The sequence below is a fragment of the Ananas comosus genome, linkage group 1 (genome assembly GCF_001540865.1).
Source record: "Ananas comosus cultivar F153 linkage group 1, ASM154086v1, whole genome shotgun sequence".
Lineage (NCBI taxonomy): Eukaryota > Viridiplantae > Streptophyta > Magnoliopsida > Poales > Bromeliaceae > Ananas > Ananas comosus.
The window spans coordinates 13,539,366-13,683,143 of NC_033621.1; the positions used below are offsets into that span (position 1 = coordinate 13,539,366).

The following is a 143,778-nucleotide window of genomic DNA, read 5'->3' on the forward strand; positions in this document are numbered from 1 at the left end:
GTCATGCTAGAGAAAAATACTAGTCCTTGCTCTATACGCAAGAGGCCTTCTTCTAATAATCCACTTAGTCTAAACATGCTAGTGAGTCAAGTATGCTTAAATCGAACTAACCCATTTTATGGCCTTATAATAACAAATCCAAAATGGGCTGTACAGGTTAAAGGGCGAGTTTGATATGACCAAAAACCGTACGTCCTTTTATCAATTGATACTCAAATGGTTTCTCTACTCTGCGAAGCAGGGCCCAGCATTTGGTAAATGAAAAGTCTAAAAGTTTAACTCTACTTAAATGAGCTTTTAGGATTTGAAAGTTGAAGACTCCCATGTGGAGTTTTTACTTTAGCAAATGGGAATTATGATGAAAAACTATTAAGACTTTTTTAACTAGTTCAGTTTAAATAGCACTTTCAATGGAAGCTCTGGAGAGGAATACAATTGGTAAGGTAAGATGTTTTGATCGTTTGCTGTAGGGCCAGGAAAGGTGAGATGTTTTGATTGTTTGCTATAGGGCCAGGAACAGTAATGAAATAAGGGTAGCATTATTGTTTTCATGTGCAATGTGAATGCATGCCAGAGTATGACAGAGGATAAAATCTGTACGATGGGAGGCTAGTGTGGATCATCAATAAGTTATGCAGGGTCCAACTGAGGAGTCATACCACGTGGTTGGGGTCTTTAGCTGTCTTAGAAAAGGATCCTTCTGAAACTACAGTAGTGCTCAGTAAAAGAATCCCCCCAATAACCAACATCACCCCCCACAAAAAGAATTGGACATGCATAATCTGCTCCTGAAAGAACATGCAAATGCTTGGAGTGGTACATGATATGATGTATGTTTGTCGGTATGTATCTATGTACTTTTATATGTATTTTGGTTTTCAGGTTGGTAGTTATATAAGCATTACATGCCTTGGTAGTTAACGGTTGATATTGTTCATAATTTGGTTATGGCACAACAATCAATTCCAAGTTGATGCACGCCAACACTGAATAATGGTTGATTACTTGATTTGGTCGTCGCATGAATTTAACATCATCCGTGCGATTGTGTTCCAAATTGATTACTGCAAATTCTATTCCCGCTTAACAAAGTTATGCAATTGCTCGTATACATACTACAGTTTCTTATATTTCTTATGAGTTATTGTGTTAGCATGAAGTTGTAGAATGTATTAATGTAAACAGCATTGTTTTATATGCTTTGATTTTCGAGTGGAGATTCTGAATATCATGCTACTCTATTGTTAAATGAATGTCGCGGTTTGAAACTGCGTAAATGTTAGTTTATTGTTAGATTTAAATTTTAGATGTGCATCTTCTTTATACCATTCTGTTGATAACTCAGTTGTGTGATTTACATTAGCAGAGCATATAGACCTGGGCCAGGCAGTAATTTCTCATTCAATTGTCGCTCTCTTTGGTGAGCAAATTTGTGGGTGTGGTGGGGGAAACAAAGGGCATAGACAGGGTGGTAAGCATCACTATTCATCACTATTCATCATGTCTGGTAGTTGAAGTTGATAAGCACTAAAACAAGGACTAAAACAAGGATTGTTACTGGCTATCTACACGTGTGCTTGCGACAGCTAATTCTACCGATTTGAAAATGATATTTGCCTTTCGAAATGCGTTTTTTATTTTCTCGCAGCGCTTTAAAAAGTGTCGTTAGAGCATAAGTAAAAGATTTTAAATTAGGGATCTATTTTGTGACATTTGGGAGCGTAGTTTTGATTCGAGTATTGCATGCTTAGAAGGCTTTTTATTTATCGAATGCTTGATTGTGCCTCTATGTTTTAGCTACTCCTAGCATTTCCAGTGCGGTGAGGTTTTTATTCCACTCTCACTCATTTTTGGCCTGGAAATATTTCAGACCTCTTTTTATGTGTAGTTGGTCTCTTTTCGCATCCTAAGTTAGAAGTCTTTTTTTTTCCCTTTTTTTTGGGATAAATTACAGTTTTGATCCTCAAACAATGGAGCGTACAACATTTTAGTCTCGAAATTTTAATTTATTGAAATTTCTGGCTCGAGTTTTCTAAATTATTGTAGTTAAATTGTACGACTCTATTTTTTTTGACCAGAGTAATGTTGTGCTTGATAATGTAACAATAATTAAAATGATGTATTACTTCTACATTAGTAATTAGGATTTGATTATAAAAATTTAGAAAGCCTGAGTCAGAAATAACAACGAATTAAACTTTTGGGAATTAAACTATTACACGTGTTATTATTTGAAGACCGAAAGTGTAATTTACATTTTTTCTTTCACAAAGTGAAAAAAATAAATTGTGCATGATAATTCGAACCAAACACGTCCTTAGGATGGCATTTCTTTCATTGACTGTATTTCTCTCCTTATGCATCCTTATTGTTCTGTTTTTGTTGTCGCTTAATTATTCCTTTTCAATTGGATAATTGGTGAACCAGAAAAAAAAAAAATGAAAATGTGTAACGATTTTACACGGAGGCTTCTGGAATCATCGCAATGATTGTCTCAGTACAACTGCAGGGGTGGTTAAAACGTATATGTCTATTAACCTACCATGAGCAGCTTTCATGAAAGGTAAGTCAAAACTCCTTCAGTTGTACTCAGGTTTTTTCCTGCCTCCCTCTTTTTATATGCATGGTTTGGTTGCTAAAAATATTATTTTTATATATATTATAAATAGAACTAAGCTGAAATGCTACCAATAGCACCAAGTTGTTGCTGCTATTAGGTTTTCGGGCCCTTGAATAAAGAAGTATACGGTTAGCATGATGTAGGGATCCTGTAGGGTTGAGTGAGTTGTTGGTTGAATTGTATAAACTAACGGATAAAAATAGTTAAAGGGTTAAATTTAACGGCGAAAAATTTGGTAGCATCAAGTGCTTGGTGCTATCGATAGTATCTCAGTCGGACTCTTATAAATAATTCAAAAGTGCTTTAAATGTTTCACTTTTGGCAGTTACAACTACAATTTTACAGTATAAAAAATAAAAAAATTGAGAGTATTTTTGAATATTTTTGAATATTTTTTAGTATGACAATGATAGTTTTAGTCACAACATTACTAAACTGAGCCTTAAAAGAGATAGCCAACCGAGAGTTTTGGCAATTGGCTTTAGCAATAACTGCTTATAATGTATTGTTTAATGATAGAAATATTCGTTGCTTCTGCTGCTATAAAAATTAGAATTCAAAATATGAGGGCTAAAAAGTCAAAAAAAATCTAATCTGAACTTTTACTTTGCTACAGTAGAAGAATTTTAATATACTCTTCTATTTTTTTTGAAGAGAATTGCTACTTATACGTCCCTAAGTGGGCTGTAATTTTGTAAATCTTATACCCATCTATCTAGAGTATATAGACATTATTTTTTATAAGGCTAATGTGAAATTAATAGTTCTTGGATTTATAGGATGTAAGATTTTAAATTTCTTTTTAGGTATTTTTTAACAGCACAATTCACAAAGTACTCTATGCTCTAACAGCAAGGTCAAAAACAAATGTGTATAAAAATGAATAGAGAGTTCGAGATAATGCATGCATTTAGGAAAATAGGGTGCTCCAAATTTGTGCTCTGTTTCAAAGGAGGCTCTATTAGCAAACATATGTGTATGCCCCTTTTGTACTCTGTAGCAACACAGTTGTATTACTTCCCTCTCTAACAGTTAGTTCAACTATTAAATGCATCACTTCTTAGGGTTTGTTTTGGATTGCGGAATATATGTGTTGCGCGCAATAGAAAAGTACCATATAAATTATATTATTTATTTTTATAGAGAATAGCATGTATTGTAAATCACACTGATTCGATTAAGATATAATTTGCAGTCCCATTAAGAAATATAAAAACATATCTTTGTGTCTGGTCCTTCAAATTCTTTTTCATCGAATAGCATTATGTAGTTCTTAATACTAAATGATCTTATGGATTCGAGTGACACAGTTTTTGCCTTATGGAGTGAGCCCCTCACCACAGTTGTGACCCTAAACACAAATCTAAGAGGAAGTTTGAACATAAATATCATTATTTCGAAATTAGTAAGCGTAGTATGAAAATTTTCAGATGTGACGGAAAATTTTTCCTCAAAAATAGAGGTGCTCACAAGCAACAGCACTTATTAGTCCTTTGACATCCTAACTAAATGCATGTATATATCACAACAGATACATTCAACTATATCTCTCTCTATTGCAACAAGCACACAACAACCACATACACATCACATTTATGTCTCATTTGCAATGGAACAGTGACCACTCAGTTTCTCTCCAGTTGTGTTGTTGCTATTGTGGTGCGCCTCTACACTGTGATGGCTAAAAGTATCATTTTTATATTATAATATAAAAGAGTAGTTATATGATGGTTAAAGCATCTACTTTGAAAAGCCAAATTTTAAAACGCTTTCAATTTTTCTTCCTTTTTATGCTATAAAATTGCGACGTCCACCGCCATTGGAGAAGTTGGTTGAAGGAAAGATTATAAGCACCGTGAAATTTTTGGATATTTCAAAGCACAACAATACCATTGAAAAAATTCGAAACGGCTTTTAATTTTTCCTTCTTTTATACTGTGCATACCTCCGGAGACAGTTACGGTCGCAATTTTAGAGTTAAAATGAAGAAAAAATTATTAACGCTTTTAAATATTGTTCAATATAGAAATAATAATTTTAGCCACCGCATTACTGAACTAGGCCTTAACCTAGTATCCAACCTCTCCTTTTCTCGACCCCTTTCCTCCATTCGTCCTTGTCGGACCGCTTCCATCGCGCCAGCTGGAGCAGCAGGTGGCCAATCCGCGGCCGCCACCTAAGCGCGCCGCCTCGATTCGCGTGCTCCACGACACTCCTCAGTTGATCCCTGCTCTCCTCTCCAATTGCAATGGCGTTGGGGGGAGGAGGCGGCCTAATGCAGGTTGTTTTTCTACCGTCCCACAGCGCAGTTCCATTTTCCTCGAACTTGATTGATATGAATGAATCTACATATGTAAAAAAAGAAAAAACAAAAACAAATGTTTTAGAGGGAACGAGTTAATTTAGGTGATCAAATACATAAATATATACATGTTCTTGGCTTAAAAATTAGGATAAAAAAAACGTCCTTGAACTTTAGATAAGTTGCGTCAATTATCATCCTGCACTTTGTTATTATTTCAAATAGATCCTTGGATAATTTAGATAGTAAAATTTTACTAAAATGAGTTGGCATATTATTTTGTTCCGCTTCTCAATGTCTTTTTAATATGTAGCTCAAAATATAGATAAAAAACTAAGACCTTTGAATCTCCTATTTTCAAAATTAATACTATCGAAGTTGATAGTTTGTGGAGTAATTATGTTTAATTTGTATGATTTTATCGGATTAACTTATAATTAGTAAGTTCATTTGCCAACTAATTATGTTTGCAAAGTTTTATAACTGAACTCAACAATTAATCATTTCAAATAGTTGTACCTATTTGAAATAATGGCAAAATGTAGGAAGGTAATTGATGAAAATTTTAATATAAGTGAGTTTTGTAAAATTTAGCCTAAAATATAATAACTTATTATTATTATTATTATTATTATTTTAACAAACAAAGTAAAGCCTCAAATGAAATTAAGATGTTAATTACATATATAACAATGTCCAATAATGTGACAATGTTAAGTAATTTGTACTCTACTTGAATGAATAGAATAAAGGTATATATTCTTTGCATATACTTAGATACTGAATGCTGAATTTAAATTTTTTAAAAAATGCTAATTAAAATCTTATAAAAAATCTCCTGTGAATTTTATTATAAGTAACTATGGAAAAATTTGTGACGAAATAACTACCATCGAGGCTCGCGATCGAACCTTCGCCGGATTTGTGGTCGGATCCGTGTTTTCGCGGCTCGGGTCGGTGCAGAAATGAGCTCAGAGCAAACACTTTGGGCAGGGTTATGCTGGGCTTCTTCCTGAGGACTCTGGAGCACTTCTTGGCCTCCTTGTTAGGAGGAGTTTGGCTTTTTTTAGAAGCCAAAATGAGAAGCTTCTCTTTCAAGCAAATTGCACATATGCCTACTACTACTTCCCTGGGGTGGAAGTAGCAACATGACTTATTTTCTATGTAGCAGTTCATTTATGTAATCAGAGAGAGAGAGAGAGAGAGAGAGAGAGAGAGAGAGAAGCTCAGAGAAGTAGAGGAGGGGAAGAAAATATATAAGCAAGAAAAAGATGTACTACTGGCCTTTTGGCTTTTGGCTTTTTTTTTTTTTTTTTTTTTTTTTTGGTTCAAGCAGAAGACGGCAGACCAGATGCTCATGGTTCTCTTTTTAGGTTGAATATTGCATGACTACCAGAGAAAAGGACAAGAAGTAGATTAGGGAGGCTTCAAATCGCTCTATCTCTCATAGAACAGATCTAGTAGATAAATAATTGATCATCTTATAGTATTATACTATGCATCACTGTCATTTCTATAAGTCTCATTTATCCGTGTCGGACACAAGTGAACGCTATATGCGACCTTTGTACATTGATCTATGATGCATCCCATTAACAATATACATGATTTTTTCTATTTTACTTCTTTAATACATATATAATGCAGGATGATTTATATTTTTAGTTCTTTTTACTTTTTGTAATGAATGTATATAAATTTTTTAATAATATAAATATATTATATATGGTGGAGAATATTTTTTCTTGATTCATATGAACTATCAATAAGAATTTTATTAAACTTTATTCGTATAAAAGAATGCAACAATATTTTATCCAATTTAATATTTTATATATAATTATATATATTATTATTATAATAATAATGTTATATTTTATTAGCGGTGTTCATATTAGATCCATGTTCTTAGTTTTTGAAAGCTTTTGAGTCGTTATGATCCAGTTGCGTCATGTCTCGTGTCCTATATCTATGTCTGTATCCATGATGAATATATACAATATAGCTAGATTTTTTTTTTCATATATAGCCCATACAAATATATAAAATTAGACAAATATATTTGTGTAGAGCTACTATAATTTCGGAAGGATAAAATAGTTAATGCTTTTGACTTTTCATTTCTTAGATCAAGAATTGTAAGTTGGGATCATAGTAGCCCTCTTCGGATTTAGAAAAATAATGTTAATGCAAAGACTAGAGAATAATCGAAGAGTTGATCTAAGGGTTAAAAAATTAAAAGTATATGAGTGGTACTTTTAGAAGCACCACAGTTGGACTCAATATATCTGTAAAGTTTAGATTTGTGCGCATATATATACCATCAAATTTCATATTTATTTGTGTGTTTCCAAAGTATTAAATAAAGATTTATGTATATATATATATGCCCTGAGAGGCATGTGCGCAAATGATCAAGGTTTTTGTGGGTTTGGGAAATATACTTGTATTTAATTACCAAATTTGTTGGAGAATGTATGCAATTTTTCATATTTGCAGGGGTAAAAAGGGAAATTACCCTACCACACATGAATAGGAGTGTGTGTACATAATATGTACAGGGATTGGTATTTATAAGGGGTTTGAAGTGGATAGCTCACTACTTAATGAGCCAAGGCAAAATGTATACTTCTTTTCCGTGATCCTAACTATGCGTGAGATGTGTACAAACTAGGATATTATTTGTGGTACCAACTATTTATTTATTTGCTTATTTATTTTCTTATTTATTTATAGGTAAATTTCAAATACCACCACTATAAAATTAATGTCCTTCGATTTTATTTTTATCTTTTCGTCAGTTTTTTCGTTAATATTTCGTTAAATTATATACAAAAAAACTTCAGATACCCTATCTAGATTTATCAAATATTCACTTTAGTATCCTTTAGTTTTAACTTTGTTACCGATTTAACGAAAAAAATTAGTAAAATTTATAATAAAAAGATAAAAATAAAACAACATGATACTAAATTGATATACTTTAAGCCACAGACTACTAAAGTCAAAAAATGTAAAATCACGGGAATGGTATTTGAAGCTTTCTCTTTATTTATTTATATTTATTCCATGCCTTAATGAGTTGCTTCTTTTTAGCCGTTATTATGGTTTGAAGTTTATGCTACCTAACTAAATTTTTTATGGAGTGCAATTACTCAATTCAAAGATGTCTGGTGTGGACCTGGAGTAATTAATTTTGTACAATTTTGATTAATAGGTTGAATTTACTAGTTTCTATATAGAAAAAAAATTAGATATTCACCGCACAGATTTTAATATGGGTAAACTTTAATTTATCATATTTTTACTTTACCATTCTATGAGCTAAAAATTTTTATTTTGTAACTCTGTAATTTTGTCTCTGTTTCACAACATATAACGGCACGACCCGTTTACAATAATAACTCGTTAGATCCAAACCACCGGCCCAAAATATTTAAGCCTTGATGATCCGTTGGTGTAGCACTTTGTCTTGCATAGTACTTAGCTATATCACTTCCGGCTGGTATTTGACTCTGATACCAATTATAACGATCCGACCCACTAGCAACAATAACTCTTTGGATCCAAATCATCGACCCAAAATGTTTAAGTCCAGTTATTATTACTAGTGTGCGAGATCTTTTATAAACTGATCTAAATCAGTATTCCATCCGATGTAAAACTATTAGGGCGTCACACTATATGTTATTTGTTGTGCCACTCTGTCTAGTCTCATGTTGGGGAGACTCAAACTCGATCCCTGCGTGAGGGGGTTCGGTAGGGCGTTTATGGGGTGGGGTTTTTATTAGAGTATTTTTGGAGCCAAGAAAAATATAACTCCATAATTTTGTCTTTATTTCATTAAGGAATATTTGTCGTGCCACTGTATCTAATCTCATGTAGGAGAAACTCGAGTTCGATCCCTCCGTGAGGGGGTTTGGTGCCACATTTATTAGGGTGGGGTTTTCAGGGTATTTTCGTAGCCATTGCGTATTTTTTGTTAAAATAGTATGTCTCAAAAATTACACGCGCTTGAGTACCAATTATAAACTAGAAAAATACTACACTTCAGGATATTTTTATTTACCGACCGTCTCTAGAGCAAGTGGCAAAATGCTTGGTGATTGATATCCGAAGTCCCAAGTTCGAATCTTAATTGATTCACATTTCCAGCTAAGTTTATTTCTAAATAAAATAAACGAAGCGGATAGCGTGTTACCTATCTCTCAAAAGAAAAAAAAAATCTATTATTTTGTGGTTCATAAAATGTAATCACTATATTACTCTGTGGTTTGTAAATTATAGTTACATAATATTCCACTTAATGGCAAATCTTTACAAAAATATAAAAAATAAAGTCACGAGATAGTAAAGTAGTACTTTTAATTAAACCATAGAGTAACAAAATTAATGAAAATTTGCTAAATCACAGAAATACAAATTAAAACTATCATTTTGAATATTTGACCAGTTCTTGTAAACCGATCGCTTGCTTGACCAGACTTTTAAATTTTTTTCCTTTTTACCTCGAAAAAGATCAAATGCACTAAAAATAAAGTCACGATCAAGCAAACTAGTATTTTTTTAAACATCAGAGCGACAAAATAGAAATTTTCTAAACCACGGAAGGGCAAATTGAAGTTATCACTTTAAATATTTGCCTAGTTCTTGTCAAATGATTGCTTACCCGACCCGTACTAAACCACTTCTTTACTTCAAAAAAATCAGATTCATTTATTAAAATCTGTTCAAACTCAAAAAACCTGGAGTCGTGCTATGTGCTCAGAAATCAAAGGGCTTATTCAGTTCTCCGACATTGAGAAAAAAAAAAAAAAGAACTTTTTTAAAAGCTTAAAACATTTTATTTAGATGCAATATTATGTGTCAACTCTTCTCGCTTTTATTTGATTTTTTTTTTAAAAAAAAATCATATTAAAGGCTAGGAATGCAAATAGATTGCGGAACTTCCGTTCCGACCCGCTCTAAATGAGACGATAAATGAGGGTCAAAATTTTAAAAATAATTATAATCCACTCTGTATCTGTCCCCATCAGCTAAAAAAAGAGAACGGAAAGTGAGGGACCTCCTTTTTTTTTTGATATGCTTCTATATATTTTCCAAAAATTTGTCAAAAAATCTGTATTATGTGTCCTAATCTGCCCCAAATAAAGCAGCAAATGGGGGCAAATAATGGGATGAAGTTAAACCCCCTCCAAATCCGCCTCTCTGCTAAGGAAACAGGATAGGAGGTGGGAGAGATCTGTTCCTGGATTCGCCTTGTTTACATCCCTATTAAAGAATTGATGGTTGATATTTGAGGTAAGTTTGAAGCCTAATTGTTTTATAATTTTAGTTGAATTTTCAAAAAAAAAAAAGAGAAGGTAGTTTGCTATCTTTCTCTCTATGAAAAAAAAAGATAAACTTTAATTTGCACCCCTGTAGTTTCACTTATTCACTTTGTCACCCTTTGATTCAAAATATTATATTTAAATATCCTATGGTTTAATTTATTTTTTACTTTATCACCTTTTGGTTCAAAACTTGCATTTAACTAATATATGGTTACCAAAAAACTTTATTTTGCTATTTTATTGTATAGTAGATTTTTTTTGATAAAAATAAAGATAAAATCATATGCTAGCTAAGCACTATTTTTTTAATTATAGGATGACAAAAATAAAAATAAGCTAAATCACAAGGTAACAAATTGAAGTTTACCCTAAAAAAAAAAAAACATGGTCAATCTAAAAATAATTGATGAAATTATGAAATCATCATAGATTTCACACTTGATAGAAAACATAGGTTGTCCATTATAACATGAATGTATAAATTCTTAATAATCTTCCAACCCAGGTAAACATAGCTAGTTATTAATAAACTTATCATCCTAAAATATAAAATATAAAATATAAGATGGTGAAACAAACAATCCTTAAATTGAGGGGCATATTTCCTAATAACCTATAGTTGAGGGGTTTCTCATACATTTTAATCTAAAATCTAACACTCTGTTTGTCCATGAAAAAAAAATATGGGAAGGCAAAGTAGTGATAAGTTGGCAATAAATTAACTTCTACATTCATGAAAGATGAAAATGTATAAAATTTATCTAAATTGTAGCCCATTTCGATTTAACTATTTGATCTTTTAATAAAATTGATTGTGTTATTTAGCCTTTTAATTTTTTTGATATAAGCTATTTAATAGTTCTTTTGGTACAAATTTTAGGCATGTTATTTATTTAATGAAATTATAATTGCATAGATTGTATGAAATATTCTAGTTAGACTCGTAAAAGTAAAAGATGCATTCAAAGTTTGAAGTTTAGGAGTCACTAAATGATTCAAATAAATTGATTAAAAAAATCAGAAAGCAAAATTAAAATTTTTAAATATTAGATGGTTAGATTAAAATGAGTCTTAGTTCAGGCATGTTTTGTACATTTTTACTCATGGAATATTACAAACTGATGAAACGGACGCCCCTGAAAAGAAAAGATAAAAATATACAAAATTTATAAAAACTATGGATCATTTTGAGTCGACTACCTGACCTTTCAAAAGTTTGATTTTATTATTTAATTTTTCAAATTGTTTGATTTGAGTCAGTCAATAGCAATTTGAATTCAAATTTAAGCTAATTGATTGTTTTAATAAATTTATAAATATAAATTTTAAATGAACTACACTAACTATACCTACGAAGATAAATGACGTATTCAAAGTTTGAACTCAGAGCGACTCAAGTGAAACAAATTAAAGGAAAAACTTCAAAAGCCCTCCTGTGGTTTCGTAGTTTTTCACTTTGCCCCCCTGTGGTTTAAAATGTATCAATTTGTCCCCCTATAGTTTCTTTTTTCTCTTTTTCTTATCAATTTCATTATTTTTTTTTCAAATCAGTGATAAAGTTAAAATTAAAGGATACTAAAGTGAATATTTAATAAATCTAGATGGGTATCTGAAGTTTTTTGTATATAATTTAATGAAATATTAACGAAAAAACTACTGAAAAGATAAAAACGAAACCACGTGGGGGCAATTTGATACATTTTAAACCACAGGGGAGCAAAGTGAGAAACTACGAAATCACAGGGGAGGTTTTTGAAGTTTTCTCCAAATTAAAAGTTGAGTAGTAAAATCAAAATTTTAAAAAATTAGATAGTAAACTCAAAACGACTCATAGTTTAGATAAATTTCATACGTTTTTACCCAAAAAAATTGGAGAGGTCAAAGTTGAAGGATGTTTTTTATAATTTCTATAGTTGAGGGGCTATTCGTAAATCAGGTATCGAATCCAACTCCAAGGATTAAAGTATCCATCATGCGTATCGTGCTAATAAGATATCGGCACGATACAGCTGATGGCACAACTCAAAACCCTCTATTCTTGAAATTAATAAATAATTTTTTCGATAAAATTTTAAAAAATTAATAAAAATACATAATAAATAATTAGCATATTTTACTGTTAAAAAAAATAAATATTTTATATCATTACGCGTCGGCACATATATATTTTTTATAATCGACACATATCAATAAGACGTGACATGTACCGTATTATATCATACTGATAAATTTTTGGCACGATTGTGTGCAAGACGCGACTCTCTCACCGCGACTCTTTGTTGGCGGAGGTGTTTGGAGCTTCCCCAAAAAGCGATTCGTGGGATTGTGTGGAGAGAGAGAGAGAGAGAGGACGCACATGGGCCGGTGGGGGAGAACTCGGAGCCCACTCTCCCCACTGAGACGTTTACGTCGTAATAGTAGACACGGGCACAGCACAACTGGGCGAAGCAAAACACTGCAACGTGGCTCACTTCAATCCCCACGCATAAAAGTGAGGATTAACTCCAAACTAGTGAAATACCCGCGCAATGCTGCAGATATAAAAATATTTTTTTAATAAATTTTAGTTTTTTATATTTTTACATAATTTTATAAGTCTAATTATTAATTAAATAAAAATTATATAAAAATAATTTAATAGTTAATTTTATTTAAATAAAATTTATTAAAGCGGCAACTTATTTTATAAAGATTTATGTGAAAGAAGATTTGAGATGAATATATTAAAATAATTTTAAAAAAATAAATAGAAGAAAAATAAAATAATGGAATAATTTGTTTAATAAAATTAATTTTATTTATATACACACACGCACTATATTTCTAAAATCTTACTCCTCAAAGTTAAATTCTGTATTTTTTTATACATCGATCAAATTAGATTTTATGATACGATTTATTACGTGTATTATTAATAATATTAATTAATTATATTATATACAATATATATATATATATATATAGTAAATTGAGTACTATATATTATATAAATAATAAATCTATATCTTATAGTCTAAATATATAAAAGCGTATAGAAATTCCGACAATGACAGACGGAATCCAAAAAGGAATAAAATAATATTCCCTACGAATGGTTATGATTAATTTGTTAAAAATATCTCAAATCTATACTATATATAAAAGCGTATAGAAATTCCGACAATGACAGACGGAATCCAAAAAGGAATAAAATAATATTCCCTATGAATGGTTATGATTAATTTGTTAAAAATATCTCAAATAAAAACGAACGGTTATGATCAATCTATTAAATCTCTACTATATCCAAAAAGAAATAAAATAATATTACCAACTACCCACTCAGATTAATTGTTAAAAATATCTCAAATAAAAACGAACGGTTATGATCAATCTATTAAATATAAAATAATATTATCTACAAATGGTTATAATTAATCTCAAATAAAAATAAACGATTATGATCCCTATTAAGTATAAAATAATATTTTCTACGAATGGTTATGATTAATTTGTTAAAAATATCTCAAATAACAATCTATTAAATCTCTACTATATATATAAAAATCTATTCCCTACAAATGGTTATGATCAATTTGTTAAAAAAATATCTCAAATAATAACAGTTGTGATCAATCTTTTAAAACATAGCATTTCTATTCATCTATAAATTCATTCTTACGAATGATTATAATCAAATTGTTAAAAAATATTTCAAATAAAAACAAACTGTTATGATCAAATTGTTAAAAAATGGCATTCCTATTCATCTATTTTACATTAAAATTAAAATTTGAGTTTAAATTATGAATTAAATTTAATTTTTGATATCAAATTTGAATTAGCAATTAATTTTTTTATTACAGTTGATCAAAATTAAATTTTAAGTTTTAAAGTAAATGTGAATTAAATTTTGACGCCTTTAATTTGAAACATATATTTAAATTTGATTCATCAAAAATCAAAGAGTATATAAAAATGTTCGATGTATATAAAAAAAAGAACGCTATAGGATGTTGTAAATATTTTCTAATAAAATATAACATATTAATTTATAAATATAATTTTTATTGTAAAATTTTGGATATATATAATGTACAAATTTATANGTAGGATATCGCAAGAAAAAAAATATATGTAGCTTGTAAAAATATATGAGAAACTAAAAACTACTTAGTTTAAATTTATATACAAAGTTTAATTTCCGCAGTTTTAAATTAAGTGTAAATGAAATTTTGAATTTTAAATTAAAACTAGTTGACATTATTTTTTTAATTAACGATTAAGTTTAAACTATAGTTTTTAATTTAAATTAAGTATTAAATTTGAGTTTAAAATTAAAATTACATTTTATCTACTTATCCTTACGGTAAAAAATTGTTAAACTAGTATTGTCAAACAAAAATAAACTTTATAAAAAATTGTTAAACTAATATTAGTAAGCATTCTTACTTAAATATCTACTTATCTTTACGATACAAAATTTTCTAACTAGTGTTGACAATAATAAACTCTATAAAAAAATTGTTTAACTAGTATTGGTAAACATCCCTTATCTAAAAATATATATATCATCTCTAAATTATCTAACAATAAACTCTATAAAAATTGTTTAATTAGTATTGGTAAGCATCTTTTATAATAAAATATGAATTATCCCTAGTATTAGCAAATAAAAATAAACTCTAATTAATATTGGTAAACATCTATTATAATAAAATATAAATTATCTAACTAGTATTGGCAAGCAAAAATAAACTCTATAAAAATTGTTAATTAGTATTGGTAAGCATCCCTTATAATAAAATAAGGAAAAACCTAAGGCAGACAGTAACAGCCTTAAAGATATGCGAAAATATATATCATATCTAAACTCTATAAAAATTGTTTAATTAGTATTGGTAAGCATCCCTTATAATAAAATAAGGAAAAACCTAAGGCAGACAGTAACAGCCTTAAAGATATGCGAAAATATATATCATATTGTAAATATTTTCTAATAAAATATAACATATTAATTTATAAATATAATTTTTATTGTAAAATTTTGGATATATATAATATACAAATTTATATTGATTTGAGATAAATTATAATAATTGTTACGTGCGTTTGCACGTACATTCAACTAGTATATATATATATATATATAGTCCGGCTATGTTGCTTGTTAAAAGCACCAAGCGCTTGGTACTTGTAAGTTTTTTACCGTTAGATTTACGTCTTTAATTATTTTCAACCGTTAGATTATACTATTCAACCAACTACCCACTCAACCCTAGGGGGCTTACATCATCCTAACCGCACATCCCTTAATCCAAGGGCCGAAAACTTACAAGTACCAATGACTTGTACTTTCGAAAGTATGGAGGCCTCCGTGTTTGTAAGTTGTTTTCGATAATGGGACTTTCAATTCAGCGATCGGTTCCGTTAAATATGATCTACGCTATTGGAACTATCTAAAAACCAAATTTCATAATTTTTTGACTTTGTTTGCCTACTGAACGAGTAGCCTTAAAATAAATGGCTGAAAATAAAAATCTCATAAAAATCAGTGATAAAAGACTCAAATTTCAAATCGGAAGTATTGTTCTTATTCTTAATGTTAAGTAGAATTTTCTATTAAAATTTCATATAATTTGGAAACTTCTACACCGTTGAATTTAAAAACGTGCCACATCGGCCATTAAAATAGTCATTTTTGAGACCCTTTGATCGCTTAGTAAATGATGTCGAAAAATTATAAAATTTGGTTTTTAGATAGTTTCAATAGCGTAGATTATGCCTAACGGAGCCGATCGTCGAATCGGATGTCCTATAATCAAAAACAACTTACAAGCACGGAGGCCTCCGTACTTTTGAAAGCACGGGAGACGTACTATATATATATATATAGTTGTGCTGGAATGCTTATGGAAGCACGGAGGGCTCCGTGCTTCCAAGTCGTTTTCGATGTTCGGACTTTCGAATCGACGATCGGCTCCGTTAGAGTTGATCTAGAGTATTTGAAGTACTAGAAAATAAATTTTGCGATTTTTCGATATCATTTGCCTAGTGATCGAAGGGGTTCAAAATCAATAATTTTAATTCGATTCGAAAGTCCAAACATTGAAAACAAAGTGGAAGCACGGAGCCCTCCGTGCTTCCATAAGCATCATTTATATATATATATATATATATAGTCCGGCTGCTAACGTATTGGAAGCCGAATTCCCTGACCCTTGACCTAGTCAAAGATCCTCCTCGGGGAGCGTGTCAGGATGAAAAACGGCTGCGAATAGTGACCCTCGAAGTTTACGCCATTCGACTGAATCAAGTGATTCGACTGATGAGGGATCGGATCGGCCGAGTTTAAAAACTCTATTAAAGATTTGGTTCGGCTGGAATGAGTCGAATGTACGGACCAGCTACAGATTTGACTCGGTAGATGAGTCGATTAGAAGAAACACACACCAGTTGGTCGGCTTGAAGAGCCGAAAGCCTTAGAAATTAAGCTTGAGGAAAAGTACAAGGGTTGAGTGTGCCTGATGGCATACAGACTTGGTTGATCTACTTAGCACCTACTCCTAGGTAAAAACAGTAAATGCGAGAAAGTAAAAGTTACAAGTAGACTACTCCTAGAAAATGCAAAAAATTGCAAGAAAATAAGGGCGGTCTTTTGTTCACAGGGAAAAGACCCCTTTTTAGGGCGTTATTGACCTATTTATAGATCGCCCATTGTGATCAGTTATTACTTATACATGATCGGCCACTATTCCTGATTTTTCGGACCACTTTCAGCCGATCGGAACCGCCTGCAACTGCTTGCGGTTACTGTAACCTCCCTTAATTTGCGCGGCGGTTCGTTCCTTAAAAACCCTTCCGATGCTCCCGGTGTACAGCAAGATTGCCGCCTTTAAATGGAATATTGGCGTACCACCTGTCTGTGCCTAATTGGCTCAACAATTGCCCCATCGGCAGCTTTCGAAGTAATGCTTCGGTAGCTGGCGTAATCCGAGACGCGATTACTTTTCAAATCCCTAGAACGGTTTCGTCTCAGCCGTCTGCTTCTTTCTACTGCTAAAATTGCACAATCGCTTCAATAACAAGCATGATCCGAGGCGTGGTTCTCGATCCAAACAATTTCAAATTTTCTGCACGGCTTCATCTCAGCCGTCCACTCCTTCTTTATAGCCACGATCCTGACGAGATCCAGGGCGTGGCCTCCGATATCATCAATTACGAGTGCTCCGTATGGTTTCATCTCGGCCGTCCATTACTTTTCTACGGCCGTGATTCCACTATCTCCTTTTGTTTTATGTGTGGCATTAATTAGGTCATCTTAATTGTCGCCGTCTTTTCATCATTATAGCCGACCTCGGAAATCAAATTCGACGCGACGGCTATTCTTTCCTTCCTTGTTAAACTTCTTATTCCTTCTTATACCCAGACCTCGTCTTCCTCGCTTCTCTTTACTTCTTCCTCGTTCTCTTTGACCTCTTATCCATATCTCTCGACCACAGCTTCTGCTCACTTTTTTCTTCCTTAGCATCTTTTCGCTTCGAGTAATGACGCCACTTCCGTCTTTACCTACTCATCCTTAGCTGGATTATATCATGCTTAAATCGTATCTCGTTACGGACCCTACTAGATTCATTTTGGGTCCCTCCTTTACTGAAGACCCGCCTGTCGATGATTTTTCTTATTCTAGCGACGATCTTCCATTGGTGGCCAAATCCATTCATCTCCATTCCTGGTACCCCTCGGCTTCAATAGGAAAAAGCCTTCGAACCTGGCCAAGTGTTTCAGATGCTTATTTGACTTGATTAGATCGAGTGGAAGCTGTCTATGGTGACTTTTGGCGGGAAGTCGGGATCTATGAAGCTATTCGGCTATCTCGGAAGCCTCCTGTAGCCGACAACCTTCTTTTGGCCTCTGCTCTCTGTTTCTGGTCTCGTGTCTCTAATGTTTTCTTTTCAAAAGAGGACCTCTTACTCCAACTCTCTTAGATGTAGCTGCCATCATTGGTTTACGACCTCATGGAGTTACCCTCTCCATGGCCTACAATCCGGATGGCGTATCTAACTTTTAGACTCATCTTAACCTCGCTGACTTGGCTTATTCTAAGTTTCTCTGTAAATTTGCAGGTGAATCCCCTACTCCTGTCACTAGGAGGGAACACACAGCGTTCCTCCTATATTGGTTGTGTCATAATCTCTTCTGTATTCGTTCGTAGAAGATTAATCGAGACTTTGTTCCAATCGTCGTTGGTTTGACTGACGACGATAAATTAGCTCTTGAGCCTTACTTTCTTGCTTTTGTTTATAGGAAAATTTTTGATTCCATCAAACCACTGCTCTCTGGAGATGGTGTAACGATCAGTTCGGGTTGTGGTGTTTTCTGATTTTTACAAATATTTTTGCAAATTTATTTTTCCAATTTGTACCGAAACCCTTTGGATACAGATTCGACTGCTCATTTTGATTCTTAGAGAAGAAAGAAGAGAGAGTAGGGGAGGGTTGGGGGGACACGTGTCACCCCAAGGTCCCCCCAAACCCTTCTTTAATGTAGTAAGAATAGAGAATAGATATTATTCCTATAATTTCATACTTTTTTATTTTAATACTCCATAATTTAAAATATATTAATTTAATATATGTGGTTTTATTTTTTCCTTTTTATCAGTTTCACGGTTAACCCTTCGTTAAATCATATACAAAAAATTTTAGATATTCCACATATGGTTTATCAAATATTCATTTTAGTATTCTTTAGTTTTAACTTTATCACTGATTTAACGAAAAAAATTAGAAAAGAGAATAATAAAAGGAGAAAATTAAAATTATAGAGGGTACGAAAGTAATATATTTTAGACCGCAGGATATTAAAGTTAGAAAATATGAAACCACGGAGGTGGTATTTGGAGTTTTTTCTAAAATTTAAGGATACGTTAATAAGTGGCGATAGGATTTATTTGACGTGACCGTAGAAAATAATACGATTGAAAAAGTATTTATTAAAAAATGGCAATTATTTATATACTATTAAATTTTTTGACTTACTTATTTATTTATTTTAGAAGATTAATATTAAAAATATATTTTTAACGTTGTAAAGAATAGTAGTTATCTTTATAAAATTATTATTTTTCTCTTTTAAATATACTTTTTTACTGTCATCAATTTTTCTTATTTACCTTTAAATTAGGTGTAAAATAAGTATTTTAATTTTTTACCTTTTTAAATATATTTTTCTACCGTCGGCAACTTTTCTTATTTGCCTTTTAAGTTAGGTGCAAATGAAATATTTTAACTTTTTGCTTTCTCAATATATACTCTTCTACTGTTACCGACTTTTCTTATTACCTTTAATTTAGGGGTGAAAAAGGTATTTTTGATTTTTTTAACTCATGTAGAAACTCGGTTTAATCCGAGATGACTTAACGGCCTAACAGTGAGATTATTTTCGAATAACAGAAAAATATATGAGAGTATATTTGAAATAAAAAACTAGCAGTATATAAGATATTTCAGAAGTTTGGAGGAGTATATTAGATATTATTTGTTGTTAAAAGTACTTTCTATTATAAAAAAAATTGATAAAAATTTTGTTAAAATATTATAAACTAGTATAAAGTGTATTAAAAAAATTAAATTTAATTTAGTGATCTCACGAATTATTTTTTAATAATAATTTAAAGTTAAAGTTTGATATATTTTTTTATGCAGAGGGATAAGTGAGACAAACGCCAAAATGCCAGGGGGCTTTTTATAATTTAGCCCCACTAAAAAAAAAAAAGAAAAAACTTCTTCAAGCCAAATGGGCCGAATAAACGGCCTTTGCAACGTCACTCACGGCCCACGAACGCTCTCCACCCGCACGTGCGTCGGCGCTTTCCCTCACGTTCCCTCGCACGTGCGACGCGCTTCGTCACGTGCTTCGCACGTGCCGCGCATTGGCGGGAGGGAGCAATACCCCGAACCTCATTCGTTTCCGGTGTACCCTCCCACACCCGCAACCCAATCACATATGGACACGTGTCCCTCAATGACCCCGAAAACTCACATCCTCCGCCGTATTTATACTGATCCGGAGGAACAACATACCGCTCCTCTCTCTCCTACTTCTCTCTCGAGTTTCCCCCCGCGGAGTCCCAAAACCCTAAATAAAGCTCCGATCGATCCATTTCAATGGCGACGACCTCTAGTATCTTCGTCTAGGTTTTCCATTTCGGTCCATCGCAATGCCCGATCCTCCGGAGCGAGTCGTAGAGCGGGTGGGAAAGCTCCTCTCCCAACCCCGCCTCAACAAGGACGCACTGGTGAAGCTACTTAAGGTATGAAAGGGTTCGATCAAACCCTAGATGTATCCATTGCTTGTTCTTCTACGATATTCTTGTACTGTTAGTAATTCAGCTATTTATGCCGCTTTGATTTGCATTTTGGACATGTTTATTCAATTTGTTAGTGGATTCTACGTTTTCTTATGAAAGAATTCGCAGTAATGTAGATCGTATTAACCCTAATTGGGGCAATTAATCTGGGACTAGTATTGTGAGTGGAGGTTTAGAATGGTCGCAATTCTTCAAATTGATGTTGCGTAGATAGGAAGTAGATATTGTCACCCGAAGAAATGCTGAATAATGCTGTGAATTGGTGAAATTTCAAGCGTCAAACTGAAATAGTAGCATAACGCCTCTGGATAATGTGGAAATGCCTTTGGATTTGTGTAAATTAGAAAGAAAGTTTATTCGATTGAAATATTCTCATGAGACATGGCTGTTTCTCTTGGTCTTTGCTGATTTGAAGAAGAGATGAATAAGGCTACTGACGTAAGTACTTTTTCAAAAAACAAAAAACAGCATTAGTTTGGATAGTCTGGCGCTTTATTCTAATTGCAGATTTTGGTTGGGGTGATGGGGCTTGCAGAAGCAAGCCATTCATATATGAAGATTGAATTAGCAATGAAGCTGTTCCTAAAGTAAAAACAGATAGGAGCAATGTGCAAATTGGCCTGAATGTGCAATGTCTACTAATGCAGAATAACTGAAGCTCTGATGCTGCCATTTTATATGCTTTCTGTGCCTCAAGTCTAATTTCATAGGAACACCTTCATCTTTATTTAAACTTTAAAATGAACTTTTTTTGGGGTTGGCATGTTCGTTCCTTCTGTTGTTTTCACCTGCAATAACTTGTGATTCAATGTTTGCTGCTTGATAAATGGAGATACTTTTGTAATACCCAGTTGAAAAATCTATAACATTTCTTTTCTTCTCTTTTTTATTTGCAGCAAGCTGAGGGTGCTTTATCAGAGTTGACTCAATCTTCTTCTCTAGAGAACACATTACGTCCTTTGAACAAATCTCTAGTTCAAAGCAACTTGCTTCACCACAAAGACAAGGATGTTAAACTATTAGTTGCTGTTTGTTTCACTGATATCATCCGGATTCTTGCACCTAGTCCACCTTATAGTGATGAAGTATTTAAGGTACAGAAGTTCTCTTGCCAGTGATCCCGCTGCCAATACTATTAACCGATTTTTAGATTTACTATAGCCTTCCTTTACTGTGGTCCTTTTTCAGCAGAACTATCTACACATGCATTTCAACTTGATTTCATTTTGTGTTTCAGTTCAACCTGTCTATGGGAAATGTAAAAGTCAGGCTATTTCAGGCAAAGAAAAGTTAAAATAATTTGTCTTTAAGTATCAGTAAAGTGATGACTATTTTGTAATTCTTTCTTGTCCAATAACTAATTTGCAGGAGATTTTTAAGATTATTATTAGTACTTTTGTGGACCTTGCCGATGTTGAGAGTCCATATATTTCAAGGAGGATGAAGATACTGGAGACAGTTTCTGCTCTCAGATGTTCAGTTATTATGCTTGACATTGGCTGTGAGGATTTAGTCCTTGATATGTTTAGGGTTTTTTTCTCTGTTGCAGAGTAAGAATTACTATCACTTACGTCTATTCATGTTGTTGATGAACTGTTTTTGAGTATAATCAACTTTTTGGGTGGAGCTAGTCACTTCATGCATGTCTAAATCTATTTATGATGGTTGTGCGATGGTTGGTTTGATTTTGCAAATCATCTAATGGATGAGTTTAAATCCTAAGTGCTAGAAGTAATTAATTTAAAAGGTTGCGGCAGTCATTGTCTGTTAGTTTATTGCCTCAAGAAATTGATGAGCTCACATCCTTTTTTCTGCCATTTAGTGGACAAACTGACTCAATATTACCTTGATCAAAATTACCTGACATATCGATCTAAATGAATAGATGAAGTTATGACTTTATTTAGTAAGTAATCATTGAAAGAAGGTACATACAAGTTTCAACGATCTGCCATTGCTGGAGAGTTTTTATGTCCTTATTTTCCTGGTTATTTTGTTGACCAGAAGTTTTCCTGGTGATTTAAGCACTATCCTAGCTGAACTTCAATCAAAATGATGAACACTTTCTTGATTTATTATTTTTGTTTTGTAAGGAAGCACTAAAACAGCTTCCTGGTAAACTGTATTGTTTAATAATCTAGCCTTTTTTTGCCTCCAACTCGATGACAAGTGGCAGCATTTCTTTTGTGAATATCTTCTGGTTGTCATTTCATCATCTTGTTATTCTTGGCAACCGTTTCAAACTTTTTCTTTTCCGAAGTACTTTGTTTGAGCTGTGCTACTGATGAAGAATCTCTGTTTTCCAGACAAGTTCATCAACAGAGTGTGTTTCAGGCTATGCAGTCAATTATGACACATATCATAGAGGAAAAAGTTTCTCAGCCTCTTCTGGAAGTGATTTTATGGAATATTGTGAAGGAGAAAAAGGTGCTCGCATTTTCTTTCGACCTTTCAGAAAGATATTGACCTGTTCTATTGCACTTTAATGTACTCATTTGCTCGCAACATGAACTGATGCATGTTATAATATTGTTGCTTAAAACATTTCAACATTATGAACTGAAACTAAATCAACCAATAATTTGTCTATCTATAAGAAAATAGGTGTAGATGCTAGTTTCATTAGAGGCAATGACTCTGTACTTTCCATGATATTACTTGATTATTTATCAAGCATGTAAATTGTATTGATCAACTAGTGGAATGATAGATAACGCATCTACCTACTAGGAACAATTATTGAACCAAGTCATTTGTTCCATTTGTACACTAAAAGTCAATTGCTTGTTTTATGTGTGAATAAGGTTTTTACTACTTTTCTATGAAATGGATTACTGGTTCATACTGTATTTTTGGTGTGGACATCATTAATTTCACATGAAATTGAGGTTCATACTTATTATCTTTTGCTATTATTATCCTTGCATACCATCACAGGAGTATTTTGTACCATTCCAAATTGAGGTTTGTGAATGAAAAATGTAAGGTCGTCAGTTCAAGTGTGTTCAGCTAGATGTTAGCTATTCACCTTTTCTGTGATAATTATGTTGCCTCAGGAATTATTCACGACTCTGTACTTTCCTTATGTTTCATAGTAATTAATTTTCTGAAGTAACCAGGTATAAATATTTCTATTGTTTTGAACTTATGATTGCTTAAATATATGGCAGAAGCCTGGTAAAAGTTGCCTTCATGAGCTCGCTTATTCTGACTGTTTATCTGCAGGGACCACCATTTGAGCTTGCTGTTGTCATCATTCAAAATTGTGCTGCAAAGTTGGAGCCGTCTCTTCGTGTATTTTTGACCTCTTGTATTCTGAACAGGGGAGCCTCGCCAAACGAGCTTAAGAAATTATATCATCAGATTATTTTGGAAATATTTCAGTTTTCTCCCCAGATTCTCTTTGCTGTAATCCCGAACTTGACTCATGAACTACTGGTATATAGTTTTATTAGTGTTTAACTCATAACCGAATCTTTTTCTTGTCAACTGTGTCCAAAATCTTCACAATGTCACTATTGCATTTTATGCAGACCGATCAGGTCGATGTTCGTTTAGAGGCTGTTCAGTTGATTGGAAAGCTTGTTGCACTCTCTAAGCTTCATTTTGGCCAAGATTATCGCTCAGTCTTTGTGGAATTCTTAAAAAGATTCTCTGACAAAGCCACTGAAGTAAGAATTGCTGCAATAGAATGTGCTAAAGCATGCTATCTAGCCTTACCATCGGGAAATGAAGTTCATGATGTTCTCAGTAAGTTGAAATTCTTTATTGCTGATTTCTTTTCAAATGCGTATGAGTTATGACACAACTCATTATTTCTATTTGTAACTTTTGCAGCTGCTCTTGAAGCCAGGCTATTAGATTTTGATGATAAAGTGCGAATTCAAGCTGTTATTGCAGTCTGTGATCTAGCTAAATCAAACCTAACATGTTTTCCTTCTGAATTGATATCTAGAGCAGTAGAGCGGTTACGTGACAAGAAGGTGAACAAAATCTTGACTAAAATTTCTCTGTTTTCTTTGAATTGACTTTTATCGGGTAATGCCTTCTCAACAAATGCAGGTTTCTGTGAGAAAAACTACATTGCAAAAGTTATTGGAGCTTTATCGGGATTATTGTAGCAAGTGTTCAAAGGGGATTGCCATTATTAATGAACACTATGAACAAATTCCATGTAAAATATTAGCTCTATGCTTTGATAAAGATTGTGAATCTTTCAGGTCTGCCTATCTTCTTTATATCTACAAGCTGCTCTATAGTCACATAGTGCTAATGTGTGAAATGCAACGTCATAGGCCACAAAACATGGAACTTGTGCTTGCAGAGGAGCTCTTCCCATCATCACTTTCTTCAAAAGAAAGAGTGAACCACTGGACAGCTTTTTTCTCACTTTGCAAGTTGCCGCATATAAAAGCTTTAAACTCCATCCTGTCTCAGAAGAAAAGGTAATAATTCCTAGATGCAATGGTATAACTTAATTGCTTCTTTTTATCTTTAAAATGATTAACTTTTTTATCTCAGGTTGCAGATGGAAATGGAATCATATCTAGCACTACGAATGAAAGCAAAGGTACCATGGTTTCTCAACTGGTAGGCATACATTAATAGTTGCTCGAATGTTTTTGAAAAGACTGCTCATTACATTTTTTCTTTTACTTTGGTACTTTCATAATAATAAGATCCTAGTATAAACTTACACTTAATCACTTGGAGGCTGGATCTCAATTTATTGGTATCAAGTCCTCTTGTATTAATAGACTGGAATGTCAGAGCTCTACTCTGAGTCTAGCAAATGCCCATTGAAGGATTGAACAAATTTTGTACGTGAGCAATTCATGTGAGAGCTCACAAGTCACAACTGTTATTTGCAAAACTTTACAAACCACATAGATCTAAATTTTCAGAAAACAAATTTGACTGAAGAAAGGTTACACTACACAGGAAAATGTTGTCACAAGAAAAATCAGTATGCCTGTGGGCTTTCCATCAGAAGAAAAAGAAAAGAAAAGAAAAGAAAAGAAAAGGGTAAAGAAGAGGTCCTCTTACGAACCATGTAATAAGCCATGCAAGGATAGATTCCCATATTTCGGAGAAGTACTGGTTTAGAACACTGTAAAGTATAGCTTAAAAAACTAATGTTGAAGATGCCTTTTTTTTTTTTTATTATCATTATAAGGTAATTTATGTGGTTTTTTCTTTACATTTTATAATAATTTGATCAGGACTGTTGAAGAAAAGTTTTTACTAGGTGGAGGTTTTGTCGCATCCAACTTGTATCAGCAGTGTCAGTGCGTTATAAAATTCTAGAGGCAGTATTTTGATGTTAAATTATAAATGTAGCAGCAAGATGGACAAATATTTTGCTGTATACATGAGTTTATGCAAACTTTACTGCATATGTACTAACCTTTATGCATCCATATATGTTGCTGTACATTTTATAAATTGGTACCTGATTAATACAGTTAATTGCAGAGGACAATGTGCAGACTGCAGACATCATAGTCTACTGTTTTATCATAATATCTCATTATTCCTTTAATTTTCTTTTTTGATAATTACTTGAAGAAGTTTGTTTTTTTATTCATTTCTTTTAAGTTTAAATGGTTTAACTGAGAGTTATATCTAGCTTTTGTAACGCTTCAGTTTATCCTTGACAGTAACTATTTATTTTTCGTCTATCTACTTATTTCCCTAATTCTTCTCACGGCCTCATGATTTGAATGAAAGAGTTGATGTTTTTCAATTTTGACACGGAACTCAGCTTAGTCAAATGCATTTTGCAGGAGAATTGTTCGAAGGAGGTGCAGAAAAGAATCCTAGCATCTTTCAAGTTGATGTCGGCTTCGTTCACTGACTCTTCTAAAGCTGAGGATTGCTTTCAAAGTTTGAATGAGATGAAAGATAATAATATATTCAAGGCTTTGGGTGAAATGATTGATGAAAACACATCTCTTGCAACTTCCCGATCTATTCGGGTAAACTATATCGTCCCTTCTTTTTTAAATTATGTCTTATTGTCTTGATAGATCAGCTGGGGATGTTGCATAGATTTCTTATCTTCGTTTAGAAAATGATCTGCTGTTTTCTTACTCATTCATTAAGCTATTAGCTTATTTTCCTGTGTTTGGACTCTCCATTGGTGGAGATCAATGCATTTTGTCATGTCATGCTAATTTTAATAACATGCAATCTTTGTATTCACTACAAATGATTGACCACACCGGGCCTTGTTGCAATGGATGTTCACCACTTAGTGGCATCCGTAGTCATCAAGAGCTGCACAAGTTACTGGACCTTGCAGCAATTTCACCGAGTTACATATGGGCTTGAAACCTCTCTCCCACTGTGAATTATTGCTTCCATTTATAGTTAGTTCGCCTTCAAGTGAATCTAATCTGGGTCGAGCTCCATTCGTTACTACTACATTCTTTCAATCGCTTGATGTTTATATCCTTATCTTGGATCTATACTTGTTCAAATCACGAAACCTGATGCATGAAAGTCCTTTCTACCTTTGGCCTGTCCTTTGCACTCTGTGTTTTGCCAAAATTGACTCTCTTTACCCTTTATTGAGCTTAGATTCTGTTCTCCGAAAAAGTCAAAAAACACGCTCTTCACTAAAAGGAAGAAAAGGTAAATGGGGGGCAAGTCTTCTATGTTTTCAACTCTCGTCAGTATGTATAGTCATATCCCGAAGCCCTTTCTGCAGTACTTCTTTCGCACTTAATCCTTCACTTTTCAAATCTCGTTTCTTGTATTGTAACTTCAATCAGTCCAAAGCTAGAAAGCAAAGGCGCAACTTTTGTATTTGTAGAGACTAAAAAAGGGAATCCCACTCCCTATAGACACCTTCTCTTTCTAATTTCTAAGTAGGAAGGAAAGGGCTATAGCTCCTCTATAAACTACTGGGGAGTTCATAGCGGAAAAGTCTTCGGGCAAGCCGTTAGGCTAAGCAACCGGAGACCAAAGCCGACGTACAATTGGGAACAATACCTACAGCTAAGGAAAAAGCTATCATTATACCCAAGCCTACCACTTGTGTTGGATTCAGATGACCGTGGAGAGATCAATAAGAATGTGAGAAGTACGATGACATCCGCCACAACTTCATAAGGTTCGACCAGCCCCCGAGGACTAGTAGAGTTGACCAAAAGTTCCCCCTATGACGAGCAGGTCATAAGTTCGACCCTACATAGAAGGTTGAATGTAGGGCTGTAAACGAGCCGAACTCGAGCGAGCTGGAGCCAGCTCGTGCTCGGCTCAAATGTCTTCAAGGTCGGCTCGTGTTCGGCTCGAGCTCGTGATGAGCTCGAAAACTCTGGCTCGTGATCGGCTCGAAACTTAATCAAGCCGGCTCGTGTTCGGCTTGTTAGCTCGATTATATAATGCTACCTTAAGAATCATATCAGATCTAATTAGAAGCTCAAGAGGGAAAATCCCTCCAATTCCCTTAAAAAAATCATAAGAAGAAGAAAAAAAAAAAGATGAAGATCAATGGAATGAACCTGTTGAAAGCGTCGCCGCCGAAGATCGCTACCGGGGGTTTGCGAACGGCGAAGAATCGCTGCCGAGGGTGTGCGAATGGCAAAGGCAACTAGGGTCTAGGATTATGAGAGAGAGAGAGAGAGAGGTGAAAGAGAGGCGGGTGTGTGTGGTTGTGTGCGGCAGTGTGAAAAAAATAGGGAAAAAGGTAATTAGGGTTAGGACTTAGGAATAGAAAGAGTGGAACTTATTTCATGGGCCTATGGGCCATGAGTGAAAATAAAAAATTCAAAATATAAATGGGCCTATGGGCTATTTTTTTTTTTAAAGTTGGGCTAAAAATTTAAAATTAATAATCTGTATTATATATTTATAATACAAATATAATTTTATATGTTATAGATACAATTATATATATATAACATATAAAATTATATTAATAATAAAATAAATATAATCGAGCTGTTATCGAGCCAAACACGAGCGAGCTGACCCTAGCTTGTGTTCAGCTCGTTTATTAAACGAGTTGAAAAATCCAGCTCGTGTTCGGCTCGTTNTTTATATATATATATATATATATATATATATATATATATATATATATATATATATTATATAATTTATATAAATATAAAATATCTGTATTTGAGCTGTTATTAAGTTGAACATGAGTGAACTGATCCCCAGCTTTTGTTCAGTTTATTAAATGAGCTGAAAAATTCAGCTCTTGTTTGACTCTTTTACTAAAAAAGTGATTAGATCTCGAGCTCATTTCGAGCCGAACATGAGCTGGCTCGCGAACAACGAGCTGGATTGCCACCCCTAGTTGAATGGAATCAGAATGAACAAGTATCTTGGAAAGCGTAGTTGTGAACCAATGCCCAAAAGTGGAACTGCCAAAACTGAGAACACAGTCACGCGTCTGGTAACCAGACCTTGCAGCAATTTCAGTCATTGAAGAATTACTCTATTTTGTTTTCTCCTATTATCATCGTAATATATTGCATTTCTCTCGAGGCCAATGTTTTCTCTTGCAAAAATGACGTCAAGATTGCGAAGCAACATAAACTTCTTGAGGAATATATACAGTAACATATTTTTGTCGATAATATGGATGTGGAAAGTTCCAAGGAGAGAGAAATGCATCTTTTGTACGAGCTTATGCTTCTTTTTAGATGGTGATTTTCTTTGGGAGGAATGTGGAAGTATATACCATGAAGTAACTCAGCAGGGACCGGATAGATTTACTTCGTTAGCAATGGTATATACTTCCTGGAGTCAGGAATCAAAATGGCGGATTTGCTGGGGATTTCTTATTAAGTGTAGGTAATATAGAACAATCAGCTGTCTTATATCATGAATAATAAGGAGCAGATATATATGTGCACAAGGAAATAAGCGTTTAAAACGAAAAGGTCGCAAAACTATGAACATGTTTCTCAATGAAGCCTGCACTAATCCAACAACCCTTTTGAACTCAATCTAGTTTTGATTTATAAATTAGAAATTTGCTTCTTTATTTAGTTGCTTGCTCTCAATATGAATTGTGCTCCAACTTGAACATTTTATCTAGATGAACACCAGTAGGTTGTCAGGCCATGATTTAAAACTCAGTTGGACCATGTAAGAACCAACAAAGAAATTTTACTTGCCTGCTAGTCCAACCAATCACCTATTACAATATATACACTCAACCTTGTGACTTTAGATACTGTTTCTTATTCATTATTTTCATCAAATTGGAAAAGAAATTCTAGCATCCTAGCTTATAGAATATACGTTGTGTCACAAGGACTGTCCATTGAACATTGATTGAAAAGGTTAGTAGACTCAAGATAAAAATTTGGTGATTGTTGATTATAGTTGTTTGATGGAGATATTATTTGTCAAATGGAAAATATGGACCCATATTATCTGATTAGAACATCTTCAATCAATTAGTAACTTCTTTGATTTTGTTAGAAAACTGTGTTCATTATTGTTTCAAGTACTTGTTGGAAAAACTGCAAAAAGAAACCGTACATCATTTTTGTTCAACTCTAATATCCAAGTTAACTTGAGATACTTGCTTGATGAAGTAGATTCCATTTTTTCTTCTCTCTAATGCTTTACAATAAGTGCTACTAATTCTTTCTCTATCTGACTTTGTTTTTCTTGTGTTTTAGGATTCATTTCTTAAGAGGATTGGAAGTAAGCATACAAATTATAACTTTTTCAAAGTTCTGTCACTGAAATGTTCAAATATGATATTCAATACTGAAATTGTTTATAGTATTATGGAGGATCTAATTTCTTGCACACAGTGTGGAAACAAGCATATGCAATCCACCATTGACCTCCTACTTGTAAGTGCTTTTCTCCCTTTTATTCTTTTTGAATAGATCACTGCCCTGTCTCTGTTTTGTGCACGTGTTGATATTACATAACTCCTAATGTAGAGATAATTATATAATTACTTGGCTTTATTTAATTGTGTTGCCTCTTACTTAAAGTAGTTAGTACAAAATAAAGATTTAGTTGATGCCTGCTACAAGTTTCTTAAGGGTTATACTGATTCTCAATGATTATGAAGTTGATGTAAGTGCCCATTTTGTAGTTGACACTGTTTATCCTCATGATTATTTTCTACAAAATTATTGTTTCAGAATCTAATACGTGAGACATTTAGCTAATGGACACATCATATTGGGATCAATACTCCTAGCCTCCTAGGGTTATGAGAATTTTAAATATATTTGAAGAAAGGATTATCCAAACAAAGAGCATTTCTGTATGTTTGGTTAGTATTTTACTAGCATCTCTTTAATGAGCACTCCTTTTTTGTATGGAGAAAAAACATCATGAAATACAGCTTGTTAATTTTGTTGTTTTGGTGATTAGTCTTTTTCATGGCATATAATTGTGTAGCGACATAGTTGATGTACATCTGATTCACATTATAAGACTTTTTAAGTCCATTCTAAGCGTTCTTTAAGATTTAGTATGTCAATGGTTGTTTCCTCCAAAAAAATGTCAATTGTTATTTATTGAGTTCGGACCTTTAGTTGTTTTCTTCGGTCATGTGCAAGCAATAATTTTATGCTTTGATTTTCCATTCTCTTCCACTGTAGGTAATCTATATATGTTACTTTGAAGTCCTTGTTTGTGGTGATCGAAAGAATATAATAAAGTTGGAAGTAATATTTATTAACAGAGCATGGATGCATCACTTGAACTTTCCTTGGAGGCAGTTCCACTATATAAAAATATAAAATATCTGGCCTTTGTTTGCTATTTCTATAAACTAAAAGTTCTTTCCTATGCCATTTCCCCATTTCAACACCTCTATTATTTCTTCTGAGTTCCTCCTCCACCACCATTGTAGTTGACCTACAATTTGCTCATGCGGTGTAGTTTTGCATGATTATATCATATTGCTTAACTATGTATTTCCCTTAAAGAGGGCATTTGTGCAGGCTTAACTGTCCATTGGTTGCTTCTATTTATAGATTATTTTGACCATGTTCCCGTCATTGCTGAGGGGATCAGAGGCGTACTGGTTGAAGTTGTTCTCTGAAAATTCTGCCTTGACAAATGAAAAGGTTCTCCAGATTTTAGTCAAAGCTGCTTGTCATATATCTATACAACTCAGGCAAGTAAAGTTATTTGAGCCAGATGTCATAAAATATTTTTTCCTATTACTTACTACACTCTGCTCAAGCTGGTGAATCTTTTTGAGAACTCTTCGAACAATTGAGATGACAACAAGCAGCTGTTATTTTGTTACTATTGTAATTTTGAACCTGAAGAATCTGTCTTGTTTGTAAGACATTTGAGAAATAATATTGTACCCAAATGTATGTGCATGCATGCTTGCAAATTCATCATGATCATCGAAAAATTTGTGCAACTTCCAAATTCTAAATAACAAGAGTCATTGGGTACTTACGACAGGTTAATAATTAGTGAAAGACTGTAATTGTTCATTTCCTTAACCAAATTCAGAGTCATTGCTCTCTTCATTTTCATCAGGATTTTATTCTTTTGGTTACTCTAGATTTGGATATATTTCAGAAAGATTTAGCTCAGTTTTGTTGGGATATTTCTAGTGTGGCCCCCTTCAAGTTCTTATGTTGTTCCTATTTTCTAGATTTTGAACATAGTCTAGTCTCTTCCTCTGTCCACGTGCTACTTTAAAGGCCTTAATATCTCTCCACTATCAAAGTATTTCTATGATCTAGAATGTTTCATAAAAATGACATAAACGAAGGGCTTTGAATTCTTGTGAACTCTTCGATTGTTGTGGCTTGGTCCTGTCATGCAAATCCTAATCCTGTGATGTAGAAAGGCAGCTTATTATAAGTGTTCAACTTTTTTTTTGGATGAGTGTTTTAATGGTAGTTTATTATTCAATTTTCCTTTTCCTTTCTGTCAAATATTCATTGAGATAGATATGAAGAGCTTATGGATGAATTAGTCTTCTTTTGCATTTCAACAATGTAGCATCATGTTTTTGCTGATTTTTTTTTTCAAATCAATCTTGAATATTATTGCGAGGAGTACTTTATGATCAGTAATAGCTGATATTTTCTGAAATTTTGGTAAAACAGATTTACACTTTTCACAGTTGGCTGCAGAGTTTGTTTAATTGCCTACTCTTTTAATCTTTTTAGTGATATTTACCCATTATTGGAGCGAAAGTGTCTGGAAGGAACACGTGCTGAATCAAAATTAGCTGTTTCAGCTATTGCTTCACTTGGACATTCATCTGATGACAATACCTTTTCTGTTCTGTTGAAGGTAGGTAGTTTTTCTGTGAACTTGGATGGAAAAAGTTGTTTGACTTATTCTGAGCAAGTTCTATAGCATCTTATCTTTTTCTTGTTCATTTTCATTCTGTAGTTAATGCCCAATTATTTGCGTCGTATATATTGTTGGCTTTTCCCTTGAACTCAATTTTTACAAGTGCAATCTGGATTATCATTCTTTTTCATGTTTTTTTTTTATAATTTTGGTTGTATTATTGACTAGATGACAACCAATCAAACAAATCAAATTGCTAATAATCATTTTCTGTGCTGATTAACAAATATGTGCAGAAAAAATCCCATTGCATGCTTGTCAAATTCTCTTAGTAAAACAATCTGTTGCATCATTGGGCTAAAGACTAATTTATCATTTCCATTGATTTTTGGCCTTTAGAATCAAATTCTGCCAATGCATATTTTCTGAATAAACTTTCTAGTTTCTACTAGTTTAAAAATTCATGAAGTTCCCTGTGGATGACTAAACTTCTAAAACCTAAGCATCATGATACCATAATGTACTTACGTCAGCAAGCAAGATGCCATCCCTTAGGGTTGCAGTTAGTAAAGAGTCATTGTTTAGAAATGACCTCAGCTCTTGAAAGAGTCCTACAATGAGATAAATGTTGTTGATGTATCCATGTAAAATAAGCTCAAAGCATCTTCTTTTCAGATATTAAAATCTAAATTTGTTTGATGCAAAGACTGTCGTGCCACTGGCACGGGGCATGTCGGTGTGCCATCGGCACAGCACAGCAAGCCTTGGGGCACACCCCATTTGTATGTTGGCACGGCAGGACGGACATATCGGCACGAGCGGCATGTAACTGCCATGACAGAGCATGCCGACTGGCATGGCAATCGTTGCTTTGATGCAGCCAGTTTTTCTTTTGATTTAAAAGAGGAAGACGGTTTTTGTTTTAGTTTTATGCCCATTAAACCTAATTGACTTACTAATTTGGTCCTGCTGTGAACCATTTCTTCTTCTTCTTCTTCTTCTTCTTCTTCTTCTTCAAAATTCTAACTATAATTTACCCTTAAGTTGATTGTTTGACTGTGCGATCTTTGATTACATGAATTCTACTGATCTGTCTCCAGAAACTTGTGAATGCTCTTGATGATAGTGGAAATATACCAGCTCTGTTACAGTCTATCAGCCATATATCACAATATTCTCCTTCAGCTTACAAATTATATCACCAAAAAGTTATGCGTTTCATTGTTGAAGATATTTTGTGCTCTTTGGAGGTAAGTTTTATTGTATTATTAATGCATTGCCCTTGGTTAAATATGACATGTGGGTTGTATTTGATCACTGTAATTCTTAGCAAAGATGATCTAAGACTTTTTCAGATGTTTGCAGCGGATCCCTCGCCAAGTGGACAAACATTCTCCGGTGAGGATTCTGTGCCAAGCTTTTCCTGCAAAATTAAGGTGAGGTTGTTAGTTTGTGTTGGATTTTTTTTTAATATTCACCATGTTAAGTTAGAAATTACTTTGCTTGCATTTAACAGGCATCAAGGACACATTTGTCTTCTTTCCTGCTCATATTTGTTCATTTTTCTTACATTGGACCAACCTTTTCGTATGTTTCAACTTTCAAGCATTCGTTCCACAATGTCACAACCTCACTGTCTTAAAGCTTTGAGTTGCTAGCCTCAGTACATTTTGGTCTTAGATATTTGTAATGTTTACTTGTCTGTTATTACTCATATCATTCAGTCATTCTTATTTGTGTACCCATGTTGTTGGACTTGTTGCTGAGGTACTGGTGATTCACTCCAGATATTAAGTATAGTTCTTCCTTGGAAAGCTTCCGGCACAACCACAGATTCGCCTTTTTTGTTCATCAAGTTGTAGGCACTTGTCACCTTGTATAAAAGTATATTGACTGCTCACTTATTCTTTTCTAGCATTGGATTCTTATCTTTTTTCTTTCCACTTCCATGAATCTGGAAATTTCAATAAAGTTTTCCAAAAACAAATAGTTAAGATGCATACACTTTTATATTACTTTCAAAAATTAGATTACATGTGATTGGAGCATTTCCCTGAATATATGACAATTGTCATTTCCTATATGTTATCCAATATGGAACCACCTGGACTATTCATGTATCTGTGCATCATAGACCTCTGCATATACTTGTGCATGTTCCAATTTTTTGTACAGTAACTGAATTTTCAATTTATTTCTGCATAGACTGTTGTTAATATTATATTGCTGTGGCTAAACCCATTATTATTTCTTGTTTAGCATTATTCTAATCGAACTTTACATTTTTATCAACTACCTTGATGTGTTATAATTTATTGTAGATCTATGGGCTCAAAGCACTAGTCAGAAGTTTTTTACCACGTCAAGTGACGCATCTCCAGCATCAAATAAACGGTCTCTTTGACATTCTTTTCGACATAATTCTTGAACAAGGTATCTATAATGCTATCATTATCAGGTACGCCATGAGCAATCCTTCATATCTCATTAACATCTCGACAGATCCATTTTCTCGTCGCAATAAAAGTTTTTTAGTTAACCCGCTATGGTTATGTTCTTCTATATGCAGTGAATATGACAAGGCGTATCTTAGAATAGCTGCTGCGAAATCTGTTCTTCGGCTTGCTACAAGATGGGATTCACATATTTCACCCAAACATTTCCATTCAATAATTTTCACAGCAAGGGTATAGGGCTATAGGCAACCCTACAAGTTTTGTATTCAACTGATTGTGACCGGAATAACTGGTTAAAGATCATCTACTCATATATAAATTTGCACCATAAAAGAACTCTTGTATTCTGTAGGAAAATTTAATGCTCTTGCTTCTACTCCAGTTTGATGCTCTAGTAACTTAGGGCTATTTGGATATATGAATATCTTGTTCAGTATATACCTTTTGTTTACTCAAGGTCCCGTGGTAATTGGTTGATAGGAGTATGAAAAGTTGTCTGCCACCACATATGACAAACGGCCTCCTAATCATTTTTCCCTAAATATAACAAATTACTCAATAGGTGAAACCTATTATCCTGAAATTTGCAATTATTAGGACTTTGCAATAGCTAAAAATCAATCTTGTTCTAGGTTGTAATCACAAAAGAAAATCCCCATATTACACAAGTTATCACGGGATAATTTGTCCCAACATCCACACAGACTAATAGCGTTGTTAGCAAACATCAGCATTTCTTTTTAACGACAAATTCTTGATACTGCGGTGTGCTTTCTTTGTGCACCTGTTAGCTTTGCTGTCAGTATAGTTTGTTATGCAGATGGTGAAACAAGTTGGTTGCAGCAATTTGAGTACTTGCTGTGCTGTGTCCATATGGTTCTAGTTAATGCTACTCCTAGGTTGATGTTTGTTTGCTGTGAATGATTTGTTCAAGCATTGTCTTACTTTCCAGTCACTTTAACATGCCCTAGTTCAATATCCTACAAGACAAGCAACCATAATTTTTCAGAACTGTCTAGTAAGTTGAGTTGCCCAGTAGGGGCTGACGTAAAGCCAAATTTAAACAGGTTGCTTTCATGTAATTAAAACCTCCTTAACACATAGGGGCAGCATTTTTGGTGAACAAGATATTGCTTACCATCGAATATATTGCTTATAAAGATACTAATAATCAATTAATGATTACTTAATTGATGCCAAAGAAAAAAAATCCTTATCCTGTTTTTTGGGGGCATCTGATTTCCAGACTACATATATTTAATAACAATACCTTGTCGAGTGTTTTTTTCTCAATATCCTATTTTATGCATTTTATAACTGATTCTTAACTCTTCTTTTTTGCCCTTTTCTCCAGGATTCATCTTGTGCTGTTCGCAGATCATTTATTTGCAAAATACATAAACTTCTGAAGGAACATGCACTCTTAAATAAATATGCTTGCGCTTTTGCCCTGACGTCAACTGATTGCCTTGGAGATATTCGAACTGATGTAGGTTTCCTCTCTAAATGCATTTTTTTAAATTCATTTTGTTGGTCATGGTGTGGTGCTTTACTTTAGTCTTCTGTATATCTGTTTTAGTCTACAAGGTACCTCAGTGAATTTCTGGAGGAGAGCAGCAGAAAGTTTTTGACCCATCATAATACTTTAGAACAGAAAAAAGATGCAATTACAAACCATCCAGCTTATATCATGGTTTTCTTGATCCATGTTCTTGCTTATGACCCCAAATTTCCTTTGGAAAATTGTAAAGAGGAGGATGTTTATGCGGAGTTTTGCAGGTACTATATTTCCTCTGCAGACATCATTCTTTAATCTGAGCATATTTTAGGATGCTATTCAAGTGGATGTTTAATGACTGTCTCAGAAATTGTTGTTTATTGTTTTCCTTTATTTGTCTTTTCTGGCAGTCCACTTATTGTTATCTTGCGAGAATTGCTTAATCTGGATATCCTGAAAATAAATGGGCATTACTTCAGTAATACCGTGTCATTTCTTCTGGGTATATTTCGTGCTATTCAGAAGGCTGAGGATGCCATTAATCCTGATATGACCCCTGTATGACTCACAACTTTTACTTTTGTCCTTTGTGTGCTTATATAATTAGTTGATTTTGATAAGGAGCCTAGAATTCGATTGTGGTGCAGAAATTGCATATTCTATCGAAAATAGGTTTATTCCTAGTAAAAGCACTCAGTGAACAACTCGAGCTTTCGTTAGATGCCCCTCGACTGGTTTTGTTGCCATCATCACATTATAAAGTGTGTCAAGATGCAAGAAATAGAGAAGTAAGCAGTCAAAATTTACACTCAGGTTTAAATTTTTTTCATTTGGAGTTACATTTAGATTTAATTCTTTCTAATCTTTGCAATAACAATTACCATGTAGGAATCTCATACCAGTGAAAGTTTTATTAATGAAGGTTTTGTTAAGAGAATCCTTAAAGCCAACGAGTCTTTTATTGCTCAGGTAGGATGTTGGTAAATTACTAAAATTTGGACTTTGAATTGTGTCTTTTTTTAATGAACATATAGGTCTAACTATTTCTTTTCTGATCTTTGCCTACCTCGTTTACATGATAGCCTGCTAGCTGTGATGCTAAGCATTGTGGTATTTCCCAGAAGAATTATACATGTTTGGAGACTAAGAAGAAGACATTAAATGACTTGCCTCTAGAGAGGCGAGCTGATTCCAAACAAAGCAAACAACTGAGGCAGAAAGTTGGTGTTTGTGATAGTGACAAAGAAAATCAGAAGTTAGAAACCATGAAAGTTGACTCTAAAGTGAAACATAAGAAAATGCTCTCAGCTACTTCAGCATCAACGGAGTTGCTTTGTGAGAAATCTGTTTCTGGGCCTGCAAATTTGACAAATGAAAATTGCAATTTCAACCTGGAAAGAGAGCAACTGTCATCCTGTGCCTCAGTTAGCATAAAGCTGTCTAATCCACACAAAGAAATTTTGGCCAAAGAAGCTGATATCCCTATCAAAGGCAGGACTATCACCGAGCCAATTCAAAGTTCAGCAGATTGCGTGGTATGCATTTTTTTTATTTGCCAGCCTACTGCTGAGTCATCTGCATTATTCAATGTTGACCAAAAAAAATAAACCCTTTTGATTACTCTGCAAGGAGCGGGGTGGTTCAGGTGAAGCACTTGTGGGTAAACGCATCAGATTGTGGTCTCCAATTGATTTGTGGTAAGATACTTATGAAAGTCGAGGAGAATCACTTGGAATTGTTTGGTGATTGACACTAACAAGATAATTCGTGGCTTGTTGCAGCTATAGTTCTGGAACTGTTGATTCCTATGATTCTCAGAACAGTAATTTCAAGGTAGTATTCATCAAAGGCTAAATAGTTTCCATAATTTAAGTTTTTGTTGATTGATACAGTTGTCAGCACTCCAGTTAAGTTGCCTAAATGAAGTTTTTGGTTTGTTAGTACTTTTTCTCTTTCTAAAGGTATTTGCCCTTCGTGCTAGTTATTTGATCTACAAAAATATTGTGTTGCAATTCTCTTCCATCTTGTGCTATAGGGGGATGTTTACTTTAGATTACATTAGCAGTCACACATTTCAATTTAGTAGGAAATGATCATCTTAGTTTGTACTTCTTGTACTTATTCAAGTACAACAATATGAATATGCTTCAAGTTCCTGCTTGTGAAGCTTGTGAACTTCTTCTTTTCATGCTAATTATTCTGTGATGAATTACCGCTTGGTGGAGTTTTGACTGGTACTCTTCCAAATTACTTGAAGTTCTAACGTTTGGGTTTGACCCAAACGACTTCAAAATAAATAATTCTCTCTCCTATTTTAGGGCTTTTTAGAAATTCTGATATATTTGTTAGTAACAATAACATCTCTTCAAATAGTCATATGAATGTTTTGAGAAGAGTTTTTTCCCAAGTTGTGGAATATTAACTAAAGGGAAGCACTTGCATTTTGCACTGAAACGTGATCTACGTTTTTAATGTACTCGGTTGCTTACTTGTAGGTGTTGTTACGATTGAAATGGAGGCAATAATAATTTAGTGATCACAGAAAATATGCATTAGTAGAGCTACTATTTCACCTATTTGGTGGCCATTGCTTCATTAAGAGCTAGAATTCAGTAGTGTTTCTTTAGATGATGCTAGGTTGAATTGTTCTTTCGTACTATGCTGCGTAGTGTGCATCAATCTCTAAGGACCGAAAAATTTATAGATGATGAATTTTTGTTGCTAGATTGTCCATGATAACGGAGATATAGAGCTCGTCCGACTGGAAGATGAGAGATGGGAGGCTATTGATAATACAACTTCTGAAGAAAAGGTCTATGTTATTTAATTATCTGCGATCTTTTGGAAGTTTCAAATTTGTGGTAGTAATATATAATTGGTTTTTTGCAGGACATGCCCAACTTCCGGCCTGGAAATTGGTGTGCAATCCCAACTCATGAACATTTCTCCTTTCAATATATGGTTTACCTTTCTATAAGAGTTTGAGAAAATCATGAATTCATATTTCATTAGTAATCAGGTTGCTTAAGTAATATCACCTTATCCTAATTTAGTATGTTGTGCCACCACTGCAGATTCCTTTCACCTAGTTCCACTGATTATAACCTTAGGATCTTGTGGAGTATTTTCTTGGTTTGTGATATATTTGGTTTGCAATTAATTAACAGTTTTTTTGCTCAATTGATGTAGTGTAACTTTAAGTTGTTTTAGCATTACTTCGTATATTGCTTCCTGCTTAGCTTATTGTAGAGGCTATGAGCATTTCGAGAAAATATCACTAAACATTATAGTTTGATTTGTGACATCCTGGTACTTTCTTTAGGAAAGATCACGACAAAATGTTGTCTGAGCTTTCCAAGCCTGAAGCATTGCTGGATAGGAAATCATTGTGGTAAGAAAAAGCTTCTGCTTATTCCTCATCCTCTATGTTCCATTTTGACTCTCGATATTAAATCTACTATGGCTCTCAGTTTGATTTCTTGTAGGTCAATTTCTTCTAGCAGCAGTCTGGATGAAGTACTAGATGACAGTGGAGATTATAATGTGAAGAAGAAGTCCGGTGTGAATGAAAGAATGAGAAATTCAAAGAACATAAAAGTCTCATGCGGAGGTACACTTTTTAACCAGATAAATGTATTTAAAAAAAAAAATCTAGAGGTAAACTTTTCTCTGGAATACCATGAGCTCCCTAGCTGCTGCTGAATATTGCAGCAACTTTTATCGAAGTTTGATGCTCTCACTCCAATGTTCGTTGAGTCAAATTTGATGGTTATTATTTCCAAAGTTGCGTAGGTCACTTGATATGCTTATTTTCTGTTTCTTTCTTTATAAAGGACAAGAAAGAAAACATTAGAGCTCAAAGTAGGATGCCACGGAATTTTGGTGAAAACATTAGAGCAATGTTGCCATACAATTTCTTCAAAAGCAGTTTCTGGATATGGGTGATATCCATCTGTTGATATGATAAAAGTTATGATTGGAATACCTCAATATGTGCTAAGGAAAAAGAGTGGGGAAAAACTTCTTTAAATATCTTTCCTCTCTCTAACTTACAAAACCTTGTTTTCTTCAAATTGATTTTCTATAGTTAAGCTAATTCATTGCTAAACCGATCACCCATACACTAAAAGCTAATCAAAGTACAGTAATGTAAGGTTTGCCTTATTGACGGAAAGAAAAAAAAAAAAAAAAAAAAAAAAAAAGACAACATGGATCTGGCTAACCAATCCAAATATTGATGAACTTTGATTTGCTTAATTTACAACGCTGGTGGTAGATTGCACTGTAAACTTGATGTTCTTATTCTTTACAATGCATTCAGAACACGGCCTTGATGTTCTCAAATGTGTTCTCACTTTTTTACTCTTTCCACGTACCTTCTATGTTGATTGCGTAATGATCTAGCGAGTTGTGATTTTCCAGGGACAAACTTTGCAAAGAGCAAGAGGTCATTGCAATCGATACAGAAGAGTTCTGTTTCAGATGACACCGAGGTAGTTGCAAACAATGTAAGTTTTGATTAAAAAAACTTAGGTTCTGTTCCATATTGTTTTGAGAAAGAAGGTTCTGTTCCATATTGCTTCCGGTTGTTTGAGTAATGAAGCCAGTATTGTTTCAGATGCGGAGATTGCGACCACGGAGGGCATAGATTATCTCGCACGTTATCTAAATTGTAGGTAGCAAAGTGCTTCGACACCATAGTAGTCCTTAGTACAGCTGAATTTACTTTTATAAGGTATGATATATACATGGGATGAAATCTGCCGGCCTTTGTAGGCTTCATCGTTTATGTAAACTTTGGTGAATGCTTGAGCCCACACTGGATAAAGTTTGTAACAGGATTTTAAAGTTTTCTTGTCATTGTTTTTAGTGTTGATGTTTGTATGGGATTGTTCTGTCTTTTTGGATTATTTGTGTTTTCAAAGAGTAATGCGAAATATGAATGTGAAAAACTTTAGATAACCTCTTCATGCTGTAGATTGATTTCACTTTAATGTTACGTGGTTTTGGAGAATAGCACTTTGCAACCTTGAAGTTGCCGTCCTCTGCTAATCTCTAGAATATCGCCAATTTTTAAGGCATAAATCGTGGGGGTAATAATAAATATGAAGATAATGATTCTGGGACTTTAGGAAATTAGATATGTGTGCAAAGCATTTTGATATCAACTGTTGTTATGCATAAAATGTAGAGACATTTGGAGGGTAGCCATAAATGGCAGTCTCAGGCTTTGTTTGGTACGTTTGCAATTTTTTAACTCGTTTAAGTAAAAAGCATGAGCTTTCGGTTGGAACTTGTATTTTCAAGGGGAAACAAGCTTTTCATGGAAGATTACGACTTGCAAAGCTATTCTTGGTTCACAAAAAAAAAAATAATTTACCTATTAATGTCTTGTTAACTAATATGATGACTAAAAGTGCTATTTTCATACTGCGAAAAGGCATAAAAATTTTCAAAAGCACTTAAAAATCTTCCTCTTTTTATGTTGTAAAATAGCGACTGCAACTACCACCTAGAGAAGTATGTAGTGTATACTTTTTCGATAGGGTTGCAATTGTAATTTTATAGTATAAAAGAATAAAAAGTATTTTTAATTTTTTTTATCATTCTATAGGATAAAAATGATGTTTTTTAGTACTATATTACTAAGTCTGAGAATAGATGTTCAATGGAAAAACTAGAACTATAAAAGTGAAGCATCTAAAAAAATAGTGCGAATTAAAGGCAATCGATTCGAGCATAGGTGCACGTTTTGCAACCTGAACTAGCAAATTCTTTATTTAAAAAAAAAAAACATCAAAATGTGTTTCGCAATTTCATATCATTTCAAGTTGGAGAGTATCTCGACTTGCTAGATCATAATATGAAGCAAGATTACCGAGTTCATGGCCTCAGAAGCAGATATGAAAATGCATGGAGTCGAGATCAAACATTAGCAACCAAGTCATTAGCTTTTGATAAAAATATTGGCATACGACTAAAAGGTACTTGTTTTCTGTAGAAGATGATGGTAAGAAAACCTAATACTGCTTTATTTAACACTAAAAAATAAATCAAAGGATGGTAGCAGAGTTAACTAAAACTTCGACGATCCAATAGATGATAAACAGAGAGGAGCAGAAATTGAAGATATTTACATAGAGGGGGGCGGTGCAGCTGTGACAGAACATCCGGCAGCTCAGGATCATACGTAATCCATCCTCGGAAGCGACTTTATTGCGAACTAGTTCGGTACTGTTGCACTTCAAAAATAACTCAAGAGAAGAATTAAATTTGCGCTACTAATCATGTGGTCGAAGCCAAAAAAAAAGTCTTAATTGAGCGCTTCAAAAATCTCTATTACCCTTTCTGTTGGTGAAGCACCTTTTGATTTGAGATGAAATGAACCAAAAAGCGGACTCATCATCACTGTAGCAATCTGCTTCTCTTCCCCAGTATGACTGCTAAGATATAAAGCACCAAACAGCCGAAAGCAGACCACAAAGTGGTCTCCCAAAAGTTGATGTTGGAGGCTCTCTTCTGCTGTTCGGTCTCCGGATCCTTCATAAGCTCGATGTGGATATTCATTCCGAATAAACTCACGACCACGATGCCTGCCGTGGCCACCACGGTTGCGGTCGTGAGCATCACTCCCATCTGTAACAGTTGATTCTGCTTATCGTCCAGCATGATATTGATGTAGTCCTCGGTATCATCCACGTACTCCCTCAACTTTTTGATCGCATAAAAAGACACTGAGTAAATAACTAAGCCATTTACTGGAACGATATGCAAGCACTGAGATGTTATTGAACTTCAATTTGCGTAAGCCCCAAAATATCAGAAGGTGGAGGATTTATGTAGCCTCTTGTTTACAGAATTGAGTACTTCAACATTCACTCTTGTAGACATATATAAAATTTACGGTAACTTTTGACTATGTATTCTATGTAATAGTCTTTGTAAATTACACATTCTAACTGTACTCAAAGAATAAGCAAAAATTAATAGAAAATATAGCATAGTTTGCTTTTGTCCATTTATGCCGGTTATAAAGGAGATAACCCCATCGCCTTCAAATTTTGTAAGATAAACTTTGTATCTTCAGTTACTAGCTAACTCACTAATTGGGACTTCTATGTTCATTCCACTAGCTATAGTGAGTTATTAAGTGCATTGGCATGCTAAGTAGTCAAGCTTGACACATTATTAAGAATGAAGTACTACCATGAAATGCTTTGCTTCTTTATGACAGACGAAATTTTTTGTTTTGCTTTCGTCTGTTAGCTACTCCATCTAAAGCTGGTCAAATAAGTAATCAAACATTCATAAAGCAAATTAAATTGACGGAGAAGGAAAACACGTATTACGTGGGAGAGTTTGTTCAGAGTGCCTTCGATCTGCACAAAGTAAGCTTCTAGAAGCATCTCCAGCTCTTCAATGTTAGGCTTAATTCCGCCAATGCTTCCATTGTTGCTCTCTGTCTCATTCCTCTCCCTGTATAAAGAGATATATTATAGCAAGTCGCAGACACGATAAAGAGGCATATATTTGAACTTATCACTTCAATCGCTTCAATATAATTTACGCGCATGTGTGCTAACTTGTCACATAATATGTCTTGTCAGATAAACAAACCTTGTTCTTGAGATTATTATACATCATATTAGAAGTATAAATACGATAAGTCTATTGCAATCAACTAATTGATTCCTTTACCTATCCTCGTGCAAAGTATAAATATCAGAATCAACTCTTGACATAGATTCACCAAGTCCTTGACTAGAAATCTTCCTTGTCAAGTACATCTCAGCCATATCCGAGTCATCATCCAATAAATGCTCAAGTTCATCTCTCACCTATAGAAATATAAAAAGATGAAAAAAGGCCAGGTAAATTAACTATCAGCGAGTAATGTTAGTATAGCTTCAAACTCTTCTGACCTTCTGCACACGCCCTGATAGTGTGACCAAACGGCTCTTGATTTGTCTGACATGCTCAAGATTCAATGTGCTGATTTTTGAAGTCAACTCATCTAAAGCCGGATATGCCTCTTGTTCCAGTGTTGTTGTCTGATTACAACAAAAAAAAGAAGTAATATAATTATAGATACCTTCTTACAACCATATTGGAGGAGGACACAGATATAAGAGAGGGTGATTGAGAGATTGGATGCTAATAATGAAAACTCCATGTACCTCAAATATTGGGGGTATATTAGTTTCAGAAAGAATAAGAAGCCTATGTAGGTATGTATTTGCAGGTATGCACATGAGCATAGTATTTTTTGAAGATCAATATATGTATAGTCTGTATTTGTTGAATATTATTATACTCAACCAGAAGAAAGGAAACATCTATAAAAGATTATTATGCAATACCATGAGCAACTTTATCTTGCAGAATAGCAAAAACTCAATAATGACATCTCTTCTCTCCCACTTCACACCTCGAAACATACTGTTCTTATAGAGAGAAGGGCGCTTTCACACCTTCTTAACCTGAAATGGCTGAGGAGAAGAAAGGTTCCTTTAGAGGGTACTCCCGGGAACAAAGAAAAGGAGAAGGACTCAATCATGCCTAACGAGTTGTGGACTGCATTGGAACCATTTTTTCAACATTTTATTAATTCAACTGCATCAATGGAATCCAATGTAGCGTCGACGAGGATTGCTTTCTTGCCAGGGAGGAAGGCTCGGTCCATATCTTTTGGGGGTTGGAGGCCAGAAGAAAAACAATCAATAGATTGCAGGAGGGAATGGCTATGGTTTCAACTCTTGTGAGTTCAAATCTTTTCTTTGGTTCGCTTTCCCTTGGGCTCGGTTGCCCTTCTTTCTATAGTTAGCAGTGAATGAGACTGGGAGTTGGATTTCCGAGCGGAAAAAAGGGGAGAGCTCCCCGTTCCTGGTTCTCCTGGCTGTGAACCTGCATTCTTGGTGGGAGGCCGCCCCACGAGTTAGTTGCCCAAGCGCTCCAACAGAGGGCAGTCTACCACAAGATCGAGTTTGAGCCTCGTGTTTCGCAGTGACTGAGGGGGTCGAAGACCAAGAAGTAAGTTATTTATACCAAACATTCTTCTACCCGAGAATGAAAGAAGAAATAGGGCAGGAGGCATAAGGACTGGCTTTCTTGAAAGATAGTCCTTTATTTTCTGCTTAGCGCCCTCTCTCGGTCCCTTACTAATCACTAAGAAAGTCCACCCTCTAGGGGAAATGAGAGCGTTAATAAGTCAAATTGGCCATGGCCTTCTCCTGATTGTAAGAAAGTATGTGCACAAAACTATCTGTAAAAGAATATACTTAAATGTAGTATTAAAAATAGTAAAAACTTGTAATGTTATATAAATTTGCAATCATCCAACATGGGAACATGGGTTTACTTCCTAGATATATGCACAAATATGGAAGAAAAAAAGTCATGCCTGAAAAGCACAACTAAAACGCACAAAAGTATACAAAAACCGTAACAATTAGAAAATAAAAAACGGTGCAAAATGTGGTCCTCCATGTAGTCTAGTGCATAAAACAAAAATACATGCAAACAAAATCATCACATAGAACATAGTTTATCTGAAAATAGTCCAGGGGTGGCAATTCGAGGGATATACCTCAGATTCCAAGCGCCTACAAGCGGACTCAAGGCATACTTCAAGTGCCCTGAACTCAAAGGGCAGTATTTTGGTACTCCCAGATTTGTGAACAATCAAGCTAGGCAAACTGCTGCTTTTTGGCACTTCGCCCGGCAGGGTACTTTTCTGTCTACAGAAATCTGTTCCATGACCTGCTGGCAGCTCACCCTTCAAAATAATTTCACCATCAGTTTCACCACAGATAGTAACCAGAAAATTTAATCTGTACCCAAATGAATGACATGGTGTATATCTACTCTAAATTCATTGACGCTCGAACATTTTTTTGCTAAATTTCAGATTGTAATCAAATTAACATACTCTTGCCACCAGGAGAAAGGAAGAAAAGATTGGATACCAAATAGTTAGCTAAATTTTGGATTCCAAACTCTATTGAGATTTGTATCCTCTTCTGCACTGAAACATCTGCTCACCTTTTTCACTTCTACTTAGTTCTCTCTCTGTTTCTTTGCAACTCATCATTAATCATGGAAGTTTTATTTACTAAAAAGCGATTGGAGCTATTGAATATCACGAAATCAGTGTTAAATTCAGTAAGTTCACCAATTTATTTGACAAATAATCAATCATTTCAAAAACAATAATAATAAAGGGGTGTCGATATTAAAAAGAACAAAGTTTAGAGGGCAATCTCAAAATGTTCTACAGTTGAGGAGATCTCCATACGTGTTTAGCACTTCAATGGAATCAATGATTCCAACGACGTAGAATACTAATCTTGCTTCTCCCACAATGATTCCAAAGAGCATACTACGAGATTAAATTGTCGAAGAGCATACCATGTGGGGATTGCTTCCATGCGAATCGGTGATACGGGATTGGAGATCGCGAACGAAGGGGGCGACGATGGGATCTTTAGAATTGGGGATCAGGACCTCGGTGGCGGTGATGATCGCCTTGATGTGCTCGAGATTGATCACGATCGCGCGCTCCCTCCCGAGGATCGACGAGGGGTAGGAAAAGAGCGGGTCGAGAACCCTAAGGTCGCGCGCGGGGAGCCCCGCGCTGTCCATGATCGAGTGCTTCCCCACCTCCTCCACGTACGATCGCCCCGTCGCGGAGACGACGAGCCACTCGCGGCTCGCCGCCGCGCCCTTCCGCCTCGCCGCGGCGGCGCCGCCACTGGCCGCCACCGGCGGCGGCGGCGGATGCGGCGGCCCCGGATTCGAGGACCTCATCGCGTCGGAGGCGTGGGGCGCTTGTTACTTGGGGTTTCGACTCGGCGAGGGTTTTATAGGGTTTGAGAGAGAGAGAGGGAGAGAGAATGAGAGAGTGCGCGTGTTTCGAAGGTGGTGGTTTCGCGTTGAATGCATGCGAGCTTTTATTCTCTTCCGGGTGAAAATGTATGGTGGCCCCCTCAACTATACGACGTTTTCAAACGCATCCTTATTATATTTTTTTTGTTTGTTATAAAGAACTTTTTTTCGGTTTGGTATAAGTAAGAACCGGCTGTTATAGAATAGATATAAATTCATGTATAAATAAGAACTAAATGAATTTTACATTTGAATGAAAATTAATTTATTTTTAGAAATAAAAAAATTATATTTAAATAGATAAGATGAAATAAGAAAAATACTAGATAGTTATAAATAAAAAATAATAATATTATCTTTTTCTTTATATTAGAATTTGAATTTTTATATTTTATATTTATATTTTAAAATTTATAATTTTAACTTTTAAATTTTAAATTTTGAAATTAAANAATTTAAATATTTAAAACATCAAATTTTAAATTTAAAAATTTACAAATATTAAGTTAAAATTTATAATTTAAAATTATAAAATTTTAATTTTAAGATTACAAGTTATATATTTTAAAATTTAAATTTTAAAATTTAAATTTTTAAAAAATTAAATAGGGATGGGAATAGCTCCCATACAAGGGGTGGGATAACTATCCCACTCTTTAACAAGTTATCCCTTCTTATACCCAATTGCAAAAAAAAGGTGGGATAACTATCCCACCCCCCTTTATTCTCTAACCAAACGTATACTTATCCTGTCTAAAATTATAAAAGAAAATTCTATAACATGTGCTAAAAAAAATAAAATTAAATTAAAAAAATGGTCAGTTTATCTTTTTTAAATAATATTATATTATGGTAAATTGGTCAAGAAATAAAAATTTTTTATTTATTTTACTCGAAAGTATAGGAGCATATATAGGTTTATTTTTGACTTAAATCTTCACAATCCTCAGTAGCAAATGAGCCCTCAATCAAATATATTTAAAATTTTATTTAATTTATTATTTTACTAAATTTAATGAATTACACTATTTTCGAGCGTATAAAGCAATTAGGAAGTCACCGTCCAAACTCTAATTTTTCTTTTTTTTAAAAAAAAATTATGGATAGGGGTACAATAGTAATTTGGTTCGAGCTTAACTGTTTTGATGTGTACATTATTGGGTACAGCTGGAAGATACGTTGCGCCACATGGCGCTTTGTGATTGGGCTCCTAACAAAAGTCAACCCTCACAATTATTTTGTTTTGGTAAAAATAGGTCTCCAGTTTAATATTTTTGTTTATCGACAATTTTATCACATTGATTATTTTGATTTTATTTGATAAAAATAGTTAAATAAAAGAGTTAATAAGATTATCAAAAAAAATTAAAATAATTTAATTCTAAAAAAATGAAAAGTTAAAAAATATGCCAATAGGAAAAAAAAAAAAATAGGGTTGAGGAGGAAATTTTAAACCTAATTGCTGCTGAAATTAAACATAGGGTAAACTTCAAATACCACCTCTTTGATTTTACACTTTTTCACTTTAGTACCTTATAGTTTAAATAGTATCAATTTAATACCATGTGATTTTAATTTTTTCTTTTCGTTAATCACTTTATTAACTTTTCATTAAATCATATATAAAAAATTTTAAATAACTCACCTATAGTTTATAAGATATTCACTTTAGTACTCTTTAGTTTTAACTTTGTCACTGATTTAAGAAAAAAAAATAATGAAGAAAATAATAAAATAAAATAAAATAAAATCACAGGGTACAAAAATGATATACTTTAAATCACAAAATAGTAAAATGAGAAATTACAAAACCACAAAAGCGGTTTTTGAAATTTTCCCTCAAACATATGACAACACTTTGACTGACAACAAAAAAAACTTTAAAAATCCAACGGTTATAATGCTTGTTCGACTCTGCTGAAGCTTCAACAAAAATCATACTTAAATAAGAATATTTCCAAACACACTAATAATTATCCCGTAAACTTATTGTGGATGTAGAAGCAAAAACATGAACCTAAAGCTTTTACCTTCTTAAAGTAGACGCTTATTTTTGTGTTACATTTCAAAGCGTGAGTACTGTTGTTTTTTGAACAAGAGAAGTTTTTTCAAAAGCCAAACCAACAAAAAACATAGCATTTTTCCTCCTTACCCACATGTTCGTTGAGAGCCCCACGTGACCGTCACAACTTGGAATGTTATGGACTACAAAGTGTGCTATAATTTAAACCACAAATAATCTAAAATGAAGAGGGTAAGCTAAAGGTTTTCAAATTCATAATTATTATTCACATTAATATAAAACCCTCTGTATAACAACATGCGCAGAGTACAAAGAATCCACTAAGAAATAAGTAATGCAGGCGCATGAAAACAAAACAAAGCAAAACAAAACAAGCAACAAGAAGCTCTGCTACTGGACTCAAGACAACCTAGGTTCTTGTTACAGCCTTTATCCAGCATTCATTTCGGCCTTCCCCAATATTACCATATAGGGATGATTATCTATATACTCCTCAAAACTTCTGAAATATCTTATATATCCATACTTTTTTTTTTATTTCAAATAATACTCCTCGTATATTTTTCCGTTATTCAAAAATAATCCTAGTACCTATTAAGTCATCTCGAATTACACACAGATTAAATTTTTATCAGAGTTAAAAAGAAGTCAAAATACTTTTTTTGCCCCTAAATTAAGGATAAATAAGAAAAACTAGTGAAAATAGAAGGGTATATTTGAAAAGACTAAAAGTCAAAATACTTCCTTTGCCTCTAATTTACGGGGCAAATAAGAAAAATTGGTGACAATAAAATGGTATATTTAAAAGGGCAAAATAGTAATTCACAGAGTTAACGGTTGTTTCTAACAATTCACTAATTGAATTTAACTCTAAGAATATGTCTGAAATAATTTAGAAAGTTAAAGGGCATTTTGATATTAGCCTTTTACGAAGGGTAAATAAGAAAGTTGAGAACTTTTCAGGAGTATATAAACAATTGCCCCTAACATATAGACCACATACATAACTTGGTTCTATCTCTCAACTATAGATTCAGCTATAAACATGTCAAATCCAAGATTACTATACTATTGGAGTAGGAGCATTTTGCTACCCACAATTTTGCTGTGTGACAGATGCTCTTATGCCTGCCATGTTCGCAATCTCCGGACCTGAAACAACATCGACATCATTACTCATATAATGAGTGACAATATGGTATTTAAGTTTTTATCCAATGCTTACATTGCTTGCGAGTACATCGGCTCCATCTGAAACAGCAGCTCTTCTGCATCGATTGCAGCAGTCGTCGTGTCCTGCCCTTTTTGAAGTTTGTCGCTGCAAAATCAGAATCTACAAAATCTTCAAGCAATCAACATAGACGGTATGTGGAACAAGAAGAAAAATGGATAGTTGAGAACAAACAAAATATTGAAGGATTTTGAGAAGATCTGAAAATAAACATAACTAGCAGAATCTGAAAAAGGAAATAGCAAAAGTAAGAATGTGCTTGTACCAGATAAGCCATTCGACATGATACCAAAAGGAAATGGTGAATACGAATGCAGCTCTGCTATATGCCATTCCTGAATAAGCCATTTAGAAAAAGAAAAAACCATTACAAAAGGATAAATAAACCAAACCCATTAGGCAAAGGATACGAGTAAAAGCTACTTTCGTCATTTCAACAATTATTGTTCTGTAATAGTGAATTCTTCAGTTTGCTCCTCTGCTTACTATGTTTCTGTACCTGCTCCCCCTGGTTGCTGACAACAGTGATTCTTGCTTTTCAGCTTCTATTTGGCTTGTCGTTTATCTTAGCCGGACTGCTTGTTTAGTACTGTTGGAGAAAGCAGAGAAAGTGTTCAGGTATATACTGTATTAATTAAATTAATAAAAAAATCAAAATCAAATGTCTTGCAATTTAAATCTTCTGATTATAGCAAAGAAAGCACGATACCTTCAACCTGTTACCCAGCTCCTTCCTGCTTCCTTAGCACCCTCTTTTCTAATAATCTCCCTAAGGTTACATGAGACATCCCAGAAACCCATGCTTGCAAAAGCATTCGACATGGTGATGTAGCCACCTTTGTCCTGAGTAGGAATTGGAAGAAAATCTACTGAAAAAAGCCCAAAATCACTATTCTGACTTACCACAGAAGCACCAATCAAAGAGTTTCTTATATTTTCATTGGGTTCATAAGGCATATCAGAAATCAACTTCTTAGCCTCTTGTAATTTTCCAGCTCGACTAAGAATATCAACCATACAACAGTAATGATCCAAAGCTGGTCTTAATCCATACTCATTTCCCATTTTCTTAAAGATTTCACAAGCTTCCACGACCAAACCTCCATTTCTACAAGCAGAAAGAACACCGAGGAAAGTGATCTCACTGGGTCTTATCCCATATTTCAACATTTTTTCAAAAAGCTCTACTGCTTCTTTTGATTTGCCATTGTACCCACATCCCACAATCATCCCTGTCCAACAAATAGTATCTTTCTCGGGTGCAGATTCAAAAATTTTGAGACCATCCTCAATATGCCCACATTTGGAATACATATCAATCAAAGAAAAGATAGTAATGCTCTCAGAGTTCAAACCATTTTTTATTGTATAAGCATGGATTTGTACACCACCTTGAAACCATGCTAGAGAAGAACAAGCTTTAAGAATGTTCGAAACAACATAATGGTCTACTTCAACCCCTATCATCTGTTTAAATATAGAAAATGCTAAATGGTTTGATCCTTTTTTAACACAACTAGCGATAAGTCCAGTCCATGCAATTACATCCTTATAAGCTAACCCATCGAACAACCTGAATACATCTTCTAAATTTCCGCATCTAGCATAAAGATCAAGAAGGACAGTTCCAACAACATAATCCATATCAAATCCATCTTTTATGATAATAGAATGAATTTGATGTCCAAGTCTTATATTTTCCAAGTTGATGCATACCTTTAAGGTACTTGAAAGAGTAAATGCATCAAACTTGACACCAAAAGACCAGATCTCCATTATCAGATCAAGTGCAAAATTGTCATATCTATTAACAGCATATCCCGAAAGCATTGAGTTCATTAGAGCCGATCTCTCACAAACTAGTTCTTTGCAACTTAAATACCAATAGTATAACTTCATGGCATCATTAATTATTCCACAATTTGCATACATATCAATCAAAGAAGACCCAGTAAAGCAATTCAGCTCCAACCCACATCTAATAATGTAGCTATGGATTTGTTTTCCCATTTTCTCGAATCCAAAAATTCCACAAGTCTTCAATGCACAAGGAAAAGTGAAAGAATCAAGCATAAAACCCTTCCTATGCATCGTAGAGACATAATCCAATGCCTTCGGACTCTCTATCTGTGCAAACCCAGCGATCATAGTGTTATAAGATACGACATCAGGTTGGGAAATTCGATCGAATAAATATTCTGCACCATCCATATTACCTTCTCCACAATACCCAGAAATAATTGTGTTCCATGAAGCAGTATTAGTCATAAAAAACCCATCAAAAACTCTCCGAGCTTCACATAAACTCCCACATTTGATGTACATATCGAGAATAGCATTCATCAAGACAGTATCGCACTGCAGCTGCACTTGCAAAACACGTTCATGGATCCACCTGCCCAATTCAAGATCCCCAGCTAATGCACAGGCTTTTAGTGCCGCAGAAAATGTATACCTATTTGGCTCCTCCAAATTAGATTTCAACATCTGGGTAAAGACTGCGAGTGCCTTAGAAGGATTTCCTGAACGAGTATGAGCCGAGATCAAAGCAGTCCAAGAAACCACATTTCTTTCGGGCATTTCATCAAACTTTTTACGGGCATCATTGTAACACCCAAAATCAGTGTACATAGCAATTAAGTTGTTTGAAATATAAGTTTGGAGACCAATTCCGAGCTTAACCAGGTAAGAGTGAAGCGATTTGCCTCGATTAATGGCTAGGATTCGCCCACACAAGCGTATAGCCCTTGCTATTGCCTCAAGACCAAGAGGAGGGAAGAACCCAAATGGGTCTGCACTTACAATGTTTCTCATTGAACTTGAGAGATTCTAAGTGCTAAAAAAAAGGAATATCACGCATCTCTTACTGTGTCCATTACAACTTACGTCCTTTGTCTGCTGATGTATTATCACTTTGTTGATCACAGTCTAAGTTCGAATTCTGCAGAGAAATAAATTGAATTGGAGCCAAACTTTAGAAATTAGATTATTGAAATTTTTAAATTGAAACTCTACGGATGAAACTGTAATGAGAATATGAGAATCAAATTATATGAACTAAATTGTAACAATTGTTACAACTGTTATAATTGGAAGAATTGTGACGACTGGAACTTGGACCTTTCATAGAGAAAAACAAAAAATTGTACATTTGAAACTCGGACAACGAAATTGATATCGTATCAAACTTGAAGGACTAAATTCATAGCGAACTTGCTTCTTACTAAAGATTTTAGTTCCCTGCACAGTTACAACTATTTCTCATTAAATTCATAGAAAATACGCGTCTTATGTGATAATTTACCATAAAAACAGTTACTAGATTGTTCGTGAAATTTATAAACAGTACAAACATTACATAATCATAAATGGAAAGGGTGGATAAGCCTTGCATATATCAAGAAGTTGATTTAATCAGTATTTCACTTCTGTAGTGCGCCCCCCCCCCCCCACAAAAAAAAAGAAGGAAAAAAAAAACTACAGAATTTTTTGAGACATAAAAACAAACAAGTGGCGGCAATAGAAGATTGCAAACTTATATAACAAATAAAAAATAAGAAAAAACTAAGTACATGGATCAGGTTACATTACTTCAATGAGTAATTAAAAAGTATAACAAAACATAAGCCAATAAATTAAAGGAAAACATGTTCCGAGAACCCCACAACTATAGTTTATAGGCAATTTAGAAATAGGCCACTCAAATTTACTAATTTTTCTATTTTCATTTTTCACTTTGTTAATCAATTAATTAAAAAATTGTAAATTTAACGGTTCCATTACCTAATAATGGTTAATTTTACCGGTTTTATTCGCTAAAAAGTGATTAAAACTATAATTTGATTAAATCATGAATGCATATGATTGAATTGCCAATTTAATCGTCTAAATCCACTCAATTCCCAAAAATGAAAAATTATGTTGAGAGGGCCATCGTGCAACGGCATACATTAAACCCTAAATCCTCCGTATATATTACCTAAACAAAATCAAGCAACTCCCTTAGAAAATCAACATAGAGAAATAAGAACAATCACATCGCAAATACAATTGATGAGGATTGGCATAATATTACTATTATGAAGTATGAACTCACAAAATCATATATATATATATATATATATAGAGAGAGAGAGAGAGAGAGAGAGAGAGAGACATCAATGGCGGAGGAGAAAGAGTAGTAGATCTGATCACATAGAGTTGCGTATCCTAGAAAGATTAGGGGTAAGGGATGAGAGATGTAACAACCTGAAGAATAAAAGAGCAGAGTAGTTAAAAGGAGTAGTAAAGGTAGCAACTTTACGAGGTAAGGATGAAATAAGTGGCAGCAGCAGGTAGGTGAGGGAGCGAGCTCGGCGGGGTGAACCGACGGCAAGGGCGTCGAGGGAGACGAAGTGGGCGTCGGAGTGCCAGGGAGTCGGGGAAGACCTCGTCGGCTTGGGTGCCGATGCACACGGCAAGCATGAGCTCGCCGCCGCCGCCGCCGGAGGAGACCTTATCGCCCTTCTTGTCCTCGAGCTTGTACTACTGCGGGGCGAGGGGCACCTCGGTGAGGTCGAAGACGATGCGGCCCACGAAGTTCGCCTGGATGCGGTCCTTGGAGAAGGCGAACACCTGGTGCCACCTAGGGTTCTGGTTCAGGCGGAACTCCGGCGGGTCGACGGGGATTAGGGCATCGTCGGAGCGCATGGAGGTAGAGGGATCGAGGCGGAGGAGGGGAGCTCCGACCAAATCTATACTTCAGAGGTTGACGGATCGGGCGGCCAGATTTCCGGAGCGGGCAAGGATGGCGGACCTACTACCCGCCGGTTTGTGGGTTACGCGGAGGAAGCGCCCGCTAACCCGCATCCATTCACTAGAGCACTTTGGACCTGCCAAGCCCAGCCGAGGCCCATAAACCGTCCGAATTCAACCCAGAAGGCCCACAGTTCCATTTTTTACAAAATTGCTGTTAAGCCCTCGTAGGATAGTTTAATTGCAATTCAGTACAAGTTGTTGAGACTATATATTTAAAGAATGTAATAGTAAAAGGCATGAATGAAATGGATTAGCATCTTTCTTCTTCCCCAAAAATCCCTTCTTCTCTTCTCTACTTCTAACCCCATCCCTCATCTCTCTGTAACTCTCTCTTCCCCTCTCCATCTCTACCCCTACACCTCTATCTTTCTTATTTCTCTCAATTCTTATCTTCCCCACTATCTATCTATCTCCCTATCTCTCTATCTCTCCTCTTCGTGCCTCAGTTATCTCTGAATCTCAACCGGGGCATTACAAGAGATTAGGGTTCTGAAGATGGATCACTTGTTTTCAAGTAGAGGTGAAGTTGTAACCACCCTTGGATTTGGGGAGAGTGGTCGTCGCCATGGGAGGGGAGGAGAGAGAACGGAGACCTCTTTGAAGGTAGGGAGGAGCCGAGGGGAAGAAGAGTGTAAACGACGGGCACGTTCCGGTTTGAATCCATTAACCCGTTTTGGAAGGGAATTAATTAGGGAAAACTCCAAATACCACCCCTATGGTTCAGTGCTTATCATTTTTGTACTTTATGATTTAAATTGTACCACTTTAATATCTTGTGATTTTATTTTTCTTTTTTTTTTATTCCTTCGTTAACCTTTTCGTTAAATCAATGAGAAAATTAAAACTATAGAATAATAAAGTAAAAATTTCGTAAACTACAGAATACTAAAGTGAATATTTGATCAATCATAAAAGGTATTTTAGTTTTTTTTTCTCTATATATTACACAGAAAAATTAACGAAGAGAATAATAAAAAAATAAAATAAAATCACATAATAATACAGATAAGGGAGATATTTAAAGTTTTTCCAATTAACGAGGAAGGAGTTGTCGCATACTTGGTTTAAACATACCAACCTTACTACGATGTAAACTTGACATCCTAGCCACTTTGGGGTTTTACAAACCCTTGGATCAAGGGAAGTGTAAGATATACACCCTTATATGGGGTGTACAAGTAGCATTTATCTTATTTTATTAGATTGCATGTAATAGAAAGTGTCGTAATTATAAATAATTTATTTTAGTCGTATGCAGTTAAAAAAATAGTTTTAAAATTTTATCAATATATATATATATTAGGTGGTGAAATTGCCTCTAATGTTGAAATGAAAAATATTTTCGATTTCAAAGGTGATTGGGAGGTAAGTTTATTTTTTATTTAAAAATAGGGTAAACTTCAAATACCCCCTTGTGGTTTCATACTTTCTCACTTTAGTATTCTGTGGTTTAAAGTGTATCAAATTAGCCCCTGTGGTTTCGCACTTTCTCACTTTAGTATTTTGTGGTTTAAAGTGTATCAAGTTAGTACCTTGTGGTTTTATTTTTCTCTTTTTATTATCTATTTCACTAATTTTTTTCATTAAATCAATGACAAAGTTAAAATTAAAGGGTACTAAAGTGAATATTCAATAAACCTAGGTAGGATATATGAAGTTTTTTGTATATAGTTTAACGTAATATTAACGGAGGAAAAAAAAACCAGTGATAAAATTAAAACTAAAAGGCACTAAAGTAAAGAGTAAGTCTCCTGTACTTTTGAAAGTACGTAGACCTCCGTGCTTGTAAGTTATTTTCAATGATAGAAAATCCGATTCGACGATCGGCTCCGTTAAGTATAATCTACCCTATTGGAACTATTTAGAAACCAAATTTTATAATTTTTTAACATCATTTACCAAGCGATCAAAAGGTCTCAAAAATGACTATTTTAATGACCGCTGTGGCACGTTTTTAAGTTCAACGGTGTAGAAGTATCCAAATTAGATGAAAATTTAATAGAAAATTCTATTTAACATCAATAGCAAGACCAATACTTCCGATTTGAAATTTGAGTCCTTTATCACTGTTTTTTATAAGATTTTCATTTTCAGCCGTTCATTTTGAGGCTATTCATTTATTAGACAAATAAAATCAAAAAATTATAAAATTTAATTTCTAGGTAGTTCCAACAACATAGATCATGTCTAACGGAACCGATCGCCGAATCAGATGTCCCATTATTGAAAACAACTTACAAGTACGGAGGCTCCCGTTCTTTCGAAAGCATAGGAGCCTAGCTCCTAAAGTGAATATTAGATAAACCTAAATAGGGTGTCTGAAGTTTTTGTATATAATTTAACGAAATATTAACAGAGGAGCCCACGAAAAGAAAAAAATGAAACCATATGGTACTAAATTGATGCACTTTAAACCACAGGGTACTAAAGTGAGAAAGTGCGAAACCACATATTACTTAATTGATACATTTTAAACCACAGAGTACTAAAGTGAAAAAGTGCGAAACCACAGAGCTAGTATTTGAAGTTTTCCCTTAAAAATACCTTTTTTTTAAAGTTATCATTGGAACTCCGATTATTTTGAATATAGTTTTAACTACTGTAGCTGAATTTTTTTTTTTTGGAGAGATAGGTAGCACGTTACTAGCTTCGTTTATTTCATTTTAAAAATAAACTTAGCTGGAAATGTAAATCAACTAGGATTCAGGACCTCGGGTACCAACCACCTAACCCTTTGCCACTTGCTCTAGGAAGATGGTTACTGTAGCTGAATTTTCTAATGCACTTCCAACTATAGTACTTTGAATTCAAAAACATCGACCTAAATGTAGGATCTAATTCTGCATGTAGTTATGACAGCAATATAATTATAACTATATACAACTAAACACCCTTATAGTGCTACATTAATTGCACTGAGGAATAGCCTCTTTTTGTGCTTTTTTGTCAAATCCGAATAGATTCGTAACAAATTAATTTTTATCATACTTTTAACTTTATTTACGAATTAGTTTTTTTTTTTTTGTGATTCTTGCTACAATGGGAAGCTTCATCAATCCGGATTGATTTGCATCTCCAATTGCATTGTTGTGACTTATTATTTTTTAACCTTAGATTTCTGTAATGTAAAAATTTACGGTAAAGGTAAATACAAAACCTTGAAAAATTTTAATTGCAAAATTGTTAACTGTTTATCAAATAGATAATAATCAAAAATAGTTTTTAGTTGAATTATAGTTTAACAGAAAATTATTTTTAATCTAAAAACTTAGTGAGGGATAAATAAACAGGGTTTTTACACAATTGTACGATGCAGTATCACTTGTAAAATAAAACCGCACCAGATGCGTGGCTGACGTGGCGCACCGGGTTCAGGCAATAATAACTTCTTCAAATAGGAAGTGTGGTCTACGGGTTGTACTAATGAACCGGGTGCAGGATATAATTCCCGCGAGGGGACGGAGGCCCCGAAGCAACGCTCTTCGTCGTTCCCATCGCCCCCAACTCCACTTCAAAACCCAAACCCCATCTCTCTCTCTCTCTCTCTCTCTCTCTCTCTCTCTCTCCACCTCACGCAATGGAGGCCTCGGCCATGGCGAGATCCCTCCTCTACACCTCCCCTCTCCCCGCCCACTCCATCCCCACTCGATCTCACTCGAGTCCCGAGCTCATTCTCCACACCGCTTCCTCGATTCGAGCTCGAAACCTAGCCCCTTTGTCGCTCTCGACGAAGAGCTCGAAGAGATTCGTCGCTAGATGCGCCTTTAACGGCGAGGAGAAGGGGGAGGCGGAGGTCCCGATCGAGAAGAGTAAGTGTTTTTTGAATCCGCCCTCATTATCTTCCGATCAAGCGTTTTTTTTCTTTTCTTTTTTTCGTGAATTGATCTGTGTGATGTTTTGGTGCTTGATTTGAAGAGTTTCCGCCATTTCCAACGGTTATGGACATCAATCAGATCCGTGAGATCCTGCCGCATAGGTGAGACTCTCAAAATTTTCGGTGTTTTTCCTGAATTTTAGTACAAAATTTGTGATTTTCACATGTGTGGATCTATTGCATACTCAAGATGTGCAATTTAATTGTATTTTCGATTAATTTGGAGTGCACTGTGAGATAGGTTTCCATTTCTTCTAGTGGATAGAGTGATCGAGTATAAGCCGGGAGTTACAGCTGTTGGTATTAAGAATGTCACCATAAATGATAACTTCTTCCCCGGGCATTTTCCGGAGCGGCCGATAATGCCCGGTGTTCTCATGGTTGAGGTATCAACATTGCCACTTTTTTCTTTAGCTTCACATTTTGCTATTCTCAATATATTTATTGTACTCTGATGAATAACTTTATCTATTAGAGGGTTATCATGGGTCTACAGTTAAATCCTTTAGTGCTCACACAAGTAGCTGCCGTATATGATATTGCAAACAAAGATTCAAGCATGAATAACAATAGGCCTAAATACTTTTTTTGAGAATTTCCTTAGTATTTCAATACAGATATTAAAAAACTAATAAATAAATGTGCAAAAAGTATGCTGGCATCCCCATTTGCTTAACTGGGTTCACGACCTGAACTTTTAAAAAATTGAAATAGTATAAACTCAATAAGTGTTTCAAACAACTACCTACTCCCTGTCTTTCGTCAATTTTCATTTGTCATCTTGAATGACATCACTGACCAACGACTCAAATGCCTCTCTTCTTTCAAATGACCAGATACTTTTATGGCTAAGTTATTTGGCATTTTTGTGATTGAAGATTGATTAGATAAATTTACAAAATTTGTGACTAGATCGTTGATTGAAACAATTACTGAGTTTATATAATTTATCTTAATTTTTGAAGTTTGGCCAGCGATCTGTAATGGCGCCAATGTTCAGGGGTGTTTGGCATATTTTTCCCTAAACATTACACGAAAGAATGTTACTTACTCAAGGAGGTCAACTAGAAATCAAATAGAATTTACTTCGATTTGAAACCACTTAAAGATTAGAATTGTTTTGTGCAAGTTTTGGTGCTAATTTTTGTTATCATGAAAAAAGGCTAAAGAGCACCAAGAAAATGCAGTAGCGAAGTTCAGCAGCAGTAGCACCAAAACATTCACTCAAGTTTCTACTCCATGTATTAGAGTCAAATCTTATATGTGATTTACAAAATTAAGAAAAAAGTGCCTTTGCACTGTCTATATGCCTGTCTATAGTTTTATTTTTGCAAGGTTTGCATGGCAGAGATCATAAAGTTCCATAGTGTTTTGTAATCTAATGGTTTTTTAGTAGCCCTGGATACAAAATTTATGAAGGTATTTTGAAATTATTAATATCGAGAGGATGAGATGGTTTGTATGTAGAAAATGATTATTGTTGTCCTTGACTTTCTTTTCCTTCCATCCTTGACTTCCTTTTCCTTCCAAGTCTACAACTAGAGGCAGATTTAGAAAGTCTGAAAGTCTATAAAGCCCTTATCTCAGGATAGATGATTCTTTTGTCGAGGTAGTACTAATTTTTATCTCTCTTCATCTCTTGAATTTGGAGGATAAAGCAAGCATAAACAAATTTGTTCTGCACTTCTCACTTCCTTGCTAGGCTAAAAGAACACCCTCTGCCCTCCATTTCTCTATTTGACTAGCCTATGTATCTCTAGTTCCTGTTTTCGATAATCTTTTTATTTTGTATTATCTTGGCAGATCTACATGAATTCTGATTTTTTTATTTTTATTTTTACTAAATACCACAATTTGAACTATGACTTGTAGAGTGTGCTATAAATATAATTGAGACGTCCACAACTTATAGCTAAGCATCCATAATTCTTTTGAAAAGTTTGGGCTTGATGATGCAGGCCATGGCCCAGGTGGGAGGCCTAGTAATGCTTCAGCCTGAGGTTGGCGGGTCGCGTGAAAACTTCTTCTTTGCCGGCATTGACAAAGTGAGGTTCCGGAAGCCCGTGATTGCAGGGGACACCTTAGTTATGAGAATGACTCTGGTCAAATTGCAAAAGAGATTTGGAATTGCAAAAATGGAAGGAAAGGCTTATGTCGGCGGTGATGTGGTGTGTGAGGGAGAGTTCTTGATGGCCACAGGGAGTGAATAATTGTGCTAGCTGACTTCTTGATTCAGGTTCTTCTCTTCCACAGAATTATGTGCTGTCACAGAGATTCTTAATTTATTTTTCTCCGAACAAGTTTAGAGCCCAATTTTCTTTAACCTTTTCGAACTTCCCGCCTTATATTATATCTTCTTGTCTTTTTTTCTTCTTGTCTTTTTTTATGGTTTGTGGGAATTTTGTGAACTTCCTGTTGTAGTTGTTCAGAATAATGAATTTGACATTCTGTAAACTTTCTTTATAATAATTTTCTGCCCTTGAAGACCCCTTGAAACTTTTCAACAGTAATGCGTGAGGATTACCCTATATGAATTTAAGTTACTTTATTCTTGCTAAACTAGTTGATATCATTCACTGAACGCTAGGCTTCTGGCATGCTTGAAAATGAATGAATAGTGATATGTGTTAGAGTTTATGCACATCTTTTAAGTCTGAAATTACTGCTGTTAAATTTTTTAGGATCTTCTCTATATTGCTTTACTGTTGTTACTCAGTACCCTATTTAGGGCAGAAGTATATAATGGGATTTATTTCATTAATTATCTTGTAAGTTCTGTATTCTTATATCAAAAGAGTCCCTCTGTCCAGAAAATAGAGACATCCTTGTCTTGTCCTTATGTCCTTTACAATCAAATAATCATAGGAAAGAATTATGAAAATGAATGACTAAATAATGTTACAGTTCATCGGAGCACGGATATTATCTGTGCCCCTACTAGATAAAGAAATACAAAGTCTAATGAGACAACACAAATGTGCAACAAGGTTGGTACATATGATAGGCTATAATGGCTTGATATTCTCTTGCCAGATCTAATACTATGAGATAAGAGAGTAATGTTGTGGAGAGGGTTTAGCTACCCGGAGATGATGAGATTTGTGAGAGGTTGGACTTACCAAATCCCTTCGGGTTGAATAATCCTATTGTGATGGTTTTACAGAATTCCACACAAGGTGTTGGTATTAGACAAGATTGATTCAAAAAAAAAAAAATCCCGCTGTAACCCACTGCATCCACCCTTTACTCATCATGTCGGAAAAAAAAAAAGAAAGAAAAGAAAACCTTGTAAGTGGCGCCTGGTGCAGCCGTGGACCGTGTTGGGCTGCATCTTGGTGGCCTACAGCCTGGCACGGCACAGCCTGATAATGTGGTGCTCAACTGCGACCCACACGGCCTGGTTGTGTTTTTTTTTTCTTTGGCATTCTTGTAAATTTTCTTTCTATTAGGTCTCCAAATAACTTAAACTATTTAAGTTTCGAGTAGTTTTCTTAAAAATTTATATAGAAGCTATTTACTCAATAAATAACAATACAGACTTTATAAAGCTAATATTAAAATTTAAAAGTTTAAAAAAACTTAAGAAAATAAGGAAATTAAAAAATTGGGCCGGCCTGCATCTTGGAACNCCCAAGCCCAAATCCAAAAATTTTTGGGCGGGGCTTAGGCTGGGCAACTGTAGGGATGTATACTACGAAGAAACAGAGAAACCATTCCAAGATTATACCCGACATCCCCACATTTGCTTGGCTTGTGCTTGCTCGACCTCAGCCGAGCACAAGCCGAGCAAATTAAATTATTTGCTCGGTTTGTGCTCGACCGAGCAATTTCATAGTTCGGTTTTTTAAGTCGAGCACAAGCCGAGCAATTATTTGCTCGGCTTGTGCTCGACTTAAAAAGGCGAGCTATGAAATTGCTCGGTCGAGCACAAGCCGAGCAAATTATTTGCTCGGCTTGTGCTCGACTTAAAAAGGCGAGCTATGAAATTGCTCGGTCGAGCACAAGCCGAGCAAATTATTTGCTCGACTTGTGCTCGGCTGGGATCGAGCGAGAACAAGCCGAGCAAATGTGGGATAACAGTGCACTCTTAACGATCAAAGTGTATGATGAACGTACAACGTCGAATTAATTAATGAGGGTGATAAACATGAGGCATTGTTTATGTGTTGTGATTAATTTTTGGTGAATTGTGCACATATATGATTAGGATTTGGTAACGTTAATAATCAAAAAAATAAGAAAAACATCAAAAGATTTTAGAAAAACTACAAGAAAGTATTGAAACTCGAAATTTACGTTTCAATACATAACAATATTAACACAATTACACAATATTTTGGGTACGAAAAGATATTATACCGGTGATCTGAGGTGGGAGGGGAAGAGTTCGTACGAACTCCTCGGTTTAAACGAAGATATATATATAATGGTTTTGCTGAACCTCTCTTCACACACCGAAACAAAATTCTGGGAAGATATCTCTCTCTCTCTCTCTCTCTCTCTCTCTCTCTCTCTCTCTCTCTCTCTCTCTCTACCCACACGAGAGGAACGTGGTAGGTACCCGGAAGAGGAAACCATAGGATCCATATGTATGGTTCGTATCTAGAAGAAAAGAAAAAAGAAAAAAGAAAAAATTCAAGAACACATGAATCATCTTAAACAAAGAACCAGAAACAAAACTTGAATTATCGAGTACAAAAGAGGAAGGACTTTGAAGAAAGAAACAACATTATGAAAAAATCCTCTTAATGGAGAATAATCATACGTTTATTAATTACCTCCTCCCACGTAAAACTTACGTTCCTCTTATAACCACGTGTCGAACTACAACTTAATTCACCGGTGGATATGATTGATTCGTGTATATATTAGTATGTTTTGAAAGGATTAAACCTATAAAAATCCAAGAATTAATACCAGATACTCCTATGAAAAGGGGGATGGAACCTATTCAAGTAAAGTTTGAAAAGGAACACACTCATATTAGTAATATTATATATATAAGTACTCACAGGAACAACCGGTAAATCACCAACAGAGTTTTTAGTTATGATTCGGTTAATTAATTAATTTACAACCGAGTTTTCTAAGCGGAAAAGTAATTCTTAGATTTCCAATGAAACATACTACGCAAGTTATTTTGGTATAATTAGATTGTGTTCTTTAACGTCTCACATGTATACTAAGTAAATCAGAAATATACGCTGATAGATTAATATTAATGATTAATTAATGAAGAATACTTAACATCCGTTATAGTAGAGTAAGTACCACATAGAACGGGGTCACATTCCTGAGAGAGAGAGAGAGAGGTAAAACAAAAACTTACAATACAAATGATGTATTTATTAGCTAGCTAGTAAGAGGTAATAATATATAGTGATGTTGTTTTAACGGAAAATCGCCGTTAATAGAGTATTTAATCGTCGTTAATAGAGTATTAAAACAACATCACAATCGAATTCGAAAGTTTCATTAGTTAACGAACCGTACAATTGTATTACTCTCTTGAACGAAATTTACGTTTACCGTCCGGCTGTAAAATGGCATAAATGCTCTCCTTTAGTTGACTTCCTAAAGTTAGACACGGAATGCACCAACGCGAGAAGTCACGATACAATACCTATATAATGCGTAAGGAATTTCGTTTACGAATAGAGGAATAGTGGTAATTGAGTTAGCCTACGGAGTAGCTCTGGCATATGTATCAGTACATAGAGTAAATACGTGGGTTCTCACGTTTCCATTCTCGTAATTATACCGAGTAATAAAAGTAAAAATACAATAAATAAGTATTTAAAAGAATAACTTCTATTATATATATAACATATAACGTCTAAAAATGACGGTTTTAAGAAGATGAATACTTGCAGCCTTAAAAGCCAAGCTAAGAAGAAGAGTGAGAAGATGATACATTTCCGCGCTTGGCTCAATAATAAGAACCTACCCAAACACAACCGAAGAGCTATTCGCAGAAACAGCGTGGGGATTCATAGTAACACTCATGTTGTTTATTAAAATCAATCCTGTACGTTGGTTTTGCAAAACGAAAGATTTTAAAATTGAATTGTTCTTAATTAAAGTTAAATTGATTAAATTAAAAACACAAATGATATATAAAGAATAATTATCTCCGAGCAATAAGCCTGCTTTTCGCACCTCAAGTACGGAAACAGTGAGAGTAAGAAGGAGTGTAACCGGCGCCAACAAACCAAGCGAATACCGGATGATTATTTCCTGTTTAAACAACGCCATTAATGCATTAAAGGTAGGTGAATCGAGTAAAATGAGTTAAAACAGGAACGATTGTTAAAATAAATAAAAAAAAATAATAAGTAACACAATAAAGAACGAGAAGAACGAGTACATGTATCGAAGGTTTACACGACCCGAAAGAGAAACCATACTAGGTTTACCACGAGATGTATTGGATGTTCCTACACTTTGGCCAGCGCTTTGGCTAGTGCGTTCTCGTGTTCAACGGGCTCGTGTAACACCGCTAGCACTTCCATCTACGCTGCTCCCCCTCCCCCAGCAGCTTTGGCGGTGTACGGCTGTTCCTTCTCTTTCCCTTGTTTTATTCTCCTACTATTCCGTCCGTACTTTCCACCGGTTCTCCCTCAACTTTACCCTGGTACAACTCCAAACTATCGAGTACGTTGAGAGTACCCTTACTCTGAGTGAACCTGTACACCAATCAATTAATTGATATAGTATTACTAAATTTATTTTGGGATTGGAATTAACCAACCTGAATACGTACGTACATTTTATTCACTCACATACTCTCTCTCTCTCTCTCTCTCTCTCTCTCTCTCCCTTTTAGGAAAAAAAGGGGAGTAAAATACGAATACAGGTTTCACGAACACCTCCCCTTCCTAATTAATACCCGACACGGGAATCCCCGACAAACCAACATGCATAAACGTTGACGTCACGTCAACGTTTACGCACGTCGGTATTAAGAAAACAAACCAAATCACATCAACTCAAGTTGACGACGTCAAGGTTGACGTGTTCTTCCGGGTTTACGACGTCAACCTTGATGTAGGTTTAACTAGCATCAAGGTTGACGTCGTCAATCACTCCCTATCCTAGTGGGTGTTTAATAATTATTATTTATTTATTTATTTATCGGACTACCAAATCCGAAACCCGAACCCGACCAAAAATCGGAAACCCAAACCCGAACCCGAACCCAAAAACCCGAACTCGAATCCAAGTGCTTCTCTTTTAGCTATAAGCCCATACCCAAATTAAACAAAGGAAAATTGCAAAAAATATGAGTTCTTTTGCCCAACAACCCATAAGAAAAAAACAAAAGTTAAAAAAAAACATAGATGTAAAGAATCAACTCATAAGAATTAAAAGACTAAAATTAAAAATATTAATTAAGAAAAAAAGACAAAAAAATTTAAAAAAATTAAAAAAGAATGGATAGTTCCATAGCCCAACAACCCATAAGAACTAAGAGATTACTAATTAAGAGAAAAACAAAATAAAAAATTTCTAAATTTTTTTTTTAAAAAAGATTGTTCCGTCGTCCAAAAATCCACAAGACTAAAAGACTAAAGTTAAAAATACTAATTAAGAGAAAAATAAAACTCAATTTTTTAAAAAAATAAAAAAGAAAAGATAGCTCCATTGCCCAACACCCCACAAGAACTAAAAGACTAAACTTTAAAAATAAGAAAAAAGACATATAGATATGAAGAATAAAAAAAACCCACATAAAAAATGCAACCTTAATTCTCAAATTTTCTTTTAAAAAAAATTCTCACCTTTTTTCCTCTTAGGTTTGAGTTTGTGGTTCTTGGGGAGGAAGCAACAAGCCAAAGTATACTCTTGGCCTCTTGGAGAGGAATTAACAGGAGACTACAACCACTTCTCTTGTTCTTTAGTAGGGATTCGGGTTAGGATTTGGGGAAGGACTTGGGAAGGCTTTGAAGTTTGAATTTTAAGGTTTGGTTTATAAAAATATATATATTTTAGTTTGGGTTATAAAAGTATTTAAGTTTTTTTCTTGACCTTTAGATTGAGATCTAATGGTTTGAACTTTTTTATATATTATATCATATTAAATTTGTTCGGGTTCGGGTTTGGGTCGGGGCCGGGGTCGGGGTAGGGGTCGGGTTCAGGTTCAGACTTTTTTAGAATATCCATACCCGAACCTGAATCCATCGGATCTTTTTTTTAATATCCATATCCGAATCCATATCCATTTACATCGGGTAAAATCCGCTCCGTTCAGGTTTGGATTCGGATAAAATTCGGGTATCCGTATCCATTTACATCCCAATTTATATGAGGTAGCCATGCAGATTTTTCTCTTATCCATGTTCATCTACTCTAGTTTTAACTGCCCTCCAGGTCAGATCATAGTTAATGCTCTCGCAGGCCTTCCCTGCTTGTATGAAAATAATAAGTGCTAGTGATGATATGTCATACTCATTTCCAAGATGGCTTGGTTCTTTTTCTAGTGTTACATTACTTTCACCATGACTCAGAGCTGTACCGCAAGCATATATTCCTTTTCTCTTTCGTACCACAGTAAATTTATGAATTGTACATGTACCTCTGCAATATTTCAACTTAGTTCCTGAACATTTTACTTAAACATTTTACTCCCTAATTTTTTCCATATATGGAAATCACATTTTGTGCCATCCCAAATACCTGAGGTCCTTTAAATCATGTTCTCAACGTGTGATCTTTTCTCTGAAGGCCAATTATACTCTCTGTTGTAAAGGAGCTTCAATACTCCAATTTATTGGAGCAGGGTCAATGGTCATGTTGCAGGTGAAGAGGCGCGAGCTGAGCATGTTACTTAACGAACATTAATTATTTGGGATAGGCCAGGAATGCCACCATCGGGGGAAGTTCAGGGATAATAATATTTTAAGTGAAGAGTTTAGGGACAAAGTCGCAATATGGTGAAAGTACAGGGAGTGTCATAAATTTTACCCCAAGTTTGTTTATCTATGCCAGTTTTAGGAACAAAGTCACATGATGGTGAAAGTACAGGGAATATCTTACATTTTACCGTAAGTTTGTTTATCTATACTAGTTCTAGGAACAAAGTCACACGATGGCGAAAGTACAGGGAATATCTTACATTTTACCTAAGTTTGTTAATGAGAAAATTTCAAATACCACCCCTGTGGTTTCGCACTTTTTCACTTTACTACCCTAAGGTTTAAAGTGTATCAATTTAGTACCCTATGGTTTCGCACTTTCTCACTTTAGTATCCTGTGGTTTAAAGTGCCTCAATTTAGTACCCTGTGGTTTCATTTTTCTCTTTTCGTCGGCTCCTCTGTTAATATTTCGTTAAATTATATACAAAAAACGTCAGATACTCTACCTAGGTTTATCAAATATTTACTTTAGTACTCTTTACTTTTAACTTTGTCATTGATTTTTTTTCCCTCCATTAATATTTCATTAAAAACTTCAGATACCCTACCTAGGTTTATTGAATATTCACTTTAGTACTCTTTAATTTAACTTTATCACTGATTTAACGAAAAAAAATAGTGAAATGGATAAATAAAAAGAGAAAAATGAAACCACATGGTATTAACTTGATACACTTTAAACCACAGGGTACTAAAGTGAGAAAGTGCGAAACCACAACAGCTAATTTAACACACTTTAAACCACAGGGCACTAAAGTAAGAAAATGTGAAACCACAAGGGGGGTATTTGAAGTTTACCCTTTGTTTATCTATGCTAGTTTCAAAAACCCCTCCCTTGCGTCCCTTTTCTTGTGGCCCAACAATTGTCTGGTCCCAAATGACTCAGATCTTGGACAACTCCCCCAAAATAAAGCATCTCAGGATAAACACCAATTATTCCAGTAAATAGATTTATGCATTGGTTACACATATGTGAGACTACTAAGGAATTTGTTGGATTATGTATGGGAAAGCCAGGCAACAAAAAGTCCAAATATAGGACCAGATAAGAAGTATGGTAATAGGCTGAAGTGTTAACTTATATTCAAGTAAGTTATCCAAGCTGGATCTGAACAAGTATGTACTAGAGATCTGTAGTTGTCTTGTTGCTCCATGTTTGATTCTTAGAGTGGATTAGAGAAGGTTGGGTTATATTATCACTATGTAAGTTGATCTTTTGAAATCCACTTGTCTTCTCTTTGAAATTGAACTTTGTTTGCTTTCTTTAGTATGAAACAATTTACACTCTTGATTGTTTTTTTGTTAATTCTTAAAAGGATATTATCCTAGCAATAATGGCTTATGAATTAGGGTGATTAGAGTAGAAACTTCCCATGTGGCCTTATTAATTGATTGTCACTATAATATTGGACCATTGACCCGAGGAATTATATTATTCTTGTTCAATGACATGCACAGCCATGTGACTTTATAGAACTCTACTACACAAATAATTCCATTAAAAGGTAGAGTGTACCGTGCAACAACATAATTAGTCATAATGAACTAACATAGCTAGAATAATTCACACCAAAGAACCACAAAAAAGCCACAAAAAAGCTATGTGACCTTATAGGATTGACACACATACTTCACACCAAAGGAGAACCCAACAGAATTCTTGAGCTCCCAAAGCAAATTCAGCTAAACCTATAGTATCTTCAACATAACCAAAGTGTTCCACAAGGAAATTCTACAGCAATCAACCTCTGTAAATCACTACAAAGCAGGGCAAAATAGCTTTAGGATTGAACACAAAGAGCTCATCCAAATTTGAGTAAACTCCAGCAGTACCAGCCACTGAGTCATACTCCTCCACACTATCTTGATTCCTCTTCACTCTTCCTGCTATAACCCTACATAGCAACATAGCTCTTCTCTCATCATCTAATGAAATCTTTGCATTATCATGTGCTCTTCCACTCGTAGCCATTGTGACGATCCTTCCATTCTTGTCGGTTTTAAACCCATCCCTTATTATACTGCATACACTGCATTGCGGGATCGAATCACACAAATTGGTCGAACCATGTAGGCCTAGTGAGCATTTAATGGTTGTGCAGTGGAACCTTAGTAACTCATTCCCATCGGCTATGCAGCGAGGGTATTTCTTCGAGAGCTTACTTGCTTTATTCTTTATGCATTCGCGATAGTCTTCAAACTTTGTTTTCGTCTTTTGGGTGTTGTGGACTTTCAAAATCCTGTCAATCTTGCATATTGGAGCTTGTTTCTTTAGCCAACTTGATTGAAATATTATCTCCACTATGTTTCTGCTTGTGTCTTCAGTGCCTAGTTCCGATACTGAATCGAAATGAACAAATAAGAAGAAATTAAAAATTTAAATTGAGAATCTAATAGGAAAAAATAAGAGTGGTCCACAATGAAATGATTATACAGAGAGATGTGGTTGGCTCTATTTGTGCAATATGAAGTTTTATTCTTTAAAAATGGGGATGCTTTAGTGAAGTCTAGTAGAAAAGCTTAGTCCACTCTGATAAATGAACCAAGGGAACAATCTTTTCAGTAAGTGGACAGAAACAGCCTAGACTTCAGTTGCTTTTTCTTAGCAGCAGTTCATTAAAGTATACAACTTTAGTGTGTTAAAGAACTAAATTAACATGAAACAGTATACTGCAAGCAGTACTAAATCAGTTAGTTAATATTAATATTAAGTGCTTTGGCAAATTAACATCACTTTCCATGAAATAAATATGTATTGCTTGTAAATCTATCATTGGATTCCCTTAGAATATTAATGGCCAAAGGAAACCAACTCCTTTATTATCTGTGTCAAGGACATTGAGAGGAGAAAGGCAAGAGGAGTGCAAACAACACAAGCAAAAGGGAAAAGAAAGGAATCAGTTAACTTCGAGGAGCAGTAGCTAAGGAAAACAAAGAAAAATGATTCAAGAAAGAATCAGAACATTAGCATAGATGTGTGAAAACAAATGATTTACATAATAAAATTCAGATAGAAGAAGATGAGAGAAATAATAAGAGGTGATTATAACTAGCAGAGATAATAATACCTGCATGCCTTATTGATTGATGAACCTCCAAACTGTCAGATTTCACAAAGATCTCCCCACAGTCAGGGCAAGAGAAAATAGTGGCCCTCAAAGAAGAATCTCTTAGCAGCCCATTTATTGGATCAATCACCATATGACACTCATAACACCCAGAGAGCCTCCTCAAATGCATTCCCCTAAAAGACCCACCAATAGAAGAGGTTGAAGAAGCTGAAGAGTGAGAAGAGGAGGAGGTGGAAACCACCCTGTTGGCCTCTCCAAGTGGCTTCTTTGTAGATCTTTCATTAACATTACAGCTACTCACAGAAGCCCTTCTTTTAACAGGTTCAGGAGATGCATCTCTTTCCGGCTTCTGCATGATCCTTGAGTCATCCTTGAGGTTGCACAAAGAACCTGAGCACCCAATTCTCCTGCCATTCTTCTTGTTTTTGGCTTCTGCTGCTGCTGCTGCTGCTGCTGCTGCTCTGTGCCTGCTTCTGCATGTAAAGAGGTTTCTGAGGGCTTCTCTGTAAGATGGGCTTTCAGGTTCTTGGTGGTTTAGCTTCTGGGTCTCTTTGATTCTCTTCATGGGTTCTCTTGCTCTCCTTGTTTCTGCCATTGAGGAAGGTATTATTCTGCAACTCTAGATAGTTTGTGGCTTCTTTATTTAGTGGTGACTTGTGGCATCATTTATTCTGGGTCTAAGTTATGGGCTTTTAGCTTTTCTATAGATGAAGATGCAGAGTGTGGTACTTTATGCATTGGAGTAATGAAATGCTTTATTGTTATTATAACTAATATTCCCTTTGATTACAGACTTTTTGCAGGTAATGACTAAGTAATTAAGGTTATGTTAAGCATCTTATTATTGAGCACAAACTTGTATGTTTTGATAACTATAAGGTAAAGATGTATAAATATCCCCTCAACTATTAAGGAATTTTCAAATCGCCCCACCTACTTTAACATTTTTAGTTGTCACTCTTTTGACTTCTGATTTTCTTTTTTTTTGGGTTTGAATTGAGTTATTTTAGTCAAATAAATTAGAGATTTTATCAAATTTATTAATGATTTCATTTACTTTTCATTGTTTTGCTCACTTTGTAGCAACTAAAACTAAAAAACAATTTATGGCTAATAATTAATTGATTCACTAAATCTAAAACAAAACTAACTATGATAACTTAAATAAAAAATAAGGGTAAAATTCGATTTGCCCTCCAGTGTTATAGTGCATTTTTATTTCGCTATTCTATGGTTTAAAAAGTTGCGCTTAACTACTCTATGGTTTATTCTAGTTTTACTGAAAAACCTTGTCGTCAAATAGGATATTAAAATGAATTTCTTTTAAAAAATTTATATGCTGATATACTGTTTTAATAATATGTTCTAACAGTGAAATAAAAATAAAATTACATGATAGTTAAGTGCAATTTTTTTTAACTACAAGATGGTAAAATAAAAATGTACCATATCAAATGGGCGCAAATTGAAGTTTATCTTAAAAAAAGGAATTAGAATTTAAGAAAGTGTCGACAAGAAAAAGTAATTGAAGGGCCTATTTAAAAATAGTCTAATGTTGAGGGGCCTCCTCCATATTTTATGTCTCTATGATATTCGATAACTATGACCAAGTTTTGGTCCTTGGGGCTTGGAGAAAAAGCTGGGAATAGTACTCATTGAGACCCCATCACACCTGCAAAAGCTCCACGTTATTACCTGTTTCGGGCATCATCATGGGGTAGCAAAGAGAATAAAGATGCATGTTTTGTGGTTTTTTTTTTTTTGTTTGGGGAAAACTTCAAAAACCGTCCGTAATTTTATATTTTTTTATTTTAATATTCTATGGTTTAAAATGTATCAAGTTAGTACTCTGTGGTTTCGCACTTTCTCACTTTAGTACCATGTGGTTTAAAGTGTACCAAGTTAGTACCATGTGGTTTTATTTTTGTATCAAGTTAGTATCCTGTGGTTTTTAAATCACAGGATACTAAAGTGAGAAAGTGCGAAATCACAGAATACTAAAGTGAGAAAGTATGAAATCACGGAGTACTAAATTGATACACTTTAAACCACAAGGTACTAAAGTGAAAAGGTGCAAAATCACAAAGTCCTAAGATACACTTTAAACCTGAAGATATTAAAGTGAAAAAAAGTAAAACCACGAGCGGAGTATTTGAAGTTTTCTTCTATTTTTTGGCTTTCCTTTGGAGAACTATAGCTTCTTTTCATGGCAAGGCCCCACTAATGGCTTAAAAAGAATAAAACTCCATTGGTAAATTAATTCACTGGGCTCTTTTTTTCTCTCTCTCTGAAAAGGCTTTTTGAGCCTTAACCATTTTGGTTGTTACCTTGACTTGGTAGCTTTAGCCTTTGAGTACTTTTTTATTTTTATTTTTATTTTTTTGTAGCTTCCATAAAAGTACTCGGGCGCCTAAACATATTGCATATGCTTTGTTTTGGGGTGATTTATGATCCTAGTGATGATCCAATTATAGGATCATATAATTAGCAAATTGGGAATAGTAAACAAAGCAAAAATTATTAAAGGGTCTGTTTTGTTTGAATTGAGCTTATGTTGAAGTTTTATCCGAATAAGATTCTGTTTGGAATTGCAGAAAATCTGTATTATGTACGGTGAAAAAAATGCGTTGTTTATTAGCGTACTTAATATCATATTTGTTGTAGTGCAATAAGTCAGTTATGATATTTTTCTCAATCCAATTGAAAAACAAAGAAGCATAGTGTTATATACTTTCGCCCCTATTAGTATTAGATGAGTCTCGATATCTAACTGTTTTGATTTGATGGTCTGTGTTTGGGATTATGAAAAGATTATATTATACACAGTAAAAAATATCTCGTTTATTTTCATACACAATATCAGGTTCCGTTATAAGTTGGTTATGATATATTTTCTATAATTATATTGAAAATCGAATAAGCATATCCTTATATTCTTTCGCTCTAATTTATTTTGCCTAGTAATATTAAATTAGACTTAATACCAAACTGGGGCAATACATAAAGTATTTATGTATGAATATCTCTGATATGTACCTCTACCACGTGACTTCGAGTTACAACTAAGCTACGACATTTTGCTAATTACTCAATTTTTACCTCTCCGAGTAGAGAAACTGTGTTATACAAGTAGAACAGTTTAAGAAGAAGCCTTTTTATTTTTTATTTTTTATTTTTGCTTCAAGCAAGGAAACGTAGCGGAGACTCCAACGATGGAGCACTTCCATGTGAATGGGCTGGGTATGATGGAAGATAATGGAGCAACATCATGTGAGGCATTTACATCCACGTTCTTGTTTCCAATTTCCCATGTTACCATGTACACGCACACCCTCCATTGCATGCAATAAGTGAATTAGGAGTATTAATTATCCATCATGTGCAATAAATATATTAGGTGTATTATTGAACTCTTAGGTATAGTCGAATGATATACATCAAGCTGACGCTTTTGATTTTGAGGCTAATAATTTTATTTCCGGTTCCTATTGTAACTACAGCAAAATTACTTTTTAATTGCTAATGCTGAAAGCAAAAACAGAAGTAGGGTCGGACAAACTCTTAGTAAGATGCAGTTTGAATGCGCCTTGACTCCTCAATAAGAAAATATGGTGATTACCATAGCATTACATTGTTGGCTTAAATGTGCTAGCATTCTGCCCTATGGTTTGAGGCCATGATGGGCCGAGTCATGCTCGAAATGGCGTGAGGCATGTTCAAAATTACGTGAGGCTAGTTGGGCCGAGTCACAATCGAGACCCGTTGGCACTGTATCTGTACGCTTTAAGTGAATTGGTTGCGTATTTCTAACAGCTCGAGCTTTTGTGATTAATGGTTAGTGCCAACGATCCGACAAGTGGTATCAGAGCCAGAGGTCACGAGTTCGATTCTCATATGCTGCAAATGCCTCCAAGTACTGGAGGAGGGATTGTTGGCTTAAATGGACCGGCATCATGGGCATTGTATCTATACACTTTAAGTGAATTAGTTACGTCACTTTTGGGATTAATGGTTAGGGTTCGATTTCTGCATGTTGCAAATGTGTCAAGCTGCTAAAGAGGGGATTGTTGGTTTAAATGGGTCAGCATTCTGTCCTGTGGCGGAAGGCCATGTTGGGCCGAGTCATGTTCGAAATTGCGAGGGGATTGTTGGTTTAAATAGGCCAGCATTTTGTCCTGTGGCGGAAGCCCATGTTGGGCCGAGTCATGTTCGAAATTGCGTGAGGCTGGTTGGGCCGAGTCATAATCTAGACCTCTGGGCGCTGTATCTGTACGCTTTAAGTGAATTGATTGCGTATTTCTAGTAGGTCGAGCTTTTGGAGTTAATGATTAGCGCCAACGATCCGACAAACATATCCAAAAAATTGAACAAAAGAAAAAAGAAATAATATTACTTGATACGAAATTTAATTCTTAAGAATAAGAACTGTTTTTTGATCTCCTCAGAATCTATATTTCTGTGTGCGTTTTATGGTTTAATCCAATCATTTCCTAAATAAAAGCACTTAATTCCAAAATAATTAAAATGCCTGATGAAATATAATCAGATGCTAAACATATTTGTCAGAAAAGAAAGGGCTTGTTCTTAAGAATCATTTTAATAATTCAAAATCTGTTTATATAGTTTTGAATTTCGTTGCTATAGATCAGAATAAAATTCATCTTTTTGTTTTAAACTAATATAAACTTTATAATCAGATGCTAAACATATTTGTCAGAAAAGAAAGGGCTTGTTCTCTTAAATCATTTTAATAATTCAAAATCTGTTTATATAGTTTTGAATTTCGTTGCATTAGATTATAAAGTTTATATTAGTTTAAAACAAAAAGATGAATTTTATTCTGATCTATATATATTAGAATATATTTAGATTTTACTTCATCTTAATTGTTTTGTGTCAAAACGGGCTAAGGGCCTCGTGGTGACTGTCCATACTTTTTATTTTTTTTAAAAAAATTTACTAAAATTTTTCGTCATATATTTTACTACATCAATTGTATGAACTGTATATTGTTATTTATTCATTAAAAATGTATTTTCTATATTTTTTATATAATACAATTCAAAATATTAAATAATATGTAAATTATACTCAACGAAAAAGAAAATTTAAAACAAATCGTGGTGGGCCAGGCAAGCCCACGGGCCAAATCACGAAATAGGTTGAGGTGTGTTTGGTAAAACGGAACTACACTCCATCAAACATGGTTAGTTCCGTCGGTATGATAAATCGCGTCGTATACAAACTCGCTGCTCTATAAGACGAATTCACGCATGTGCGCTGCTGCATAGTTCCCGCGAAAATCGAGTTCCAGAATTCCATCCAAACGCTTGTGAACTCTAGTTACTGAAACTTGGCCAATTCACCGGCCTTCGATCAAAACAAGTACACCCTTGCCTCACCCAACTCTAGCAGGCACATTATTCTCATTAACTGTTAAAACATAAAACACATCTAAATTATCGAAACGCTTGTCAAGTCCATGGGATGTGTTTGGTTCGAAGTCAGAATCGGTATCGAAATCGAAATAAGAGTAAGCTGAAAACGAAATCGGAATGATTTATTATCTCATTCTATTTGGTTCGCCACCTGAATCGGAATCAGAATGAACTATTTCTATTGTCGACGTTTTGTTCAGATAGATACAAGAAACATAATCAAATTAATATGCCAATTTTATCTTTATAATATATTAGCTTAAATTCAAACTGAAAATTAAATATTAAAAATTTATGTCAAAATTTTAAAATAATGTTAAAATTTTAAATATATTTTTTTAAAAAATAAAATTTAAAATTGAACGGATAATTCAAAATATAAAACTAAATTTTGATTTATTCAAATTCAAACTTAAAATTATAATTTCAATTTCAATTTGAATTCATAAATTTAATTTAAATTTTGAATAAATTTTTAGATTTTAAATTATATTTAAATTTAAATTTAAATTTATAAATTACATTCGAAATGCTTGATTGAATTTTAATTTTTAATTTAAGTTCAAATTAAAATTAAAATTTATAAATATAATTTTTAAACATAAACTTATATTTTAATTAAAAAATAAACTTAAAAAATTAAATTTGATCTGAATAAATCCATTCTACCCGAATTCAATTTCCAATCCGGCTTAGGAAGCCGGATTAGAAAATAGGGTAATTATGGGAATTTCCGAAATGAAAATTTANAATATAATTTTTAAACATAAACTTATATTTTAATTAAAAAATAAACTTAAAAAATTAAATTTGATCTGAATAAATCCATTCTACCCGAATTCAATTTCCAATCCGGCTTAGGAAGCCGGATTAGAAAATAGGGTAATTATGGGAATTTCCGAAATGAAAATTTATATATCAAATATAGACAAACGAATTTGTCCATTCTAATTCCGATTCCACATTGGAAAGGGCTGAACCAAACGTACTCTTATTAGTTTATAACTCCACTCCACTCCACTCCACTCCTCTTCATTGTCTTTATTATTTTTTTGTTCGTCCATAATTAATTTTGGATTAAAAATATTTTTCATTTGATCTGAAGTTGAGCTAAAAATTATGCTATTTAGTTGGCAGATATTCAGTAACTTTAAAACAATAATTCTTCTATTTTTATCATTATATTATAAATTTTTATATTAATATATAAAAAATTAAAAGAATTAAATTATACATTTTAAAAATAATTAATTTTATACAAGTCCCTGCAAACATAGTAAATTACAAATACACCCCTACAAAGTTTAACTTTCATATATTGTCTCCGCAAAAGTCTTAATATTTTCAAATATATCCCTCTAGTTTGTTACCGTTAAAGTACCGTTTATTTTATAAGTAAAATAATCTTTTGTCATCACAAATATGTTCCCAATTGTTAATTAAAAAGATCAATTCATTTTATTGACTAATTAGAGTTAAATATTTAAACTATGGTTAACTAAATTTTTCTAACTGATTCTAACGATAGGAACATATTTGAAATTATCATAACTTTTACAGAAATAATATATGAAAGTTGAACTTTTTATATATATATATATATATATATATATATATTCGTAGGGACCTATATACAATTAACCCTTTTAAAAAATATAAAATTATGAGCGAATTTAATTTACAGCAAAAAAAAAAAAAAATTTATCGTGCTGCACGTGGGTGAAACCAACGTTTTGCAAAAGAGAGAGAGATATATATTTGCATAGGAAGAGAGAGAGAGGAGGCGCTGTGTAAATGCATACATAGCAAGATGCTTCTCCACTCTTCTTCGTTCTCCTCTCTTCCTCCTCTTCCCCCTCCTCCCCTTCGCTTCCGCCGCTCCCCCAAAACCCTACTCCGATCCTCCGCCGGCGACTCGCCGGAGATCCGCCGCTCTCCGCCGCCCCCGACGACGACGACGAATTCCCTCCTCCACTCCCTCCGCCACCGTTGGAACCTCTCCTCCATCGACCCAGGTGCGCTTCTCCTCCTCCCTTCCCGTCCCCTCCCCTCCCCTCCCATGGATCAATCGCCCCGCTCCCTACCAATTCACCCCCTGATACAAGCGCTCCTCTTCGATTCGACCGTTAGATTCGGTTCAGGAAACCCTAGGCTCGTGGCTCGTCAAGGCGCGCGCGGCGCTCGCGGAGGCGGCGGCGCCGCTCGTGAAGCCGGCGCAGGGCAATCGGCCTCGATTCGAGCGGGAATCGGAGAGCGGGGTGCTTCAAGAAGAGGTGTTCATGGCGTCGTCGGAGTCGACCGTGGAGCGGCGGACGCCGAACGGGTACCTTTCGTTGGCTGCTGTTATCGCCATCGAGCAGTTTGGGAGGTAAAAAAGGCGGAGAATTTGCCATTCTAGGGATTTGGGTTTTGTAGAATTGTGCACAAGTTAGCTGATTATAGTGAATTTTGGTGATTCCTGAACTGTAAAGATTTGATTTTACTACCTAATGTTCTGATTGTTAAAAGTTCAATTCAATTCATTTAGTACTTACTTGGAAAAATTGTTGAGTATTTCATCAGGTAACTTAGTATGCTAAATTAAACATACTATATGGTTATGTAGTAAAAAAAAAAAAAAAAAATCAAATTTTTATAGTTCAGGCATACGTTGTGCAGCTATAGTTCAAGTAGACTTTGTATGATTTTACCTTTTGAATGCCATGCCATTCTCTACTCGTTGTCGTGTTCTTTGTACTTAGTGTAAGAATTTGTGTAGGTTGAATGGATTGACTGGTAGAAAGATGCAGAAGATATTTAAAGCCCTTGCTCCAGAAGGGATTCAGAGTGATGCTCGGAGTTTGGTGGAATATTGCTGTTTTAGGTACTTGTCGAGGGATAATTCGGATTTCCATCCTAGCTTGAAGGTATATTTGATACTACATATCTTTTGGAACTCTTATTCCATGCTTTAAGCAGATTCTAAAGCATTGCGCATGCCATATCAACCACAATTACTACTTTGTTAGGTTGTTGATTGCAATTGAAAAGGGTTTATAACACAATCAAACATTTTTATGACCAGATGTAAGGAAGTCTTTGCTATGGAAAAACTATGGTAGAGAGTCATGCCTTGAAATATATATTGTCTAAAGATTGATAAGTTGTCTTCCTTACTGTAGTGTGAGCTCCGTTTAACAGCATCTGTAACATATTTGACTCGACATGTAAATAGAGAAGATGGAGAATGATGCTAACTTCTCTATAGGAAACGGTTTGGTCATCTGAGGCAAGTAAAGCCAAAGGGCCAGCTGAAACATAATTCTGCTATCCAAATGGAATTAGCATATATAGATATTAGATATACATATTTTTTAACTCACTGCGAAATTTAGTCTGGTTTTCCTTCTTCTTCTTTTTTTCGTCTCTTGTTGGCCTTCTGTTAAGAGAATAGTTATCTATAGCATCTTTACTTATTACAGTTTTCTTTATTTTTTGGATAATTTTCAATACCTTGTTCGGTTGAATTGGCATTGTCGTATAAGTATTCTATGGCTTTGTTCTTAATTGGAAAAAATATTTTATTTTAATCAGAGTCTTTCATCTTGTGGCAATTTACTCCATTATTTCTGAGCGACTTCCATCTAGATCTTATAATTAATTGTACTTTTATAGGAGCTTGCATTTCAGAGGCTTCTCTTTGTAACTATGCTTGCTTGGGAGCAACCCTATAGCCAAGGAAGTGAATCACAGTCTTCCCCGAATAAGTTTTCTTTGCAGGTATCTCTCGTCAGATATTTTGTCTTTGCATGGTTTTATTATGTTCCATCATATATGAGAATGTTTTAAAATTTTACATATCAACTGCCAAAAAGATTCAAAGGATATCTATTCAATTAGCAAGCTCAGGATTTAATTTTACTTTATGCATTTACTAGATGATGTTGTGAAAAAATCTTAATTCAGGGATTTTTGAGGATTCCAAATATAACATCATTTGAAGGAACTAAAGAACTACCTAAACTCTATTTGGTTTTGCATTTCATGTAGAAGAAAAATAATAAATTTCAATATAACGTGTCGAAAATAGGGGTAGTGATGGTGTATCTTATTACTAAAGAAACCTTCAGTTGTGACTATCCTAGTTGGTGAAACAAAGATATGATGCTTGCCCTTTTGTAGGTTATAAATGCACTTGTTGAATTGGAAAATTCCTGACAATTCTCATGTTTCATTTCTTAGTAATTTTAAGATATACCACTTACTCTATTATTGTTTACCTTTTAGGGTAGATTAGTAGGAGAAGAGGCTTTTGTTCGAATTGCCTCCGCTGTTGCAGGTGTTGCTGACATATCAACAGCACATCATCTTTTTAAAGCTCTTGTTGGAGATGAGCAAGGGATCTCTTTAAGCTTGTGGACAACATACCTTGTTGAACTTATTAAGTAAGCTTTTCTGTGGATTATCAATCTCTTGTTTTAGTTTATTAGTGCAAACTCATTCCCTAGTTTTTCTTGCATTTGGATGTATTATAGATGCTACTACTTTACTGCTTATATAATGCATGTCCTCTCTGTAAACTTATGTTTGTTGAAGCAGTGCACTTCTCTTATATGGTCTCTGCATGCTGATATATAAGTGAGTTTGTTAGATGTTTTTCAACTAGTTACGATTTGAGTTATTTCCATGGTCTGTTTTAGGAAATTATAGCTTTTAAGATTAACTGTTTGAGTCCTTGTTGTGATTCGATATTCTTGTGACAAACTGTTATATTTGTTATTCGGTTTCATTGTATTGTCTGTTAGTTTAATGAACCAAGATATTGTATTTTCCTGAAGGGTATCGAAAGCACTGCATACCAAGGGCATGTAGGCCCAAATGGAGCTTTTAAAATGCTTTTCGGGTTAGCTGTTCAAAGAAGCCCTAATAACTTTATCCACAGTTTCCTGCTGCAGCCGAAAGCAGAAGCTTCAAATTAGAAAATTCTGCTTTTTGCAGCTAGAAACTCGCTTTGGCTTCTTTAAACTGCAGCTAGAATCTTTACCACTATATTGTCAATATATTTGATAAATTCACGGTAGTTGTGGCAATTTCCTAGTTTTCTGGATTTGTGATATTACATGGGCTTTTGTCGTCATCTTATATCCTAAATTAGAAGCATCAGTTACTCAGCTATTACGTTTATAATTCAACTGTGCATTTCATCTGATGTGTAATGTATATATGTTTATGCTTTCCTTTCCTGATACAGGGTGCATCAAGGGAGAAGAACTTACCAAAGTGGAGATGATATGTTGTCTGATGAGCAACTTTTGTGCATAGGCTCCAGTAGAAAGCGGCCTGTTCTTAAATGGGAGGATAATTTTGCATGGCCCGGAAATCTTACTTTAACAGATAAAGCACTATATTTTGAGGTAGATCCTTTCGTGGATATGATTGAATATAAACATTAATAGATTATCATGAGTTATTTGAGAGTTTTCAGAGGAACTTGAAATTTCCTTAATAGCCGGCAAGCCACTTGCATATTGTCCCTTCATTTACTCATGCTCCATTGTGAAGTCTAATGGTCAATTGTCCTCTATGTAGCTATTTTCTGGTTGTTGCAACTTTATTAAAATTATGTTCAATGCTATGTTGTTACTCTTCTATCATGCTTATGTTAACTTAATTATAGTGATGTTGGCCCCAACTGCTCCTCCCTCGTTGCATTGATGTTGGCAGGCTATTGGACTGACAGGTAGTAAGAAATATATGAGACTAGACCTTACACATCATGGCTCGAAAGTTGAGAAAGCAAAGGTGGGACCATTTGGATCCAAGCTTTTCGACTCTGCTGTATCTATATCCTGCGGTCTTAAGTAAGTGTGCTTCTGTAGACATGCCGTCACATGTTTCCATTATGGAGATGTTACATCTATACCTTTACAATATCATCAATTTATATTTCCTAGTATCTCTAAATTTTCTTTTATACCCTTCAAGAACTTAATTTCTTAAGTATATACCATAGTACTTCTCAAAACCATTTTCTAATTGAAAACCAATTTGCCGATGAATTAGAAGGTTCCCAAATCAGGAAATGTAGTTTAAAGGGTACATATGAAGATTCATATATGCAAGGGTTATATATCCAAATATTTTATTTTCATAGGAATATGTTTGGAAAAGCCCTTAATTGTATGTAGTCTTTTCTTTATGCAACAGCCATCTTCATATCTGATACACGACTTAAATTTTGAACAGGTCACAAGAGTGGGTCTTAGAATTTGTTGACTTTGGTGGCGAGATGAGACGTGATGTATGGCATGCTTTTATTAGCGAAATCGTCTCCTTGCACAAGTTCATACACGAATATGGACCAGCCGATGATGATCCAACGATTCATCACATATATGGTGCGCATAAAGGCAAGACGAAAGCTATCCAAAGTGCTGCTAATGGTATTGCGAGGCTACAGTCTCTTCAGTTCATTCGAAAACTATACGAAGATCCAGCTAAACTAGTGCAATTCTCGTATTTACAAAATGCCCCTTATGGTGATGTTGTCCTTCAAACATTAGCAGTAAACTTTTGGGGAGGCCCATTAATAACAAACTTTAGAGAAGGGAAAAAGCAGCAGAATCGATGGGTGAGTCCTTCTGAGGACCTCTCTAGTGGCAGTAATGTTCACATATTTGACATTGATGGTAGTGTATATTTGAGAAAGTGGATGAGATCTCCTACTTGGGCATCAGGCTATTCCATTTCCTTTTGGAGGAATTCTTTAGTTAGAAATGGGATTGTTTTGGGTAAATCTTTAGTTGTAGCCGACAGACATCTTGTAGAAAGGGCGGCACTGACTTGCAAAGAGAAGAGCCAGATAGTTCAAAAAACTCAAGCGACAATTGATGCTGCTATGATCCAAGGAATTCCGAGCAATATAGACCTTTTCAAGGTACTCAAGTGTTATGTAAGAATCATATTTAGTTGTTTTTTACGGAAATATCTCCATTACTTTTTTGGTTCTCAATAAATCATGTTATATCATCCTCTAAAGAGTACTTCAGTCTAGCGACGTTTCAGCTAAATGCCCTTTAGTAAAATCTAGGAAGTTATCCAGTACAAGTTATATCTATCAACCAAGACCTAATTTGCAGATTAAAAGAATTTTACACCATAGTTTGATATGTTTTGGCCTGTTTGAGATTATTAGCAGCAACTCATTTTTTGTTGAGAGATCTTGAAGTGTCTTGGAACTATTCAAAAGGGCGGTGCTTATGCCTTGGCTTGTAGTAGTTTTGATTAATCACAAAAAATTCATAGAGACCATCAATTTTATTGAAACTCGAACATAATCGGTTTAACTGTTACATATCCTCTTTCCTGTTTTAAAATAATTATATTCCTAATACTAAAGCTTCCTTGATTATTAATTTTAGTTTCTGCTATTTTTGGATTCAGGAACTTATGCTTCCGTTTGTGATGACTGCTGAAAATTTTGAGAAGCTTAGACGGTGGGAGGATCCACGTGCAACTGTGTGTTTCCTCGTGTTTGCTTATACTGTTATATTTAGGTAAGCACTGGTTGTTTCAGTACACAATTTAACTTCTACATTACGGATTATGCAATTGTTGCAACTTAAATTTGGATATCATTTTCTGTGTTAGGAATCTGCTTTCTTACGTCTTCCCAGCGACTTTGGGGTTCGCAGCGGTGGCCATGCTGTTAATGAAGGCGCTTAAAGAACAAGGACGGTTAGGGAGATCTTTTGGTAAAGTGATAATACGTGATCAACCACCTTCGAACACAATCGAGAAGATCATAGCCCTTAAAGAGGCGATGGCGTACATGGAGAACTATCTCCAGAACCTGAATGTTTCACTGCTTAAGATTCGTACAATCTTTTTATCAGGTCAACCTGAGGTATGCTGAAATATATGTATAGTAGCTTCCAATTAAACACATATCTATTTAATTTTCACTTAGTTCTGCACTTGAGTTTTAGGTACAATCTTTAAAACCAAGTATAAGAGTGACGACAAGATGAGCAATGTACGAGAAAACAAAACAAAAACATAACCGAAAGGAAAAGTCTATTGCGAATAATTGGGGATCAGCAACATAAACCTCTTGCTCTGTTCAAATCTATGCAATTGAAATAATGATAGTTATGCGAGCCTTTTCTTTTCATTTTCCATGCAAGTTTCTTTTCAAAACCTCTCAAATGGTAAAACTTGTTCTTTTAATTAACTTTTTCCCGTTGCAGATTACAACGCAAGTCGCATTAGTGCTTCTTGGCGGAGCCGCGAGTCTCCTCATCGTACCATTCAAATACATTCTTGCTTTTCTCCTCTTCGATCTCTTTACAAGGGAGCTCGAGTTTCGCCGAGAGATGGTCCTAAAGTTCAGGACCTTCATAAAGGAACGGTGGGCATCGGTTCATGCCGCTCCCGTGGTTGTATTACCTTACGAGGGCAGTAAATCCAGCTCAAATATCGCCGCAAAGGATACTGGCGATGAGACGAAGTCCGCGAAAGTTCAAAAAGGCAGGAGCACCGTCAATTCGCATAGTAGTAGTACTCGGTAGTAAGTGTGAATTGTGTACAGAATATGTACAGAAAAACTAGGAATGAATTTTGTACAAACTTGTAAGGTAGAACAGCTAAATTTTGCGCAAATGCGCGAAAAAGATATTGGTGGTGTACAATGTAGTTATGTTAATAGATATTGAGGTTTTGTAAACTTTAGCAATATCAAATTTCAAATTTTGTACTGAAGCTAGAGATGTAAAGCTTTACATTGGAGTTTTAACTTTAGGGGCTTTTTAACTGGTTAAATGTTAATTGCAAAATTTGATGAATATAGCAAGCGAAAGCCACATAATTTGATAAAGAGAACTGATATTTTTAAATTGAATCATGACTAGATATTATGTATCTATTATGGGGATATTAAAATTAGCTATGAGAATATTAAGTTCTTTCAACAAATATAGCACATGGAAAGTAACTAATTGAATTGATTCTTCAGGTTTGGCTTTTAAAATTATTTATTAATTTTATTTTCATCTATTATATAATAACATGAGAGAAAGGTAAGATGCCTTGCAAAAACCACTCCAATATTGGGTTTAGGTAATGTTTTGGGTTGGCCTATGAGTAGCTTCAAGTAATAATAATAATAATACAATAAAATAAAACTTGGTTTTCTCACATAAAATTATTAAAAGATTTTAATTATTCCTTCATATAGAATAGTCAACATAAAACATCTACTGGCTTGAATTTAAAAAGCTATTTACGACAAAAAAAATATTTTTTAAAATATTTAGAAATTAAAGTATATATATGTCAAAGTTCATAGACTAAACAAAATATTCAGAAGAAAAAGTGTGTAAATGAAATGACTCAGAAAAAAATAATATGTAAATGAAAAGTACAGAGTCCAACTTGCAATATGGGAATAGTTACATGATATTGAAAACAAAACTTTTGTATGCTCATTTAATTCAAAAAGAATTAAAAAAGATAAACTTTTAATTTATTTTTCATATTTAGAAATTAAATCCAATATAGATCAAGGTTTACATGTAAATAAAAAAAATAATCTTAGATAATAGTTTTTTTCGTTAGAAAAATATTTTTCATCCGTTTGATTTTTTAGGGAAGTAGTTTTTCTGTAAAATTTTCTTTTCAGATTTTATGAAAAAGTCTCACTTTTATTTTCTAAATTTTTTTTCTCCGGAAGATAAAAACAATAAAAAGATTGTTTTCAAGGAAAGCCAGTTTTTTTTCGAACAATAGATTTATATAATTTTCCAAGAAAACAAACACCCCTACAAGTGATATTATTTGAAAAAAAAAATTATGAATATGAAAAGTAGAGGGTCCAAAATGCAATATCGGAATAGTGCAGGGTCTTTCCGTAGAATTTACCCTAGCTTTTTCAAATCTATTCCGCTCCGATCCTTCTAGTGAACCGGGTTCTGAATCCTAAAAAAGTCGAGTCGAAGCCCACGACAAACCCTAACCCTACTCTTTCTCTCTCTTCGTTCTCCTCTTCTTGCGCTCTACTCCTCTCTCGATTCCGTACGCAGGTAAGGTAGATCCTTCGCTGGATATGGATCACTACTTGATTTACTCTCCTTTTATCCGATCTCTTGTTTTCGTTTGGTAATTTGTAGATCGAATCGCTTTGTTTTTTTTTCCCATTTTAGAGGTGTTAGGGTTGATCTATTTTAGTGATGTTGTCGGTTTCTTAGATCTTTCAATGATTCAAATGCCCATCTTCTTTTGAATGCTTGGATAATTTTAGTGGTAATTTGTCTGAAATTATTAAGAAGAATCAATAGAGTCTAGGGATAGGTGGTTGATTGAAACAAGTAGAAAGTTCGTGCGGTTTATTGTAAATTTTTTCTTAACAGTTTAAATCAATAGAATTTAGGGTTTCGTGGTTGATTGAAACAAATTGCAAAGTTTATTTAGTTTATTTAGTTTACTGTTATAAAAAAAGAACCATCATTAGATGTTCTCTTTTTTTAAAATGGTTTTAACAAATTAATTCTGTGCTAACATTAAATCTAGCTACTTGGATTGGAAATTCATATGCTACATGTACTCATTGATATGGCAACATGATATTGGAAGTTTTCTTATGATGAGAATTGCAGATTAGTTTTATTGAAAGGTGAAAAGCTCAAATGATGAATTAAAATATTGCAATTAATAGAAGTTCACTGATTCACTAGACTGAAGACTTAGAAAATCTACAAGTTTCTGTGTCCAAGAGAAGAAGCATTGCAAAAAAAATTTCTACATATGACATGTAAAGTTAGTAGGGATAGCCCAAGGATGTATCTTCTCTTCATTGGAGAAAGGAGAATTGCTGGATAGTATTAAATAAAAAGAAGGTAAACATGTTAGGTAAATTTTCTGTGTCACTCCATTATAGAAAGGCTATGGCATCACCACGTCTTTTATTTTGCTTGGTTTTTTGCCAAGCATAGCTAACTTTTAGAATAATTTGCCAGGGCTAGGTTGCGGTATTTTGGAACTAGATATATAGTTCTCTAACCGTGCCATGAGATGAGAACATGTTTAAGTAGTGGTTTGTTAGATGTGACTCGAAATTGATATTCGACTCAAGTTCGGGTTTTTCGACTCGCTGACTGTTTTGCAGTGTGACCAAATTGGGAAAAAATTTTATGGAGAAAAAATGAATGTCTGTGGTAGGTAGCGGAGGGCTCGGGCCGACAGCCAGGGGGTGCGGGCCCGCGGTACAGATCGGATCCGAAACCCGTTATGAGTTTTCTTTTCGTTTTTGCCCTAGAGGCGTGTGATCGTGGTTTGTTGTAATCTGAAGAACATTGTATTCCCTTTTGAGTTTCAATAGTGAAGTTTTCTCCTCCCTTGCCTGTGGTTTTTTCCCTGCAAAGGGTTTTCCACGTAAATCTGTGTGTTTTTTCATTTCTGCTTGTGGTTTGATAATTTTGTATTCGTCATTTTGTTTCCGTTTGTGCGTTTGTCGTAACATGGTTGAAAAATATTCTTGCTTTGGCTTTTATCAAATATCAAGCTGGCTGCATGGAATTTTATCAATAAGTTCTTCACACATAATTCATGACAATACACCACTATGCAGAAATCTTGTGTGTTTTGCTATTGTCAGGCTTGCTAGTTTGTATTTAGTAGCTTTAATTGCTTCTGTTCTCCCCCAAATTTCATATTTTTGCCTTAGTAAGTATTGAAGACTTTGAATATGAAAGAAGCCGAGGAACAGGATTATGTAAGAATTTTCTTTTTTATATAATCATTTATAGATTATGTTTCTTGTTAATTTAAGTTCTTTTATTCTGTTGTTCTTATATTTTATGGTTTCCTTCAGTGATTTACATAATTAGACCGCAGAGATGAATTATAATACTATATTTTACCTCCAATGATGGGACATAAGAATCTTATTAGAACTAAATCTATCCATTCAATTGTTTGTGCCGATCTTTTATGAGTGGTCATCATGGTCCTATATTGTTTTGCCAAGAGTTAAAAAGGCAAATTTATTGATCGTGCTTCTAATTATTGGCTTTTTCATTAATCATGATCATTGTTTTATTGGAGCATAATTGTGGTGTTATCTTCTTTTGTTCAAAATTCGATGCTCTCCTATTCCATATTCATGTGTAGTTATCTTCTACAGCTACTTACAAAATCGCTTGTTCTTTTCTGAATTTGCTATTTTAGGTAGTTACAATGTCTTCAGCTATGCAACCAACTTACCTTCCTGCAACCACCGACTCAATCGCTCAGGCCTTAGAGGCTAAAGACCCTTCTGAATCAATATCAATCCTCTACCAAGTACTGCAAAACCCATCATCTTCCCCGGAAGCACTTCGCATAAAAGAGCAGGCGATCTCAAACCTAACTGAGCTTCTAACCCAAGAAAAGAAAGCTGAGGAGTTAAGAAGCCTTTTAACCCAACTCCGCCCCTTCTTCTCTCTAATCCCCAAAGCAAAGACTGCAAAGATTGTGCGTGGGATCATTGATGCAGTGGCCAAAATACCAGACACCTCTGACCTTCAAATTTCTCTTTGCAAGGAAATGGTGGAGTGGACACGTGCTGAGAAGCGGACATTTCTAAGGCAGCGTGTGGAGGCAAGACTCGCTGCTTTACTAATGGAAAATAAAGAATATTCTGAAGCACTAAATCTTCTTTCAGGCCTGATAAAGGAGGTTAGAAGGTTAGACGATAAATTACTATTGGTGGACATTGATTTATTGGAGAGCAAGCTTCATTTTTCTCTGAGAAATTTACCAAAAGCCAAAGCTGCTTTAACCGCAGCAAGAACGGCTGCTAATGCGATTTATGTCCCGCCAGCTCAGCAGGGGACCATAGATTTGCAGAGCGGCATACTTCATGCTGAAGAAAAGGATTACAAAACTGCTTATAGCTACTTTTTTGAAGCATTTGAAGCTTTTAATGCACTAGAGGATCCCAGGGCAGTGTTTAGCTTGAAGTACATGCTTTTATGCAAGATAATGGTTAACCAGGCTGATGACGTTGCGGGGATAATAAGTTCGAAGGCCGGTTTGCACTACGTGGGCCCCGAACTGGATGCTATGAAGGCCGTAGCCGACGCGTATTCAAAACGATCCTTGAAGTTCTTCGAAACTGCTCTGAGAGACTACAGAGCGCAGTTGGAGGAAGACCCCATTGTTCACAGGCACCTTTCATCTTTATATGACACTCTCTTGGAGCAGAATCTGTGCCGTCTGATTGAGCCTTATTCGAGGGTTGAGATTGCACACATTGCAGAGATGATCGAATTGCCAGTGGACCATGTGGAGAAGAAGCTGTCGCAGATGATACTTGATAAGAAATTTGCCGGGACTCTTGACCAGGGGGCTGGATGCCTTATCATATTTGATGATCCGAAGACTGATGCTATTTTCCCAGCAACTCTCGAGACTATTTCCAACATTGGAAAGGTCGTGGACAGCTTATACATGAGGTCAGCTCGGATTATGGCTTGAAGATCTTAGGTGCCGTCTCTTTTGCTTAATCTCAGATTCTCTTTTAATATTTTATGGTCATGTACGAGTATAATCGTCGCGTGATTAAATGGATTGTTGTGTGCTTCAGTTTGCTTTGCATTCTATTTCCTTCCTTTTGCTCCATTAGTAATTATGCACACTCGAGGGAACTGTCGGTGGAAATCACATCAATCAGTTGATATCGTGTATGAACTATAGCGAATATTTAGTCGCATAGAATTATCTCACTAGCTAATGTGTGTTATATTCGGATTCCTCCAGTTATTCACATACTTTATTCCTGATTTGGGTCACTATCTATTCGTGGTGTTAATAACTGGTCATCAAGCGGTACATTTTTATTGGCTTTTTATTTTCGGTGATAGCAACTTCGCAGTCTCTGATTGAATCTGTTTGGTGTTGTTTTGTTGGTTTGTGTTTGTATGAAACTAGTTTGCCACTAGGTATTTTTTACCTCTTCGACTTTGTCGAATTCAGATTTGGATACCAACATGAATGGTTGTTTCTTTGACTGCACCATGTCATACGTCGGCATCCATTTCCATCTTTAGTCTCATCAAAAATCGGGAAATGTTAGATGTGGTAACCTAAGTTTTTATAGAAAGGATGATAATTAGACAACTTTTCCTGAGTTTGGGGTGTGAAATGCTTGAATTTGACAGTTGAGAATTCGAGGACACTTTGATAGAATTCAGGGGCAGTTGCACAATCTGTTTTATAAAACCTTTTCGTTGTTAATAAATGAAACTCCAGATATGCTTAATAGATTGTCTCTAGTAAAATTTAGTGGTTTTGGGTCCATGTTTTTTCAGCTTTGGCATGGTTATTATTTTTAAATATTTAAAAGTAGTGAGTTTTAGCACGGTTTTTTTGTTCATTTTAGCTACTAAATATATCTGAAGTAAATTTTGGGTGGTGTTTATATTTATGGAAAGTTGTTTGGATATTTTCTTTAGTGTGTCGAAAAAATAACAAAAATACTTAAAAAAATGTTGTGAATTTATTGTAAAAGTGAAAGGAGCTCAAACTAATCGATCTTTAGATTTGCTTGTTATTGTAATGCTGGAATTCACCAAGCATATATCGTATTATACATTCAACACTATTTCTATACCCACAGCATTTTATTTATGCACTAATCTTGTTCCCTGAGAGGGAATGCGAAATTCCATTTGAGAGAGAAATGAACTGGGGCCCAAGCGACTAAGAGTTTTCGCCTTTGCGCTGCCATCTCGCTCGCCGGTGCCTGAAACTTTGTCGGCCGCCAACTATGCTGGTGCTCAAAGCTTCATCGGCACGCAATCTATATCGGCGAAGCTGGCTGCCGGCGAAGTTTCAGGCGCCGACGAAGTTGGCTGCCGGCAACGTCGCCGGCGAAGGTTTGAACTCTGGCGAAGGAGATGAAGCCGCAAGATACGACAAGAGAAAGATGAATTCACCGACGTAGAATTGCTCGCAGACAAACTTTGAGCATCAGCAAAACTTGCTGCCGGCAATGTCGCCGGCGAAGGTTCGAATTCCGGGAATGAGATGGGAGCGCAGAGACGAAAACTCAGAGCTCCTTTTAGTTTCTTTTATGTAATGAGTGTAACATTATTGATTATACAATTACTCCTCTACAATAAAATTAGGGAAAACTTCAAAACCCTCCCTGTGGTTTCGTGCATTCTCACTTTGCTACCCTGTGGTTTAAAACGTATCAATTTGCTCCCCTGTGGTTTCGTTTTTATTTTTTTGCTATCAATTTTATTATTATTTTTTTTTAAAATCAGTGACAAAGTTAAAATTAAAGGATACTAAAGTGACTATTCGATAAATATAGATGGTTATCTGAAGTTTTTTGTATATAATNCTGTGGTTTCGTTTTTATTTTTTTGCTATCAATTTTATTATTATTTTTTTTTAAAATCAGTGACAAAGTTAAAATTAAAGGATACTAAAGTGACTATTCGATAAATATAGATGGTTATCTGAAGTTTTTTGTATATAATTTAACGAAATATTAACGAAAAAGCTTTCGAAAAGATAAAAATGAAACCACAGGGGGGTAAATTGATACGTTTTAAACCACAGGGTAGCAAAGTGAGAATGCACGAAACCACAGGGGGGGTTTTTGAAGTTTTCCCATAAAATTATAAGGTATCCGAACAAACTCTACTGAATTTGATCAAAGTAGGTTGACAACTTTAATAAGTCTATTTACCAATATTTAATTCTGATTCTGCCCTAAATTTTAGGTAAAATTGAAATTTCCATTTGCCCATTTCGCAATTGTCGATTTCCTTGTCCCTAGGTAACCACTAACAAGGAGCCTAGCTGTACCAGATGGTGATAACTTAGAATAAATCATCATCTGTTCCCGACTCCCTTGTTTGCATTTGCTTTTAGCCACTGTTGAATTTTGTTTCTCTTCTCCATTTGTGATCTTATCTCCTTTTCCATTTCTCACAACCACACTTTAATAAACACATCCTCTTCCGCTTCTCTTGGAAAAGAAAAACTTACTATTACCATACGGTGTTGAGAATTTTTTGAATGAAAGCTAAAGCTTTAATATGAAACTTTGTATTTACTGCAACAAAGAGTGAAAAAAAATAGTATTTGATATTTAATGTATTCTAAAGTATTTTACAAAAAACAGTACTGATGTGGATGGTTGACCTATTTTGAATCTCTCTTTGTGGCCCCCTTATCTTGTAGCATATATGATTGTAACTCCCACGTTCACTCTCCCAGCTGTATGTGGAGAAAAACAGTGTAATCAATGTGATTGAACACCCACCATTGTTTCTCACTGGAACCCATTATTTTATTTTCATCAACCAATTAAAAAAGAAAAAAAAGGGCATGATATATAATATATCTACCAATTCTCTATGTTATGGTGACAATGGCTATTTCGTTTTTCGCTATTTTGTTTTTTTTTCTTATGAACAACCAAAAGTGCCATCTAATCTTTGAGCATGGAACGAGACTAAGATAGTTTTTTTTTTTTTTTTCCTTTGTTTCTCTTTTTCTTTTTTGTTTTTGTGAAAAGAAGTATCCTTTAAAAAGTGAATAGTATCTTTTGTTGGAACCACACTACACTTGCTTCACTCTAGCTAGTGTTCTCCCCAATTTGAAAGGAGGAAACCAATCCATGCCACTTAGAGAGTCTTCTCTATTTAAGTGGCAATGAACATGGCTTTTTGTACCCTGTCAATTCTATTGGAGAGTAAGTATATTAGTATATATATATATTAAAGAAAAATTTTGTTCATGTATTTTTGGAAACTAGTTATAGTGCAAAGGCCATGCGCCTCGCATTTATAAATTTAAGTTAATTTAAATTTAAATTTGAAGTAAAAAAGAAAATTTTGAATTTGAATTTTGAATTTAAATAATTATTAGTAGTAAAATTTTGAATTGATTTCAATCTTTTAACTAATGCTTGGATTCTGATTTAAATTTATGATCAAACTCAAAATTTAAATTGGAATTTGAATTCATTATTTGAATTTAAACAATTGTTGATTTGATATGTCTATTTGTAAACTATTTTATTTTTCAAATCTGATTTATTTTTAATTATTCTTTTTTTGTAATGTGTATGAAATGTTCTTTTATTCTATCTAATATTTCGTCTTGAAAATTTTTCATCTATTTCTATATATAGTATAAATAATAATATTTCGTTGCTTCCGCGTGCACGTGCACTAAAGAGAATCTTTATTTGTCAATTATTTCATTTATAATTATTTGTCTTATATAAGAGTAAGAGAGCGAAATTTTTGTTAAGCATCATTTCAACATAAAATTGATTTAGTACATTATTTTACATAGCATTACATAAAAGCATTTTTTATGAGTGAGAGAGATTTTACTCTCCGTCTATCTATATAGATTTAGACTGAAATACTATCAAGAGCACCAAACTATCGGTGCTATTAGGTTTTCAACTCTTGGATGAAGAAACGTACGGTTAGGATGATATGGGCCCTCTAGGGTTGAGTAAGTTGTTGATTGAATAGTATAATCTAACGAGTGAAAATAATCAATGGGTTAAGTCTAACGGTGGAAAATTTGGTAGTACTAAGCGCTTAGTGCTATTGATAGTATCATAGCTGAACTCCTATATATATATATATATATATAGAGTGGGCTGGTATGCTTTCGTAAGCACGGAAGCACCCCAGACGCACTCTATATATATATATATATATATATATATATATATATATAAAGAGAGAGAGTGAGATTACATTTATAGGGCAATATTACTAATACACTCAAAAGTGAGGTGTATATTTTTTTTTTTTTGAGAGATAGATAGCATGCTACCTTCTTCGTTTATTTCATTTAGAAATAAATTTAGTTGGAAATGTAAATCAACTAGGATTCGAACTTGAGATCTCGAGTACCAACCACCAAGTCTTTTGCCACTTGCGCTAGGAACGGTCGGTATATCTTATATTTTTTTTTTATTTCAGGATTATCATGTCTCACTTGTTACATCAATTTTTCTATTTTTAACAAAAAAAAAATATTTGAATTTTTGTGAACTCTAATTAAGAGCATAATGTAAAACACACACTGCATTTTAGGATGTACATGTTGTTATCAAAAACCTTATGATTAGAACTAAAAAATAATATTAAAAATAATAATAATAAAAGAAGAAGCTGTCTAAATCTTGTAAAGGTGTACTCAAAGGAAAAAAGCTAATCTACAAACTATTGACAAATTGTACCCAAATGAAGTGCAAAACCTTCACGAAATTAACTTACTTGTATTTGTTTACTAAATAATCTGTCACAATCAATATATGCTGGAAAAAATCAAAGGGACCATCACTTTATCAACATGGAACAATTGAACTTGTCTTTATTTTAAAAAAAGACAAAATTAATTAACCTAGCACCACAATATATATACTCACATATCAGAAGCAATTAATTAACCTTTAGGCTCTTCAGTTACATCAAAAGGCAATTATAATATGAGATTAGTTGCAAATTCAGTTTCTAGAATTTTGATTCAATTTAATTTTTTTCTTATACATTTTTATCTATAACTATTTAGGCTCTAATGTAAACCCTTAACATTATTCTTAGAGTGTGTTGGGTTCGAAGTCGGAATCGGTATCGGAGTAGGAATGAGAATAAGCTGAAAATGGAATCGGAATGATTTATTATCTCATTCTGTTTGGTTCGCCACCTGAATCGAAATCGGAATGAACCGTTCTCATAGACGGTGTTTGGTTTAAATAGATATCTCATAAACGTAATCAAATTAATATATCAATTTTATCTTTATAATATATTAGTTTAAATTCAAACTAAAAATTAAATGTTAAAAATTTACGTCAAAGTTTTAAAATAATGTCAAAATTTTAAATATATTTTTTTTAAAATTAAAATTTGAAATTGAATAGATAATTCAAAATATAAAACTAAATTTTGATTTATTCAAATTTACACATAAAATTATAATTTAAATTTCAATTTGAATCCATAAATTTAATTTAAATTTTAAATAAAATTTGAATACAACTTTAGATTTTTAAATTAAATTTAAATTTAAATTTATAAATTAGATTAGAAATACTTGATTGAATTTTAATTTTTAATTTAAGTTCAAATTAAAATTAAAATTTATAAATATAAGTTTTAAACGTAAACTTATGTTTTAATTAAAAAGAAAGTTTAAAAAATTAAATTTAATCCGAATAAATTTATTTCGTCCGGATTTAATTTTCAATCCAGATTGAACAGAAGGGTAATTGAGGGGATTCTTATTCACCTGGGAATCGAAATCGAAATGAAAATTTCGCATATCAAATACGGACAAACAGATTCGTCCATTTCAATTCCAATTCCAAAGTGAAAAAGTAGCGAACCAAACACGTTCCGTCTGAAATGACAGCAAATTATGTTACATAAAGTAAAAATATATGAGAAATTTGAACCAGAACATATTAGTTCAATAAAAATATTTTTTCTAAAAGTTTGAACAAAAAAAGATCAAAAAAAGATGCCGATCTCTACGTATTTTACATTTTTACTCCTTATGACTCTTTCAATATCAAACAGACCGTGACGAAAAAATTCTACTCAAAATTGAAGCTACTTAAAACTATGAGAACATTTAACCATTTAAGATGAACTAACCTAGAAGTAGAAAATTAATAATAATGATAATAGATCCATCCTCAAACACAAAGCCACGTAATTGTCAACTCTCTCTCTCTCTCTCTCTCTCTCTCTCTCTCTCTCAACCACAAAAGCTCACATCAAAAGAAAACCCCACACGGCCATACCTTAAAACCCTAACAATTTAATGAAGCAGGTAACTCGCTACCTATTTTTTTAAAAAAAAACCAAACAACTTGAGCAAACTTAGTCCATATGCCCCACCTAATTATTGTTCTATTATTATCTTCTCGCATCATATCCCATACACTACTACTACTATAAAATGATGCGGCAAAAACACTTTAATTTCCCAATCCACACCACAACAACAACAACAACAACAACAACAACATCTCCATGGCTCGTCTCCCACCAGTAGTAAAAAGATTAGTACTAATAATAATGCTTCTACTAACTCTATCATCCACCGTACACGTGTCATCCTCTGCGCCGTCGGATTCCGCCACCTACATCGTCCACATGGACCTGTCCTTGATGCCGCGCGCGTTCTCCAGCCCGCGCGTTTGGTACCGCGCCGCGGTGGCCGCCGCCGCCGCCGCCGTCGCGGACGCCGACGCGCTTCGTCCCGGCTCCTCGGCGGCGGCGCCCCCCCCGGAGATCGTCTACGCGTACGAGAGCGCGATCCACGGCTTCGCGGCGCGGCTCTCCTCGGCGCAGCTCGCGCGGCTCAGGGAGTCGCGCGGGTTCGTGTGGTGCCACCCCGACGCGGTTGTTCGCCCCGACACGACCCACACCCCCGATTTCCTCGGCCTCTCCCCCGACCTCGGGCTCTGGCCCGCGTCCAACTACGGCGACGGCGTCATCATCGGCGTCGTCGACACCGGGATCTGGCCCGAGAGCGCCAGCTTCTCCGACCGCGGCCTCGGCCTCGGCCCCGCGCCGCCGCGCTGGCGCGGCGTCTGCGAGCGCGGCACCGCGTTCGCCCCCTCCCTCTGCAATCGCAAGCTCATCGGCGCGCGCGGCTTCAACCGCGGCCTCCTCTCCCACAACCCTAACCTCACCATCGCCGTCAACTCGCCGCGCGACACCGACGGCCACGGCACGCACACCGCGTCCACCGCCGCGGGGACGCGCGTCGCCGCCGCGTCCTTCTTCGGCTACGCCCGCGCCCCCGCCCCCGGCGGGGGCGCCCGCGGCGCGGCGCCGCGGGCGCGCGTCGCCGCGTACAAGGTGCTGTGGGCCGAGGGCGCGTACGCCTCGGACGTGATCGCGGGGATCGACGCCGCCGTATCGGACGGCGCGGACGTGATCTCGCTCTCCCTCGGGCTCAGCGGCGCCGCCCTCTACGACGACCCCGTCGCCGTCGCCGCGCTCGCCGCCGTTGAGCGGGGCGTCTTCGTCTCCGCCTCCGCCGGGAACGAGGGCCCCGTCCTCGGCTTCGTCCACAACGGCACCCCCTGGGTGCTCACCGTCGGCGCCAGCTCCGTGGACCGGGTGTTCGCCGGGATCGTGCGCCTCGGCAACGGCGCCTCCCTCCTCGGCGAGTCCCTCTATCCCGGAAACCCGTCCACATTCACCGACCTACCCCTCGCCTCCCTCGGCTCCTGCGCGAACGCGACGCTTCTCCGAAAACACCGCCGCAAATTAGTGGTTTGCGACGCCAAGGATTTTCTCGGCTCCGCGGCGCAACACGTCACCAATGCCAAAGTGGCAGCGGCACTTTTCATAACAACCGACACTTTTCGCGATTTGTACGCGCTCTTCAGTTTCCCCGCGGTCATTCTGAGCCCGCGAGACGGTTCGGTCGTCTTGGACTACATAAACAAGAGCCCGAACCCGAAGGCCTGTTTGCAGTTTAGAGAGACCATCTTGGGCTTGAAGCCGGCGCCGAAAGTGGCGCCCTACACTTCCCGCGGCCCGTCCGCGAGCAGCCCGCACGTCCTGAAGCCCGACATCGTCGCGCCGGGCACGCAGATTCTCGCCGCCTGGGCCGAGAACTCGACTGTCGGCACAGTTGGTTCGCGGGAGCTGTACAGCAAGTTTAATATTATTTCCGGGACGTCGATGGCGTGCCCGCACGCCTCCGGCGTGGCCGCCCTGCTCAGGGCGGCGCACCCCAGCTGGAGCCCCGCGGCCATCCGGTCCGCGATCATGACCACCGCCGATCCGTCCGACAACACGGGCCGGCCCATTAAGGACACGGGCCTAAAGGACCAGCCCGCCACTCCGCTGGCCATGGGCTCGGGCCAAATCAAGCCCAACAAGGCGCTCGACCCGGGCCTAGTTTACGACGCCGGCATTAAGGACTATGTGAGGCTCCTATGTGCCATGAACTTCACTACAAACCAACTCAAAATGATCACTCGGTCATCGTCAGTCGACTGCTCCGATGCCTCGTTGGATCTCAACTATCCTTCATTCATCGCCTTTTTCAACCCGAAAACCGCCGTCACAATAGATAATTCTATTAGAAAATTTAAGAGGACCGTAACGAATGTGGGGGATGCGGTGGCGACGTATAGCGCAAAAGTGAAGGAGATTAAAGGATTCTCGATAAGCGTCGTGCCGGATGAGCTAGTGTTTAAGGATAAGTATGAGAAGCAAAGCTTCACAGTTATTCTACAAGGGCACGTGAAAAATAAAAAGGATGAGGTGGTTCATGGCTCATTGAGTTGGGTGGATGACAAGGGAAAGTATGAAGTGAGGAGTCCTATTGTGGCAACCACCTTCAGCTCAGAACGGTTGTGAATGAAAATACTGACATTGCTAGAGCACTATTTAATTATTTTCAAATAAAATAAATTGAAAATATGGTTAGCACTGACCATAGTAGATTTTTCTTTATGAATGGATAAATTAGACCACTAGTGCTCCAAACTGTTTGATCCCCCAATTGTAAATTCGAACGTTTAAAATTTTAGTCAAATTCCAATATTTTACTGTCAGAAAAAAATTATAGTAGTCTCCATTTAATGTATCTGTACATTTATGTATTATATATATTCGTCGACCTGATTGATCAATCTCACATTTCAATTCCATCATGTGTGAGTTTTTTTCACTCTGAAAATTAGGCTGTTAAATTAGAAAAATTGAGATGAATTGAGGATCGGTGAATTTATTGTGTTAGGCTTAGTTTGGTATTGTGATCTATCTAACGCTATTAGATAAAATGGAGTTGAGGAAAAAACATATAGGGAGATGCTTCTGCGTTCTCCGGTGGGACCGCGGAAAATATATCATAACCGACTCATCACGATATGCGGAACGCAATATTACGTACGGAAACAAACAGAGTATTTTTCCATCGTCGTTTCTCACCGCACGTAACGCAATCTCCCCGCAATCCCAAACGAAGCCTTAGTAAGTATGACTGAATCAGCAGATGCAAAAAAACAACTTTTGAATTATTTTTTGCAGAATGTAGTGATGCTTAATTGTTGATATATAAAGGTGGGAACTTATGGAAAATAGAGCTAACATTACTTTGTAAACAAAAAAAGGATTGATTGTAAATAATTAATTTGCTTCCCTAATATTTATCTCACTCCAAATTGATAGAACAATTAAAGCATTTTCTCTTTTTCTTCATTAATTTATTAAAGGACAATCGATAATGCGTAATCATATATAGATTCAAAACTACAGCATCTGCTGCTGCTTCTCCCTGCAATTCCAACTTTCATTTCCCACTCTTCATTATGCCTCTCCATGCACGCGCGAATCTTAAAGCACCACTATTGGGCTCCTCACCGTGTATTTCCCGCTGGTATCACACCAAATTATGGCACCGTAGTTGTCACCCGTACCGGAAATTGGCGACTTAACCGTAACGGTCAGTTTGTAGCTCAGCTGCTGAAGAGTCTCCCGGAATTCCAGTTTCTGCGGCCACACCGCGATGTCGACTCCCCTCGTGGGCGCCACCGCGACGCTGTAGTTCCCAGGGGCCCCGACGTTTGTCAGGGTCCGCGAGAACTGCTGCGCGGCGCCAAGCGTCGCATTCGGCCCGAAAATCGCGATGAACGACGGGTAGTTGAGGTCGGCCGACGGCTTCGAGCAGTCGACAGCCGACGGCGGCATCCGCGCGATCGCGGCGATCTGCACGCGCGTGTAGTTGGAGCCGCACAGCATGTTCACGTAGTCCCGCGGTGCAGCATCGTAGACGAGCCCCGGGTCGAGCGCCCCGTTGGGGTTGACGTGCCCAGCGCCGATCGCTAGGGGGCTGGCGAAGGCGTAGCCGTTGCCAGCATCCCTGATCGGCCGTCCCGTGTTGTCAGTGAATGCCGCGGTGGTCATCATCGCCGACCGGACCGCCGCGACGCTCCACTCCGGGTGCGCCGCCTTCAGCAGCGCCGCAACGCCACTCGCATGCGGGCACGCCATTGACGTCCCCGAGATCACGTTGAACTCGCTGGCGAGCGGCGTGTTGCCGATCACCGACGTCGGCAGCGTCGGTATCCACGACGCGAGGATGTTGTCCCCGGGAGCCAGGATGTCGGGCTTCAGCACGCCCGGGTAGCTCAGTGACGGCCCCCGCGACGAGTAGTCGGTCACGACCGGGGCCGGCTTCGTGCCCAGAACCGTCTGCTGGAACTGTACGCTTGCGGTGGGATGCGAAACTGTGCGGATGTACTTCAGGAGATCTACCGCGGCCTTCGGGCCGATGACGACCCCCGGAAACGAGAATCCGGAGTAGGATTCGTTCGAAAGAAAGATTGCGCCACCGACGGTGGATTGGCCCACCGCCTCCACCTGGTCGAACAGCGACCCAGTGTCTTGGCACACAACGACCGCACCGTCCAATGTCGATAAATCGGCCGCGGAATTGCAAGCCGAGATGGTCCTGTTGTAGACCAAGGACCTGTTTTGGATCCACGCGTTCTCAGGGTAGAGCGAAAGGCCGGTTAGGGTTTGCCCGTTGCCGAGCGTCACCACTGCGGAGAACTGGCGGTCGACCGTGCCGGCGGCCACCGTCAGCTGCCAGGGGATGCCGTTGTGCAGCGAGGTGAGCTCCGGGCCGTAGTTCCCGGCCGACGAAGAGACGAAGACCCCCCGCTCCATCGCGGCGAACGAGGCGATCGCGACCGGGTCCTCGTACAGCGGGACGCCGTCGAACCCCATCGATATCGAGATGACGTCGACGCCGTCCGCGATCGCCCGGTCCATCCCGGCCAGCACGTCCGATGCGTACCGCCCCTCGTCCCAGTTCGTCTTGTACATGGCCACCCTCGCCCGCGGCGCGATCCCTCGTGCAATACCCCGAGCGTACCTGTAAAACCAGCCCTTTTATCATCTAAAGCTTATGCGGGTAGAGAATGATTATATATATCAGAGTAAATCACGCTTCCAACATATACCCGTAGAAGGAGGCGTCGGGGACGAAGTTTCCGGCGGCGGTGGAGGAGGTGTGGGTGCCGTGGCCCTCCGTGTCGCGAGTCGAGTTCATGGAGAGGACTATGCCCGGGTTCGCGGCGACGAGGCCCTTGTTGAAGAATTGAGCTCCGATGAGCTTCCGGTTGCACAACGACAAGTTGAACGCCTGGCCAGGCTCACACTTACCCTTCCACCTGTTGTATATAAAATATTAAAATATATTTTATATTAAGTTTTGAAGAAAATAATTTTCACTTAAATCTACTGCAAAACGAGGTTCAGTAAAATTTTAACAGCTTTATGCACATTGTATTTGTATCTACTCCTCAAAGAGAAATTTTGTAGGTGCGGTGTTTACGGTAACACGTACAATTAATTGCATCCACCGAAAATTTATAATTTTGGTATTAAATTTTAAAAACTGTAATCTTTATGCTCAGGAGATTTGCTAATTTTGATCATTTAATTTATACCAGTTCCGAAACTGAGAAATAATTTTTTGCAATCATGAAAAATAAAAAACAAATACTTTTAACTATATTATTAACGGTATTGACCGTCGATTCTTATATCTTATTATCGAGAATAAGATGAAAATATTCTAATTATTCTCAAGAATGTGTCAATTTAATCTTTTATTCTACATGTTTAGTACAAAATAGTACTCGAGAGAAGTAACAGTTATTTCGCATTACCTTTTGGGCACCTCAGAATAGCCGGCGTCGATGAAGCTCCGGCTCTCGGGCCAAATCCCGGTGTCGATCATTCCGACGATGACATCCTCGCCTAACTTGGAAGCCGACCAAAGACCGCTCGACGGGTCGAGCGAGAGGAACTGGTACGTGTACGTCGTGTCGAGGGTCGCCTGGCGATCGGCGTACGCCGACACGAAGCCCGGAGAGCGGCGAAGGCTGCGCAGCTCATCCTCCGACAGAAGAGCGCTGAACCCGTGAAAAGCATCGTCGTACGCGTAAACGAGACTAGGAGCGTCGGCAGACGCCTTTACGGACGCGAGGGTGACGGAATACCACTCGCGGTGGTTGGAGAATGTCGCGGGCATGGCCGACTTATCCATGTGGACAATGTACGTGGATCTACCGACCGCAGACACCGCTGCCGCTGCGGCCGCCGAGAGACGAAGGATTGAGAAAACAAGGCATGTTCCCAGGAGGAGAGCATGAATAGTAAGGGCCATTGCAAGTGTACACTAGTTCTCCTTAGCCCTGCAGTGTGACCTGCATATGGTGCACACTTTATATAGCCTTTTTTATCTCCAATTGTAATGATCGAGGTTAACCTTAGGACGGTCAAATAGAATAATCTATGAAAGCAACATGAAATAGAAGGAGCAAAGAAGGTCACTATCGCATCGGCGATATCACACCAACTACTTGGGACGAGAGAAAAAAACGAAGGAAAGCATCGGAATGGCCGATGCAACGTAAGACTCATTCCTATTATTTTCGTAGTCTTTTTCGCTGCTAATATAGTCGGTAAAAATATGCTACTTATTTTTTAGAATTTTGGGTTAATTAAATCTTAGTAATTCACGAAGAAGAAAGATAAAGGAGTTAATGAGAGCCCAATAATCTTTCATCGGAAACGATAGGAAAATAGGATTTATTTCTACAAAGGTAGAGTTGCTGGAGAATAATATTTTTATATTCAACGTACTTTTTAATGATTTGATAAGCAATGACCAAATTAAAATAGTTTTGACAATAATTACTTGTGTGATCTACGTGTTTGACTTAGATTTTAAAAAGTGGAGCTTTTGGTTAATCCCCCTTTCAAAATCTTATTCTGATGCCCAAAATTAGACTCCGTTAAACCCTGTTGTTAAAATCTGATTAATTTTGAACTAAAATTTTGAACTAAAATTTTATTCTAAATTAATTTTAAATTTAAATCTAGGTTTTAAATTTTGAATTTGTAATTTCCCATTTTCAAATTTTAGATTTTAAATTTCAAAACTCAAATCTCAAATTTTAAATTTTAAATTTTAAAATCCTAAAGCTAACTTTTAAATGCTAAAGTTTTAAATTTATAAATTTCAAATTTAGCTTTTAAATTCAAATGCCAAAATTTAAATATGGGTTCAGATTTTATATTTAGAATTTTGAACTATTAGAGTCAAATTTTAATTTTAAATTCACATTTTAGTATAAAATTCAGCAAAAAAAAATTTATTTTCAAACAGCAAAATTTTTTTGTCAAACAACTTTATAAAATCACTTTCCTACATTCCTACTAGATTCAACCAAACGCTATATAACTTTTAACAAAAATTAATTCTCAAAATTAAAATTAATTCTGTAAAAATTACTTTTTTAGAATCTTAGACCAAACGGCCCCATATTCAAGAAGCTTGGAAGCATCAAATGTTGGATAGGTAATCACATTTGCTTTGTAGTTTCTTTTGTTTTTTTATACACACTACTAACATATTGCTTTTGCACTCTATACATCTTCAAACTTCATTTATTAATAAAAATAAAAACGCTTTTGTTTCTTTTATCCCTTTCTGTTCTTGTTTACTATTAAAAATAAAAACGCTTATGTTCCGTTCTTGTTTACTACGATTATTTCTGGCATTATTGCATTACAAGCTCCAATAATGACAAGAAGCAAANAATCATGCAAGCCAAATATATATGATTAGATAAAAATATTTCCTCTACAAACCATATATCAAAAATTCTTGATCTACACCATGTCAAGTCAATTAAGCTCGACTTGACTTAAAAGTGCACTTAAAACTAACCTACCTAATTAATGTTAATAAATACCAAAAAGAATTGGAAATATCTCTTTTAGCATCAATTTTTGGGTCAAAGTTTGAATTTGGACCCCAAATTCAATATACCAAAATGAAGGAACTGATCTCCTACATATCAAATTTCCACAAATAATAAGACCAGGAACAATGACCTTTTGGATTCTACTATTTAACTGCAAAGACTTTGGCATCCATTTCTTAAATGGGGTAATTGCATATGTTACAATATAAGACTGGTTATAATGCACGTGTAATGCACATCACATTTATAAATTAAATTAAATTTAAATTTAAAGTTAAAATAAATTTTGAATCTGTATCTTAAATTTAAATAATTATTGGTAACAAACTCTATTTTTTTAATTAAGTTATTTTTTAAATTTGATTTGTTTCTAATCTATTTACTTATATTGTAAATATTTTTTTTATGTGTTCCATACCGTACAATTTTTTTTTTAATATATATACCCAAAATTTAAAAATCGAATTGATTTCAAATATTAAATTAAAGTTTGAATTTAGATTTAAATACATGAATCAAACTCAAAATTTAAATTTAATTTTGAACCTATTGTTTGAATTTAAATAATTGTTGATTTAATATGTCTATTTTTAAGCCATTTTATTTTTCAAACTTGATTTGCTTTTAGTTAGTTTATTATTAAATTTTTTTTTTATAATGTGTATTCTTTTATTCTATCTACGATACTATTTGTTAACTCAAAATTTTTTATTTGCTTTTATATTTATAGTATAGATAGTAATTTTTTTTACTTTTTTTTTTCTAAGAATAATAGTAAATTTGTGTCTTTGTTCTTAATTACAAAGATTCCCCCTCAGTTGCTTCTTTGCATTAAAAATTGCATCGAATTCGAATCCTACATTTTGTCTCCAACTCAAATAAGTCTAAATTTTGAGATAATTATTGAATTTGGCTGTGAAACTTTGCAAAAACAAGTTTGCATATTATATCACTTAAATCGTGTAAGTAAAACTTGCGTCTTTAAACTTATTTTAGTAGAATTTGACGGCTAAATCCAATAACTGTTCCATGTTTTTGGGCTCATTTGCCATAGTGACAAAGCGTGAGATGAAAATTGATGCAATTTTTAATACAGATCATGAGTAATTAAGGCTATGTTTGGTTCGAGTATAAACAAGAACTGCTTGTTTCAGAAATAAATACAGGTTCAGGTATAAGCAAGAACTAGACCAATTGGTTCGTAAGAGCTCGACTGTCGGCACAGTTGGTTGGCAAGAGCTGTACAGCAAGTTTAACATTATTTTCGGGACATCGATGGCATGCCCGCACGACACCGGCGTGGCCGCTCTGCTCAGGGCGGCGCACCCCAGCTGGAGCCCCGCGGCCATCCGATCCACAATCATGACCACCGCCGATCCGTCCGACAACATGGGCCAGCCCATTAAGGACACGGGCCTAAAGGACTGACCCGCCACTCCGCTCGCCATCGGCTCGGGCCAAATCGTGCCCAACAAGGCTCTCGACCCGGGCCTAGTTTACGACGCCGACATAAAGGACTATGTGAGGCTCCTATGTGCCATGAACTTCACTACAAACCAACTCAAAATGATCACTCGGTCATCGTCGGTTCACTGTTCCGATGCCTCGTTGGATCTTAACTACCCTTCGTTCATCGCCTTTTTCAACCCGAAAACCACCGTCACGATCGACAATTCTATTAGAAAATTTGAGAGGACCGTCACGAATGTGGGGGATGCGCGCGGCGGCGACGTATAGCGCAAAAGTGAAGGGGATTAAAGGGTTCTCAATTAGCGTCGTGCCGGATGAGCTAGTGTTTAAGGACAAGTATGAGAAGCAAAGCTTCACAGTTTATTCTAGAATGGCACATGAAAAATAAAAAGGATGAGGTGGTTCATGGCTCATTGAGTTGGGTGGATGACAAGGGAAAATATGAAGTGACAAGCCCTATTGTTGTTGGTATTAGATTAGGATTCTCCTTTTGGGATATTTTATTCTAATCTAATTAGAATTATTTAGTCCCATATTGAATAATAATCTTAATTGAATTATTGTGTATTCCTATAAATATATATACGAGGCTAAACCTCTCATAATAATATAATATAGGAAATAAATATTCTCCTTCTCTCTCCGCGATCTACGGTACGTGCTTATCTATCCTTGGGCTAGGGTTTGCGGCGTGGCTTTGCATATGCTTCCCCTTAGGTGGAGCAGGACCGAACACTGGAGCGATTCTCTTTGACTCTGCATTCGTGAGGACGGCAATAACACTCCGCTTGCGCACCAACAATTGTGGCAACAACCTTCAGCTCAGAACGGTTGTGAATGAAAATACTGATATTGCTAGAGCAGTATCTAATTATTTTCAAAGAAAATAATTCCAAAATATGATCATTAGATATACTATATATGCACTGACCATAGTAGGTTTTTCTTTATGAATGAATAAATTAGACAACTAGTGCTCCAAATTATACCAGCTGGTCCTGAGAATTGTAAATTAGAACGTTTAAAATTTAATCTGCTAATTCCGATATTTTATTGTTAGAAAAAAATTAGTAGTCTCCATTTAATGTATCTGTACATTTATGTATTATATATATTCATCGACCGAATTGATCAATCTCACATTTCAATTCCATCGTGTGTGAGTTTTTTTCACTCTGAAAATTAGGATGTTAAATTAGAAAAAATGAGATGAACTGAGAATCAGTGACTGTGCTGTGTACTTAAGTATGACTGAATCAGCAGATGCAAAAGATAACTTTTAAATTATTTTTTTGCATATTGTAGGGATGCTTAATTGTTGATATATAAAGGTCGGAACTTATCAAAAATAAATCTAACATTATTTTGTAAAAAACAAAGCATTCATTATAAATAATAATTGGAAAAACTTCAAATACCCCCTGTGGTTTTGCACTTTCTCACTTTAACACCCTGTGGTTTAAAGTGTATCAAGTTAGTACCATATGGTTTCGCACTTTCTCACTTTAGTATCCTCTGATTTCAAGTGTATCAAGTTAGTATCCTGTGGTTTCGCACTTTCTCACTTTAATTAGTACCCTGTGGTTTAATATTTCGTTAAATTATATATCCCGAAATGGATAATAAAAAGAGAAAATTGAAACCACAAGGTACTAACTTGATACAAAAATAAAATCACAGGGTATTAATTTGATACACTTGAAACCACAGGTACTAAAATGAAAAAGTGCGAAACCATAGGGTACTAACTTGATACACTTGAAACCACAAGATACTAAAGTGAGAAAGTGCGAAATCACAGGGTACTAACTTGATATACTTTAAACCATAGAATACTTAAGTCAGAAAATGCGAAACTACGTAAAGGGTATTCGAAGTTTCCCCTAAATAATTTGCTACCCATATATTTTATCTCACTCCAAAATGATAGAACAATTAAAGCATTTTCTCTTTTTCTTCAGTAATTAATTAATTAAAAGACAATCGATAATGCGTAATCATTTATAGATTCAAAATCACTTCATAAATAAAAATGCCTTACGGTACCTAAACAGCATCTGCTGCTGCATCTCCCTGCAATTCCAACTTTAATTTATTTCCCACTCTTCATTATACCTCGTGCATGAATCTTAAAGCACCACTATGGGGCTCCTCACCGTGTATTTCCCGCTGGTATCAAACCAAATTATGTCACCGTAGTTCTCACCCGTACCGGAAATTGGTGACTTAACCGTAACGGTCACTTTGTAGCTCAGCTGCTGAAGAGTCTCCCGGAACTCCAGTTTCTGCGGCCACACCGCGATGTCGACTCCCCTCACCGGCGCCACCGTGACGCTGTAGTTCCCAGGGGCCCCGACGTTCGTCAGGGTCCGCGAGAACCGCTGCGCGGCGCCGTGCGTTGCGTTCGGCCCGAAAATCGCGATGAACGACGGGTAGTTGAGGTCGGCCGACGGCTTCGAGCAGTCGATGGCCGACGGCGGCACCCGCGTGATCGCGGCGATCTGCGCGCGCGTGTAGTTGGCGCCGCACAGCATGTTCACGTAGTCCCGCGGCGCGACGTCGTAGATGAGCCCCGGGTCGAGCGCCCCGTTGGGGTTGACGTGCCCGGCGCCGATCGCTAGGGGGCTGGCGAAGGCATAGCCGTTGCCGGCGTCCCTGATCGGCCGTCCCGTGTTATCAGTGAACGCTGCGGTGGTCATCATCGCCGACCGGACCGCCGCGACACTCCACTCCGGGTGCGCTGCCTTCAGCAGCGCCGCCACGCCGCTCGCGTGCGGGCACGCCATCGACGTCCCCGAGATCACGTTGAACTCGCTGGCGAGCGGCGTGTTGCCGATCACCGACGTCGGCAGCGTCGGTATCCACGACGCGAGGATGCTGTCCCCAGGAGCCAGGATGTCGGGCTTCAGCACGCCCGGGTAGCTCGCCGACGGCCCCCGCGACGAGTAGTCAGTCACGACCGGGGCCGGCTTTGTGCCCAGAACCGTCTGCTGGAACTGCACGCTTGCGGTGGGATGCGAAACTGTGCGGACGTACTTCAGGAGCTCTACCGCGGCCTTCAGGCCAATGACGACCCCCGGAAAAGAGAATCCGGAGTAGGATTCGTTCGAAAGAAAAATCGCGCCGCCGACAGTGGATTGGCCCACCACCTCCACCTGGTCGAATAGCGACCCAGTGTCGTGGCACACGACAACCGCACCGTCCAATGCAGATAAGTCAGCCGTGGAATTGCAAGCGGAGATGGTCCTGTTGTAGACCAAGGACCTATTTTGGATCCACGCATTCTCAGGGTAGAGCGAAAGGCCGGTCAGGGTTCGCCCGTTGCCGAGCGTCACCACCGCGGAGAACTGGCGGTCGACCATGCCGGCGGCCACCGTCAGCTGCCAAGGGATGCCGTTGTGCAGCGAGGCGAGCTGCGGGCCGTCGTTCCCAGCCGACGATGAGACGAAGACGCCCCGCTCCATCGCGGCAAACGAGGCGATCGCGACTGGGTCCTCGTACAGCGGGACGCCGTCGAACCCCATTGATATCGAGATGACGTCGACGCCGTCTGTGATCGCCCGGTCCATCCCGGCCAGCACATCCGATGCGTACCGCCCCTCGTCCCAGATCGTCTTGTACATGGCTACCCTTGCCCGCGGTGCAATCCCTCGTGCAATACCCGGAGCGTACCTGTAAAACCAACCGCTTTTATCACCTAAAGCTTACACTGTTAGAGAATGATTATACATATCAGAGTAAATCATGCTTCCAACATATACCCATAGAAGGAGGCGTCAAGGACGAAGTTTCCGGCGGCGGTGGAGGAGGTGTGGGTGCCGTGGCCCTCCGTGTCACGAGTCGAGTTCATGGAGAGGACTTTGCCTGGTTTCGCGGCGATGAGGCCCTTGTTGAAGAATTGAGCTCCGATGAGCTTCCGGTTGCACAACGACGAGTTGAACGCCTGGCCCGGCTCACACTTGCCCTTCCACCTGTTGAATATAAAATTTTAAAATATATTTTATATTAAGTTTTTGAAGAAAATAATTTTCACTTAATACTGCAAAACGAGGTTTGGTAAAATCTTAACAGCTTTATGCACACTAGTGAAGTCACGCATTGCGACGGGCTAATGTTATAGAAGATAAAAGATTGACAAAATTAAAATTTTAAAATTTTTTAATTTAGATATATACAAATGTGGCAAAAGTTACAACAACAAATAAATTATACATAATAATAATAAAAGTTACAACAGCAAATAGATATATATATATTTTTAACGATTTGTTAGATAAAAATAAATCATATGAATACATTAATTAGAAAGTGGGTGGATGGAAAGACGAAATATTAGGTAGAGATGAGGTGGGAAGGCGAAGCATTAAAGAGTGTGGAGAGGGGGTGAAGGAGGAATTGTCATGTGGCAATTTTTATGAGAAACAATGTATAAGAATAGAAGAATAGAAGAATAGATTTTATCTACTCCTCAAAAGAGAAATTTTGTGGGTGTGTTCATTATATTTTGAGATTAATGCAACTTTATATGATGGACGGTAAATATTAATTGCCTTACATCATGGAGACTATTACCACAAAAATTTTGTTCAGCTTGCTGGATGAAAAATTTATAATTTTGATATGAAATTTTAAAAAATGTAATCTTTATGCTTAAGAGATTTGCTAATTTTGACCATTTGATTTATACCAGTTTTGAAACTAAGAAATAATTTTTTGCAATCATGAAAAAAAACATATATTTTTAACTATATTATTAACGGTATTGACCGTCCATTTTTATATCTTATTATCGAAAATAAGATTAAAAAATTCTAATTTTTCTCGAGAATACGTCAATTTAATCCTAAATTAATATTCTACATGTTGAGTGCAAAATAGTACTCGCGGGGAGTAACGGTTATTTCGCATAACCTTTGGGGCACCTCAGAGTAGCCAGCGTCGTTGAAGCTCCGGCTCTCGGGCCAGATCCCGGTATCAATCATTCCGACGATGACATCCTCGCCTAACTTGGAAGCCGACCAAAGACCGCTCGACGGGTCGAGCGAGAGGAACCGGTACGTGTACGTCGTGTCGAGGGTCGCCTGGCGATCAGCGTACGCCGACACGAAGCCCGGAGAGCGGCGAAGGCTTCGCAGCTCATCCTCCGACAGAAGAGCGCTGAACCCGTGAAAAGCATCGTCGTACGCATAAACGAGACTAGGAGCGTCAGCAGACGCCTTTACGGATGCGAGGGCTGCAGAATACCACTCGCGGTGGTCGGAGAATGTGGCGGGCATGGCGGACTTATCCATGTGGACAATGTACGTGGATCTACCGACCGCGGACACCGCCGCCGCCGCCGAGAGACGAAGGATTGAGAAAACAAGGCATGTTCTAAGGAAGAGAGCATGAATTGTAAGGGCCATTACAAGTGTACACTAGTTCTCTTTAGACCTGCAGTGTGACCTGTATATGGTGCACACTTTATATGGCCTTTTTTATCTCCAGTTGTAATGAGGTTAAGCTTAGGACGATCAAATAGAATAATCTATGAAAGCAATATGAAATAGAAGAATCAAAGAAGGTCACTATCGCATTGGCCATTTCACACCAACTACTTGTTGGGACAAAGATAGAAAAAAAAAACGAAGGAAAGCACTCGAATGGCCGATGCAAAGTAAGACTCTTTCCTATTATTTTCAGTCTCTTTCATTGCTAGCATAATTGATAAAAATATTATATATAAATAATATTTTTATATATACTATATATTTTTGGGTAGCGTTTGGTTCGGGAACGAGAAGGGGAATAAGCTATTGTTCCCCCCTTTGTTCCCAAACGGTATGTTTGGTTCCCGGGAACAGTAGTTCCCGAAAATCTGGAACAAGTTGGTATAAGGCTGGAACTGCTGTTCCACCTGTTTCCTGAAACAAGTTTGTTCCTTGATGAGAACAAGGTTAATTAAAATCGAAATTTAATTTTAATGACAGCAAATTATTAATTAATCTAATTAATATATTTAAATCATTATTTATTGCTTTAATAATTAAATAATTAATTTATTTATTATTTATAATTAATTATTAANATAATCCGTAAATATAAATTTTATTAAAATTTTTAAATTTTGCTTATATTATCTACCCGCTGCATCGCACGAATCTCTACACTAGTGCATATAATACCACAATATATATGGGACTAAAACACATGCACCTGTTGGCTTAAATAGGCTAGCATTCTGTCCTGTGGCGGGAGACCATGTTACGTCAAGTCATGTTCGAAATGGCGTGAGGCTCGATGGGCTGAGTCATGTTCGAAGTGGCATGAGACTGGTTGGGCCGAGTTTCAATCGAGACCCGTGGGCGTTGTATCTATATGTTTTAAGTGAATTGGTTGTGTGTATTTCTAATAGCTCAAGCTTTTGGGATTAATGGTAAGCGTCAACGATCCGACAAGTGGTATCGAACCAGAGGTCACGGGTTCGATTTCCGCATGCTGCAAATGTGTGCAGGTGCTGGAAGGGGGATTGTTGGCTTTAAATAGGCCAGCATCCTATCCTATGGCGGGAGGCCATATTGCGTCGAGTCATGTTCGAAATGACGTGAGGTTGGATGGGCCGAGTCATGTTCGAAGTGGCGTGAGGCTGATTGAGCCGGGTCATAATCGAGACCTGTGGGCGCTGTATCTATATGCTTTAAGTGAATTAGTTGCGTATTTCTAATAGCTCAAGCTTTTGGGATTAATAGAAAGCGCCAACTATCCGACAGCACCTACTATTATATAGTTAAAATGTATACATGAAACATTACATTAAAAAAAATAAATTTCAAGTTTTTTAATTTTCATGAGTGAACAATAACATAATAGTCAGAATAACTAATAAAATAGTTATCAAAATTTTTCTCTTTGTCAATCGATTCTTTTTTGCAAGATTTCCAGCAACAAAAATGTTAAACCTATCAAATAAACTCTTAGATGGAAATGAAACAAAAAAAATAAAGAGTAAAAAAATAAGGAAAAGAAAGGAGTAAAAGAGCTGCTAGGGTTTTAGTGTTTCACTAGGATGAAAATACTTAAAGACTCCTTAGCTATAAGTTCTATTAAAATTGATCCCTCAACTTCAAAAGTTCAAATCCTTTTTATTTACTATTGGATATTTCACCGGTCCCGGTCCGGGTCCGAGTCCGAGTCCAGACTAGAAAACTATTCCGAAACCTATCCATTTAAAAGTTGGGTTCGAGTCGAATCTAAGTCAGGTATGGGTATAAAATATCCGGACCCATATCCGAAACTTTAATCGGTAATTTTTTTTATCCATATATTATCCATTTTTTATCGGGTTCGGTTCGGATCCGGATAGGGTCTGGATCGGATATTGTATATCTGATATTTTGGACAGCTTTTTTTTTCCCCCTCTTTCTTTATAGCTGGTTATGGGCGGGGCCCAAACCTTTTACACTTTATAGCATTTTGTGGGCCGGGCCTAATTTCATGGGTTAGAGGCNACAGATTCTTGAGTCTGTTGGAAGCCATGAACCTATAATCCTGATTTCAAAATAAAACATAAACAAATGTTATCTCTACCATGAATGACCACTCGCCTTAGAAACAACCTACGGCGGGGCCGGTTCGTTCGCGGCAGACAAAATGGCACGCCCGGTGGGACATGGCTTCACCCTCCATCTTTGAGACCAAATCTAATAATGCGGATAAGAGACTTATGTATAAATGTTTGACCGATGAATATGGCTTTATCCAAACGGAGCAATCCAATTAGACAACATTGCCTCAATCGAGATCAAAGAAGCATATCGGTCATCCTCCAATATGGCATCACAGCAAAGGACTTTCTGTCTCCCGCTCTGCTGCTCAAGTAATCAGGTCATCAGGGGGCAGGACGATTCTTACTGACGATCGTGGTCTCCTCACTCCCGGCGTCATATCTTGGCTATTCATCAAGGGCAGCCAGTCCTCCATTTTTCTGGAGGAATTAAGTCAAGGAGAATGTTCTGATAGCTCGCTTGCTACTCAAATCGTCATGGGGCAAAACGACAAGTTGTTAGGGGGCAAGACGACTTACGTGAGCAATTATGGTCCTTTATCTTCGGATCCAATAAAGGCACCATAATATTTCTGCACCCTATGTTACGCCCTAACTATTCATCATGTGGGAAACAAGCGAAATGGGGGTAATCAACCTTCCTTTATTTCGGAGGCATATGTCCATCTCCTCTTGGAAGCCATAACTTTGCTCTCATTAGAATATATTATCTTTCTAGATGAGGTTAAAAAAAAAAAAAAAAAAAAAAAAAAAAAAAAAAAAAAAAAAAAAAAAGAAAAAAGAAGAAGAAGAAGAACAAAAATCTCCCAGAGCCCCGCTGTGAGAAAACCTACTTTAGGCTCACAGGCAAAATTAGGGGAATGCTTTTGGCGAAAACCCTCGCGGGCGCCAGCTGTCATAATAAAATAATAAAAATTTCACAGACGATGGAATGCTGATTCATCCCTACACGACAACAACGACACATCAGGTTGTTTCAAAAAGAAAAAAAAAAAAGAAAGAAAAAAAAAGAAAAAAAAATAAGTCATCTTAGAGGGTTTTGTCTAACTGCACGTGGAGATACCCCTTGCCCTCCCATCCCATTTTGAGAACATACATATATGTTATATGGAGGTGTTTTAGGGAGCTTTATCAACCGCATGAGAGGATCACCCCTTTCCCTCCCGTCCCGTTTTGAAATCCTACAAATATGTCATTCTAAGGAGATCTTATAGGGAGTTTCCTAACCGCATATAAGATACATATATTCCAACAATCACACCTTGAAGATCTACAGACGAAGGCCCAAATGAATTTGTCCTATGTAGAGCTTGATACTTTTTTAATTCAACTCATACTTCATCCCGGTGAAGAAACGCAGCTCTAGGGTGACCTCGCATCAAAGGGTATACATGCATGTCAACTTGCCAACGCGATCCATGACCAGACGAAAGGACTATCGGACTCTTGTCAAGTGCAATTTTAATGCCCAATCCAATTTGGGTGCCATGACAAAAATGTCAGTGAATCATGCTCATTTGAATTGGCCCAGAACGAAGCGACAAAGTTATGATATCATGAATATGGCCTTACATTCATTGTGCCCGATCAATGAACCTATACAATGCCCACCGTGTTGGTCGAACATGCTATTTATATATGGCGAGCAATGAGATGGAGTTTGTTATTATGCTCATCAAGATCGNTATTTATAAATAGTAAGTTTATATGATTAATAAAATTATACAATTATTTTATGCATAGTGAAGGTAATCTCACCACTCTATCTGAAGAGGTGACAAAATTTACAAATATAACTATCAGCTTCATATTACCAAACAGAAAAAATGTAATTGTAGTAGCTATAACTGTATAAAACCAAACAGACTAGGTATAGTTACAACTACAGCATTTGTAACTGCATATATTTTCAACTACACTGTTTCTGCAACTACATCCAACCAAACGGCTCCTTAGTAATAAAAATAAAAACGCTTTTGTTTCTTTTATCCCTTTCTGTTCTTGTTTACTATACTAAAAATAAAAATGCTTTTTTTTCTTTTATCCCTTTCCCTTCTTGTTTACTATGATTATTTCTGGCATTATTGCATTACAAGCTCCAATAATGACAAGAACCGGAAAAAAAAAAAAAAAAAAGGGCTCTGATATATCTAATCATATAATTAAAATTACAAATCATGTAAGCCAAATATGATTAGATAAAAATATTTCCTCTACAAATTAACCATATATCAAAAATTCTTGATCAACACCATGTCAAGTCAATTAAGCTCGACTTGACTTAAAAGTCCACTTAAAACTAACCTACCTAATTAATGTTAATAAATACCAAAAAGACTTAGAAATATCTCTTTTAGCATCAATTTTTGGGTCAAAGTTTGAATTTGGACCTCAAATTCAATATACCAAAATGAAGAAACTGATCTCCTACATATCAAATTTCCACAAATAATAAGACCAGGAACAATGACCTTCTGGATTCTACTCTTTAACTACAAAGACTTTGGCATCCATTTCTTAATTGCATTTGTATTATTATAAGACTAGTTATAATGCATGTGTAATGCACGTCACATTTATAAGTTCAATTAAATTTAAATTTAAATTTAAATTTATTAAAATAAATTTTGAATCTGTATCTTAAATTTAAATAATTATTGGTGACAGACTCTATTTTTTAATTAAGTTATTTTCTAAATTTGATTTGCTTCTGATCCTATTTAGTTATACTGTAAATATTTCTTTTATGTGTTCCATAACATACAATTTTTTTTAATATATATATACCCAAAATTTAAAAATTGAATTGATTTCAGATATCAAATTAAAGTTTTGAATTTAGATTTAAATGTATGAATCAAACTCAAAATATAAATTTAATTTTGAATCCATTATTTGAATTTAAATAATTGTTGATTTGATATGTCAATTTTTAAACCATTCTATTTTTCAAACCTGATTTGCTTTTAGTTAGTTAATTATTAAAAGAATTTTATAATGTGTACGGAGTATTCTTTTATTCTACCTACGATTCTATTTGTTAACTCAAAATTTTTTATCTGTTTTTATATTTATAGTATAGATAGTAAATTTTTTTTTACTTTTTTATTTTTTCTAAGAATAATAGTTAATTTGTGTCTTTGTTCTTAATTACAAAGATTCCCCCTCAATTGCTTCTTTGCATTATGTTGGGATCAAAAAATTTTGAAATTTGAAATTCAAATTGAGAATATAGATGGAAGGGAATTGAGGTGATTAATGGTTGCCTTAGATGACCAACTATTAAAAGGAAAAGAAGTAAAAATATATTGTTGCCTTATCTTCAAAATTTTTGAATTATTTTCTAAAATGAAGTGGTCCAAAAATCACTATAAATTGGACCATGAGATTGCAAAAAAAATCTCTTAGAGGGGAAAAAGAAAAGAAAAAAAAGAGAAACAAAAAAAAACAAAAAAAAAAAAAAAAATATTTTGTTCATCGCCCCTTCCCAATCCGTACATCACAACAAAAAAGAGTAAAAAAGAAAGAATGAATAAAAAATGAACTGAATGAAAGAGAGCCTCTTCAACTTTGGGCTCGAGCGCGACGCGACTATGTTTACGACATACCGAGCGACTTAGGACAACGTCGCGACAACGACGTCACAACGACTTCTATAGCAATATCGAGATACGGACATGCATACGCTTAGCGTAAGTGCGATTTTTGTTGGTTGATCAACCCGACCGATTCCTTCGTGATAGGTCGAACACGATCCAAATTGACATCAATCGCCACTTCGCCGTGCGTATGTATTGTTAATCTCTGCCAAACCATCGGCGCATCTTTCGTGATAGGCTTCAACATGGTCAAAATAAATTGATCGACCGATTACGTAAAACCGTGCGGCCATCTTCGTGATAAGGCTCGCACATGGTCAAAAGTGATCGAGTATCCATTTTATTCGTTACGAAAACGTGGGCGGGCCATCTCGTGATAGGACTCGAATGTAGAAACAAAACTGGTGCGGACCATCGCTTCGTGAAGGCTCGACATTGTCCAAAATATAATCGACGCGGTCCCATCTTCGGATAGGCTCGACATGCCATAAACTCCACTACTTGAACAAAAGCGATATGATAACAAAAATGATAGGTTCTGTTGATCCCGCCAGTCTTCGTTGATTCGATTGTATTGGGCTCGACATATCAACTTCGTTCATTTTACAAAAAATGAATAAAAAAATAAAAAGAAGAAATAGCAAAAAAAAAAAAAGAAAAAGAAAAAAGAAAAGAATGATCAAAAAAAGGGAAAAGAAAATAAAAAAAAAAAGGAAGAAAAGAAAAAAAAAGAAAGAAAGAAAAGAAAAAAAAATTACAACAACCCTAAAGAGTGTATAAGTGAATAATTTTGTCTATTCAAAATGTGCCAATTCAATCACTTACCATAAGCCTCGGTCAACTCAAATCGAAACTAAGGATTCAAAAACTTTGACCAAACAATAAAACCGTTCGATCCTGAACGAATACAAGTGGTTTCAACATCAAACTGAACCACATGAGATCAGTGACGAACCAACAGTTTGTTCAAATTGAACTGAACCACAAAGGGTTCAAGTCAATGCCGAACACAAAGCTTAGCTGGGATTCAACTCAAATAAAAGAAGGAGGTTCGAGCCAAGCACAATTGAACCAACTACATAGTGAGTTCAACCGCAAACCGATCTTAAAGGACGCGACTCGAACTAAAATGGGGTTCCCGATCGAATCAAACCACAAAGTTATCGATCTTAAACCGAACGGATCGCCAAGCGAACGGAACCGGATGCCCTGTTTGAACTCAAATTATAATGGATCGACTTAAACCGAAAATGGATTCGATCAACTGACCGAACCGAATCCCGTCTAACAAGAATCATTAAGATTTCAAACTTGAACTTGAACGAATCAAATCCGATCCAAATTGAACCCGAACCGGATTAGGTCTAAAACGCAAGCGCATAAAGGATATCAACTCGAAATGCCGAAGTGATTCCAACTGAAACCGAAACCAAATGGATTCAACTTGATCCAATGGATACCGACTCGAACCGCAAAAAGTGGATCAGATCCAAATCGAACCTGAAAGTGAACTGACCTCAACCGAACAGAGAAGGACAACATTGGACCGAAGTGGATCTCAATCCGAACCTAACGCAGGAAGCATTCACTCGAACACGATAGTGGAGGCGATTCAAAGAATCCAAACCATTTAAAGCATTCAACTGAACCGGACTCGAACCGAATTCCGGTCCAATCCGATCAAACCATAAAGTCGACTCGACTGAAGTGGGTGCAGATCTGAACCCAACCATAAGATCCAACTCACATCTGATGGGGCCTGAACTAAAGCATAATGGTTCTAACCCCGAATGACTAAACAAAACTAAGGCGTTCATCTCGAAATCAAATACAAAAGATTCGAGCCACACCAAAACCAAATCCCATCAAATAAACCTCAAAACACAAAATCCACAAAAAAGCCAAAACCCAACGTCCACAAATAAACCCAAAACCCAAAGTCCACTAAATGAACCAAAACTCCAAAGTCACAAATGAACCCAAACACAAAGCCCACAAATAATCCACAACGAAGCCCAAAGCCAAAGTACCACAAATAACAAGACCAAAAGTCCCAAAAACTAAACCACAACATCCAAATCGACCGTAAGGTCGTTAAAGCTAAACACAATTTCAAACGACGATAAAGTCGTTAAACTAAACATCAAACTAACCGACCAAACGTCGCTAACTAAACCAAATTCAAAAGACCGAAAGTCGTTAAAGCTAAACCCATTTTCAACGGACCGAAAATCGTTAAACTAAACCCAAATTTCAAACGATCCGAAAAGCTCGTTAAACTAAACCAAATTCCTTGAATCATGAAACCAATATCCATACACCAAACCATAACCATAATCCAAGTTCATGAACCAAATCCATACACAAACCCATGAACCATAATCCAAGTTCATGAACCAATGCCATTACACCAACCCATGAACATAATCTCAGTTCATGAACCAGAATCCATACACCAAGATGAGTCCCAAAACCCATGAACATACCACAAGTTTCATGAACCGAATCCTAACATCGCAAACCATAGAACCATATCCAACGTTCAGAACCAAATCCTACACCAAATCCATGAACCAATCCAAGTTCAGAACCAAATCCATACACGGCAAGACCCAATAACCATATCAAGTTCATGAACCAGATTCATACACACAAATCCATGAACCATATCGAAGTTCATGAACCCGAGTCCATACAACTGCAAATTCTAGAGCCATATCTAAAATTCACGATACCATAATCTCAGTGAGCCAATACTACTAATTCATGAACCAATACCCAACATCTCATCGTGAACCACTTTTTTTAACTCTGGCATATATACTTAGAGTAAAATTAAATATTCGACTACGCTCTAAACTATATACTTAGGCTATGTAAGTCGTCCTTAGGCACGTATAATAAGGCGAAACATCTCAAATCGACAGATTCTAAGCATTATACTTAGAATTCAGTCAAATGATATCAACTTGTATTCGAGCTCTAAACATGAATATCTTAGAGTTCATCCAGCTAAAGTCGCTAAGCACATATACGCTAGGGTCTAGTCAGTCGTATTTGCTTCCTTAGCGACATATACACTTAGAGTGGAAGTCAAGCCGTGCCGACTAGTCCTAACTCATATTATATTGTAGGGTCCTGCCAGCCATTTGCTCGTAGCACATATACTCTAGAGTGAAACCCATACCGATCGAGCTCTAATACATATACTTAGAAGTTCAAATCCGACTACGCCCTAATACATAGTACTAGGGCCTAGTCAGACCTTCATTCTAGCACATAAATAACTAGAGTGAAACTCGTATATCCTATCCATACACTCGGGAATTAGCCACTCTGCCACTTGAGCTTATTCGACCCACTCAATACATATACTTGAGTCTGGTCACATCTCCACTGGAACATATCAACCAAGGTGAAAATAATCGGACTCTAAACATAGTACCATTGAGCCAGTTAGACTCAATACATGGATTTAATATCGACTTGATCTTAACACACTATCTATAGGATCTAGTTCGACCCCTCCTCACCTCAATACATATACATGAGGGCTGCGTCACATTCCATCTTGGAACATATAACCAAGGTGACATAATCGGACTCTAAGACTATACTAGAGCCAATTAGACTCAATAATATAGATCTAATATATGACTAGTTTTAACACATATACTAGGACCTACACATCTCAAATTCGGACTGAATCCTAATACATGCACACTTAGGATCTAATTCTATGTACAGGGGGGTATCGCCCTGCTAAGCCATGTACACGGCAAATTCATATCAATAAAATTTATTTGCCTGTTTGCTCCTTTTATTATCAGATTTATATTTGGTCTCTAATCGCAGGGTTCCTTAACACCGAAATGTGGGTAATTAACAACAGACTTCCGCCCCTGAGCTTTGAAGCCATACCTATAATCCTGATTTCAAACATAAAACACTAAAAAATGTATCTCTAGCATGAATGACCACGATCGCCTTAGAAAACAAACCTACGGCGGGCCGTGTTCGTCGCGGCAGACAAAATGCAGCGAACGCGTGGGACATGGCTTGCACCCTCCATCTTTGAAGACAAATCTAATAATGCGGATAAGAAGACTTAATGTATAAAGTTTGACCGATGAATATGGCTCTTAATCCAAACGAGACAACCAATGAGACAACATCTGCTCCAATCGAGATCAAGAAAGCATATCGTTCATCCTCACATATGGCATCTATACAGCAAAGGACTTCTTCTCCCTTCTCCGGCTCTCCTATGTAATCAGGTCATCAGGGGCAAAGAAGACGATTCTTACTGACGATCGTGTCCCTCACTCTCCCTGCGTATATTTGCTATTCATCAAAGGCAGCCAGTCCTCTTTTTCTGGAGAATTAACGTCAAGGAGAATGTTCTGATAGCCTCGACATTGCTACTCAAATCGTCAATGGGGCAAAAACGACAAGTTGTTAGGTGGCAAGACGACATTACGTGAGCAAATTATTGTCCTTAATCTCGATCCAATAAAGGCACCATAATATTTCTTGCACCCTATTTTACTGCCCTTAACTATTCATCATGTGGAAACAAGCGAAATGGGCGTCACACCAACCTCTTCCTTTATTTCGGAGGCATATTCCATCTCTCTTGGAACCATAACTTTGCTCTCATTGAATATATTTATCTTCTTAGATGGGTAAAAAAAAAAAAAAAAAAAGAAAAGAAAAAAGACAAAAAAAAAAGAAAAAAAAAGGAAAAAAGAAAAAAAAGGGGGCAAAAAAAGCAAAAAAAAAAAGCAAAAAAAGGGCAAAAAAAAAAAAAAAAAGCAAAAAAAAAAAAAAAAAAAAAAAGAAAAAAGAAGAAGAAGAAGAACAAACAATCTCCCAAGACCCGGGGGGAGGCGTGGAGAAAACCTACTTTAAGGCTCACAGGCAAATTAGGGGAAATCTTTGGCGAAAACCCTCGCGGGCGCAGCTGTCATAATAAAATAATAAAAATTTCAACATAAACACAGCGGATGGTAGCATCCCCTACAGTGGACACTGCGTTGTTATCGCCTAAGACACAGACATCAGTCAGGTTGTTCAAAAAAGAAAAAAAAAAAGAAAGAAAAAAAAAGAAAAAAAAATCAATACTAGAGGGTGTTTTCTAACTGCACGTGAGAACCCGCTTTGCCCTCCATCCCAATTTTGAGAACATACATATATGTTATTATGGAGTGTTTAGGGAGCTTTATCAACCCCATGAGAAGGATCACCCCTTTCCCCCTCCCCGTTTGAAATCCTACAAATATTCCATTCTAAGATGGAGATCTATAGGGAGTATTCTAACCGCATATAAGATAATTATATTCCAACAATCACACCTTGAAGATTCTACGACAAGGCCAATGATATTTGTCCTACCTGTAGAGCTTGATACTTTTTTAATTCATACTCATCACTTCATCCCGTGGAAGAAACGCAGCTCTAGGGACCCGCATGCAAAGGGTTATAACGCATGCATGTCAACTTGCCAAAACGAGATCCACTGACGCAGACGGAATAGTCTATCGGTACTCTTGTAAGTTCAATTTATGCCCAATCCAGATTTGGTGCCATGACAAAAAGTCAGTGATATGCTCATTATGAATTGGCCCATGAACGAACGCGACAAATTATGATATCATGAATATGGCCTTACATTCATTGTGCCGCGATCAATGAACCTATACAATGCGCCACGTGTTGGTCGCATGCTATTTATATAGGCGGAGCAAGTTGGAGATGGAGTTTTGTTAATATCGCTCATCAAGATCGAAGTTCGTCGGGTGCATTTCAACAGAGAAAAGAATGTCTCCGAAATTTTGATCATCCGATGAAAAAATATACACCCATACTATGGCAATGGAACGATATTGTCTCAGATACCGGACTTCAATCTAAAAGCATTCAGGGAGTTGTCCACTTCCATCGACAACAACATCTTTCTCAAGAAGACATAACCTAAGCAAACTACCGCTGGAAGTGCTAGATACATCACTCTTTACAAAAGAAAACCGATAAGTTCTTGAGACTGCACCTTTTTGTTCTTCTCGCTCGATATATTGCACTCGCTAAAAGAAATAAATTGGTGGGGGCACTTTGTTGGGATTGAAAAAATTTTGAAATTTTGAAATCAATGAAAATATAGATGGATAGGGAATTGAGGTGATTTAAGGTTGCTTACGATTGAATCGCAACTCAATTAAAAAGGAAAAGAAGTAAAAATTAATTAGTTGGCCCTTATCTTCAAAATTGTTTGAATTATTTTGGCTAAAGAAGTTGCAAAATCACTATAAATTGACCATGAGATTGCAAAAAAATCTGCCTATGAGGGAGAAGAAAAGAAAAAAAGAGAAAAAAAAAAAAAAAAAATAGAGAAAAGAAGAACAAAAAAGGAAAAAAAAATTTGTTCATCCCCCCTTCCAATCCGTACACCAAAAAAAAGAGTAAAGAAAGAAAGAATGAATAATAAATGAATGAATGAAAGAGAGCCTCTTTCCTTGGCGGCGGCGCAGCGACGACGACACGACGCGACTCGCATAGCTTAGCGTAAGTGCGATTTTTGTTGGTTGATCAACCCCGACCATGCTTCGTGATAGGTTTCGAACCGAGTCAAATCTGACATCAAAAAATCGTCACTTTCGCCGTGCGTATAGTATTGTTAATTCTCCAAAGCGCATTGCGGCATCTTCGTGATAGTCTTCGACATGGTCAAAATAATCTGATGCGAACAGCGGATTTGTAAACCGTCGGCCATCTTCGTGATAGCTCGACATGGTCAAAATTGGGGACGAGTATCATTTATTCTCGTTACGAAAACGCGGCGCCATCTTCTATTAGGCCTCGACATTGTAGAAGGCATGAAACTTTGCGGCCTTCTTCGGTGATGTCTCGACATGTCAAAATGATTATATTCAGCGCGCATCTTCGATGATAGTGGGCTCGAATCGATTAACTCCACGCACGGTTGACAAAACGTAATGATACAAAAATGGATAGGTCTGTATCGATCCGCCATCTTCGTTGATTGCATGTATGCGCTTCGAACATGCTCAACTTCGTTCATAAAAAAAAAATGAATAAAAAAATAAAAAAAGAAGAATAAGCAGAAAAAAAAAAAAGAGAGAGAGAAAAAAAGAAAAAAAAAGAATGAATCAAAAAAAAAGGGAAAAGAAAATAAAAAAAAGGAAAGAAAAGAAAAAAAAAAGAAAAGAAAGGAAAAGAAAAAAAAAATACAAGAAATAAAAGAGTTGTTAAGTGAATAGATTTGGGCTATTCGAAAATGGTCCAATTCATCACTTACTCATAAGCCGGTTCAACTCAAATCGAACTAAGGTTCAAAAACTTTGAACCAAACAATAAACCGGTTCGACCTGAACGGAATTACAAGTTGGTTCAACTCAAACTGAACCACATGAGGATCAAGTAGACCGAACCACGAGTTTGTTCAAATTGAACTGGACCACAGAAGGGTTCCAAGTCAAGCCGAACCAAAGCTTATGCTGGGTTCAACTCAAATAAAAGCACAGGAGGTTCGAGCCAAGCCAAGTTGAACCAACTACAAGTCGGTTCAACCCAAACCGAATCTTAAAGGACCCGACTCGAACTAAAATGGGTCCGATCCGAATCAAACCACAAGTTATTCGACTTAAACCGAAGCGGATCCGATCCAAGCTGAACCGAACCGGATCCCGTTTGAACCAAATTATAATGGATTCGACTTAAACCGAAAATGGATTCGATCCAAGCTGAACCGAACCGGATCCCGTCTGAACCAAATCATAATGGATTCAACTTGAACTTGAACCGAAGCAAATCCGATCCAAATTGAACCGAACCGGATTCGGTCTAAACCAAGCCATAAAGGATTCAACTCGATCCGAAGTGGATCCAACTTGAACCGAACCAAATGGATTCAACTTGATCCGAAGTGGATCCGACTCGAACCAAAGTGGATCAGATCCAAATCGAACCTGAAAGGAACCGACTCAACCGAACGAGGAAGGAGTCAACTTGGACCGAAGTGGATTCAATCCGAACCTAACCAGGAAGCATTCGACTCGAACCGAAGTGGAGCCGATTCGAACCAAACCATAAAGCATTCAACTTGAACCGACTCGAACCGAATCCGGTCCAATCCGATCAGAACCATAAAGGGTCCGACTCGAACTGAAGTGGGTCAGATCTGAACCCAACCATAAAGAATCCAACTCAATCCAAGTCTTGATGGGTCCCGAACTAAAGCATAATGGTTCAACCCGAATGACTAAACAAACCTAAGGCGGTTCATCTCGAATCAAATACAAAAGATTCGAGCCAAACCAAAACCCAAAGTCCACAAATGAACCCAAAACCCAAAGTCCACAAATGAACCCAAAACCCAAAGTCCACAAATGAACCCAAAACCCAAAGTCCACAAATAAACCCAAAACCCAAAGTCCACAAATAAACCTAAAACCCAAAGTCCACAAACAAAACCCCAAAACCCAAAACAACCAAATCCAATCGACCGTAAAGTTGTTAAACTAAACCCAAATTTCAAACGACCGAAAAGTCGTTAAACTAAACACAAACTCAAACGACCGAAANTCTCATTGAGGAACCTCCGATTCGCAGCCACGTGTTAGTTTTTTTCTCTATTCAAATATTATAATCCTCCCCTCTAGAGTTTATAATTCTTTTTGGGATTTTAATATTAAAAGCACCCAATGAATTTTTGGATATAAATAAAACTGACACGTGACAGTGAATTGGAAAGCTCTTTACCAAGTTTTATCCTAATTTGTTTTCTTTCTTATCCTGCCTTTTCCTTATCTTTTATTATTGTGGTCGGACTAATTATATAATTATGCATAAAAATTTATTAAGAATAATAATCTTATATTGAATACAAGGCAGAATCTTGATTTGTATATAATGCAGAGAATATTTTCACTTATCAGTTTAAACTTATCAGAGAAGATTCATTATATTGGTCTAAGCTTTTGGTAACAGTTTAGCAAGAACTAAAGTATTCATCACTGTCGCATAAAGGACAAACAAGAGCTCACAACCACAAAAACCCCCTAATTATGTACTCTCTCTCTCTCTCTCTCTCTCTCTCTCTCTCTACCACAAAAGCCCACATCAAAAGAAAACCCCACACGGCCGCACCTTAAAACCCAACAACTTGAGCAAACTTAGTCCATATGCCCCACCAATTATTATCTTCTCACATCATATGCCCATACACTACTATTACTACTACTACTATAGTACACCGAATTTTCAATATAAAAATAAGTATAAATAAAAATAATATGAGATACTATTTTTATTGGATTTAAAGAAATAAAATATAAGTCGAAAATAACTTGTACTGAAATTGAAATAAGAATATATGATTTATAATTTTCTATAAGAAATGAGACTGATATTTCAGCTAAAAAATTCACAGTATTAGAAAATTATGAAAATTTGAGAATATATCGGAATTATTTTTCTGATACTAGATTTAAAGTTTCATATCATTCTGATACTCGAAAAGTGAAAAACAAAACCTAATAGCAATCTAATAGAGATTTTAGTCGGTAGATCTTCCGGTGACCAAAAATGGTTCAAAACTAAAAAATTAAGATCACATTCTTTTGATTAATTTTAACTAAGCCTGACTGTCAAATTTCAGCGCAAACGGACATTCAAAGAGGCTCCGATGAAAAGTATCAAATTTTGAATTTGACTAAAGTTTTTATGCTTAATTTCTGTGGACCTACGGGCAATTGTTACATTGCTGAGTGGATTTCCATGCTTAGTGGATTTCCACTAAAGCTGCCAGGGAACTCTTGAAGCTTCCTCCACCTTGAACATGTATGCAAGAGAGAGAAAGGGAGAGGAAAAGAAAGGGAAAAGAGANCTACTGTTCGTAGTAGTGTTTGATTTACAGGTACAGCTGTCGCTTCGTATACAGGGAAAATTTCTTTGTATACGGCGGATTTGTCGGCGTGCCCAGGGAACGTGTAATTCGGGGCGTGACAGAACAAGCTTGTTCCAGTAAAATGGTGGAACAGTAGTTCCAGCCTTATACCGGCTTGTTCTTAAAATCCTGGAACTATTGTTCCCGGGCAACAAATATTGCGTTTGGGAACAAAAGGGGAACAAGGGCTTATTCCCCCCTTTGTTCCCCAACCAAACACTACCTTAGTCCATATGCCCCACCAATTATTATCTTCTCACATCATATTCCCATACACTACTACTACTACTACTACTATAGTACACCGAATTTTCAATATAAAAGCAAGTATAAATAAAAATAATATGAGATATTATTTTTATTGGATTTAGAAAAATAAAATATAAGTCGGAAATAAATTGTGCTGAAATTAAAATAAGAATATATGATTTATAATTTTCTGTAAGAAATGAAACTGATATTTCAGCTGAAAAAGTCACAGTGTCAGAAAATTATGAAAATTTGAGAATATGTCGGAATTATTTTTTTGATGCTAGAATTAAAGTTTCATATCATTCCGACACTCGAAAAGTGAAAAACAAAACCTGATAGCAATCTAATAGAAATTTTAGTCGGTAGATCTTTCGATGACCAAAAATGGTTCAAAACTGAAAAATTAAGATCACATTCTTCTGATTAATTTTAATTAGGCCTGACTGTCAAATTTCAGCGCAAACGGACATTCAGAGAGGCTCCGACCAAAAATATCATATTTTGAATTTGACTAAAGTTTTTATGCTTACTTCTTGTGGACCTACGGGCAATTGTTACATTGCTAAGTGGATTTCCATGCTTAGTGGATTTCCACTAAAGCTGCCAGGGAACTCTTGAAGCTTCCTCCACCTTGAACATGTATGCAAGAGAGAGAAAGGGAGAGGAAAAGAAAGGGAAAAGAGATGAAGAAGAAAAATAAAGAGATTTCTTGGGCCGTTTGATGAGCCGATCGAGCCTCCTCGCGCGTTGGATTTTTCCTACACTTCGATTGCGAGGTAGTATTTTATTATTATAATTTTAAATAGGATTTTTTGGTGGATTCTTCAGATTGGATCTTAGGAGATGTGTTTTGGATGGATTTTCATTGAAATTGAAGTTTAGAAATCGATTTCTATGTAATTTAGGAGCCGACTTTGTGAGCGTTTCGTCGAGAGATTTTTCCGTGACTTCCGGAGTGTTGTGGCTGCCACATGGATTGGGTGGAGGCAGCGGAACATCTTTCCACTTCGACGATCATCCTTTTCGTTGAATTCGCACGCTAGGTCGGTTCCGAGTAGCCGAAAACGGCGAACTTCCTCTTTTGTCTATTTGTAGCCATATGGATGTGTATATAATTTATATGTTGATAGAGAGAGATGATAGCATAAAATTGATGTATCTAGGATCTCCAGATGATGTTAAACTAGTTTAATTAAAGGATTCACCATGATGGTTTTCTTGAGAATCAAGAAATCTAGGATTAGGATTTGGGGCTTTTGTCCCTATGAGATTTGGAACCAAATTGACTCTGTAAATCTCTAATTGAAGGATAAATCGACGCGGGGAACAACTTCGTTTTGGATTACGATGAGGTTACGACGTCCAATTGGGAGATTTTGCCATTTTTCATTTGTTAGGCTTGGATCGAGCCGAATCGGCGACGATAAATCGCGAGGCTTGATTTCTCACTTCTAAACATCGACACGAGGTTGATGGTGCTATTCGAAATGGTTGGATTTCTTTCTATATCTATGTTGCCATTATTGATCATATGTGTATATATATATGTAGAAATCATGCATTGTAGGGTTTATTGTGTTTGTACTTTAAATTTTTCTTGCATGCTTCTTAAAGTAGGATTGGTTAAATTGGGTTGAAAACTCGGTACTTGGATGCATAAGGATTGGGTTAGTGGAAATTGAAAATCCTATAAATGCAATGAACTAGAATGTGAACTTAGAAAACATTGTGGAACATTGGTGGCATCTTGACTAGTTGTTGGAACATAGAAAACAAAGTGAAATACTAGGTGTCATTGTGAGTCTAAATATGAACCTAGTGTGGAAATATGGATTGGGTATCCTATTGTGCAAGTAGAAAATATGAACATTGTGTGTCATGAGTGTATATATGGTTTGTTGCCGTAGTTGCACAGGATTTAAGATGAGCATCCGAGGGATTGAAATAGATCCTCTGGACCATGCTAGGGATTGATAGATCCTCGTATGTTGTTACCCTGGTTAGTAGGGTGTCCTCAAGATGAGAGGACTGGATCGCACTCACATTGTCTGTTCGGCTTGTTGGTATTCGCGCCACCACAAACAGTGAGCTCCGGAGTAGTCACACATGGGTTAAAGTATCTAGTCAGCAAACGACTCTAGATTGGTGATAGTCCCCGTGGGTCCTAGTATTGTGAGTTTGGGCTTGACTTTGCGTGAGCCAGATGATTGGGTCATGAGGTAAAAGAAAAGGTCAGTTGAGCATAGTAGATCATGTCTTTGAGCATAGTAGCATCACATGACAAGTGACGAGTCGATTGTACCTCCTCTGCGGACAGTCTAGGTTGGGTTGAGCGGTCATCTCCCCAATAGACGATTTAGAGGAGAGAGTTTGGGCTTGACTTCGTGTGAACCGGTATGATTGGGTAAAAGGTAAAAATGGTAAGCATCTTGAGCATAATAATATTCTTGTTTACCTAGCTTCATTGCAAAGACATAGTAGTGATTATTCCAATTTATGCATAGTGTAGTTATTGTACTACTTTACTATTCGTTTATCTACTTATATTTTGATAGACCTAGTGGAAAAATCGGTGAGGTCGGCGGCCGAACCCACTAGAAATTTCTTTTAGTTCTCACCCCCCATTTTTGCAGAACCAACTATTAACAGAGCGGCACCGGACCAAGATGTGGGCGTTGCGCCCTAGATAGCAGGGTCACCCAATTTAGGTCACCCATGTACGAGCAAAAGACTGTAAATGTATTTGAAAAGGCAAATGTATTTAAAAGCGAAGTTGTATTCGAGGAGAAATTCATGTATTATAAAGTGGAAAAATATATGTAAATTGTGAATATCCAATGTTGTAATCAATGTACCTGTTTGGTTGAGCCTTGGACGGACAGGGGAAGCTCTGTCCGTTCGGCCCTGTCCGTTCTGCGATCTGTACGCGTGTCCGGACCGACCAAAGTGACGATCACGGGGCGTGACAACTACTATAAAAAACGATGCCACATAACCACTTTAATTTCCCAATCCACTCAACCCCAACAACAACATCTACATGGCTCGCCTCCCACCAATAATTAAAAGATTACTACTAATAACGCCCCTACTAACCCTATCATCTACCGTACACGTGTCATCATCCCCGCCGTCGGATTCCGCCACCTACATCGTCCACATGGACCCATCCTTGATGCCGCTCGCGTTCTCCAGCCCGCGCGTTTGGTACCGCGCCGCGGTGGCCGCCGACGCCAACGCGCTTCGTCCCGACTCCTCGGCGGCGCCCCGGAGATCGTCTACGCGTACAAGAGCGCGATCAACGGCTTCGCGGCGCGGCTCTCCTCCGCGCAGCTCGCGAGGCTCAGGGAATAGCACGGGTTCGTGTGGTGCCACCCCGACACGATTATTCGGCCCGACACGACCCACACCCCCAATTTCCTCGGCCTCTCCCCCGATCTCGGGCTCTGGCCCGCGTCCAACTACGGCGACGGCGTAATCATCGGCGTCGTCGACAGTGGGATCTGGCCCGAGAGCGCGAGCTTCTCCGACCGCGTCCTCGACCTCGACCCAGCGCTGCCGCGCTGGAGCGGCGTTTACAAGCGCGGCACCGCGTTCGCTCCTTCCCTGTGCAATCGCAAGCTCATCGATGCGCGTGGCTTCAACCGCGGCCTCCTCTCCCACAACCCAAACCTGACCATCGCTGTCAACTCGCCGCGCAACACTGACGGCCACGCACGCACATCGCGTCCACCGCCGCGGGGACGCGCGTCGTCGCCGCGCCCTTCTTCGGCTATGACGGCGTCCCTGCCGCGAGGGCCCGCGGCGCGGGGCCGCGGGTGTGCATCGCCGCCTACAAAGTGCTGTGGGCCGAGGGCGCATACGCCTCGGACGTGATCGTGGGGATCGATGCCGCCGTATCGGACGGCACGGACGTGATCTCGCTCTCCCTCGGGATCAGCGGCGCCGCCCTCTACGACGACCCTGTCGCCATCACCGCGCTCGCCGCCGTCGAGCGCGGCGTCTTCGTTTCTGCCTCCGCCGGGAACGAGGGCCCCGTCCTAGGGTTCGTCCACAACGGCACCCTACACTTCGCGTGGCCCGTCCGCGAGCAGCCCGCACGTCCTGAAGCCCGACGTCGTCACGCCGGGCACGCAGATTCTCGCCACCTGGGCTGAGAACTCGACTGTCGGCACAGTTGGCTCGCTGGAGCTGTACAACAAGTTTAACATTATTTTCGAGACGTCGATGGCGTGCCCGCACGCCTCCGGCGTGGCTGCTCTNATTCGAATCCTATATTTTGTCTCTAACTCAAATAAATCTAAAATTTGAGATAATTATTGAATTTGGCTGTAAAACTTTACAAAACCAAGTTTGCATATCACGTCACTTAAATCGTTTAAGTAAAACTTGCATCTTTTAACTTATTTTAGTTGAATTTGACAACTAAATCCAATAACTATTCCATATTTTTGGGCTCATTTGCCACAGAGACAAAGCATAAGATGAAAATTGATGCAATTTTTAACACAGAACACTAATTAAGATTTTGGCCAAAGTGTAAGGTGAGTTTTGTAATCAAACTTTTATTCTTTCAGAATTCTAGTTATGGATTATATTCCTCTATAATTGCAGTAGTGTAGCATTTTGGGAGGCACAGCAAGAAGGCGAACTAATTATTCTCGAACACAGCCGTGAGGGAGAGGTAGAGCTGCTATTTATTTAAACCCTTAGGTATTTTGGTCATATTTCCAGAAAATCTGTACTGAAACTGCGAAATCCAAAAAGAAAGCCAAAGTTTGCAAAAACGCAAAACCAAATTATTTATATGCAAAATGTCCTATCAAATCTATCTCTTTACAGCTCAACAGTGTGCATATTTATCTTTACAGGTTCACTGTCGTTAGTTGACTATTAAATTTTCACCGTTTAGACCGGTATGCAAACTTACAAATTTTGCTTTTGTAAAAACTTTTTAAGAATTTAAAATTTATAGCTTATATGGAATGATATAAAAGTTAGAATCAAAAGTTAAAAATCATAAAAGTTATTTAATATAATTAAAAAGACACTTATTTAAGAGTAAAATGAATATTTTATTGAAGAATAATCAACTTTAACCAGTTAATTAACTAACAAATATAAGGACATTTTTACAAACTATACAACTTTGGAGGAATATAAACGGTAACTTCAGGTCGGGTCGGGTCCGAGTCTGGTATGGATAGTGACTACCCGTATACTATTCGTTCAAGACCAAATACGGGTCGAGTCTAAATCGGGTACAGGTACCCATATACATATTTTTTTTATAGGCTTTATTAAATAATCTGTGGACAAACTATAAATCATCCCCTATAAAAAAGTCGCATTCTAATAAATTGTACCCGGTCCAATAAAATTTATTCAAAAGAAAAATAAAATATCTCAATACATGGGTCCAAAATATATATACCTACCATATGGTAATATGAACCATCTATATCTATATCTATAAATCTATAAATCTATATGAAGCCACAATATTTTTTGCCACATGGCATGATACCTTTCACTCTCCACTCCTCTAATTACATGTAAGGTGCAACATTTAATTATATGCACTATATTAATATTCTATGAATGAGTGGACTTTATAATTTTAATCAACTCCTTTCTTCATTAATCTTCCACCCCGTCTCTTTTGTAACTCTTTTACATGTACCATAAAATTTATTTTACCACGTAGCATGTTATCCTTCATTCTCATAACCTAATTTTAAATCAAACCACCTTCTCCTCTTCTCAACGCCCAACCCTTTACCTCCCCACTCATCTAATTACATGTAAGATGCAACAATTAATTATATGCACCATATTAATATTTTATCAATGAGTGGATTTTAGTTATAATTTATTTTTTTAATAGTTAAATTTAGTCATGCTAATTGGCTGTACATAACATGGTGTAGTTTTCTATATATCAATAATCCGTAAATATAAATTTTATTAAAATTTTTAAATTTTGCTTATATTATCTACCCGCTGCATCGCACGAATCTCTACACTAGTGCATATAATACCACAATATATATGGGACTAAAACACATGCACCTGTTGGCTTAAATAGGCTAGCATTCTGTCCTGTGGCGGGAGACCATGTTACGTCAAGTCATGTTCGAAATGGCGTGAGGCTCGATGGGCTGAGTCATGTTCGAAGTGGCATGAGACTGGTTGGGCCGAGTTTCAATCGAGACCCGTGGGCGTTGTATCTATATGTTTTAAGTGAATTGGTTGTGTGTATTTCTAATAGCTCAAGCTTTTGGGATTAATGGTAAGCGTCAACGATCCGACAAGTGGTATCGAACCAGAGGTCACGGGTTCGATTTCCGCATGCTGCAAATGTGTGCAGGTGCTGGAAGGGGGATTGTTGGCTTTAAATAGGCCAGCATCCTATCCTATGGCGGGAGGCCATATTGCGTCGAGTCATTGGTCCAAAATATATGCATCTACTATTATTGTTTAGTTAAAATGCATGCATGAAACATTACGATGAAAAAGTAAATTTCAAGTTTTTTAATTTTCATGAGTGAACAATAACATAATAGTCAAAATAACCAATAAAATAGTTATCAAAATTTTTCTCTTTGTCAATCGATTCTTTTTTGCAAGATTTCCAGCAACAAAAATGTTAAACCTATCAAATAAACTCTTAGATGGAAATGAACCAAAAAATTAAAGAGTAAAAAAATAAGATAAATAGATAAAAAGTCTGCAGGGTTATGATTCAACTAGAAAATCTTAAAGACTCCTTAGCTAATAATCTATAAAATGATGGCCCCCTCAATTCAAAGTCAAATCCTTTAGTTAACTATAAGAAAATAATTCACGCCGAAGTCCGTCGGGTCCGAGTCCGAGTCCAGAAACTAGAAACTATCGAAACCTATCCATTTAAAATTGGGTCGAAGATATCGAATCATAAATCAAGTATGGGTATAAATAACACGACCCATATCCGAAACTAACGGTAATTTTTTTTATCCATATATTCATCGTCATCTTTTCGGGTTCTTCGATCCGTATAGGGTCTGGATCGGATATTTATATCTGATAATTTGACAGCTTTTTTTCCACCCCTCTTTTTTCTTTAGAGCGTATCGCCGGGGCCCAAACCTTTTAACTTTATAGCATTTGTGGGCCGGCCACCTAATTTCAATGGGTAAGCCTACTGTGGAGCGCAATTTTGGCCCCAAAATGTATTAGAACAAAAGAGTTTGGGCGAAAAGAATAATATATATATATAAATTATATATATATATAGTCTGGCACTATACTATCAATACACCAACACTTGGTGCACCCAGTTTCCGCCGTTAGATCCACCCTTTGATCATTTCACACCATTAGATCATACTATTCAATCACCCCACGCGTACTCAACCCTAAGGACCATCAAACCTAACACACAACATTCTCTCATCACAATGGCCGAAAACCATTGGTAGCACACAAGATTTGTGCTATTAATAAGCATAATAGCCTAGTCATAATATAATATATAATAAATATATATATATATATGCCCAGTTATAGTTGATCCAGTAAGAAACAGTACAGTGTAATATGCATAGACATGTCAAAATAAATTAAATTGTAGTATCATCATTTATATGGCCAATTGCATAAAAAATCAATTATTTTGGGCTTTTTTGCAAAACCGGCCACCTTTGTTTTGCAAATTCGTCCAATTTTTCAAGCAAACTGAACCAAAATAAATACCCTTACTTTTCTCTTTCCTCTTCTCTCTCATTTCGTTTCTCTCGTCTTTTTTTTCTCCAGCCGGCAAGCGAGGCGAAACGTGTCCTCACCCCCCCTCACCCGCCACCTCGCCTCTTACCTTCATTCTCTACCTCTGCCCTCCAACCTGCCCCGGGTCCCTTACCCCTCGGCGAGCGAATCAACGAGCCACGCCTCCACCCTTCCTCTCCAACACGCCGCAAGCCGCGGCACGACTTTTTTTTTTTTTTGGTTTTAATTTTCTTCTCCACTCTCTCTATCTACCGCCCGACGACGAGCCTCCTCCCTCCTCGTCCTCCCACAGCCCTTCTCTCATCCTTCCCTCTCCCCATTGTCTTGCCGCCCAGCCTCCGACGACGATGCATTTTTCGCCAGGACCGACGTCGACACCCGGGAGGTCACTGCACGCTCTATCACGAGAATCGACGGGCGTCCTTAACGGTTCGTCGCCAGCGAACTCCGTGCTTTTGCAAGAGAAGTGACAAAAAGAAAATTATATAAACAAAACAAATACAAAAATAAAAGATAAAAAATTATATAAAAAAAAGCGAGAACATGCAAATTGATTGTAACTGCATAAAAAAATATATAGTTCACCTATTTTAATTAAACCGCGCACTTTAAAGATGAAAACTAACACTCGTGTAAACGATAAAGTACACTCTTGAGAAATAGTTTACACAGTTCTCTTCTATAATTACACACCTTTCACATTAAACTGTGCATCCATTAAAGATGAAAGTTACAGTCGGCTTTAGAGACAAAAGTGCAGCGTTGTCTCCTCTTGGTTGCAGGCATTTATTCCTTGTTCACGAGCACTGTTTTTTATCTTAAACTGAACCACCCTTTTAAGAGAATATTTATACTGTTCTCCGCTCTTGTTTGCACTTTTCTGTTAAATAGAAAATAGTGCATACAAACGAGAAACAGTAAGCAAGAAAAAAACACTAGGCACTTGTATTCAAAAGAGATAATACTTACTCTTTCTCCTTTGTTGCAACCATTTTCTGTGAACACAATAGGAGTAAAATAGTGGCAACAAGAGGAAAACGCACTGTTTTATAGATATAACTACTGTTTCTTCTCTTGTGACACTGTTTCTCCTCTTGTTTGGCACCATTACTGTGTAAACAAAGGAGAAATAGTGCAACAAAAGAAAACATATAAATAAGGATAACGCACCCTTTAAAGATAATTTATATTGTTTCTACCTCTGTTGCACCTGGTTTTACTCTTGTTGCATCTCATTTCCTCGGTAAATAAGAGAGAAATAGTGCAATAACAGGAAGAAAACCAATGCAACAAAGTAGAGAAACAGTAAAATATCACTAAAAGTCCTGTAGTTAAAAGATAAAAATATATCAATCCGTTCAAAGAGTATAATTTTATTAAGCTCACAGTTTACATCTTAAATATGCAAACTTATAATTTTCTTTTTAAATAACGATGTAATTCCATCATCAGCTCTTTTTATATAATTTTTTATCATTTATTTTTTTTCTGGTTTTTTCTATAATTTTTTTGTCACCTTCTCTTCCAACAGCTACGTGACCGTGACATGCGCGGTGCTGACGCTGCAAAGACCCCTCCGCTCGCAATCTTGTAGCCCGCAGTGACGCTCTACGTGTCTGACGCTCGCGCCTGCGAAGATAAATCGCGTCGAGCCGCAGAAAATGACGGATGACAGGAGAGATAGAAGGCGGAAGAAGGGCGAAGCGTGCATCGCGGAGAACGTGAAAATCGAGAAGAAAAAAAAAAAAGCAAAAAAAAAATTTCGCGGCGGCGGGCGTTAACCCGGTCGAGGCGAGGAATGGGGGTGCCATGGACGAGGGTCAAGCGAGCGAGCATGTAGGATGAGAGGCGAACGGACCGTTCTCTGCCTTCGACCCGCTCCGCCTCTGCTCCGCCTCCGTCTAACCGGCAAAAAAAAAAAGAAACGAGAGAACGAAGGGAAGAAACGAAGAGAAAAATAAAAAAGATATTTGGTCAGTTGCTAAAAAAGTGACCACATCTGTTAAAAACGAAAAGGTGCCAGACCGTTTATGCAAAAGCCAAAATAAGTAATTTTTTATCGAAATTTGCCTTTATTTGCATAACACACTTTCCCATAATTTTGACTAGACATTGATTACGTGCTAGGTGGCTTACCTTTATATAACATAGCTTAGGCCGGATTTATGGCACAATTTTTTGAAAAAAAAATAAAAACTTCAGTGGAAGCTCTCCCAGTAATCCATTGAGAACCTCCCGATCGCGAGCCACCGAGTATATTTTTCTCTATCAAAATATTAAATCCTACCCCTCTTAAGTCTTATAATTTCTTTTAGGATCTTTAAATCATTACAAAGCAGCCACGAAGACATGAATTTTGGATATTAATAAAACTGTGACACGCTGACAGCTAACTGGGAAAGCTCTTAACCAAGTTATTATCCTACGAATTTGTTCTCTTCTCCTTATCCGAGCCTTTCCTTAATCTTATTACTTATTGGTTGCTCGTGACTACATTTATAATATATTAATCAGATAATAATTATGATCTAAAATAAATAAACTTATAGTTATGAATACACAGGCACGAATCTTGAATTTGTAATACAATGCAGAAATATTTTCACTTATTCAGTTTAAACTTAATCAGAAAGATCATTATACTTGTCTAGAAGCTTTTGTAACAGTTTACGCGCAAGCAAAGTAAATTATTCATCCACAAGATGGTCCGCATTAAAGGACATAACAATAGTCACACGGACAAAAACCTCCATAAGAATTAATTACTCTCTCTCTTCTCTCCCGTCATCTCTCTCTCTTCTCCTAACGCACAAAAGCCCACACAAAAGATAAACCCCACATTTTTCGCTGCCTTTTGGCACCTTAAAAAGCCGCAACAACTGACAAACTTAGTCCATGTTATTGCCCACCAAATTATACTTCTCAAATTCATATGCCATACATACTTCTACTTGCTACTGATATGTACATCGAATTTTCAATATAAAAAGTATATAATAAAAATTAATATGAGATACTTTCATTATTGGATTTAAAAAAATAAAATAAGAGTCCAAAATAACTGTACTGAAATTGACATAAGAATATATTATTTTATAATTTTCTAAAGAAATGAGACGATATTATCAGCTAGAAAAAATTCACAGTATTAAAAATAGAAAATTTTAGAAATATATCCCGAATATTTTTTCTGATACTAGATTTAAAGTTTCATATCATTCGATACTCAAAAGTGAAAAACAAAAACCTAATAGCACTCTAATAAGATATATTCGTAATCTCCGTGACCAAAAATGGTTTCAAAACTAAAAAATTAAGATGCACATTCTTTGATTAATTTTTTAACTAAGCCTGAACTGTCAAATTCACGAAACGGACATTCACAATAGTTACCATGAAAAGTATCAAAATTTGAATTGACTAAAAGTTTTTATCCTTAATTTCTTAGTGACACTCGGCAACTTGTACATTGCTGTGATTTCCATGCTTATGATTCCACTAAAGGCTCAGGAACCTCTGAAGCCCTCCCCACCTGAACTATATGCAACACGAGAGAAAGGAGAAGGAAACAGAAAGGGAAAAGAGAAGAAGAAGAAAATAAAGAATTTTCTTGGCCGTGAACCGAGCCGATCGAGCTCCTCGGCGTTGGATTTTTACCTACACTTCGATGCGAGTATATTTATTATTATAAATTAAATAGGATTTTTGGTGGATTCCTTCAGATTGATTCTTAAATGTGTTTGATGTGATTTTCATTGAATTGAAGTTTAGAAATCGATTCTATTAATTAGGAGCCGACTGGGCGCGTCGAGAATTTCCCGTGCACTTCCGGGTGTTTGTGGCTGCAATTAGAATTGGTGTAGCAGCGGAACCATCTTTCACCACTTCGAGACGATCGATCCTTTTCGTGAATTCGCACGACTAGGATGGTTCTGATAGCAAAACGGCGAAACTTTCTCTTTTTCTATTTGTAGCCATATGGAATGTGTAATACTAATTTATATGATTGAATAGAGAGAATAAATAGCATAAAAATTGATGTACTAGGACTCCAGATGATGTTAAACTATTTAATTAAAGATCACCATGAAGTTTTCTTGAAACAAACAAATCCTAAGGATTCGGAATTTGGGCCTTTTTCCCCCCCCCCCCCCTATCGAAATTTGAGAAACCAAATGACTCGTATCTCAATTAGATAAACGACGCGGGAACAACTTCGTTTTGGATTAAACGATGATACGTAACGTCCAATGGAGAATTTTCTGACCATTTTTCCATTGTTAGACTTGGACGAGCCGAATCGCGACAGATAAACAATCGCGAGCGATTTCTCACTTCTAAACATCTGAACACGATGTGATGTGCTAATTCGATAAATGGGTGGATTATCTTCTAATATCTAACTTTTCCATTATTGTCATACTTTAACTATAATGTGAAAATCATCATTTGGGGTTTATTTTGTACTTTAAATTTCCTTGCATGTCTCCTCAAATAGGATGGCTAAATTCGTTGAAAACTCGTTACCGTTGGACTGCATAAGTTGGTATGGAAATGAAAATCCTATAAAATGCAATAAACTAGAATGTGAACTTTGAAACATTGTGAACATGTGGCATCCTTGACTATGTTTTTAGAAACATTAGAAAACAAATTGAAAATACTAGGTTCAATTGTGATTCAAATATAACCTAGTGTGAAACATGGGATTGATCCTATTATGCAATAGAAAATACTAACATTGTTGCATCGATGTATATATATTTGTGCGTAGTTGCACAGTATTTAAGATTAGCATGTCGAGGATTGAATTAGATCCAAAACTGAACCCATGCTAGGGATTGATAATCCTTCGTATGTTTGTTACCGCCTGGTAGTAGGGTGTCCTCAAGATAGAGAGGACATCGCAACATCGACATTGTTGTCCCTGTGGTATTCGCGCCACCACAAACAGTGAACTCCGGAAGTAGTCACACATGGTTAAATAGCTAGTCAGCAAACGACCTAATAGTGAATCCCCATGTGGCTCCTAGATATTGTGATTTGCTTGACTTGCTCGAGCACAGATGATTGGTCATGACGGTAAATAAAAAGGTCAGTTGAGCACAGTAGATACATCGTCTTGACATAGTTAGCATCACATGAAATGACTAGTCGATTGACCTCACCTCTGCACCAGTCAGGATTGCGCTTAGCCGGTCATCCTTCCCATATAACGATTAAGAAAAAGTATTGACGCTTGACTCATCGTGTGAACCGTATCGAAATCTGGTTAAAAGGTAAAAATGGTCAAGCATTACATAATTACATATTCCTTGTTACAGCTACTTCATTGCAAAACAGTAGTGATTATTGCCCACAGTTATGCATAGTGTAGTTATTGTAACTACTTTACCTATTCGTTATTCTAACTTATAATTATTATAGCCTAATGAGAAAAATCTTGAGGTCGCGGCCGAACCCATAGAAATTATTCTTTTTATATTCTCACCCCTATTCCTTGCAAACCACGACTATTAACAGAGCGCAACCCGGACAAGAGTGGGTCGTTGCGCCCCTAAGATAGCAGGGTAAACCAAATTTAGGTCACCCATGTACGAGCAAAAAAGAAAATGAAATGTCATTTGAAAGCAAATGTATTTAAAAGCGAAGTTGCATCGAGCCAAAAATCATATAATGAAAGTGGAAAAATATAAATGTAAATGTGAATACCCAATGCTGTAACAATCTGCCTGTTTGTTGAGCCTTGACGGACAGGGGAGCTCTTTCCGTTCGGCCCTGTCCGTTCTGGCGATCTGTACTCGAGTAGTCCAGACTGAGCCAAGAGTGACGATCACCGGGGGCGTAGAAAGCAACTACTATAAAAACATGCCAACAACTAACCACTTTAATCTCAATCCACCTCAAACCCCAACAACAAACATCTACATGCTCGCCTCCCACCAAATAATTAAAAGTACACTATAACCCCTACTAACCCTATCATACTACCGTAACACGCATCATCCCCGCCGTCGGAACTTCCCGCTCACCTACATCGTCCACAATGGACCCATCCCTTGATCCAGCTCGCGTTTCCATCCCACGCTGTCCGGCACCCGGTCCCCCGCGTTTGTACCTGCGCCGCGCCGCGAGCCAACTGGCGCTTCGTCCGACTCCTCGGCGCAGCCGCCGGAGACGTCCTACTCGCGGTACAGAGCGGCAGATAACGGCTCGCGGCCAGCGCGGGCTCCTCCTTCCCCAGGCTCGCAGGCTTCAGGAAATCATATAGCCACTAGGTTTCGTGTGTGCCACTTGCGCGTCGACAATCATTATTCGCCCCCGACAACTACCCCACACCCACCGATTTCCCGCCTCCTCCGCCGATCTCCAGAGCTCTGGCCCGCGTCCAAGCTACGGCCTACCGGCGTAATCATCGGCGTCGTCGACAGTCGGATCTTCTGCCGAATCAGCGCGAAGCCTCTCCGACCGCGTTTCGAGACCTCCGTTGACCGCAGCCTGCCCGGTTGTTGATATGGAGGGGGTTGGTTTTGCGCGCTGGACCGTTTGCAAGCACGCCACCTAGCTTCCCATCGTTCCCTTGTGGCAATCAAGCTCATCGATACGCGACGTGGCTTCAAACCGCGCCGGCTATAAGCGGATCCTCTTCCCACAACTAACCGTGACCATCGCCGTAAACCTGATCTCGCCGCGCATACACTGACGCGCACTGTAACGACATCACATGGTCGGCGCTCCCCGCCGCGGGGACGCGTCGTCCTGCCTTCGGCGCACCTTCTTACGGCTATGACCGCGTCCCTTGCGCCTGCGAGGCCCGCGTCGCGGGCCGCGAGTGTGTGCATCCGCCTCTACATAATAGTGGCTGGGCCGAGGCGCAGATACGCCTTCGACGTGATCGGGGATCGATGCTGCGTATCGGCACGCCGGACTGATCCGCCTCCCCTCGGATCAAGCGCGGTTTACATTTTCATCAGGTCAGTAGCTCCGCCCTCATTTACGAGACCCTATGTCCCATCCCACCCGTCTCGATCGCTGCTCAGCCGCCGCGAGCGCCGGCGTCTTCGTTCTGCATACGCCGGAACGAAGGTGCCCCGTCTAGGTTCGTCGTACGGCGCAGCCGCTACACTTCGCTGCCCGTTGCCCGCAGCAGCCTGCCGTCCTGACCCCGACGTCAGTCACGCTCGCGGGCACGCATCTTCTCGCCGCCATGGATGAGAATCGCTAGAGTTCGCTATTCAATTAGCTCGCTGAAGCGTACAACAAGTTTAACAATTATTTCCGAGACTCGATGCGCTCCCGACCTCCGCGATGGCTATCGCTCGCCAGGGCGCGCACCCCAGCTGGGAGAACCGCGGCCATCTCGGTCGCATCCTATCGGACCACTACGCGATCCGTCCGACAACTAAAACGGCCCAGCCATAAGGAAATGGCCTCAAGACCACTCCCCCAACTCCACTCGCCATGGGCTCTAGGCCAAATCAAGCCCAACAAGGTGCTCGACCCGGGCCAAGTTTAAACCCAACATTAAAGACTATGTGATGCCCTATGAGCCATCGAAAACTCCCCCCCAAAAACTAACAAAACCAACATCAAAATATCACTCGATCCATCGTCGGTCACTGTTCCATCCTCGTTTGATCCAACTACCTTGTCGATCATCGCCTTTTTCAACCCCCGAAAAACCGCCGCACAATAGATATATTCTATTAAAATCTAAGAGTGACCGTAACAATGGTGGATCGGCGCGACATATAGCGCAAAAGTGAAAGGGATAAAGGTTCGTCGTAAAGGCATCGTGCCGTTATGAGCTAAGTGTTTAAGGATAAGCATGAAAGCAAATCTTCACACTATCAAAGGGCACATGAAAAAATAAAATGATAGTGGTCCACGCCTCATTGAGTTGTGGATGACAGGAAAATTGAAGCTGAAAGTCCTTATTGGTCCAACCACCTTCAGCTCAGAACGGTTGTGAATGAAAATACTGATCTTGCTAGAGCAGTATTTAATTATTTTCAAAGAAAATAAATTCAAAATATGGTTAGATATACTATATATATATATGCACTGACCATAGTAGATTTTTCTTTATGAATGGATAAATTAGACCACTAGTGCTCCAAACTGTTTGGTCCTCCAATTGTAAATTCGAACGTTTAAAATTTAATCTAATTCCGATATTTTAGTCAACGTTTAATGCATCTGTATATTTATATATTATATATATTCGTCGACCCGATTGATCAATCTCACATTTCAATTCCATCATCTGTTACTTTGAGTATTTTTCACTCTGAAAATTAGG

General features: G+C 36.7%; 10 protein-coding genes and 1 long non-coding RNA gene across 23 annotated transcripts in view; 6 read left to right on the plus strand and 5 right to left on the minus strand.

Annotated features, from left to right (window-relative positions):
- Positions 4,038-6,152, minus strand: LOC109707508. Of its 2 annotated transcripts, none has more exons than XM_020228832.1 (2): positions 5,834-6,152; positions 4,038-4,965 (listed from the first exon to the last, which is right to left on the minus strand). In XM_020228832.1, exons 1-2 carry the CDS (start codon positions 6,096-6,098, stop codon positions 4,685-4,687), a joined length of 546 nt encoding a protein of 181 aa, XP_020084421.1. In that variant the 5' UTR covers positions 6,099-6,152; the 3' UTR covers positions 4,038-4,684. The 2 variants fall into 2 exon arrangements, with proteins under 2 accessions (XP_020084421.1, XP_020084413.1); XM_020228824.1 differs by having other exon boundaries at positions 5,813-6,150.
- LOC109722062 (sister chromatid cohesion protein PDS5 homolog A) lies at positions 20,340-41,737 on the plus strand. Of its 2 annotated transcripts, XM_020249933.1 has the most exons (32): positions 20,340-20,549; positions 21,503-21,700; positions 21,975-22,156; positions 22,913-23,033; positions 23,832-24,044; positions 24,140-24,356; positions 24,444-24,589; positions 24,669-24,826; positions 24,902-25,051; positions 25,128-25,176; positions 26,393-26,584; positions 30,257-30,436; positions 31,580-31,722; positions 32,744-32,870; positions 33,974-34,123; positions 34,229-34,309; positions 35,195-35,331; positions 35,443-35,560; positions 36,684-36,818; positions 36,909-37,108; positions 37,238-37,385; positions 37,475-37,615; positions 37,716-37,796; positions 37,910-38,362; positions 38,457-38,524; positions 38,609-38,660; positions 39,553-39,639; positions 39,717-39,745; positions 40,150-40,218; positions 40,298-40,437; positions 41,250-41,335; positions 41,446-41,737. In XM_020249933.1, exons 1-32 carry the CDS (start codon positions 20,457-20,459, stop codon positions 41,473-41,475), a joined length of 4,374 nt encoding a protein of 1,457 aa, XP_020105522.1. In that variant the 5' UTR covers positions 20,340-20,456; the 3' UTR covers positions 41,476-41,737. The 2 variants fall into 2 exon arrangements, with proteins under 2 accessions (XP_020105522.1, XP_020105532.1); XM_020249943.1 differs by lacking the exons at positions 20,340-20,549; positions 21,975-22,156 and having other exon boundaries at positions 21,555-21,700.
- On the minus strand, positions 42,800-47,741 carry LOC109707521 (magnesium transporter MRS2-F-like). 3 transcript variants are annotated; one of them, XR_002215539.1, is made up of 7 exons: positions 47,235-47,741; positions 46,414-46,602; positions 44,750-44,878; positions 44,526-44,665; positions 44,177-44,303; positions 43,171-43,538; positions 42,800-43,061 (listed from the first exon to the last, which is right to left on the minus strand). XR_002215539.1 is itself a non-coding variant. In XM_020228844.1 (6 exons), exons 1-6 carry the CDS (start codon positions 47,631-47,633, stop codon positions 43,233-43,235), a joined length of 1,290 nt encoding a protein of 429 aa, XP_020084433.1. In that variant the 5' UTR covers positions 47,634-47,741; the 3' UTR covers positions 42,800-43,232. The 3 variants fall into 3 exon arrangements, 1 of the variants encoding a protein (XP_020084433.1); XR_002215538.1 differs by having other exon boundaries at positions 42,800-43,069; XM_020228844.1 differs by having other exon boundaries at positions 42,800-43,538.
- Positions 49,967-55,705, minus strand: LOC109715165 (pentatricopeptide repeat-containing protein At4g08210). Of its 5 annotated transcripts, XM_020240060.1 has the most exons (7): positions 55,269-55,705; positions 55,122-55,174; positions 51,675-53,906; positions 51,465-51,554; positions 51,231-51,300; positions 50,960-51,067; positions 49,972-50,886 (listed from the first exon to the last, which is right to left on the minus strand). In XM_020240060.1, exon 3 carries the CDS (start codon positions 53,777-53,779, stop codon positions 51,677-51,679), a length of 2,103 nt encoding a protein of 700 aa, XP_020095649.1. In that variant the 5' UTR covers positions 53,780-53,906; positions 55,122-55,174; positions 55,269-55,705; the 3' UTR covers positions 49,972-50,886; positions 50,960-51,067; positions 51,231-51,300; positions 51,465-51,554; positions 51,675-51,676. The 5 variants fall into 5 exon arrangements, with proteins under 5 accessions (XP_020095656.1, XP_020095666.1, XP_020095649.1 ...); XM_020240067.1 differs by lacking the exon at positions 55,122-55,174 and having other exon boundaries at positions 49,967-50,886; positions 50,960-51,052; XM_020240077.1 differs by lacking the exon at positions 55,122-55,174 and having other exon boundaries at positions 49,967-50,886; positions 50,960-51,052; positions 51,452-51,554.
- LOC109713924 (3-hydroxyacyl-[acyl-carrier-protein] dehydratase FabZ-like) lies at positions 59,231-72,082 on the plus strand. Of its 2 annotated transcripts, XM_020238239.1 has the most exons (5): positions 59,231-59,571; positions 59,678-59,738; positions 59,878-60,022; positions 61,595-61,872; positions 71,945-72,082. In XM_020238239.1, exons 1-4 carry the CDS (start codon positions 59,340-59,342, stop codon positions 61,844-61,846), a joined length of 690 nt encoding a protein of 229 aa, XP_020093828.1. In that variant the 5' UTR covers positions 59,231-59,339; the 3' UTR covers positions 61,847-61,872; positions 71,945-72,082. The 2 variants fall into 2 exon arrangements, with proteins under 2 accessions (XP_020093828.1, XP_020093818.1); XM_020238229.1 differs by lacking the exon at positions 71,945-72,082 and having other exon boundaries at positions 59,232-59,571; positions 61,595-62,142.
- Positions 70,046-72,306, minus strand: LOC109713920. Its single transcript, XM_020238219.1, has 2 exons — positions 71,621-72,306; positions 70,046-70,892 (listed from the first exon to the last, which is right to left on the minus strand). The coding sequence occupies exons 1-2, from the start codon at positions 72,216-72,218 to the stop codon at positions 70,294-70,296; spliced, it is 1,197 nt and encodes a 398-aa protein (XP_020093808.1). The 5' UTR covers positions 72,219-72,306; the 3' UTR covers positions 70,046-70,293.
- LOC109716290 lies at positions 78,822-85,804 on the plus strand. Its single transcript, XM_020241640.1, has 11 exons — positions 78,822-79,076; positions 79,192-79,429; positions 79,820-79,967; positions 80,716-80,820; positions 81,328-81,485; positions 82,292-82,454; positions 82,765-82,901; positions 83,287-83,977; positions 84,484-84,596; positions 84,691-84,946; positions 85,290-85,804. The coding sequence occupies exons 1-11, from the start codon at positions 78,872-78,874 to the stop codon at positions 85,608-85,610; spliced, it is 2,535 nt and encodes an 844-aa protein (XP_020097229.1). The 5' UTR covers positions 78,822-78,871; the 3' UTR covers positions 85,611-85,804.
- LOC109715634 (26S proteasome non-ATPase regulatory subunit 11 homolog) lies at positions 86,974-90,925 on the plus strand. 4 transcript variants are annotated; one of them, XM_020240742.1, is made up of 2 exons: positions 86,974-87,119; positions 89,263-90,925. In XM_020240742.1, the coding sequence occupies exon 2, from the start codon at positions 89,272-89,274 to the stop codon at positions 90,550-90,552; it is 1,281 nt and encodes a 426-aa protein (XP_020096331.1). In that variant the 5' UTR covers positions 86,974-87,119; positions 89,263-89,271; the 3' UTR covers positions 90,553-90,925. The 4 variants fall into 4 exon arrangements, with proteins under 4 accessions (XP_020096331.1, XP_020096340.1, XP_020096347.1 ...); XM_020240751.1 differs by having other exon boundaries at positions 86,989-87,119; positions 89,258-90,925; XM_020240758.1 differs by having other exon boundaries at positions 86,994-87,124.
- Positions 96,979-99,743, plus strand: LOC109721066 (subtilisin-like protease SBT1.9). Its single transcript, XM_020248487.1, has one exon. The coding sequence runs from the start codon at positions 97,104-97,106 to the stop codon at positions 99,453-99,455; it is 2,352 nt and encodes a 783-aa protein (XP_020104076.1). The 5' UTR covers positions 96,979-97,103; the 3' UTR covers positions 99,456-99,743.
- Positions 100,246-111,782, minus strand: LOC109715414. Its single transcript, XM_020240427.1, has 6 exons — positions 111,233-111,782; positions 110,113-110,322; positions 108,490-110,023; positions 102,776-103,287; positions 102,065-102,274; positions 100,246-101,976 (listed from the first exon to the last, which is right to left on the minus strand). The coding sequence occupies exons 1-6, from the start codon at positions 111,754-111,756 to the stop codon at positions 100,434-100,436; spliced, it is 4,533 nt and encodes a 1,510-aa protein (XP_020096016.1). The 5' UTR covers positions 111,757-111,782; the 3' UTR covers positions 100,246-100,433.
- The window catches only part of LOC109721083, an 18,841-nt gene continuing 3,347 nt past the window's right edge, over positions 128,285-143,778 (plus strand). The window contains exons 1-3 of the long non-coding RNA XR_002219133.1: positions 128,285-128,485; positions 128,615-128,752; positions 129,018-129,199. This is a non-coding gene — a long non-coding RNA (uncharacterized LOC109721083). The remainder of the gene's footprint in view (positions 128,486-128,614; positions 128,753-129,017; positions 129,200-143,778) is intronic.

Bases quoted from the DNA above. Each gene is read 5' to 3' on its own strand.
- LOC109721066 (XM_020248487.1), top strand. From the start codon at position 97,104: ATGGCTCGTCTCCCACCAGTAGTAAAAAGATTAGTACTAATAATAATG.
- LOC109713924 (XM_020238239.1), top strand. From the start codon at position 59,340: ATGGAGGCCTCGGCCATGGCGAGATCCCTCCTCTACACCTCCCCTCTC. The intron at 59,572-59,677 runs GTAAGTGTTTTT...CTTGATTTGAAG, and splicing joins GGAGGTCCCGATCGAGAAGA to AGTTTCCGCCATTTCCAACG. The intron at 59,739-59,877 runs GTGAGACTCTCA...ACTGTGAGATAG, and splicing joins CGTGAGATCCTGCCGCATAG to GTTTCCATTTCTTCTAGTGG.
- LOC109715165 (XM_020240067.1), bottom strand. From the start codon at position 53,779: ATGAGAAACATTGTAAGTGCAGACCCATTTGGGTTCTTCCCTCCTCTT.
- LOC109715634 (XM_020240742.1), top strand. From the start codon at position 89,272: ATGTCTTCAGCTATGCAACCAACTTACCTTCCTGCAACCACCGACTCA.
- LOC109715414 (XM_020240427.1), bottom strand. From the start codon at position 111,756: ATGGCCCTTACAATTCATGCTCTCTTCCTTAGAACATGCCTTGTTTTC. The intron at 103,288-108,489 runs GTGCTTTAAGAT...AAGGAGAACTAG, and splicing joins CGGTGAGGAGCCCCATAGTG to TGTACACTTGCAATGGCCCT. The intron at 102,275-102,775 runs GTAATGCGAAAT...TATATACAACAG, and splicing joins TATTCTGAGGTGCCCAAAAG to GTGGAAGGGTAAGTGTGAGC.
- LOC109722062 (XM_020249933.1), top strand. From the start codon at position 20,457: ATGCCCGATCCTCCGGAGCGAGTCGTAGAGCGGGTGGGAAAGCTCCTC. The intron at 25,177-26,392 runs GTACCATGGTTT...TGCATTTTGCAG, and splicing joins CACTACGAATGAAAGCAAAG to GAGAATTGTTCGAAGGAGGT. The intron at 37,616-37,715 runs GTAAGCAGTCAA...ATTACCATGTAG, and splicing joins AAGATGCAAGAAATAGAGAA to GAATCTCATACCAGTGAAAG.
- LOC109707521 (XM_020228844.1), bottom strand. From the start codon at position 47,633: ATGAGGTCCTCGAATCCGGGGCCGCCGCATCCGCCGCCGCCGCCGGTG. The intron at 44,304-44,525 runs GTAAAGGAATCA...CTCTTTATACAG, and splicing joins TATACTTTGCACGAGGATAG to GGAGAGGAATGAGACAGAGA. The intron at 43,539-44,176 runs GTAATACGTGTT...GCGATCAAAAAG, and splicing joins CTCTGAACAAACTCTCCCAC to TTGAGGGAGTACGTGGATGA.
- LOC109707508 (XM_020228824.1), bottom strand. From the start codon at position 6,098: ATGAACTGCTACATAGAAAATAAGTCATGTTGCTACTTCCACCCCAGG. The intron at 4,966-5,812 runs GTAGTTATTTCG...TTACATATGTAG, and splicing joins TTCGATCGCGAGCCTCGATG to ATTCATTCATATCAATCAAG.
- LOC109713920 (XM_020238219.1), bottom strand. From the start codon at position 72,218: ATGGCAGAAACAAGGAGAGCAAGAGAACCCATGAAGAGAATCAAAGAG. The intron at 70,893-71,620 runs GTATTATTATCT...ATTTCGATTCAG, and splicing joins TCAATCAATAAGGCATGCAG to TATCGGAACTAGGCACTGAA.
- LOC109716290 (XM_020241640.1), top strand. From the start codon at position 78,872: ATGCTTCTCCACTCTTCTTCGTTCTCCTCTCTTCCTCCTCTTCCCCCT. The intron at 80,821-81,327 runs GTATCTCTCGTC...TTTACCTTTTAG, and splicing joins CGAATAAGTTTTCTTTGCAG to GGTAGATTAGTAGGAGAAGA. The intron at 82,455-82,764 runs GTAGATCCTTTC...TGATGTTGGCAG, and splicing joins ATAAAGCACTATATTTTGAG to GCTATTGGACTGACAGGTAG.